Here is a 144,179-nt window from a genome sequence, read left to right as displayed (position 1 = left end):
CCTTCCCCCCTTCTCTGCTGTCCCTCTCCCAGGGAAGTGGTCACATGTGGATCCTTGTAATCAGTTCCCCCTTTCCAACCCACTCACCCTCCACTCTCCCAGCATCGTCCCTCACACCCTTGGTCCTGAAGGTATCATCCACCCTGGATTCCCTGTACCTCCAACCCTCATATGTACCAGTGTACAGCCTCTGTCCTATCCAGCCCTGCAAGATAGAATTCGGATCATGGTAGTTGGGGGGAGGAAGCATCCAGGATCTGGGGGAAAGCTGTGTTCTTCATCAATACTACCTCACACCCTAGTTAACCCATCTCCTCTCCTAAGCCCCTCTATGAGGGGATCTCCATTGGCCGACACTTGGGCCTTGGGTCTCCACTCTGCACTTCCCCCTTCATTTAATATAATATATATATACACATACATATATACATATACACATATATACACATACATACACACACATATCTTTTTTTTTTTTTTTGCATGATGCCTTATATCTGGTCCCTTGGGCACCTCGTGATCGCACTGGCCGGTGTGCTTCTTCCATGTGGGCTTATTTGTTTCTGAGCGAGATGGCCGCTTGTTCACCTTCAAGCCTTTAAGACCCCAGACACTATCTCTTTTGATAGCCGGGCACCATCAGCTTTCTTCACCACATTTGCTTGTGCACCCATTTGTCTTCAGCGATCCTATCATGGAGGTGTGCAGTCAATGATATGATTTTTTGTTCTTTGATGCCTGGTAACTGATCCCTTTGGGACCACTCGATCACACAGGCTGGTGTGTTCTTCCATGTGGACTTTGTTGCTTCTTAGCTAGATGGCCGCTTGTTTATCTTCAAGCCTTTAAGACCCCAGTCACTATCTCTTTTGATAGCCGGGCACCATCAGCTTTCTTCACCACATTTACTTGTTCACACACTTTGGCTCCAGCCGTTGTGTCGGGAGAGTGAGCATCATAGAGTTCCAATTTAATGAAAGAAGGTATTCATGCATAGAGGGAGTGTTTGAGTAGAGGCCCAAGGTCCTTCCGCCACCTTAATACTTGACCTATAAATATCGACACAAAGATCTATTTCCCCAACCTCCTATATATATATGCATGTACATGTCTTTGTCTAGACCTCCATGAATGCCCTTTGACTCCTAGCTCTTTCCTCCATCTCCCTTGACCTTCCTCCTGCCCTACTACCATGCTTCATCGCCCCCTGGGCTAGAGTATACCTCTTCTCTAAGCAACCTTACCCTTGATCATTTCCCATCAGGCCTGCCACTCCCCCTTCTCTACCCTTTGGGGTCCCATGTTTTTCCCTTGTCCCCTAGATCTTAAACCTAACCCTAACCCTAACCCATAATCCATAAACCTAACCCTTACCCTACCCTAAACCTAAGCCTAAGCCTAACCTTAACTCTAACCCTAAACCTAGCCCTTGACCCTAACCCTAACGCTAACCTTTAACCCGTAACCCTAACACTAACAGTAACCCTAACCATTACCATAACCCTAACACTAACTGTAACCCTAACAACGCTAACCCTACCCTAACAACCCTAACCCTAACCTTAACCCTAGCCCGTAACTCTAACACTAACACTTAACCCTTAACCCTGAACCTAAACCGAACCCTAACCCTAACTCTAACTCTAACACTAACCCTAACCCTAAGCCTAAACCTAACCATAACCCTACCCTAACCCTAGGCTTAACCCTAACCATAATCCTAAACCTGACACTAACCCTAACCCTAACACTAAACTTAACCCTAACCCTAACCCTTACACTAAGCCTAACCCTAACCCTTAACCCTAACCCTAACCTTGACCCTGACACTGACCCTTACCCTGACCCTGACACTGACCATGACCCTGACCCTGACCGTAATCCTGACCCTAACACTAACCCAAACCCTAACCCTGACCGTAATCCTGACCCTAACACTAACCCAAACCCTAACCCTAACCTTTGAACCTAGTCCTTACCCTAATCCAAATCCTAACGCTATCCCTAAGCCTAACCCTAAGACTAACCCTAAGACTAAGGCTAACCCTAAGCCTAACCTTAACCCAAACCCTTAACCCTTAAACCTAACCCTAACGCTAATCCTTAAACCTAACACTAATCTTAACCCTAACACTAGCCCTTAACATTAACCCTAACCCTAACCCTAAACCTAACACTAACCTTAATCCCTAACCCTTCCTTGAACCAAACACTACACCCTAACCCTAACCCTAACCCTAACAAACCTAACCCTAACCCTAACCCTAACCCTAAACCTGACCCTAACCCTCACTCTTAACCCTAACCGTAACCCTAACACTTAACCCATAACTCTAACCCTTATCCTAAACCCAACCCTAAACCTAACCCTAACCCTAACTCTAATCCTAAGCCTAACCCTGACCCTATTCCTGACTCTAACCCTAACACTAACCCCTAACGCTAAATTTTCCCTAACCCGAACCCTAAACATTGCCCCAACCCTAACCCTAACACTTACTCGAACCCTAACCTTAATCTAACCATAAGCCTAACCCTAACCCTAAGCCTAATCCTAAGCCTAAGCCTAGCCTAAGCCTAACCTTTAACCCTAACCCCTAACCCTAACCCTAACCCTTAAACCTAACACTAACCCTTACACTAATCCTTACCATAACCCTAACCCTAACAACCCTTACCCTAACAACCCAAACCATAAACCTAAAAACCCCAATCCTAACGCTTACAACCCTAACCCTAACCCTAACCCAAACCCTAAAACCCTAAACCTAACCCTAACAACCCTAATTCCTAACCCTAACCCTAAACCTAACGCTACACCCTAACCCTAAACTTAACCCTAAACCAAACCCTAACAAACCTAACACTAACACTAACCCTAACCCTGACCCTAACCCTAGCCCTTAACCCTAACCCTAACCCCAACTCTTAACCCATAACTCTAATCCTTATCCTAAACCTAACCCTAAACCTAACCCTAACCCTAACCCTAATCCTAAGAATAACCCTGACTCTAACCCTGACTCTAACCCTAACCCCAACACTAACCCCTAACCCTAAACTTTTCCCTAACCCGAACCCTAAACATTGCCCCAAACCTGACCCTAACTCTTATTCTAACCCTAACCATAAATCTAACCTTAAGCCTAAACCTAACCCTAAGCCAAACCCTAAGCCTAAGCCTAGCCTAAGCCTAACCCTTAACCCTAACCCCTAACCCTAACCCTAACCCTAACCCTTAGCCCTAACCCTAACACTAACCCTTACACTAATCCTTACCCTAACCCTAACAACCCTAACCCTAACAACCCTAATCCTAACCCTAACAACCCTAACCCTAAACCTAACCAAAACCCTAAAACCCTAAACCTAACCCTAACATCCCTAACCCCTAACCCTAACTCTAACCCTAACCCTTAACCTTTACCCTAACCCTAACTTTTACACTAATCCTATCCCTAACCCTAACCCTAACAACCCTTACCCTAACAACCCAAACCATAAACCTAAAAACCCTAATCCTACACTAACAACCCTAACTCAAACCCTAAAACCCTAAACCTAACCTTAACAACCATAATTCCTGACACTAACCCTACACCCTAACCCTAACCTTAACCTTAAACCAAACCCTAACAAACCTAACCCTAACACTAACCCTAACCCTGACCCTAACCCTAGCCCTTTACCCTAATCCTAACCCCAACACTTAACCCATAACCCTAATCCTTATCCAAAACCTAACCCTAACCCTAACCCTAACCCTAACACTAACACCTAACCCTAAACTTTTCCCTAACCTGAACCCTAAATATTGCCCCAAACCTAACCCTAACCCTTACTCTAACCCTAACCCTAATTCTAACCCTAAGCCTAACCCTAACCCTAAGCCTAATCCTAATCCTAAGCCTAGCCTAAGCCTAACCCTTAACCCTAACCCCTAACCCTAACACTAACCCTTACACTAATCCTTACCCTAACCCTAACCCTAACAAACCTAACGCTAACAACCCTAACCATAAACCTAAAAACCCTAATCCTAACCCTAACAACCCTAACCCTAACCCAAACCCTAAAACCCTAAACCTAACCCTAACAACCCTAATCCTTATCCCTAACCCTAAAACTAACCCTACACCCTAACTCTAACCTTAACCCTAATCCAAACCCTAACAGACCTAACACTAACCCTAACCCTAACCCTAACCCTGACCCTAAACCTAGCCCTTAACCCTAACACTAACCCCAACACTTAACCCATAACCCTTATCCTTATCCTAAACCTAACCCTAACACTAACCCTAACCCTCATCCTAAACCTGACCCTGACCCTAACAATGACCCTAACCCTAAACCTAACACTAACCCCTAACCCTAACCCTTACCCTAGCACAAACCCTAAACATTGCCCCAACCCTAACCCTAACACTTACTCTAACCCTAACCTTAAGTCTAACCATAAGCCTACACTAACCCTAAGCCTAACCCTCAGCCTAAGCCTACCCTAAGCCTAACCCTTACCCTTAATTCTAACCCCTAAAACTAACCTTAACCCTAACCCTAACCCTTAATCCTAACACTAACACTAACCCTTACACTAAGCCTTATCCTAACCTTAACCCTAACAACCCTAACCCTAACCCTAACAACTCTAACACTAAACCTAAAAACCCTAATCTTAACCCTAACATCCCTAACCCTAACCGTAAACCAAACCCTAAAACCCTAAACCTAACCCTAACAACCCTAACCCTAACACAACCCTAAGTCTAACCCTTAAAGCTTAACCCTAACTCTAAACCTAACCCTAACCCTAACACTAACCCTAACCCTAAGCCTAAGCCTAACACTAACCCTAGCCCTAACCCTAACCATAAGCCTAACCCTAACACGATCCCTAAATCAAACCATAAGCCTAACCCTAACACTAACCCTAACAATAATCCTAACAAACCTAACCCTAACCATAACCCTAACCCTAACCCTAACACTAACCCTACACCTAACCCAACCCTAACTCTAACCCTTAACCCTTAATCCTAACTCTAAACTTAACCCAAACATTAACCCTAACACTAACCCAAACCCTAACCCTAAGCCTAATGCTAACACTATCCCTAGCCCAAACCGTAACCCTAACCCTAACACTAACCCTAATCCCTAACCCTTCCCTAAAACTAACACTACACCCTAACACTAACCCTAACCCTAACCCTAACAAAACTAACCCTAATCCTAACCCTAACCCTGACCCTAAACCTCGCCCTTAACCCTAACCCTAACCCTAACACTTAACCCATAACCCTAACCCTTATCCTAAACCTAACCCTAAGCCTAACCCTAAACTTAACCCTAATCCTAAGCCTAACCCTGATCCTAAACCTGAGTCTAACCCTAACCCTAACATTAACCCCTAACCCTAACCTTTTCCCTAACCCGAACCCTAAACATAGCCCCAACCCGAACCCTAACCCTTACTCTAACCCTAACCCTAAGTCTAACTCTAACCATAAACCAAACCCTAAAACCCTAAACCTAACCCTAACAACCCTAAACTTAACCCTAACCCTAACACTAACCGTAACGCTAATCCTAACCATAAACCTAACCCTAACACTAACCCTAACCCTAACCATAACCCAACGCTAACTCTAACCCTTAACCCTTAACCCTAACTCTAAACCTAACCCTAACCCTAACCCTAACACTAACCCTAACCCTAAGCCTAAGCCTAAGCCTAACTCTAACCCTAACCCTAACCCAACCCTAACTCTAACCCTTAACCTTTAACCCTAACTCTAAACTTAACCCAAACCTTAACCCTAACACTAACCTGAACCGTAACCCTAAGCCTAACGCTAACACTATCCCTAAACCAAAACCTAACCCTAACCCTAACACTAACCCTAATCCCTAACCCTTCCCTAAACCTAACACTACACCCTAACAGTAACCCTAACCCTAACCCTAACAAACCTAACCCTAACCCTAACACTAACCCTGACCCTAACCCTCGCCCTTAACCCTAACCCTAACCATAACACTTAATCCATAACCCTAAACCTTATCCTAAAACTAACCCTAAGCCTAACCCTAAACTTAACCATAATACTAAGCCTAACCCTGACCCTAAACCTGAGTCTAACCCTAACCCTAACATTAACCCCTAACCCTAACATTTTCCCTAACCCGAACCCTAAACATAGCCCCAACCCTAACCCTAACCCTTACTCTAACCCTAACCCTAGGTCTAACCCTAACCGTAAACCAAACACTAAAACCCTAAACCTAACCCTAACAACCCTAACCCTAACACTAACCGTAACCCTAATCCTAACCATAACCCTAACCCTAACACTAACCCTAACCCTAACCCAACGCTAACCCTAACCCTTAAACCTTAACCCTAACTCTAAACCTAAACCGAACCCTAACCCTAACCCTAACACTAACCCTAACCCTAAGCCTAACCCAACCCTAACTCTAACCCTAACCCTATGTCTAACCCTAACCGTAAACCAACCCTAAAACCCTAAACCTAACCCTAACAACCCTAAACCTAACCCTAACCCTAACACTAACCATAACCCTATTCCTAACCATAACCTTAACCCTAACACTAACCCTAACCCAACGCTAACACTAACCCTTAACCCTTACCCTAACTCTAAACCTAACCCTAACCCTAACCCTAACGCTAACACTAACCGTAACCCTAAGCCTAACCCAACCCTAACTCTAACCCTTAACACTTAACCATACTCTAAACCTAACCCTAACCTTAACCCTAACTCTAACCCTAATCCCTAACCCTTCCCTAAACCTAACACTACACCCTAACCCTAACCCTAACCCTAACAAACCTAACCCTAACCCTAACCCTAACCCTGACCCTAACCCTCGCCCTTAACCCTAACCCTAACCCTAACACTTAACCCATAACCCTAACCCTTATACTAAACCTAACCCTAAGACTAACCTTAAACCTAAACCTAATCCTAAACCTGACCCTATTCCTGACTCTAAACCTAACCCTAACACTAACCCCAACCCTAAACTTTTCCCTAACCCGAACCCTAAACATTGCCTCAACCCTAAACCTAACCCTTACTCTATCCCTAACCCTAAGTCTAACCCTAAGCCTAACCCTAACCCTAACCCTTAACCCTAACACTAACACTAACCCTTACACTAAGCCTTATCCTAACCTTAACCCTAACAACCATAACCCTAAACCTAACAACTCTAACAATAAACCTAAAAACCCTAATCTTAACCCTAACATCCCTAACCTAACCGTAAACCAAACCCTAAAATCCTAAACCTAACCCTAACAACCCTAACCCTAACCCTAACCCAACCCTAACTCTAACCCTTAACCCTTAACCCTAACTCTAAACCTAACCCTAACCCTAACCCTAACACCAACCCTAACCTTAAGCCTAAGGCTAACATTAACCCTAACCCTAAGCCTAACCCTAACACGATCCCTAAACCAAACCATAACCCTAACCCTAAATCTAACCCTAACACTAATCCTAAGAACCTAACCCTAACCCTAACCATAACCCTAAAACTAACCCTAACACTAACCCTAACCCTAACCCTAACCCTCACCCAACCCTAACTCTAACCCTTAACCCTTAAACCTAACTCTAAACTTAACCCAAACCTTAACCCTAACACTAACCCGAACCCTAACCCTAAGCCTAACCCTAACACTATCCCTACCCAAACCCTAACCCTAACCCTAACACTAACCCTAATCCCTAACCCTTCCCTAAACCTTACCCTAACCCTAACACTAATCCTGACCCTAACCCTCACCCTTAACCCTAACCCTAACCCTAACACTTAACCCATAACCCTAACCCTTATCCTAAACCTAACCCTAAACTTAACCCTAACCCTAAGCCTAACCCTGACCCTAAACCTGAGTCTAACCCTAACCCTAACATTAACCCCTAAACCTAACCTTTTCCCTAACCCGAACCCTAAACATTGCCCCAACCCTAACCCTAACCCTTACTCTAACCCTAACCCTAAGTCTAAACCTAACCGTAAACCAAACCCTAACAAACCCAACCCTAACCCTAACAACCCTAACACTAACACTAACCCTAACCCTAACCCTAACCCAACCCTAACTCTAACCCTTAACCCTTAACCCTAACACTAAACTTAACCCAAAACTTAACCCTAACACTAAACCGAACCCTAACCCTAAGCCTAACGCTAACACTATCCCTAACACAAACCCTAACCCTAAACCTAACCCTAACACTAACCCTAATCAATAACCCTTCCCTAAACCTAACACTACACCCTAACACTAACCCTAACCCTAACCCTAACAAAACTAACCCTAACCCTAACCCTAACCCTGACCCTAACCCTCGCCCTTAACCCTAACCCTAACACTAACACTTAACCCATAACCCTAACACTTATCCTAAACCTAACCCTAAGCCTAACCCTAAACTTAACCCTAATCCTAAGCCTAACCCTGACCCTAAACCTGAGTCTAACCCTAACCCTAACATTAACCCCTAACCCTAACCTTTTCCCTAACCCGAACCCTAAACATAGCTCCAACCCTAACCCTAAACCTTACTCTAAATCTAACCCTAAGTCTAACTCTAACAGTAAACCAAACCCTAAAACCCTAAACCTAACCCTAACAACCCTAAACTTAACCCTAACACTAACACTAACCGTAATGCTAATCCTAACCATAACCCTAACCCTAACACTAACCCTAACCCTAACCCTAACCCTAACCCAACGCTAACTCTAACCCTTAACCCTTAACCCTAACTCTAACCCTAACCCTAACCCTAACAATACCCATAACCCTAAGCCTAAGCCTAAGCCTAACTCTAACCCTAACCCTAACCCAACCCTAACTCTAACCCATAACCCTTAACCCTAACTCTAAACTTAACCCAAAACTTAACCCTAACACTAACCTGAACCGTAACCCTAAGCCTAACGCTAACACTAACCCTAACGCAAATCCTACCCCTAACCCTAACACTAACCCTAATCCCTAACCCTTCACTAAACCTAACACTACACCCTAACACTAACCCTAACCCTAACCCTAACAAAACTAACCCTAACCCTAACCCTAACCCTGACCCTAACCCTCGCCCTTAACCCTAACCCTAACACTAACACTTAACCCATAACCCTAAACCTTATACTAAACATAAACCTAAGCCTAACCCTAAACTTAACCCTAATCCTAAGCCTAACCCTGACCCTAAACCTGAGTCTAACCCTAACCCAAACATTAACCCCTAACCCTAACATTTTCCCTAACCCGAACCCTAAACATAGCCCCAATCCTAACCCTAACCCTTACTCTAACCCTAACCCTAAGTCTAACCCTAACCGTAAACCAAACCCTAACAACCCTAAACCTAACCCTAACCCTAAAACTAACCGTACCCCTAATCCTAACCATAACCCTAACCCTAACACTAACCCTAACCCTAACCCTAAACCAACGCTAACTCTAACCCTTAACCCATACCCTAACTCTAAACCTAACCATAACCCTAACCCTAACACTAACACTAACCCTAATCCTAAGCCTAACCCAACCCTAACTCTAACCCTTAACACTTAACCATACTCTAAACCTAACCCAAACCTTAACCCTAACACTAACCCGAACCCTAACACTAAGCCTAACCCTAACCCTAAACCTAACTCTAACCCTAATCCCTAACCCTTCCTTAAACCTAACACTACACCCTAACACTAACCCTAACCCTAACCCTAACAAAACTAACCCTAACCCTAACCCTAACCCTAACCCTAACCCTCGCCCTTAACCCTACCCCTAACCCTAAAACTTAACCCATAACCCTAACCCTTATCCTAAACCTAACCCTAAGACTAACCTTAAACCTAACCCTAATCCTAAGCCTAAACCTGACCCTATTCCTGACTCTAACCCTAACCCTAACACTAACCCCAACCCTAAACTTTTCCCTAACCGGAACCCTAAACATTGCCTCAACCCTAAACCTAACCCTTACTCTATCCTTAACCCTAAGTCTAACCCTAAGCCTAACCCTAACCCTTACCCTTAACACTAACCCTTACACTAAGCCTTATCCTAATCTTAACCCTAACAACCCTAACCCTAACCCTAACAACTCTAACACTAAACCTAAAAACCGTAATCTTAACCCTAACATCCCTAACCCTAACTGTAAACCAAAACCTAAAATCCTAAACCTAACCCTAACAACCCTAACCCTAACCCTAACCCAACCCTAACTCTAACCCTTAACCCTTAACCCTAACTCTAAACCTAACCCTAACCCTAACCCTGACACCAACCCTAACCCTAAGCCTAACCCTAACACTAACCCTAACCCTAACCCTAACACTAAGCCTAACCCTAACACGATCCCTAAACCAAACCATAACCCTAACCCTAACACTACCCCTGACCCTAACCCTCGCCCTTAACCCTAACCCTAACACTTAACCCATAACCCTAACCCTTATCCTAAACCTAACCCTAAGACTAACCCTAAACTTAACCCTAATCCTAAGCTTAACCCTGACACTAAACCTGAGTCTAACCCTAACCCTAACATTAACCCCTAACCCTAACCTTTTCCCTAACCCGAACCCTAAACATTGTACCAACCCTAAGCGTAACCCTTACTCTAACCCTAACCCTAAGTCTAACCCTAACCGTAACCTAACCCTAACAAACCTAACCCTAACCCTAACAACCCTAACACTAACACTAACCCTAACCCTAACCCTAACCCAACCCTAACTCTAACCCTTAACCGTTAACCCTAACTCTAAACTTAACCCAAACCTTAACCCTAACATTAACCCGAACCCTAACCCTAAGCCTAAGGCTAACACTATACCTAACCCAAACCCTAACCCTAACCCTAACCCTAACCCTAACACTAACCCTAATCCCTAACCCTTCCCTAAACCTAACACTACACCCTAACACTAACCCTAACCCTAACAAAACTAACCCTAACCCTAACCCTAACCCTGACCCTAAACCTCACCCTTAACCCTAACCCTAACCCTAACACTTAACCCATAACCCTAACCCTTATCCTAAACCTAACCCTAAGCCTAACCCTAAACTTAACCCTAATCCTAAGCCTAACCCTGATCCTAAACCTGAGTCTAACCCTAACCCTAACATTAACCCCTAGCCCTAACCTTTTCCCTAACCCGAACCCTAAACAAAGCCCCAACCCTAACCCTAACCCTTACTCTAAACATAACCCTAAGTCTAACTCTAACCGTAAACCAAACCCTAAAACCCTAAACCTAACCCTAACAACCCTAAACTTAACCCTAACCCTAACACTAACCGTAACGCTAATCCTAACCATAACCCTAACCCTAACACTAACCCTAAACCTAACCCTAACCCTAACCCAACGCTAACTCTAACCCTTAACCCTTAACCCTAACTCTAAACCTAACCCTAACCCTAAACCTAAACCTAACACTAACCCTAACCCTAAGCCTAAGCCTAAGCCTAAGCCTAACTCTAACCCTAACCCTAACCCAACCCTAACTCTAACGCTTAACCCTTAACCCTAACTCTAAACTTAACCCAAACCTTAACCCTAACACTAACCTGAACCGTAACCCTAAGCCTAACGCTAACACTATCCCTAAATCAAAACCTAACCCTAACCCTAACACTAACCCTAATCCCTAACCCTTCCCTAAACCTAACACTGCACCCTAACACTAACCCTAAATCTAACCCTAACAAACCTAACCCTAACCCTAACACTAACCCTGACCCTAACCCTCACCCTTAACCCTAACCCTAACCCTAACACTTAATCCATAACCCTAACCCTTATCCTAAAACTAACCCTAAGCCTAACCCTAAATTTAACCATAATACTAAGCCTAACCCTGACACTAAACCTGAGTCTAACCCTAACCCTAACATTAACCCCTAACCCTAACATTTTCCCTAACCCGAACCCTAAACATAGCCCCAACCCTAACCCTAACCCTTACTCTAATCCTAACCCTAAGTCTAACCCTAACCGTAAACCAAACCCTAAAACCCTAAACCTAACCCTAACAACACTAAACCTAACCCTAACCCTAACACTAACCGTAACCCTAATCCTAACCATAACCCTAACCCTAACACTAACCCTAACCCTAACGCTAACCCAACGCTAACCCTAACCCTTAAACCTTAACCCTAACTCTAAACTTAAACCTAACCCTAACCCTAACCCTAACACTAACCCTAACCCTAACCCTAAGCCTAACCCAACCCTAACTCTAACCCTAACCCTAAGTCTAACCCTAACCGTACACCAAACCCGAAAACCCTAAACCTAACCCTAACAACCCTAAACCTAACCCTAACCCTAACACTAACCGTAACCCTAATCCTAACCATAACCCTAACCCTAACACTAACCCTAACACTAAACCAACGCTAACTCTATACCTTAACCCTTACCCTAACTCTAAACCTAACCATAACCCTAAACCTAACCCTAACACTAACCCTAACCCTAAGCCTAACCCAAACCTAACTCTAACCCTTAACGCTTAACCATACTCTAATCCAAACCCAAACCTTAACCCTAACACTAACCCGAACCCTAACCCTAAGCCTAACCCTAACCCTAACCCTAACCCTAACTCTAACCCTAATCCCTAACCCTTCCCTAAACCTAACACTACACCCTAACCCTAACCCTAACCCTAACAAACCTAACCCTAACCCTAACCCTAACCCTGACCCTAACCCTCGCCCTTAACCTTAACCCTAACCCTAAAACTTAACCCATAACCCTAACCCTTATCCTAAACCTAACCCTAAGACTAACCTTAAACCTAACCCTAATCCTAAGCCTAAACCTGACCCTATTCCTGACTCTAACCCTAACCCTAACACTAACCCCAACCCTAAACTTTTCCCTAACCTGAACCTTAAACATTGCCTCAACCCTAAACCTAACCCTTACTCTATCCCTAACCCTAGGTCTAACCCTAAGCCTAACCCTAACCCTAACCCTTAACACTAACACTAACCCTTACACTAAGCCTTATCCTAATCTTAACCCTAACAAACCTAACCCTAATCCTAACAACTCTAACACTAAACCTAAAAACCGTAATCTTAACCCTAACATCCCTAACCCTAACCATAAACCAAACCCTAAAAATCTAAACCTAACCCTAACAACCCTAACCCTAAACCTAACCCAACCCTAACTCTAACCCTTAACCCTAACTCTAAACCTAACCCTACCCCTAACACTGACACCAACCCTAACCCTAAGCCTAAGCCTAACACTAACCCTAACCCTAACCCTAAGCCTAACCCTAACACGATCCCTAAACCAAACCATAACCCTAACCCTAAAACTAACCCTAACACTAATCCTAAGAAACCTAACCCTAACCCTAACCATAACCCTAACCTTAACCCTAACACTAACCCTAACCCTAACCCTAACCCAACCCTAACTCTAACCCTTAACACTTAACCCTAACTCTAAACTTAACCCAAACCTTAACCCTAACACTAACCCGAACCCTAACCCTAAACCTAACCCTAACACTAACCCTTAACCCTTAACCCTAACTCTAAACTTAACCCAAACCTTAACCCTAACACTAACCCGAACCCTAACCCTAAGCCTAACCCTAACACTATCCGTAACCCAAACCCTAACCCTAACCCTAACCCTAACACTAACCCTAATCCCTAACCCTTCCCTAAACCTAACACTACACCCTAACACTAACCCTAACCCTAACCCTAACAAACCTAACCCTAACCCTAACCCTAACCCCGACCCTAACCCTCGCCCTTAACGCTAACCCTAACCCTAACACTTAACCCATAACCCTAACCCTTATCCTAAACCTAAACCTAAGCCTAACCCTAAACTTAACCCTAATCCTAAGCCTAACCCTGACCCTAAACCTGAGTCTAACACTAACCCTAACATTAACCCCTAAACCTAACCTTTTCCCTAACCCGAACCCTAAACATTGCCCCAACCCTAACCCTAACCCTTACTCTAACCCTAACCCTAAGTCTAACCCTAACCGTAAACCAAACCCTAACAAACCTAACCCTAACCCTAACAACCCTAACCCTAACACTAACCCTAACCCTAACCCTAACCCAACCCTAACTCTAACCCTTAACCCTTAACCCTAACTCTAAACTTAACTCAAAATTTAACCCTAACACTAACCCGAACCCTAACCCTAAGCCTAACGCTAACACTATCCCTAACCCAAACCCTAACCCTAACCCTAACCCTAACACTAACCCTAATCCCTAACCCTTCCCTAAACCTAACACTACACCCTAACACTAACCCTAACCCTAACCCTAACAAAACTAACCCTAACCATAACCCTAACCCTAACCCTAACCCTCGCCCTTAACCCTACACCTAACACTAACACTTAACCCATAACCCTAACCCTTATCCTAAACCTAAACCTAAGCCTAACCCTAAACTTAACCCTAATCCTAAGCCTAACCCTGACCCTAAATCTGAGTCTAACCCTAACCCTAACATTAATCCCTTACCCTAACCTTTTCCCTAACCCGAACCCTAAACATAGCCCCAAGCCTAACCCTAACCCTTACTCTAACCCTAACCCTAAGTCTAAACCTAACCGTAAACCATACCCTAAAACCCTAAACCTAACCCTAACAACCCTAAAACTAACCCTAACCCTAACACTAACCGTAACGCTAATCCTAACCATAACCCTAACCCTAACACTAGCCCTAACCCTAACCCTAATCCAACGCTAACTCTAACCCTTAACCCTTAACCCTAACTCTAAACCTAACCCTAACCCTAACCCTAACCCTAACCCTAACCCTAACATTAACCCTAACCCTAAGCCTAAGCGTAACACTAACCCTAACCCTAACCCTAACCCTAACCCAACCCTAACTCTAACCCTTAACCCTTAACCCTAACTCTAAACTTAACCCAAACCTTAACCCTAACATTAACCTGAACCCTAACCCTAAGCCTAACGCTAACACTATCCCTAACCCAAACCCTAACCCTAACATTAACCCTAACACTAACCCTAAACCCTAACCCTTCCCTAAACCTAACACTACACCCTAACACTAACCCTGACCCTAACCCTCGCCTTTAACCCTAACCCTAACCCTAACACTTAATCCAAAACGCTAACCCTTATCCTAACCCTAACCCTAAGCCTAACCCTAAACTTAACCCTAATCCTAAGCCTAAACCTGACCCTAAACCTGAGTCTAACCCTAACCCTATCATTAACCCCTAACCCTAACATTTTCCCTAACCCGAACCCTTAACATAGCCCCAACCCTAAACCTAAATCTTACTCTAACCCTAACCCAAAGTCTAACCCTAAAAGTAAACCAAACCCTAAAACCCTAAACCTAACCCTAACAACCCTAAACCTAACCCTAACCCTAACACTAACCGTAACCCTAATCCTAACCATAACCCTAACCCTAACACTAACCCTAACCCTAACCCTAACCCAACGCTAACTCTAACCCTTAACCCTTAACCCTAACTCTAAACCTAACCCTAACCCTAACCCTAACACTTACCCTCACCCTAAGCCTAACACTAACCCTAACCCTAACCCTTAGCCTAACCCTAACACTATCCCTAAACCAAACCCTAACCCTAACCCCAGCCCTAAAATTAACCCTAACAAACCTAACCCTAAACCTATCCATAACCCTAACCCTAACACTAACACTAACCCTAACCCTAATCCTAACCCAACCCTAACTCTAACCCTTAACACTTAACCATAACTCTAAACCTAACCAAAACCTTAACCCTAACACTAACCCGAAATCTAACACTAAGCCTAACCCTAACCCTAACCCTAACCCTAACCCTAACAAACCTAACCCTAACCCTAACCCTGACCCTAACCCTCGCACTTAACTCTAACCCTAACCATAACACTTAACCCATAACCCTAACCCTTATCCTAAACCTAACCCTAAGACTAACCTTAAACCTAACCCTAATCCTAAGCCTAAACCTGACCCTATTCCTGACTCTAACCCTAACCTTAACCCTCACAACCTTAACCCTAACAACCCTAAACAAAAAGTTAAAAACCCTAACCTAACCCTAACGCAAACCCTAAAACCCTAAACCTAACCCTACACCCTAACCCAAATCTTAATCCTAATCCAAACCCTAACAAACCAAACATTATCCCTAACACTAACCCTAACCCTGACCCTAACCCTAGCCCTTAGCCCTAACCCTAACGCCAACACTTAACCGATAACCCTAATCCTTATCCTAAACCTAACCCTAACCCTAACCCTAACCCTAATCCTAACCTAACCCTGACTCTAACCCTGACCCTAACCCTAACCCTAACACTAACCTCTAACCCTAATCCTTGCCCTAGCCCAAACCCAAAAAATTGCCCCAACCATAACCCTAACACTTATTCTAACACTAACTCTAAGTCTAACACTAAGCCTTACCCTAACCCTAAGCCTAACCCTCAGCCTAAGCCTAACCTAAGCCTAACCTTTAACCCTTAACCCTAACCCCTAAACCTAACCTTAACCCTAACCCTAACCCTAACACTAACCCTTACACTAACCCTTACCCTAAACTTAACCCTAACAACCCTAACCCTAACCCTAACAAACCTAACCCTAACCCTAACAACTATAACACTAAACCTAAAAACCCTAATCCTAACCCTAACATCCCTAACCCTAACCCTAAACCAAACCCAAAAACCCAAACTAACCCTAACAACCCTAACCCTAACACTAACCATAACACTAACACTAACTGTAACCCTAATCCTAACCATAACCCTAACCCTAACACTAAGCCTAACCCTAACCCTAACCCAACCCTAACTCTAACCCTTAACCCATAATCCTAACTCTAAACCTAACCCTAACCCTACCCTAACCCTAACACTAACCCTAACCCTAACGCTAACAAACCTAACATTAACCCTAACCATAACCCTAACACTAACCCTAACCCTAACACTAACCCTAACCCTAACCCTAACCCTGACCCTTAACCCTAACCCTAACACTAAACCTTACAATAATCCTTACACTAACCCTAACCCTAAAACCCTAACCCTAACAACCCTAAACAAATACCTAAAATCCCTAATCCTAACCCTAAAAACCCTAACGCAAACCCTAAAACCCTAAACCTAACCCTACACCCTAACCCTAACCTTAACCCTAATCCAAACCCTAACAAACCTAACCCTAACCCTAACACTAACCCTAACCCTGACCCTAACCCTAGCCCTTAACCCTAACCCTAACCCTAACCCCAAAACTTAACCCATAACCCTAATCCTTATCCTAAACCTAACCCTAACCCTAACCCTAATCCTAAGCCTAACCCTGACTCTAACCCTGACCCTAACCCCAACCCTAACACTAACCCCTAACACTAATCCTTGCCCTAGCCCAAACCCTAAACATTGCCCAAACCATAACCCTAACACTTACTCTAACACTAACCCTAAGTCTAACCCTAAGCCTAACCCTAACCCTAAGCCTAACCCTCAGCCTAAGCCTACCCTAAGCCTAACCCTTAACCCTTAACCATAACCCCTAAACCTAACCTTAACCCTAACCCTAACACTAACCCTTACACTAACCCTTACCCTAAACTTAACCCTAACAACGCTAATCCTAACCCTAACTAACCTAACCCTAACCCTAACAACTCTAACACTAAACCTAAAAACCCTAATCCTAACTCTAACATCCCTAACCCTAACCCTAAACCAAACCCTAAAACACAAAACTAACCCTAACAACCCTAACCCTAACCCTAACGCTAACACTAACCGTAACCCTAATCCTAACCATAACCCTAACCCTAAAACTAAGCCTAACCCTATCCCTAACCCAACCCTAACTCTAACCCTTAACCCTTAATCCTAACTCTAAACATAATCCTAACTCTAACCCTAACACTAACCCTAACCCTAAGCCTAAACCTAACACTATCCCTAAACCAAACCCTAACCCTAACCCTAACACTAACCCTAACCCTAACCCTAACAAACCTAACCCTAACCCTAACCATAACACTAACCCTAACCCTAACACTAATCCTAACCCTAACCCAACCCTAACTCTAACCCTAAACCCTTAACCCTAACTCTAAACCTAAACCAACATTAACCCTAACACTAACCCGAACCCTAACCCTAAGCCTTACCCTAACACTATCCCTAACCCAAACCCTAAACCTAACCCTAACACTAACACTAACATAATCCCTAACGCTTCCCTAAATGTAACACTACTCCCTAACCCTAACCCTCACCCTCACCCTAACAAACCTAACCCTAACCCTAACCCTAACCCTGACCCTAACCCTCGCCCTTAATCCTAACCCTAACCATAACACTTAACCCATAATCCTAACCCTTATCCTAAACCTAACCCTAAGCCTAACTCTAACCCCTAAACCTAACCTTAACCCTAACCCTAACCCTTAACCCTAACCCTAACACTAACCCTTACACTAACACATATCCTAACCTTAAACCTAACAACCCTAACCCTAACCCTAACAAACATTACCCTAACCCTAAAAACTCTAACACTAAACCTAAAAACCTTAATCCTAACCCTAACCGTAAACCAAACCCTAAAACCCTAAACCTAACCCTAACAACCCTAACCCTAACACTAACCGTAACCCTAACCCTAACACAAGCCCTAACCCTAACCCTAAACCCAACGCTAACTCTAACCCTTAACCCTAACTCTAAACCTAACCCTAACCCTAACCCTAACACTAACCCTCACCCCAAGCCTAAGCCTAACACTAACCCTAACCCTAACTCTTAGCCTAACCCTAACACTATCCCTAAACCAAACCCTAACCCTAACCCTAACACTAACACTAACCCTAACCCTAACCCTAGCAAACCTAAACCTAACCCTAACCATAACCCTAACCCTAACCCTAACACTAACCCTAACCCTAACCCTAACCCAACCCTAACTCTAACCCTTAACCCTTAACCCTACTCTAAACTTAACCCAAACCTTAACCCTAACACTAACCCGAACCCTAACCCTAAGCCTAACCCTAACACTATCCCTAACCCAAACCCTAACCCTAACCCTAACCCTAACACTAACCCTAATCCCTAACCCTTCCGTAAACCTAACACTACACCCTAACCCTACACTAACTCTAACCCTAACAAACCTGACCCTAACCCTAACCCTAACCCTGACCCTAACCCTCGCCATTAACCCTAACACTTAACCCGTAACCCTAACCCTTATCCTAAACCTAACCCTAAGCCTAACCCTAACCTTAACCCTAATCCTAAGCCTAAACCTGACCCTAAACCTGAGTTTAACCCTAACCCTAACATTAACCCCAACCCTAACCTTTTCCCTAACCCGAACCCTAAACATTGCCCCAACCCTAACCCTAAACCTTACTCTAAACCTAACCCTAAGTCTAACCCTAAGCCTAACCCTAACCCTAACCCTAAGCTTAACCCTAAGCCTAAGCCTAGCCTAAGCCTAACCCTTAACCCTAACCCCTAACCCCAACCCTAACCCTAACCCTTAAAACTAACCCTAACACTAACCCTTACACTAATCCTTACCCTAACCCTAACCCTAACAACCTAACCCTAACAACCCTAACCATAAACCTAAAAACCCTAATTCTAACCCTAACAACCCTAACCTAAACCCTAACCCAAACACTAAAACCCTAAACATAACCCTAAATACCCTAATCCCTAAACCTAACACTAAACCTAACCCTACACCCTAACCTTAACCCTAATCCAAACCATAACAAAACTAACCATAACCCTAACACTAACCCTAACCCTGACCCTAATCCTAGCCCTTAACTCTAATCCTTACGCCAACACTTAACCCATAACCCTAATCCTTATCCTAAACCTAACCCTAACCCTAACCCTAATCTAAAGCCTAACCCTGACCCTAACCCTGACCCTAACCTTAATCCTAACACTAACCCCTAACATTAACCCTTGCCCTAGCCCAAACCCTAAACATTGCCCCAACCCTAACACTTACTCTAAACCTAACCCTAAGTCTAACCCTAAGCCTAACTCTAACCCTAAGCCTAACCTACATCCTAAGCCTACCCTTAGCCTAATCCTTAAGCCTTAACCCTAACCCCTACACCTAACCTAAACCTAACCCTAACCCTTAACCCTAACCCTAACACTAACCTTTATACTAACCCTTACTCTAACCTTAACCCTAACAACCCTAACCCTAACCCTAACAAACCTAACCCTAACAACTCTAACACTAAACCTAAAAACCCTAATCCTAACCCTAACATCCCTAAACCTAACCGAAAACCAAACCCTAAAACCCTAAACCTAACCATAACAACCCTAACCGTAACCCTAAACCTAACACTAACCGTAAACCTAATCCTAACCATAACCCTAACACTAACCCTAACCCTAACCCTAACAATAACCATAACCCAACACTAACTCTAACCCTAAACCCTTAACCCTAACTCTAAACCTAAACCAACCTTAACCCTAACACTAACCCTAAGCCTAACCTTAACACTATCCCTAACCCAAACCCTAAACCTAACCCTAACACTAACACTAACCCTAACCCTAACCCTAGCAAACCTAAAACTAACCCTAACAATAACCCTAACCCTAACCCTAACACTAACCCTAACCCTAACCCTAACCCAACCCTAACTCTAACCCTTAACCCTTAACCCTACTCTAAACTTAACCCAAACCTTAACCCTAACACTAACCCGAACTCTAACCCTAAGCCTAACCCTAACACTATCCCTAACCCAAACCCTAACCCTAACCCTAACCCTAACACTAACCCTAATCCCTAACCCTTCCGTAAACCTAACACTACACCCTAACCCTACACTAACTCTAACCCTTACAAACCTAACCCTAACCCTAACCCTACCCTGACCCTAACCCTCGCCCTTAACCCTAACACTTAACCCGTAAACCTAACCCTTATCCTAAACCTAACCCTAAGCCTAACCCTAACCTTAACCCTAATCCTAAGCCTAAACCTGACCCTAAACCTGAGTTTAACCCTAACCCTAACATTAACCCCAACCCTAACCTTTTCCCTAACCCGAACCCTAAATATTGCCCCAACCCTAACCCTAAACCTTACTCTAAACCTATCCCTAAGTCAACCCTAAGCCTAACCCTAACCCTAACCCTAAGCCTAACCGTAAGCCTAAGCCTAGCCTAAGCCTAACTCTTAACCCTAACCCCTAACCCTAACCCTAACCCTTAACCCTAACCCTAACACTAACCCTTACACTAATCCTTACCCTAACCCTAACCCTAACAAACCTAACCCTAACAACCCTAACCATAAACCTAAAAACCCTAATCCTAACCCTAACAACCCTAACCCAAACCCTAACCCAAACACTAAAACCCTAAACATAACCCTAAAAACCCTAATCCCTAACCCTAACACTAAACCTAACCCTACACCCTAACCTTAACCCTAATCCAAACCCTAACAAAACTAACCATAACCCTAACACTAACCCTAACCCTGACCCTAATCCTAGCCCTTAACCCTAATCCTTACGCCAACACTTAACCCATAACCCTAATCCTTATCCTAAACCTAACCCTAACCCTAACCCTAAACCTAATCCAAAGCCTAACCCTGACCCTAACCCTGACCCTAACCTTAACCCTAACACTAACCCCTAACATTAACCCTTGCCCTAGCCCAAACCCTAAAAATTGCCCCAACCCTAACACTTACTCTAAACCTAACCCTAAGTCTAACCCTAAGCCTAACTCTAACTCTAAGCCTAACCCTCATCCTAAGCCTACCCTTAGCCTAATCCTTAACCCTTAACCCTAACCCCTACACCTAACCTAAACCTAACCCTAACCCTTAACCCTAACCCTAACACTAACCTTTACACTAACCCTTACTCTAACCTTAACCCTAACAACCCTAACCCTAACAAACCTAACCCTAACAACTCTAACACTAAACCTAAAAACCCTAATCCAAACCCTAACATCCCTAACCCTAACCGTAAACCAAACCCTAAAACCCTAAACCTAACTCTAACAACCCTAACCCTAACCCTAAACCTAACACTAACCGTAAACCTAATCCTAACCATAACCCTAACCCTAACACTAACCCTAACACTAACCCTAACCCTAACCCTAACAATAACCATAACCCAACCCTAACTCTAACCCTTAACCCTTAACCCTAACTCTAAACCTAACCCTAATCCTAACCTTAACACTAACCCTAAGCCTAAGCCTAACATTAACCCTAACACTAACCCTAAGCCTAACCCTAACACTATCCCTAAACCAAACCCTAACCCTAACCCTAACAAACCTAACGGTAACCTAACCATAACCCTAACCCTAACCCTAACACTAACCCTAAACCTAACCCAACCCTAACTCTAACCCTTAACACTTAACCCTAACTCTAAACCTAACCCAAACCTTAACCCTAACCCTAACCCTAACCCTAACTCTAACACTAACCCTAATCCCTAACCCTTCCCTAAAACTAACACTGCACCCTAACCCTAACCCTAACAAACCTAACCCTAAGACTAACCCTAACCCTGACCCTAACACTCGCCCTTAACCCTAACCATAACACTAACACTTAACCCATATCCCTAACCCTAATCCTAAACCTAACCCTAAGACTAACCCTAAACCTAAACCTAATCCTAAGCCTAACCCTGGCGCTAACCCTGACTCTAACCCTAACCCTAACTCTAACCCCTAACCCTAAACTTTTCCCTAACCCGAACCCTAACATTGTCCAAAACCTAACCCTAAGCCTTACTCTAACCCTAACCCTAAGTCTAACCCTAACCCTAAACCTAACACTAAGCCTAACCCTAAGCCTAAGCCTAGTCTAAGCCTAACCCTTAACCCTAACCCCTAACCCTAACCCTAACCCTAAACCCTTAACCCTAACACTAACCCTTACACTAATCCTTACCCTAAGCTAACCCTAACAAACCTAACCCTAACAACCCTAACCCTAACCCTAACCCAAACCCTAAAACCCTAAACCTAACCCTAACAACCCTAACCCTAACACTTACCCAAACACTAAAACCCTAAACCTAACCCTAACAACCCTAATCCCTAACTCTAACCCTAAACCTAACCCTACACCCTAACCTTAACCTTAACCCTAATCCAAACCCTAACAAACCTAACCCTAACCCTAACACTAACCCTAACCCTGACCCTAACCCTAGCCATTAACCCTAACCCTAACGCCAACACTTAACCCATAACCCTAATCCTTTTCCTAAACCTAACACTAACCCTAACCCTAACCCCTAACCCTAATACTTGCCCTAGCCCAAAACCTAAACATTGCCTCAAGCATAACCCTAACAATTACTCTAACCCTAACCCTAAGTCTAACCCTAAGCCTAACCCTAACCCTAAGCCTAACCCTCAGCCTAAGCCTACCCTAAGCCTGACCCTTAACACTTAACCCTAACTCTAAACCTAACCCAAACCTTAACCCTAACACTAATCCGAACCCTAACCCTAACCCTAACCCTAACTCTAACACTAACCCTAATCCCTAACCCTTCCCTAAACCTAACACTACACCCTAGCCCTAACCCTAACAAACCTAACCCTAACCCTAACCCTAACCCTGACCCTAACACTCGCCCTTAACCCTAACCCTAACCCTAACACTTAACCCATAACCCTAACCCTAATCCTAAACCTAACCCTAAGACTAACCCTAACCCTAAACCTAAACCTAATCCTAAGCCTAACCCTGAACCTAACCCTGACTCTAACCATAACCCTAACTCTAACCCCTAACCCTAAACTTTTCCCTAACCTGAACCCTAAACATTGCCCCAAACCTAACCCTAAGCCTTACTCTAACCCTAACCCTAAGTCTAACCCTAAGCCTAACCCTAACCTTAAGCCTAACCCTAAGCCTAAGCCTAGCCTAAGCCTAACCCTTAACCCTAACCCCTAACCCAAACCCTAACCCTAACCCTTAACCCTAACACTAACCCTTACACTAATCCTTACCCTAACCCTAACCCTAACAAACCTAACCCTATCCCTAACCCAAACCCTAAAACCCTAAACCTAACCCTAACAACCCTAATCCCTAACCTTAACCCTAAACCTAACCCTACACACTAACCCTAACATTAACCCTAAACCAAACCCTAACAAACCTAACCCTAACACTAACTCTAACCCTGACCCTAACCCTTGCCCTTAACCCTAACCCTAACGCCAACACTTAACCCATAACCCTAATCCTTATCCTAAACCTAACACTAACCCTAACCCTAACCCCTAACCGTAATCCTTGCCCTAGCCCAAACCCTAAACATTGCCTCAACCATAACCCTAACACTTACTCTAACCCAAACCCTAAATCTAACCCAAAGCCTAACCTTAACCCTAAGCCTAACCCCCAGCCTAAGCCTATCCTAAGCCTAACCCTTAACACTTAAACCTAACTCTAAAACTAACCCAAACCTTAACCCTAACACTAATCCGAACCCTAACTCTAAGCCTAACCCTAACGCTATCCCTAACCCAAACCCTAACCCTAAGACTAACCCTAACCCTAACCCTAATCCTAAGCCTAACCCTGACCCTAACCCTGACTCTAACCCTAACCCTAACACTAACCCCTAACCCTAAACTTTTCCCAACCCTAATCCTAAACATTGCCCCAAACCTAACCCTAACACTTACTCTAACCCTAACCCTAAGTCTAACCCTAAACCTAACCCTAACCCTAAGCCTAACCCTAAGCCTAAGCCTAGCCTAAGCCTAACCCTTAACCCTAACCCCTAAACCTAAACCTAACCCTTAACCCTAACACTAACCATTACACTAATCCTTACCCTAACACTAACCCAAACAAACCTAACCCTAACAACCCTAACCATAAAACTAAAAACCCTAATCCTAACCCTAACAACCCATACCCTAATCCAAACCCTAAAACCCTAAACCTAACCCTAAGAACCCTAATCCCTAACCCTAACCCTAAACCTAACCCTACACCCTAACCTTAACCCTAATCCAAACCCTAACAAACCTAACCCTAACCCTAACACTAACCCTAACCCTGACCCTAACCCTAGCCCTTAACCCTAACTATAACGCCAACACTTAACTCATAACCCTAACCCTTATGCTAAACCTAACCCTAACCCTAACCCTAACCCTAATCCTAAGCCTAACCCTGAGTCTAACCCTAACCCTGACCCTAACCCTAACCCTAACACTAACCCCTAACCCTAATCCTTGCCCTAGCCCAAACCCTAAACATTGCCCCAACCATAACCCTAACATTTACTCTAACCCTATCCCTAAGTCTAAGCCTAAGCCTAACACTAACCCTAAGCCTAACCCTCAGCCTAAGCCTACCCTAAGCCTAACTCTTAACCCTTACCCCTGACACCTAAACCTAATCTTAACCCTAACCCTAACCCTTAACCCTAACACTAACCCTTACACTAACACTTACCCTAACCTTAACCCTAAAAACCCTAACCCTAACCCTAACAAACCTAACCCTAAAAACTCTAACACTAAATCTAAAAACCCTAATCCTAACCCTAACACCACTATCCCTAACCCTAAACCAAACCCTAAACCTAACCCTAACAACCCTAACCCTAACAATAACCGTAATCCTAATCCTAACCATAACCCTAACCTTAACCCTAACACTAACCCTAAACCTAACCCTAACCCAACACTAACTCTAATACTTAAACCTTAACCCTAACTCTAAACCTAACCCTAATACTAACCCTAACCCTAAGCCTAAGCCTAACCCTAACAATATCCCTAAACCAAACCTTAACCATAACCCTAACCCTAACATTAACCCTAACCTTAACCCTAACAAACCTAACCCTAACCCTAATCATAACCCTAACCCTAACCCTAACCCTAACACTAACCCTATCCCTAACTCTAACCCGACCATAACTCTAACCCTTAATCCTTAACCCTAACTCTAAACCTAACGCAAACCTTAACCCTAACACTAACCCGAACCCTAACCCTAAGCCTAACCCTAATCCTAAGCCTAACCCTGACTCTAAGCATAAAACTAACACTAACCCCTAAACCTAACCTTTTCCCTAACTCGAACCCTAATCATTGCCCAAACCCTAAACCTAACCCTTACTCTAACCCTAATCCTAAGTCTAACCCTAAGCCTAACCCTAACCCTAAGCCTAACCTTAAGCCTAAGCCTAGCCTAAGCCTAACCCTTAACCCTAACCCCTAACCCTAACCCTAACCCTTACACTAATCCTTACACTAAACCTAACCCTAACAACCCTAACGCTAACAACCCTAACCATAAACCTAAAAACCCTACCCCTAACCCAAACAACCCGAACCCTAACCCTAACCCAAACCCTAAAACCCTAAATTTAACACTAACAACCCTAATCCCTAACCCTAACCCTAAACCTAAACCTACACCCTAACCCTAACCTTAACCCTAATCCAAACCCTAACAAACCTAACCTGACCCTAACCCTAGCCCTTAACCCTACCCCTAACCCCAACACTTAACCCAAAACCCTAATCCTTATCCTAAACCTAACCCTAACCCTAAACCTAATCCTAAGCCTAACCCTGACTCTAACCCTGACCCTAACCCTAACACTAACCCCTAACCCTAACCCTAACCCTTGCCCTATCCCAAACCCTAAACATTGCCCCAACCCTAACCCTAACACTTTCTCTAACCCTAACCCTAAGTCTAACCCTAAGCCTAACCCTAACCCTAAGCCTAAACCTCAGCATAAGCCTACCCTAAGCCTTACCCTTAACCCTAACCCCTAAACCTAACCTTAACCCTAACCCTAACACTTAACCCTAACCCTAACACTAACCCTTACACTAACCCTTACACTAACCTTAACCCAAACAACCCTAACCTTAACCCTAACAAACTTAACCCTAACCCTAACAACTCTAACACTAAACCTAAAAACCCTAATCCTAACCCTAACATCCATAACCCTAACCCTAAACCAAACCCTAAAACCCTAAACCTAAACCTAACAAACCTAACCCTAACCCTAACCCTAACACTAACCGTAACCGTAATCCTAACCATAACCCTAAACTTAACCCTAACACTAACCCTAACCCTAACCTTAACCCAACCCTAACTCTAACACTTAACCATTAACACTAACTCTAAACGTAATTCTAACCCTAACACTAACACTAACCCTAATTCTAAGCCTAAGCCTAACACTAACCCTAACCCTAACCCTAAGCCTAACCCTAACACTATCCCTAAACCAAACCCTAAGCATAACCCTAATCCTAACATTAACCCTAACCTTAACCCTAACAAACCTAAACCTAAACCTAATCATAACCCTAACCCTACCCCTAACACTAACACTAACCCTAACCCTAACCCTAACCCAACCCTAACTCTAACACTTAACCCTTAACCCTAACTCTAAACCTAAACATAACCCTAACCCTAACACTAACCCTAAACCTAAGCCTAAACCTAACACTAACCCTAACCCTAAGCCTAACCCTAGCACTATCCCTAAACCAAACCCTAACCATAACCCTAACCCTAACATTAACCCTAACCCTAACCCTAACAAACCTAACCCTAACCCTAACCCTAACCCTAACCCTAACCCTAACCCTAACACTAACCCTAACCCTAACCCAACCTTAACTCTAACCCTTAACCCTTAAACCTAACTCTAAACCTAAACCAAACATTAACCCTAACACTAACCCGAACCCTAACCCTAAGCCTAACCCTAACACTATCCCTAACCCAAACCCTAACCCTAACCCTAACACTAACATAATCCCTAACCCTTCCCTTAACCTAACACTACACCCTGACCCTAACCCTAACCCTAACCCTAACCCTAACAAACCTAACCCTAGCCTAAACCCTGACCCTAACCCTCGCCCTTAACCCTAACCCTAACCCTAACACTTAACCCACAACCCTAACCCTTATCCTAAACCTAACCCTAAGCCTAACCCTAACCCTAACCCTAATCCTAAACCTAACCCTGAACCTAACCCTGACTCTAACACCAACCCTAACACTAACCCCTAACCCTAACCTCTTCCCAAACCCGAAACCTAAACATTGCCCCAACCCTTACCCTAACCCTTACTCTAACCCTAAGTCTAACCCTAAGCCTAACCCTAACCCTAAGCCTAACCCTAAGCCTAAGCCTAGCCTAAGACTAACCCTTAACCCTAACCCTTAACCCTAACCCTAACCCTTAACCCTAACCCTAACTCTAACCCTTACACTAATCCTTACCCTAACCCTAACCCTAACAACCCTAACCCTAACAACACTAACCATAAACCTAAAATCCCTAATCCTAACCCTAACAACGCTAACCCTAACCCTAACCCAAACCCTAAAACCCTAAACCAAACCGTAACAACCCTAATCCCTAACCCTAACACTAAACCTAAACCTACACCCTAACCCTAACCTTAACCCAAATCCAAACCCTAACAAACCTAACTCTGAACCTAACCCTAGCCCTTAACCCTAACCCTTACCCCAACACTTAACCCAAAACCCTAATCCTTATCCTAAACCTAACCCTAACCCTAATCTTAACCCTAATCCTAAACCTAACCCTGATTCTAACCTTGATCTTAACCTAACTCTAACACTAACCCCTAACCCTAAACCTTGCCCTAGCCCAAACCCTAAACATTGCCCCAACCATAGGCCTAACACTTACTCTAACCCTAACCCTAAGTCTAACCCTAAGCCTAACCCTAAACCTAAGCCTAACCCTCAGGCTAAGCCTACCCTAAGCCTAACCCTTAACCCTTAACCCTAACCCCTAAAACTAACCTTAACCTTAACCCTAACCCTTAAACCTAACCCTAACACTAACCCTTACACTAACCCTTTCCCTAACCTTAAACCTAACAACCCTAACCCTAACCCTAACAAACCTAACCCTAACCCTAACAACTCTAACACTAAACCTAAAAACCCTAATCCTAACCCTAACATCCCTAACCCTAACCCTAAACGAAACCCTAAAACCCTAAACCTAACCCTAACAACCCTAACCCTAACCCTAAACCTAACCCTAACCCTAACACTAACCGTAACCCTATTCCTAATCATAACCCTAACCCTAACCCTAACACTAACCCTAACCCTAACCCTAACCCAACCCTAACTCTAACCCTTAACCCTTAAACCTAACTCTAAACCTAACCCTAACCCTAACCCTAACACTAACACTAACCCTAAGCCTAAGCCTAACACTAACCCTAACCCTAAGCCTAACCCTAATACTATCCCTAAACCAAACCATAACCCTAACCCTAACCCTAACACTACACCCTAACGCTACCCCTCACCCTAACCCTAACAAACCTAACCCTAACCCTAACCCCGACCCTAACCCTCGCCCTTAACCCTAACCCTAACCATAACACTTAACCCATAACCCTAACCCTTATCCTAAACCTAACCCTAAGCCTAACCCTAACCCCTAAACCTAACCTTAACCCTAACCCTAACTCTTAACCCTAACCCTAACACTAACCCTTACACTAACCCTTATCCTAACCTTAACCCTAACAACCCTAACCCTAACCCTAACAAACATAACCCTAACCCTAACAACTCTAACACTAAACCTAAACACACTAATCGTAACCCTTACCGTAAACCAAACCCTAAAACCCTAAACCTAACCCTAACAACCCTAACCCTAACCCTAACACTAACCCTAACCCTAACCCAACGCTAACTCTAACCCTTAACCCTTAACCCTAACTCTAAAACTAACCCTAACACTAACCCTCACCCCAAGCCTAAGCCTAACACTAACCCTAACCCTAAGCCTAACCCTAACACTATCCCTAAACTAAACCCTAACACTAACACTAACCCTAACCCTAACCCTAGCAAACCTAACCCTAACCCTAACCATAACCCTAACCCTAACCCTTAACCCTAACTCTAAACTTAACCCAAACCTTAACCCTAACACTAACCCGAACCCCAATCCTAAGCCTAACACTAACCCTAACCCTAAGCCTAACCCTAACACTATCCCTAAACTAAACCCTAACCCTAACACTAACACTAACCCTAACCCTAACCCTAGCAAACCTAACCGTAACCATAACCCTAAACCTAACACTAACACTAACCCTTAACCCTTAACCCTAACTCTAAACTTAACCCAAACCTTAACCCTAACACTAACCCGAACCCTAACCCTAAGCCTAACCCTAACACTATCCCTAACCCAAACCCTAACCCTAACCCTAACCCTAACACTAACCCTAATCCCTAACCCTTCCCTAAACCTACCACTACACCCTAACCCTAACCCTAACTCTAACCCTAACAAACCTAACCCTAACCCTAACCCTGACCCTAACCCTAAGCCCTTAACCCTAACCTTAACCCTAACACTTAACCCATAACCCTAACCTTTATCCTAAACCTAAACCTAAGCCTAACCCTAAACTTAACCCTAATCCTAAGCCTAAACCTGACCCTAAACCTGAGTTTAACCCTAACATTAACCCCAACCCTAACCTTTTCCCTAAACCGAACCCTAAACATTGCCCCAACCCTAACACTAACCCTTACTCTAAACCTAACCCTAAGTCTAACCCTAAGCCTAACCCTAAGCCTAACCCTAAACCTAAGGCTAGCCTAAGCCGAACCCTTAATCCTAACCCCTAACATTAACCCTAACCCTTAATCCTAACCCTAACACTAACCCTTACACTAATCCTTACCCTAACCCTAACCCTAACAAACCTAACCCTAACAAACCTAACCATAAACCTAAAAACCCTAATCCTAACCCTAACAACCCTAACCCTAACCCTAACCCAAACACTAAAACCCTAAACTTAACCCTAAAAACCCTAATCCCTAACCCTAACCCTAAACCTAACCCTAACCTTAACCCTAATCCAAACCCTAACAAACCTAACCATAACCCTAACACTAACCCTAACCCTGACCCTTATCCTAGCCCTTTACCCTAATCCTAACCCCAACACTTAACCCATAACCATAATCCTTATCCTAAACCTAACCCTAACCCTAATCCAAAGCCTAACCCTGAGCCTAACCCTGACCCTAACATTAACGCTAACACTAACCCCTAACATTAACCCTTGCCCTAGCCCAACCCCTAAACATTGCCCCAACCCTAACACTTACTCTAAACCTAACCCTAAGTCTAACCCTAAGCCTAACCCTAACCCTAAGCCTAACCCTCAGCCTAAGCCTACCCTTAGCCTAACCCTTAACACTTAACCCTAACCCCTACACCTAACCTAAACCTAACCCTAACCCTTAACCCTAACCCTAACACTAACCCTTACACTAACCCTTACTCTAACCTTAACCCTAACAACCCTAACCCTAAACCTAACAAACCTAACCCTAACAACTCTAACACTAAACTTAAAAACCCTAATCCTAACCCTAACATCCCTAACCCTAACCGTAAACCAAACCCTAAAACCCTAACCCTAACACTAACAACCCTAACCCTAAACCTAACACTAACCGTAAACCTAATCCTAACCATAACCCTAACCCTAACCCAACCCTAATTCTAACCCTTAACCCTTAACCCTAACTCTAAACCTAACCCTAACGCTAACCTTAACACTAACCCTAACCCTAACCCTAAGCCTAACCCTAACACTATCCCTAAACCAAACCCTAACCCTAACCCTAAAAATAACCCTAACCCTAACAAACCTCTCCCTAAACCTAACCATAACCCTAACTCTAACCCTAACACTAACCCTAACCCTAACCCAACTCTAACTCTAACCCTTAACACTTAACCCTAACTCTAAACCTAACCAAAACCTTAACCCTAACACTAACCCGAACCCTAACCCTAAGCTTAACCCTAATCCTAAGCCTAACCCTGACTCTAACCATAACCCTAACACTAACACTAACCCCTAAACCTAACCTTTTCCCTAACCCGAACCCTAAACATTGCCCCAACCCTAACCCTAACCCTTACCCTAACCCTAACCCTAAGTCTAACCCTAAGCCTAACCCTAACCCTAAGCCTAACCCTAAGCCTAAGCCTAGCCTAAGCCTAACCCTTAACCCTAACCCCTAACCCTAACCCTAACCCTACCCCTTAACCCTAACCCTAACTCTAACCCTTACACTAATCCTTACCCTAACCCTACCCCTAACAACCCTAACCCTAACAACTCTAACACTAAACCTAAAAACCCTAATCCTAACCCTAACATCCATAACCATAACCCTAAACCAAATCCTAAAACCCTAAACCTAAACCTAACAACCCTAACCCTAACCCTAACCCTAACCCTAACACTAACCGTAACCGTAATCCTAACCATAACCCTAAACTTAATCCTAACACTAACCCTAACCCTAACCCAACCCTAACTCTAACACTTAAACCTTAACCCTAACTCTAAACGTAATTCTAACCCTAAACCTAACACTAACCCTAATCCTAAGCCTAAGCCTAACACTAACCCTAACCCTAACCCTAAGCCTAACCCTAACACTATCCCTAAACCAAACCCTAACCATAACCCTAACCCTAACATTAACCCTAACCTTAACCCTAACAAACCTAAACCTAACCCTAATCATAACCCTAACCCTAACCCTACCCCTAACACTAACACTAACCCTAACCCTAACTCTATCCCGACCCTAACTCTAACCCTTAACCCTTAACCCTAACTCTAAACCTAACCAAACCTTAACCCTAACACTAACCCGCACCCTAACCCTAAGCCTAACCCTAATCCTTAGCCTAACCCTGACTCTAACCATAACGCTAACACTAATACTAACTCATAACCCTACCTTTTCCCTAACCCGAACCCCAAACATTGCCCCAACCCTAACCCTAACCCTTACTCTAACCCTATCCCTAAGTCTAACCCTAAGCCTAACCCTAACCCTAAGCCTAACCCTAAGCCTAAGCCTAGCCTAAGCCTAACCCTTAACCCTAACCCCTAACCCTAACCCTAACCCTAACCCTTAACCCTAACCCTAACTCTAACCCTTACACTAATCCTTACCCTAACCCTAACCCTAACACCCCTAACCCTAACAATGCTAACCATAAACCTAAAAACCCTACCCTTAACCCTAACAACCAGAACCATAACCCTAAACCAAACCCTAAAATCCTAAACTTAACACTAACCACCCTAATCCCTTACCCTAACCCTAAAACTAAACCTGCACCCTAACCCTAACCTTAACCCTAATCCAAACCCTAACAAACCTAACCCTAACCCTAACCCAAACACTTAACCCAAAACCCTAATCCTTATCCTAAACCTAACCCTAACCTAACCCTAGCCCTAATCCTAAGCCTAACCCTGACTCTAACCCTGACCCTAACTCTAACCCTGACCCTAACCCTAACCCTAACACTAACCCCTAACCCTAACCCTTGCCCTAGCCCAAACCCTAAACATTAACCCTACACTAAACTTAACACTTACTCTAACCCTAACCCTAAGACTAATCCTAAGCCTAACCTAAGCCTAACCCTTAGCCTAAGCCTACCCTAAGCCTAACCCTTAACCCTAACCCCTAAACCTAACCTTAACCCTAACCCTAACCCTTAACCCTAACGCTAACACTAACACTTACACTAACGCATACCCTAAGCTTAACCCTAACAACCCTAACCTAACCCTAACCCTAACAACTGTAACACTAAACCTAAAAACGCTAATACTAAGCCTAACATCCTTAACCCTAACCCTAAACCAAACACTAAAACCCTAAACCTAACCCTAACTACCCTAACCCTAACCCTAACCCTAACCTAACATTAACCGTAACCCTAATCCTAACTATAACCCTAAACTTAACCCTAACACTAACCCTACCCTAACCCTAACCCAACCCTAACTCTAACACTTAACCCTTAACCCTAACTCTAAACATAAACATAACCCTAACCCTAACACTAACCCTAACCCTAAGCCTAAACCTAACACTAAGCCTAACCCTAAGCCTAACCCTAACACTATCCCTAAACCAAACCCTAACCATAACCCTAACCCTAACATTAACCCTAACCCTAACCCCAACCCTAACAAACCTAACCCTAACCCTAACCCTAACCCTGACCCTAACCCTCACCCTTAACCCTAACCCTAACCCTTGCCCTATACCAAACCCTAAACATGCCCCAACCCTAACCCTAACACTTTCTCTAACCCTAACCCTAAGTCTAACCCTAAGCCTAACCCTAACCCTAGCCTAAACTCAGCATAAGCCTACCCTAAGCCTTACCCTTACCCTAACCCCTAAACCTAACCTTAACCCTAACCCTAACACTTAACCCTAACCCTAACACTAACCCATACACTAACCCTTACACTAACCTTAAACCAAACAACCCTAACCTTAACCCTAACAAACTTAACCCTAACCCTAACAACTCTAACACTAAACCTAAAAACCCTAATCCTAACCCTAACATCCATAACCCTAACCCTAAACCAAACCCTAAAACCTAAACCTAAACCTAACAACCCTAACCCTAACCCTAACCCTAACACTAACCGTAACCGTAATCCTAACCATAACCCTAAACTTAACCCTAACACTAACCCTAACCCTAACCTTAACCCAACCCTAACTCTAACACTTAACCCTTAACACTAACTAAACGTAATTCAACCCTAACCCTAACACTAACCCTAATTCTAAGCCTGAGCCTAACACTAACCCTAACCCTAACCCTAAGCCTAACCCTAACACTATCCCTAAACCAAACCCTAAGCATAACCCTAATCCTAACATTAACCCTAACCTTAACCCTAACAAACCTAAACCTAAACCTAATCATAACCCTAACCTTACCCCTAACACTAACACTAACCCTAACCCTAACCCTAACCCAACCCTAACTCTAACACTTAACCCTTAACCCTAACTCTAAACCTAAACATAACCCTAACCCTAACACTAACCCTAAACCTAAGCCTAAACCTAACACTAACCCTAACCCTAAGCCTAAACCTAGCACTATCCCTAAACCAAACCCTAACCATAACCCTAACCCTAACATTAACCCTAACCCTACCCTAACAAACCTAATCCTAACCCTAACCCTAACCCTAACCCTAACCCTAACCCTAACCCTAACCCTAACCCAACCTTAACTCTAACCCTTAACCCTTAAACCTAACTCTAAACCTAAACCAAACATTAACCCTAACACTAACCCGAACCCTAACCCTAAGCCTAACCCTAACACTATCCCTAACCCAAACCCTAACCCTAACACTAACATAATCCCTAACCCTTCCCTTAACCTAACACTACACCCTGACCCTAACCCTAACCCTAACCCTAACCCTAACAAACCTAACCCTAGCCTAAACCCTGACCCTAACCCTCGCCCTTAACCCTAACCCTAACCCTAACACTTAACCCACAACCCTAACCTTATCCTAAACCTAACCCTAAGCCTAACCCTAACCCTAACCCTAATCCTAAACCTAACCCTGAACCTAACCCTGACTCTAACACCAACCCTAACACTAACCCTAACCCCTAACCTCTTCCCAACCCGAAACCTAAACATTGCCCCAACCCTTACCCTAACCCTTACTCTAACCTAAGTCTAACCCTAAGCCTAACCCTAACCCTAAGCCTAACCCTAAGCCTAAGCCTAGCCTAAGACTAACCCTTAACCCTAACCCTTAACCCTAACCCTAACCCTTAACCCTAACCCTAACTCTAACCTTACACTAATCCTTACCCCAACCCTAACCCTAACAACCCTAACCCTAACAACCCTAACCATAAAACCTAAAATCCCTAATCCTAACCCTAACAACGCTAACCCTAACCCTAACCCAAACCCTAAAACCCTAAACCAAACCGTAACAACCCTAATCCCTAACCCTAACACTAACCTAAACCTACACCCTAACCCTAACCTTAACCCAAATCCAAACCCTAACAAACCTAACTCTGAACCTAACCCTAGCCCTTAACCCTAACCCTTACCCCAACACTTAACCCAAAACCCTAATCCTTATCCTAAACCTAACCCTAACCCTAATCCTAACCCTAATCCTAAGCCTAACCCTGATTCTAACCTTGATCTTAACCTAACTCTAACACTAACCCCTAACCCTAAACCTTGCCCTAGCCCAAACCCTAAACATTGCCCCAACCATAGGCCTAACACTTACTCTAACCCTAAACCTAAATCTAACCCTAAGCCTAACCCTAAACCTAAGCCTAACCCTCAGGCTAAGCCTACCCTAAGCCTAACCCTTAACCCTTAACCCTAACCCCTAAAACTAACCTTAACCCTAACCCTAACCCTTAAACCTAACCCTAACACTAACCCTTACACTAACCCTTTCCCTAACCTTAAACCTAACAACCCTAACCCTAACCCTAACAAACCTAACCCTAACCCTAACAACTCTAACACTAAACCTAAAAACCCTAATCCTAACCCTAACATCCCTAACCCTAACCCTAAACGAAACCCTAAAACCCTAAACCTAACCCTAACAACCCTAACCCTAACCCTAAACCTAACCCTAACCCTAACACTAACCGTAACCCTAATCCTAATCATAACCCTAACCCTAACCCTAACACTAACCCTAACCCTAACCCTAACCCTAACCCAACCTTAACTCTAACCCTTAACCCTTAAACCTAACTCTAAACCTAACCCTAACCCTAACCCTAACACTAACACTAACCCTAAGCCTAAGCCTAACACTAACCCTAACCCTAAGCCTAACCCTAACACTATCCCTAAACCAAACCATAACCCTAACCCTAACCCTAACACTACACCCTAACGCTACCCCTCACCCTAACCCTAACAAACCTACCCTAACCCTAACCCCGACCCTAACCCTCGCCCTTAACCCTAACCCTAACCATAACACTTAACCCATAACCCTAACCCTTATCCTAAACCTAACCCTAAGCCTAACCCTAACCCCTAAACCTAACCTTAACCCTAACCCTAACTCTTAACCCTAACCCTAACACTAACCCTTACACTAACCCTTATCCTAACCTTAACCCTAACAACCCTAACCCTAACCCTAACAAACATAACCCTAACCCTAACAACTCTAACACTAAACCTAAAAACACTTAATCGTAACACTTACCGTAAACCAAACCCTAAAACCCTAAACCTAACCCTAACAACCCTAACCCTAACCCTAACACTAACCCTAACCCTAACCCAACGCTAACTCTAACCCTTAACCCTTAACCCTAACTCTAAAACTAACCCTAACACTAACCCTCACCCCAAGACTAAGCCTAACACTAACCCTAACCCTAAGCCTAACCCTAACACTATCCCTAAACTAAACCCTAACACTAACACTAACCCTAACCCTAACCCTAGCAAACCTACCCTAACCCTAACCATAACCCTAACCCTAACCCTTAACCCTACTCTAAACTTAACCCAAACCTTAACCCTAACACTAACCCGACCCCAATCCTAAGCCTAACACTAACCCTAACCCTAAGCCTAACCCTAACACTATCCCTAAACTAAACCCTAACCCTAACACTAACACTAACTCTAACCCTAACCCTAGCAAACCTAACCCTAACCCTAACCATAACCCTAAACCTAACACTAACACTAACCCTTAACCCTTAACCCTAACTCTAAACTTAACCCAAACCTTAACCCTAACACTAACCCGAACCCTAACCCTAAGCCTAACCTAACACTATCCCTAACCCAAACCCTAACCCTACCCTAACCCTAACACTAACCCTAATCCCTAACCCTTCCCTAAACCTACCACTACACCCTAACCCTAACCCTAACTCTAACCCTAACAAACCTAACCCTACCCTAACCCTAAGCCCTTAACCCTAACCTTAACCTAACACTTAACCCATAACCCTAACCCTTATATCCTAAACCTAAACCTAAGCCTAACCCTAAACTTAACCCTAATCCTAAGCCTAAACCTGACCCTAAACCTGAGTTTAACCCTAACATTAACCCCAACCCTAACCTTTTCCCTAAACCGAACCCTAAACATTGCCCCAACCCTAACACTAACCCTTACTCTAAACCTAACCCTAAGTCTAACCCTAAGCCTAACCCTAACCCTAAGCCTAACCCTAAACCTAAGGCTAGCCTAAGCCCAACCCTTAACCCTAACCCCTAACATTAACCCTAACCCTTAATCCTAACCCTAACACTAACCCTTACACTAATCCTTACCCTAACCCTAACCCTAACAAACCTAACCCTAACAAACCTAACCATAAACCTAAAAACCCCAATCCTAACCCTAACAACCCTAACCCTAACCCTAACCCAAACACTAAAACCCTAAACTTAACCCTAAAAACCCTAATCCCTAACCCTAACCCTAAACCTAACCCTAACCTTAACCCTAATCCAAACCCTAACAAACCTAACCATAACCCTAACACTAACCCTAATCCTGACCCTTATCCTAGCCCTTTACCCTAATCCTAACCCCAACACTTAACCCATAACCATAATCCTTATCCTAAACCTAACCCTAACCCTAATCCAAAGCCTAACCCTGAGCCTAACCCTGACCCTAACATTAACGATAACACTAACCCCTAACATTAACCCTTGCCCTAGCCCAACCCCTAAACATTGCCCCAACCCTAACACTTACTCTAAACCTAACCCTAAGTCTAACCCTAAGCCTAACCCTAACCCTAAGCCTAACCCTCAGCCTAAGCCTACCCTTAGCCTAACCCTTAACACTTAACCCTAACCCCTACACCTAACCTAAACCTAACCCTAACCCTTAACCCTAACCCTAACACTAACCCTTACACTAACCCTTACTCTAACCTTAACCCTAACAACCCTAACCCTAAACCTAACAAACCTAACCCTAACAACTCTAACACTAAACCTAAAAACCCTAATCCTAACCCTAACATCCCTAACCCTAACCGTAAACCAAACCCTAAAACCCTAACCCTAACACTAACAACCCTAACCCTAAACCTAACACTAACCGTAAACCTAATCCTAACCATAACCCTAACCCTAACCCAACCCTAATTCTAACCCTTAACCCTTAACCCTAATTCTAAACCTAACCCTAACCCTAACCTTAACACTAACCCTAACCCTAACCCTAAGCCTAACCCTAACACTATCCCTAAACCAAACCCTAACCCTAACCCTAAAAATAACCCTAACCCTAACAAACCTCTCCCTAAACCTAACCATAACCCTAACTCTAACCCTAACACTAACCCTAACCCTAACCCAACTCTAACTCTAACCCTTAACACTTAACCCTAACTCTAAACCTAACCAAAACCTTAACCCTAACACTAACCCGAACCCTAACCCTAAGCTTAACCCTAATCCTAAGCCTAACCCTGACTCTAACCATAACCCTAACACTAACACTAACCCCTAAACCTAACCTTTTCCCTAACCCGAACCCTAAACATTGCCCCAACCCTAACCCTAACCCTTACCCTAACCCTAACCCTAAGTCTAACCCTAAGCCTAACCCTAACCCTAAGCCTAACCCTAAGCCTAAGCCTAGCCTAAGCCTAACCCTTAACCCTAACCCCTAACCCTAACCCTAACCCTACCCCTTAACCCTAACCCTAACTCTAACCCTTACACTAATCCTTACCCTAACCCTACCCCTAACAACCCTAACCCTAACAACTCTAACACTAAACCTAAAAACCCTAATCCTAACCCTAACATCCATAACCCTAACCCTAAACCAAACCCTAAAACCCTAAACCTAAACCTAACAACCCTAACCCTAACCCTAACCCTAACCCTAACCCTAACCCTAACACTAACCGTAACCGTAATCCTAACCATAACCCTAAACTTAATCCTAACACTAACCCTAACCCTAACCCTAACCCAACCCTAACTCTAACACTTAAACCTTAACCCTAACTCTAAACGTAATTCTAACCCTAAACCTAACACTAACCCTAATCCTAAGCCTAAGCCTAACACTAACCCTAACCCTAACCCTAAGCCTAACCCTAACACTATCCCTAAACCAAACCCTAACCATAACCCTAACCCTAACATTAACCCTAACATTAACCCTAACAAACCTAAACCTAACCCTAATCATAACCCTAACCCTAACCCTACCCCTAACACTAACACTAACCCTAACCCTAACTCTATCCCGACCCTAACTCTAACCCTTAACCCTTAACCCTAACTCTAAACCTAACCAAACCTTAACCCTAACACTAACCCGCACCCTAACCCTAAGCCTAACCCTAATCCTTAGCCTAACCCTGACTCTAACCATAACGCTAACACTAATACTAACTCATAACCCTACCTTTTCCCTAACCCGAACCCCAAACATTGCCCCAACCCTAACCCTAACCCTTACTCTAACCCTATCCCTAAGTCTAACCCTAAGCCTAACCCTAACCCTAAGCCTAACCCTAAGCCTAAGCCTAGCCTAAGCCTAACCCTTAACCCTAACCCCTAACCCTAACCCTAACCCTAACCCTAACCCTTAACCCTAACCCTAACTCTAACCCTTACACTAATCCTTACCCTAACCCTAACCCTAACACCCCTAACCCTAACAACGCTAACCATAAACCTAAAAACCCTACCCTTAACCCTAACAACCAGAACCATAACCCTAACCCAAACCCTAAAATCCTAAACTTAACACTAACCACCCTAATCCCTTACCCTAACCCTAAAACTAAACCTGCACCCTAACCCTAACCTTAACCCTAATCCAAACCCTAACAAACCTAACCCTAACCCTAACCCAAACACTTAACCCAAAACCCTAATCCTTATCCTAAACCTAACCCTAACCCTAACCCTAGCCCTAATCCTAAGCCTAACCCTGACTCTAACCCTGACCCTAACTCTAACCCTGACCCTAACCCTAACCCTAACACTAACCCCTAACCCTAACCCTTGCCCTAGCCCAAACCCTAAACATTACCCCTACACTAAACTTAACACTTACTCTAACCCTAAATCTAAGAATAATCCTAAGCCTAACCCTAAGCCTAACCCTTAGCCTAAGCCTACCCTAAGCCTAACCCTTAACCCTAACCCCTAAACCTAACCTTAACCCTAACCCTAACCCTTAACCCTAACGCTAACACTAATACTTACACTAACGCATACCCTAAGCTTAACCCTAACAACCCTAACCTAACCCTAACAAACCTAACCCTAACCCTAACAACTGTAACACTAAACCTAAAAACGCTAATACTAAGCCTAACATCCTTAACCCTAACCCTAAACCAAACACTAAAACCCTAAACCTAACCCTAACTACCCTAACCCTAACCCTAACCCTAACTGTAACATTAACCGTTACCCTAATCCTAACTATAACCCTAAACTTAACCCTAACACTAACCCTAACCCTAACCCTAACCCAACCCTAACTCTAACACTTAACCCTTAACCCTAACTCTAAACATAAACATAACCCTAACCCTAACACTAACCCTAACCCTAAGCCTAAACCTAACACTAAGCCTAACCCTAAGCCTAACCCTAACACTATCCCTAAACCAAACCCTAACCATAACCCTAACCCTAACATTAACCCTAACCCTAACCCCAACCCTAACAAACCTAACCCTAACCCTAACCCTAACACTGACCCTAACCCTCACCCTTAACCCTAACCCTAACCCTAACACTTAACCCATAACCCTAACCCTTATCCTAAACCTAACCCTAAGACTAACTCTAACCCTAACCCTAATCCTTAGCCTAACACTGACCCTAACCCTGACTCTAACCCCAACCCTAACACTAACTCCTAACCCTAAATTTTCCCAAACCCGAACTCTAAACATTGCCCCAACCCAAACCCTAACCCTTACTGTAACCCTAAGTCTAACCCTAAGCCTAACCCTAACACTAAGCCTAACCCTAAGCCTAAGTCAAACCCTAAGCCTAACCCCAATCCTAAGCCTAACCCTCAGACTAAGCCTACCCTAAGCCTAACCCTTAACCCATAACCCTAACCCCTAAAACTAACCTTAACCCTAACGCTAACCCTTAACCCTAACCCTAACACTAACCCTTACACTAACCCTTTCCCTAACCTTAACCCTAACAACCCTAACCCGAACCCTAACAAACCTAACCCTAATGCTAACAACTCTAACACTAAACATAAAAACCCTAATCCTAACCCTAACATCCCTAACCCTAACCCTTAACCAAACCCTAAAACCCTAAACCTAACCCTAACAACCCTAACCCTAACCCTAACCCTAACCCTAACTCTAACCCTAACACTAACCGTAACACTAATTCTAACCATAACCCTTAACTTAACCCTAATACTAACCCTAACCCTAACCCTAACCCAACCCTAACTCTAACACTTAACCCTAACTCTAAACCTAAACATAACCCTAACCCTAACACTAACCCTAAGCCTAAGCCTAAACCTAACACTAACCCTATCCCTAAGACTAACCCTAGCACTATCCCTAAACCAAACCCTAACCATAACCCTAACCCTAACATTAACCCTAACCCTAACCCTAACAAACCTAACCCTAACCCTAACCCTAACCATAACCTTAACCCTAACCCTAACACTAACCCTAACCCTAACCCAACCTTAACTCTAACCCTTAACCCTTAAACCTAACTCTAAACCTAAACCAAACCTTAACCCTAACACTAACCCGAACCCTAACCCTAAGCCTAACACTAACATTATCCCTAACGCAAACCCTAACCCTAACCCTAACACTAAAATAATCCCTAACCCTTCCCTTAACCTAACACTACACCCTAACCCTAACCCTAACCCTAACCCTAACAATCCTAACCCTAACCTTAACCCTGACCCTAACCCTCGCTCTTAACCCTAACCCTAACACTTAACCCACAACCCTAACCCTTATCCTAAACCTAACCCTAACCCTAACCCTAATCCTAAGCCTAACCCTGACCCTAACCCTGACTCTAACACCAACCCTAACACTAACCCCTAACCCTAACCTTTTCCCAAACCCGAAACCTAAACATTGCCCCAACCATAACCCTAACCCTTACTCTAACCCTAAGTCTAACCCTAAGCCTAACCCTAACCCTAAGCCTAACCCTAAGCCTAAGCCTAGCCTAAGACTAACCCTTAACCCTAACCCTTAACCCTAACCCTAACCCTAACCCTTAACCCTAACCCTAAGTCTAACTCTTACACTAATCCTTACCCTAACCCTAACCCTAACAACCCTAACCCTAACAACCCTAAGCATAAACCTAAAATCCCTAATCCTAACCCTAACAACGCTAACCCTAACCCTAACCCAAACCCTAAAACCCTAAACCAAACCGTAACAACCCTAATCCCTAACCCTAACACTAAACCTAAACCTACACCCTAACCCTAACCTTAACCCAAATCCAAACCCTAACAAACCTAACTCTGGCCCTAACCCTAGCCCTTAACCCTAACCCTAACCCCAACACTTAACCCAAAACCCTAATCCTTATCCTAAACCTAACCTTAACCCTAATCCTAACCCTAATCCTAAGCCTAACCCTGATTCTAAACTTGACCCTAAACCTAACTCTAACACTAACCTCTAACCCTAAACCTTGCCCTAGCCCAAACCCTAAATATTGCCCCAACCCTAGCCCTAACACTTACTCTAACCCTAACCCTAAGTCTAACCCTAAGCCTAACCCTCAGCCTAAGCCTACCCTAAGCCTAACCCTTAACCCTTAACCCTAACCCCTAAAACTAACCTTAACCCTAACCCTAACCCTTAACCCTAACCCTAACACTAACCCTTACACTAACCCTTTCCCTAACCTTAAACCTAACAACCCTAACCCTAACCCTAACAAACCTAACCCTAACCCTAACAACTCTAACACTAAACCTAAAAACCCTAATCCTAACCCTAACATCCCTAACCCTAACCCTAAACCAAACCGTAAAACCCTAAACCTAACCCTAACAACCCTAACCCTAACCCTAACCCTAAACCTAACCCTAACCCTAACACTAACCATAACCCTAATCCTAACCATAACCCTAACCCTAACCCTAACACTAACCCTAACCCTAACCCTAACCCAACCCTAACTCTAACCCTTAACCCTTAAACCTAACTCTAAACCTAACCCTAACCCTAACCCTAACACTAACACTAACCCTAAGCCTAAGCCTAACACTAACCCTAACCCTAACCCTAAGCCTAACCCTAACACTATCCCTAAATCAAACCATAACCCTAACCCTAACCCTAACCCTAACACTAACCCTAACCCTAACCCAACCCTAACTCTAACCCTTAAGCTTAACCCAAACACTAAACCTAACCCAAAACTTAACCCTAACAATAACCCGAACCCTAACCCAAAGCCTAACCCTAACACTATCCCTAACCCTATCCCTAACCCTAAACCTAACCCTAACCCTAACACTAACCGTAACCCTAATCCTAACCATAACCCTAACCCTCATCCTAACCCTAACAAACCTAACCCTAACCCTAACCCTGACCCTAACCCTCGCCCTTAACCCTAACCCTAACCATAACACTTAACCCATAACCCTAACCCTTATCCTAAACCTAACCCTAAGCCTAACCCTAACCCCTAAACCTAACCTTAACCCTAACCATAACCCTTAACCCTAACCCTAACAGTAACCCTTACACTAACCCTTATCCTAAACTTAACACTAACAACCCTAACCCTAACCCTAACAAACATAACCCCAACCCATACAACTCTAACACTAAACCTAAAGACCCTAATCCTAACCCTAACCTTAAACCAAACCCTAAAACCCTAAACCTAACCCTAACAACCCTAACCCTAACCCTAACCCTAACACTAACCGTAACCCTAATCCTAACCATAACCCTAACACAAACCCTAACCCTAACCCAACGCTAACTCTAACACTTAACCCTTAACCCTAACTCTAAACCTAACCCTAACCCTAACCCTAGCCCTAACACTAACCCCTAACCCTAATCCTTGCCCTAACCCAAACCCTAAACATTGCCTCAACCATAACCCAACACTTACTCTAACCCTAACCCTAAGCCTAACCCTCAGCCTAAGCCTACCCTAAGCCTGACCCTTAACACTTAACCCTAACTCTAAACCTAACCCAAACCTTAACCCTAACACTAATCCGAACCCTAACCCTAAGCCTAACCCTAACACTATCCCTAACCCAAACCGTAACCCTAACCCTAACACTAACCCTAACCCTAACCCTACCACTAACCCTAATCCCTAACCCTTCCCTAAACCTAACACTACACCCTAACCTTAACCCTAATCTCGCCCTTAACCCTAACCCTAACCCTAACACTTAACCCATAACGCTAACCCTTATCCTAAACCTAACCCTAACCCTAAGACTAACCCTAACCCTAACCCTAATCCTAAGCCTAAACCTGACCCTAACCCTGACTCTAACCCTAACCCTAACACTAACCCCTAACCCAAATTTTTTCCCTAACCCTAATCCTAAACATTTCCCCAAACCTAACACTAACCCTTACTCTAACCCTAACCCTAAGTCTAACCCTAAGCCTAACCCTAACCCTAAGATAATCCTAAGCCTAGGCCTAACCCTTAACCCTAACCCCTAACCCGAACCCTAACCCTTAACCCTAACACTAACCCTTACACTATTCCTTACCCTAACACTAACCCAAACAAACCTAACCCTAACAACCCTAACCATAAACCTAAAAACCATAATCCTAACCCTAACAACCCTAACCCTAATCCAAACCCTAAAACCCTAAACCTAACCCTAACAACCCTAATCCCTAACCGTAACCCTACACCTAACCCTACACCCTAACCCTAACCTTAACCCTAATCGAAACCCTAACAAACCTAACCCTACCCCTAACACTAACCCTAACCCTGACCCTAACCCTAGCCCTTAACCCTAACTCTAATACCAACTCTTAACCCATAACCCTAACCCTTATCCTAAACCTAAACCTAACCCTAAACCTAACCCTAATCCTAAGCCTAACCCAGACTCTAACCCTAACCCTGACCCTAACCCTAACTCTAACCCCAAACCCTAATCCTTGCCCTAGCCCAAACCCTAAACATTGCCCCAAAAATAACCCTAACACTTACTCTAACCCTATCCTTAAGTCTAACCCTAAGCCTAACCCTAACCTTAAGCCTAACCCTCAGCCTAAGCTTACCCTAAGCCTAACCCTTAACCCTTAACCCTGACACCTAAACCTAATCTTAACCCTAACCCTAAACCTTAACCCTAACACTAACCTTACACTAACCCTTACCCTAACCTTAACCCTAACAACCCTAACCCTAACCCTAACCCTAACACTAACCGTAACCCTAATCCTAACCATAACCCTAACACAAACCCTAACCCTAAACCTAACCCAACGCTAACTCTAACCCTTAACCCTTAACCCTAACTCTAAACCTAACCCTAACCCTAACACTAACCCTCACCCCAAGCCGAAGCCTAACACTAACCCTAACCCTAACCCTAAGCCTAACCCTAACACTATCCCTAAACCGAACCCTAACCCTAACCCTAACCCTAACCCTAACACTAACACTAACCCTAACCCTAACCCTAGCAAACCTAACCCTAACCCTAACCATAATCCTAACCCTAACCCTAACACTAACCCTAATCCCTAACCCTTCCCTAAACCTAACACTACACCCTAACCCTAACTCTAACCCTAAAAAACCGAACCCTAACCCTAACCCTAACCCTGACCCTAACCTTCGCCCTTAAACCTAACCTTAACCCTAACACTTAACCCATAACCCTAACCCTTATCCTAAACCTAACCCTAAGCCTAACCCTAACTTTAACCCTAATCCTAAGCCTAAACCATACCCTAAAACTGAGTTTAACCCTAACCCTAACATTAACCCCAACCCTAACCTTTTCCCTAAACCGTACCCTAAACATTGCCCCAACCCTAACCCTAACCCTTACTCTAAACCTAACCCTAAGCCTAGCCTAAGCCTAACCCTTAACCCTATCCCCTAACCCTAACCCTAACCCTTAACCCTAACGCTAACACTAACCCTTACACTAATCCTTACGCTAACCCTAACCCTAACAAACCTAACCATAAACCTAAAAACCCTAACCCTAACCCTAACAACCCTAACCCTAACCCAAACACTAAAACCCTAAACCTAACCCTAAAAATCCTAATCCCTAACCCTAACCCTAAACCTAACCCTACACCCTAACCTTAACCCTAATCCAAACCCTAACAAACCTAACCATAACCCTAACACTAACCCTAACCCTGACCCTAATCCTAGCCTTTAACACTAATCCTAACCCCAACACTTAACCCATAACCCTAATCCTTATCCTAAACCTAACCCTAACCCTAATCCAAAGCCTAACCCTGACCCTAACACTGACCCGAACCTTAACCCTAACACTAACCTCTAACCTTAACCCTTGCCCTGACCCAAACCCTAAACATTGCCCAACCCTAACACTTACTCTAAACCTAACCCTAAGTCTAACCCTAAGCCTAACCCTAACCCTAAGCCTAACCCTCAGCCTAAGCCTACCCTTAGCCTAACACTTAACCCTTAACCCTAACCCCTACACCTAACCTAAACCTAACCCTAACCCTTAACCCTAACCCTAACACTAACCCTTACACTAACCCTTACTCTAACCTTAACCCTAACAACCCTAACCCTAAACCTAACAAACCTAACCCTAACAACTCTAACACTAAACCTAAAAACCCTAATCCTAACCCTAACATCACTAACCCTAACCGTAAACCAAACCCTAAAACCCTAAACCTAACCCTAACAACCGTAACCCTAACCCTAACCCTAAACCTAACACTAACCGTAAACCTAATCCTAACCATAACCCTAACCCTAACCCTAACACTAACCCTAACCCTAACCCTAACCCAACCCTAACTCTAACCCTTAACCGTTAACCCTACCTCTAAACCTAACCCTATCCCTAACCTTAACACTAACCCTAAGCCTAAGCCTAAGCCTAACATTAACCCTAACCCTAACCCTAAGCCTAACCCTAACACTACCCCTAAACCAAACCCTAAACCTAACCCTAACAATAACCTTACCCCTAATCCTAACAAACCTAACCCTAAACCTAACCATAACCCTAACCCTAACCCTAACACTAACCCTAACCCTAACCCAACCCTAACTCTAACCCTTAACACTTAACCCTAACTCTAAACCTAACCCAAACTTTAACCCTATCACTAACCCGAACCCTAAACCTAAGCCTAACCTTAACACTATCCCTAACCCAAACCCTAACCCAAACCCTAACACTAACCCTAATCCCTAACCCTTCCCTAAACCTAACACTAAACCCTAACCCTAACCTTAACCCTAAAAACCTAACCCTAACCCTAACCTTAAACCTGACCCTAACCCTCGCCATTAACGCTAACCCTAACCCTAACACTTAACCCATAACCCTAACCCTTATCCTAAACCTAACCCTAAGACTAACCCTAACCTTAACCTAACCCTAATCCTAAGCCTAACCCTGAACCTAACCCTGACTCTAACCCTAACCCTAAAACGAACCCCTAACCCTAACCTTTTCCCAAACCCGAACCCAAAACATTGCCCCAACCCTAACCCTAACCCTTACTCTAACCCTCAGCCTAACCCTAACACTATACCTAACCCAAACCCTAACCCTAACCCTAACCCTAACACTAACCCTAATCCCTAACCCTTCCCTAAACCTAACACTACACCCTAACCCTAACCCTAACCCTAACAACCTAACCCTAACCCTAACCTTAACCCTGACCCTAACCCTTGCCCTTAACCCTAACCCTAACCCTAACACTTAACCCATAACCCTAACCCTTATCGTAAACCTAACCCTAAGACTAACCCCAACCCTAAACCTAACCCTAATCCTAAGCCTAACCCTGAACCTAACCCTGATTCTAACCCTAACCCTAACACTAACCCCTAACCCTAAACTTTTCCCTAACCCGAACCCTAAACATTGCCCCAAACCTAACCCTAAACCTTACTCTAACCCTAACCGTAAGTCTAACCTGAAGCCTAACCCTAACCCTAAGACTAACCCTAAGCCTAAGCCTAACCTAAGCCTAACTCTTAACCCTTACCCCTAACCCTAAACCTAACCCTAACCCTTAACCCTAACACTAACCCTTACACTAATCCTTACCCTAACCCTAACAAACCTAACCCTAACAACCCTAGCCATAAACCTAAAAACCCTAATCCTAACCCTAACAACCCAAACCCTAACCCTAACCCAAACCCTAAAACCCTAAACCTAACCCTAACAACCCTAATCCCTAAACCTAACCCTAAACCTAAGCCTACACCCTAACCCTAACCTTAACCCTAATCCAAACCCTAACAACCCTAACCCTAACCCTAACAAACCTAACCCTAACCCTAAAAACTCTAACACTAAATCAAAAAACCCTAATCCTAACCCTAACATCCCTATCCCTAACCCTAAAGCAAACCCTAAACTTAACCCTAACAACCCTAACCCTAACAATAACCGTAACTCTAATCCTAACCATAACCCTAACCCTAACCCTAACCCAACACTAACTCTAACACTTAACACTTAACCCTAACTCTAAACCTAACCCTAACCCTAACCCTAACCCTAATACTTACCCTAACCCTAAGCCTAAGCCTAACACTAACCCTAACCCTAACCCTTAACCCTAAACCTAACTCTAACCCTTACACTAATCTTTACCCCAACCCTAACCCTAACAACCCAATACCTAACAACCCTAACCATAAACCTAAAAACCCTACCCCTAACCCTAACAACCCTAATCCCTAACACTAACCCTAAACCTAAACCTACACCCTAAACCTAAACTTAACCCTAATCCAAACCCTAACAAACCTAACCCTGACCCTAACCCTAGCCCTTAACACTACCCCTAACCCCAACACTTAACCCAAAACCCTAATCCTTATCCTAAACCTAACCCTAACCCTAACCCTAACCCTAATCCTTAGCCTAACCCTGACTCTAACCCTGACCCTAACCCTAACCCTAACACTAACCCCTAACCCTAACCCTTGCACTAGCCCAAACCCTAAACATTGCGACAACACTAACCCTAACACTTACTCTAACCCTAACCCTAAGTCTAACCCTAAGCCTAACCCTAACCCTAATTCTAACCCTCAGCCTAAGCCTACCCTAAGCCTAACCCTTAACCCTTAACCCTAAACCTTAAACCTAACCTTAACCCTAACCCTAACCCTTAACCCTAACCCTAACACTAACCCTTACACTAACCCTTTCCCTAACCTTAACCCTAACAACCCTAACCCTAACAAACCTAACCCTAACAACTCTAACACTAAACCTAAAAACCCTAATCCTAACCCTAACATCCCTAACCCTAACCCTAAACCAAACCCTAAAACCCTAAACCTAACCCTAACAACCCTAACCCTAAACCTAACCCTAACCCTAACACTCACCGTAACCCTAATCCTAACCATAACCCTAAACTTAACCCTAACACTACACCCTAACCCTAACCCTAACCCAACCCTAACTCCAGCACTTAACCCTTAACCCTAACTCTAAACCTAAACATAACCCTAACCCTAACACTAACCCTAACCCTAAGCCTAAGCCTAACACTAACCCTAACCTTAAGCCTAACCTTAACACTATACCTAAACCAAACCCAAACCATAACCCTAACCCTAACATTAACCCTAACACTAACCCTAACAAACCTAACCCTAACCCTAACCCTAACCATAACCCTAACCCTAACCCTAACACTAACCCTAACCCTAACCCTAACCCAACCCTAACTCTAACCCTTAACCCTTAACCCTAACTCTAAACCTAACCCAAACCTTAACCCTAACACTAATCCGAACGCTAACCCTAAGCCTAACCCTAATACTAACATAATCCCTAACCCTTCCCTTAACCTAACACTACACCCTAACCCTAACCCTAACCCTAACACTAACCCTAACAAACATAACCTAACCCTAACCCTGACACTAACCCTCGCCCTTATCCCTAACCCTAACCATAACACTTAACCCATAACCCTAACCCTTATCCTAAACCTAACCCTAAGCCTAACCGTAATCTTAACCCTAATCCTAAGCATAACCCTGATCCTAACCCTGACTTTAACCCCAACCCTAATACTAACCCCTAACCCTAACCTTTTCCCAAACCCGAACCCAAAACATTGCCCCAACCCTAACCCTAACCCTTACTCAAACCCTAAGCCTAACCCTAACACTATCCCTAACCCAAACCCTAACCCTAACCCTAACCCTAACACTAACCCTAATCCCTAACCCTTCCCTAAACCTAACACTACACCCTAACCCTAACCCTAACAAACTAACCCTAACCCTAACCTTAACCCTGACCCTAACCCTCGCCCTTAACCCTAACCCTAACCCTAACACTTAACCCATAACCCTAACCCTTATCCTAAACCTAACCCTAAGACTAACCCTAACCCTAAACCTAACCCTAATCCTAAGCCTAACCCTGAACCTAACCCTGACTCTAACCCTAACCCTAACACTAACCCCTAACCCTAAACTTTTCCCTAACCCGAAACCTAAACATTGCCCCAAACCTAACCCTAAGCCTTACTCTAACCCTAACCGTAAGTCTAACCCTAAGCCTAACCCTAACCCTAAGCCTAACCCCAAGCCTAAGCCTAACCTAAGCCTAACCCTTAACCCTTACCCCTAACCCTAAACCTAACCCTAACCCTTAACCCTAACACTAACCCTTACACTAATCCTTACCCTAACCCTAACCCTAACAAACCTAATCCTAACAACCCTAGCCATAAACCTAAAAACCATAATCCTAACCCTAACAACCAAACCCTAACCCTAACCCAAACCCTAAAACCCTAAACCTAACCCTAACAACCCTAATCCCTAAACCTAACCCTAAACCTAACCCTACACCCTAACCCTAACCTTAACCCTAATCCAAACTCTAACAACCCTAACCCTAACCCTAACAAACCTAACCCTAACCCTAAAAACTCTAACACTAAATCAAAAAACCCTAATCCTAACCCTAACATCCCTATCCCTAAACCTAAACCAAACCCTAAACCTAACCCTAACAAACCTAACCCTATCAATAACCGTAACCCTAATCCTAACCATAACCCTAACCTTAACCCTAACACTAACCCTAACCCTAACCCTAACCCAACACTAACTCTAAAACTTAACACTTAACCCTAACTCTAAACCTAACCATAACCCTAACCCTAATACTAACCCTAACCCTAACACTTAACCCTAACCCTAACTCTAACCCTTACACTAATCCTTACCATAACCCTAACCCTAACAACCCTAACCCTAATAACCCTAACCATAAACCTAAAAACCCTACCCCTAACCCTAACAACCCTAATCCCTAACACTAACCCTAAACCTAAACCTACACCCTAAACCTAAACTTAACCCTAATCCAAACCCTAACAAACCTAACCCTGACCCTAACCCTAGCCCTTAACACTACACCTAACCCCAACACTTAACCCAAAACCCTAATCCTTATCCTAAACCTAACCGTAACCCTAACCCTAACCCTAATCCTAAGCCTAACCCTGACTCTTACCCTGACCCTAACCCTAACACTAACCCCTAACCCTAACCCTTGCCCTAGCCCAAACCCTAAACATTGCCACAACCCTAACCCTAACACTTACTCTAACCCTAACCAATGTCTAACCCTAAGCATAACCCTAACCCTAACCTAACCCTCAGCCTAAGCCTACCCTAAGCCTAACCCTTAAACCTTAACCCTAACCCCTAAAACAAACCTTAACCCTAACCCTAACCCTTAACCCTAACCCTTAACCCTAACCCTAACACTAAGCGTTACACTAACCTTTACCCTAACCTTAACCCTAATAACCCTAACCCTAACAAACCTAACCCTTACCCTAACAACTCTAACACTAAACCTAAAAACCCTAATCCTAACCTAACATCCCTAACCCTAACCAAAACGAAACCCTAAAACCCTAAACCTACCCTAACAACTCTAACCCTAACCCTAACCCTAAACCTAACCCTAACCCTAACACTAACCGTAACCCTAATCCTAACCATAACCCTAACACTAACACTAACCCTAAGCCTAAGCCTAACACTAACCATAACCCTAACCCTAAACCTAACCTTAACACTATCCCTAAACCAAACCATAACCCTAACCCTAACCCTAACACTAACCCTAAACCTAACACTAACCCTAAAGATAACCGTAACCCTAATCCTAACCATAACCCTGACACTAACTCTGACTATAACCCCAACGCTAACACTAACCCCTAACCCTAATCTTTTCCCAAACCCGAACCCTAAACATTGCCCCAACCCTAACCTTAACCCTTACTCTAACCCTAAGCCTAACCCTAACCCTAAGCCTAAACCTAAGCCTAAGCCTAGCCTAAGACTAACCCTTAACCCTAACCCTTAACCCTAACCCTAATCCTAAGCCTAACCCTGATTTTAACCCTGACCCTAACCCTAACTCTAACACTAACCCCTAACCCTAACCCTTGCCCTATCCCAAACCCTAAACATTGCCCCAACCCTAACCCTAACACTTACTCTAACCCTAACACAAAGTCTAACACTAAGCCTAACCCTAACCCTAAGCCTAACCCTAAGCCTAAGCCTACCCTAAGCCTAAGCCTTAACCCTTAACCCTAAGCACTAAAACTAACCTTAACCCTAACCCTCACCCTTAACCCTAACACTAACACTAACAATTACACTAACCCTTTCCCTAACCTTAACCCTAACAACCCTAACCTTAACCCTAAAATCCTAACCATAACCCTAACAACTCTAACACTAAACCTAAAAACCCTAATCCTAACCCTAACATCCCTAACCCTAACCCTAAACCAAACCCTAAAACCCTAAACCTAACCCTAACAACCCTAACCCTAACCCTAAACCTAAACCTAACCCTAACCCTAACACTAACCGTAAACCTAATCCTAACCATAACCCTAACCCTTACACTAACCCTAACCCTAACCCTAACCCAACACTAACTCTAACCCTTAACCCTTAAACCTAACTCTAAACCTAACCCTAACCCTAACCCTAACACTAACACTAACCCTAAGCCTAAGCCTAACACTAACCCTAACCCTAAGCATAACTCTAACACTATCCCTAAACCAAACCCTAACCATAACCCTAACTCTAACATTAACCCTAACTCTAACCCTAACAAACCTAACCCTAACCCTAACCATAACCCTAACCCTAACAGTAACCCTTGCCCTAGCCCAAACCCTAAACATTGCCACAACCCTAACCCTAACACTTACTCTAACCCTAACCAAAGTCTAACCCTAAGCCTAACCCTCAGCCTAAGCTTACCCTAAGCCTAACCCTTAACCCTTAACCCTAACCCCTAAAACAAACCTTAACCCTAACCCTAACCCTTAACCCTAACCCTTAACCCTAACCCTAACACTAAGCCTTACACTAACCCTTACCCTAACCTTAACCCTAACAACCCTATCCCTAACAAACCTAACCCTTACCCTAACAACTCTAACACTAAACCTAAAAACCCTAATCCTAACCTAACATCCCTAACCCTAACCCTAAACCAAACCCTAAAACCCTAAACCTACCCTAACAACTCTAACCCTAACCCTAACCCTAAACCTAACCCTAACCCTAACACTAACCGTAACCCTAATCCTAACCATAACCCTAACCCTAACCCTAACACTAACCCTAAGCCTAAGCCTAAGCCTAACACTAACCCTAACCCTAACCCTAAACCTAACCTTAACACTATCCCTAAACCAAACCATAACCTTAACCCTAACCCTAACACTAACCCTAAACCTAACACTAACCCTAAAGATAACCGTAACCCTAATCCTAACCATAAACCTGACATTAACCCTGACTCTAACCCCAACGCTAACACTAACCCCTAACCCTAATCTTTTCCCAAACCCGAACCCTAAACATTGCCCCAACCCTAACCCTAACCCTTACTCTAAACCTAAGTCTAACCCTAAGCCTAACCCTAACCCTAAGCCTAACCCTAAGCCTAAGCCTAGCCTAAGACTAACCCTTAACCCTAACCCTTAACCCTAACCCTAATCATAAGCCTAACCCTGATTTTAACCCTGACCCTAACCCTAACTCTAACACTAACCCCTAACCCTAAACCTTGCCCTAGCCCAAACCCTAAACATTGCCCCAACCCTAACCCTAACACTTACTCTAACCCTAACTCAAAGTCTAACCCTAAGCCTAACCCTAACCCTAAGCCTAACCCTCAGCCTAAGCCTACCCTAAGCCTAACCCTTAACCCTTAACCCTAAACACTAAAACTAACCTTAACCCTAACCCTAACCTTTAACCCTAACCCTAACACTAACAATTACACTAACCATTTCCCTAACCTTAACCCTAACAACCCTAACCCTAACCCTAAAAAACCTAACCCTAATCCTAACAACTCTAACACTAAACCTAAAAACCCTAATCCTAACCCTAACATCCCTAACCCTAACCCTAAACCAAACCCTAAAACCCTAAACCTAACCCTAACAACCCTAACCCTAACCCTAAACCTAACCCTAACCCTAACCCTAACACTAACCGTAAACCTAATCCTAACCATAACCCTAACCCTTACACTAACCCTAACCCTAACCCTAACCCAACACTAACTCTAACCCTTAACCCTTAAACCTAACTCTAAACCTAAACCTAACTCTAACACTAACACTAACCCTAAGCCTAAGCCTAACACTAACCCTAACCCTAACCCTAAGCATAACCCTAACACTATCCCTAAACCAAACCCTAACCATAACCCTAACTCTAACATTAACCCAAACTCTAACCCTAACAACCCTAACCCTAACCCTATCCATAACCCTAACCCTAACCCTAACACTAACCCTAACCTTAACCCATACCTAACTCTAACCCTTAAGCTTAACCCTAACACTAAACCTAAGCCAAACCTTAACCCTAACACTAACCCGAACCCTAACCCTAAGCCTAACCCTAACACTATCCCTAACACAAACCCTAACCCTAACCCTAACACTAACATTATCCCTAACCCTTCCCTAAACCTAACACTACACCCTAACCCTAACCCTAACCCTAACAAACCTAACCCTAACCCTAACACTGACCCTAACCCTCGCCCTTAACCCTAACCCTAACACTAACACTTAACCCATAACCCTAACCCTTATCCTAAACCTAACCCTAAGCCTAACCCTGACCCTAACCCAGACTCTAACCCTAACCCTAACACTAACCCCTAACCCTAAACTTTTCCCAAACCCAAACCCTAAACATTGCCCCAACCCTAACCCTAACACTTACTCTAACCCTAACCGTAAGTCTAACCCTAAGCCTAACCCTAACCCTAAGCCTAACCCTAAGCCTAAGCCTAGCCTAAGCCTAACACTTAACCCTAACCCCTAACCCTAACCCTAACCCTAACCCTAACACTAACCCTTACACTAATCCTTACCCTAACCCTAACCCTAACAACCCTAACCCTAACAACCCTAACCATAAACCTAAAAACCCTAATCCTAACCCTAACAACCCTAACCCTAACCCAAACCCTAAAACCCTAAACCTAACCCTAACCACCCTAATTCCTAACCCTAAACCTAAACCTACAACCTAACCCTAACTTTACCCCTAATCGAAACCCTAACAAACCTAACCCTGACCCTAACCCTAGCCCTTAACCCTAACCCTAACCCCAACACTTAACCCAAAACCCTAATCCTTATCCTAAACCTAACCCTAACCCTAACCCTAACCCTAATCCGAAGCCTAACCCTGACTCTAAAACTGACCCTAACCCTAACACTAAACCCTAACCCTAACCCTTGCCCTAGCCCAAACCCTAAACATTGCCCCAAACCTAACCCTAACACTTAATCTAACCCTAACCCTCAGCCTAAGCCTACCCTAAGCCTAACCCTTAACCCTTAACCCTAACCCCTAAAACTAACCTTAACCCTAACCCTAACACTAATCCTTACAATAACCCTTACCCTAACCTTAACCCTAACAACCCTAACCCTAACCCTAACAAACCAAACCCTAACCCTAACAACTCTAACACTAAACCTAAAAACCCTAATCCTAACCCTAACATCCCTAACCCTAACCCTAAACCAAACCCTAAAACCCTAAACCTAACCCTAACAACCCTAACCCTAACCCTGACCCTAAACCTAACACTAACCCTAACACTAACCCTAACCCTAATCCTAACCATAACCCTAACCCTAACCCTAACACTAAACCTAACCCTAACCCTAACCCTAACCCAACCCTGACTCTAACCCTTAGCCCTTAAACCTAACTCTAAACCTAACCCTAACCCTAACCCTAACCCTAACCCTAAGCCTAAGCCTAACACTAACCCTAACCCTAAGCCTAACCCTAACACTATCCCTAAACCAAACCCTAACCATAACCCTAACCCTAACATTAACCCTAACTCTAACCCTAACAAAACTAACCCTAACCCTAACCATAACCCTAACCCTAACACTAACCCTAACCCTAACCCAACCCTAACTCTCACCCTTAAGCCTTAACCCTAACTCTAAACCTAACCCAAACCTTAACCCTAACACTAAACCGAACGCTAACCCTTAGCCTAACCTTAACACTATCCCTAACCCTAACCCTAACCCTAACCCTAACACTCACATAATCCCTAACCCTTCCCTAAACCTAACACTACACCCTAACCCTAACCCTAAAAAACCGAACCCTAACCCTAACACTAACCCTCGCTCTTAACCCTAACCCTAACCCTAACACTTAACCCATAACCCTAACCCTTATCCTAAACCTAACCCTAAGCCTAACCCTAACCCTAATCCTAATCCTAAGGCTAACCCTGACCCTAACCCTGACTCTAACCCTAACCTTAACACTAACCCCTAACCCTAACCTTTTCCCTAACCAGAACCCTAAACATTGCCCAAAACCTAACCCTAACCCTTACTCTAACCCTAACCCTAAGTCTAATCCTAAGCTTAACCCTAACCCTAAGCCTAACCCTAAGCCTAAGCCTAGCCTAAGCCTAACCCTTAACCCTAACCCCTAACCCTAACCCTAACCCTAACCCTTAACCCTAAACTTAACACTAACCCTTACACTAATCCTTACCTTAACCCTAACCCTAACAACCCTAACCCTAACACCCCTAACCATAAACCAAAAAACCCTAATCCTAACCCTAACAACCCTAACCCTAACCCAAACCCTAAAGCCTAAACCTAACCCTAACGATCCTAATCCCTAACCCTAACCCTAACGCTAAACCTAAACCTACCCCCTAAGCTTAACCTTAACAAACCCTAACAAACAAACCCAAACCCTAACAAACCCAAACCCTAACAAACCTAACACTGACCCTAACCCTAGCCCTTAACGCTAACCCTAACCCCAACACTTAACCCAAAACCCTAATCCTTATCCTAAACCTAACCCTAACCCAAACCCTAAACCTATCCCTAAACCCTAAACCTAACCCAAACCAAAACCCTTAAACCTAACGCTAACCTTAACCCTTGCCCTAGCCCATAAACCTAACCCTAACCCTAACCCTTTACACTTAACCCTAACCCTAACAATAACCCTAAGCCCAAACCTAAGCCTAACCCTAACCCTAAACCCTAAACCTAACATTAACCCTAACCCTAAACCCTAACCATAACACTAACCCTACCCTAACTCTCAACCTATCCCTAACCATAACCCTTAACGCTAACACTAACACTAACCCTGACCCTAACCCTAACCCTAACACTATCCCTAACCCTAACCCTAACACTAAAACTAACCCTAACACTAACCCTAATCCCTAAAGCCAACCCTAAAACTAACCCTACACCCTAACACTATCCCTAACCGTAACACTAAACCCTAAGCCTAACCCTAACACTAACATTAACCCTAACCCTAACCCTTACCCTAACCCTAACACTAACCCTTAACCCTAACGCTAACCCTAACCCTGACCCTGACCCTGACCCTGATGCTCAAACTGACCCTAACCCTGACCCTGACCCTGACTCTGACCCTAACCCTGACTCTAACCCTATCCCAAACCCTAACCCTAACCCCTAACCCTAACTCTTACCCTAATCCTAACCCTAATCCTAAGCCTAACCCTAACCCTAACCCTAACTCTAGCCCTAACCCTAAAGTTAACCCTAACTCTAACTCTAAACCTAAACCTTAACCCTAACCCAAACCCTAACCCTTAACCCTTAACCCTCACCCCTAACATGAAACCTAACCCTAACCCTAACGCTAACCCTAACCCTTAACTCTTAACCCTTTTCCCAATTCCTAAACCTAACCCTAACCCTAACCATAACCATAACCCTAACCCTAAACATAACACTAACCTTAAACCTTAAACCTTAACCCTTAACTCTAACCCTAACTCTAACCCTAAACCTAACTTTAACCCTAACCCTAAACCTAACCCAAATCCTAACCCTTACCCTTAACCCTAACCCTAAAACTTACCCTTAACCCTAACCCTAATTCTAACCCTAACTCTAACCCTTAGCCTAAGCCTAACCCTAATCCTATTCCTAAACCTAAACCTAAACCTAAGCCTAAGCCTAAGCCTAACACTAACCCTAACCCTAACCCTTAACCCTTATCCCTAACCTTAACCCTAACCCTAAACCTAAGCCTAAGCCTAACACTAACCCTCACCCTAACCCTAAGCCTAACCCTAACACTATCCCTAAACCAAACCCTAACCATAACCCTAACCCTAACATTAACACTAACTATAACCCTAACAAAACTAACCCTTACCCTAACCATAACCCTAACCCTAACACTAACCCTAACCCTAACCCAACCCTAACTCTCACTCTTAAGCCTTAACCCTAACTCTAAACCTAACCCAAACCTTAACCCTAACACTAAACAGAACCCTAAACCTAAGCCTAACCTTAACACTATCCCTAACCCAAACCCTAACCCTAACCCTAACACTAACCCTAACACTAACATAATCCCTAACCCTTCCCTAAACCTAACACTACACCCTAACCCTAACCCTAACCCTAACAAACCTAACCCTAACCCTAACCCTGACCCTTACCCTCGCCCTTAACCCTAACCCTAACCCTTACACTTAACCCATAACCCTAATCCTTATCGTAAACCTAACCCTAACCCTAACCCTAATCCTAAGCCTAACCCTGACCCTAACCCTGACTCTAACCCTAACCCTAACACTAACCCCTAACCCTAACCTTTTCCCTAACCAGAACCCTAAACATTGCCCAAACCCTAACCCTAACCCTTACTCTAACCCTAACCCTAAGTCTAATCCTAAGCTTAACCCTAACCCTAAGCCTAACCATAAGCCTAAGCCTAACCCTCAACCCTAACCCTAACACTAACTCTAACCATAAATTTAACCCTAACCCTAAACCTAACCCTAATCCTAACCCTTACCCTTAACCTTACCCTAAACCTTACCCTTATCCCTAACCCTAATCCTAACCTTAACACTAACACTAACCCTAAGCCTATGCCTAACCCTAATCCTTACCCTAACCCTAACCCTAACCCTAAGCCTAAGCCTAACCATAGCCCTAACCCTAACCCTTAAACCTTAACACTAACCCTAAACATAAACCTAACCCTAAACCAAACCCTTAACCCTAACCCTAACTCTTTACACCTAACAATAAACTTAACACTAACCCTAGCCCTCAACCCTAATCCAAACCCTTAACACTTAACCCTATCCCTAACCCTAACCCTTAACCCTAACACTTACCTAACCCTAACACCTACCGTAACCATAACGCTAAACCGTAACCCTAACCCAAACCCTAAACCTAACCCTAAACCCTAAACCTAACCCAAACCCTTAAACCTAACGCTAACCTTAACCCTTGCCCTAGCCCATAACCCTAACCCTAACCCTAACCCTTAACACTTAACCCTAACCCTAACAATAACCCTAAGCCTAAACCTAAGCCTAACCCTAACCCTAAACCTAACCCTAACATTAACCCTAACCCTAAACCCTAACCATAACACTAACCCTACCCTAACTCTCACCCTATCCCTAACCCTAACCCTTAACACTAACACTAACACTAACCCTGACCCTAAACCTAACACTATCGCTAACCCTAACCCTAACAATAAACCTAACCCTAACACTAACCCTAATCCATAAACCCAACCCTAAACCTAACCCTACACCCTAACACTATCCCTAACCCTAACCGTAAACCCTAAGCCTAACCCTAACACTACCTTTAACCATAACCCTAACCCTTACCCTAACCCTAACACTAACCCTTAACCCTAACGCTAAACCTAACCCTGACCCTGATGCTCAAACTGACCATAACCCTGACCCTGACCCTGACTCTGACCCTAACCCTGACCCTAACCCTATCCCAAACCCTAACCCTAACCCCTAACCCTAACTCTTACCCTAATCCTAACCCTAATCCTAAGCCTAACCCTAACCCTATCCCTAACTCTAGCCCTAACCCTAACCTTAACCCTAACTCTAACTCTAAACCTAAACCTTAACCCTAACCCAAACCCTAACCCTTAACCCTTAACCCTCACCCCTAACATGAACCCTTACCCTAACCCTAACGCTAACCCTAACCCTTAACTCTTAACCTTTTTCCCAATCCCTAAACCTAACCCTAACCATAACCATAACCCTAACCCTAAACCTAACCCTAACCTTAAACCTTAAACCTTAACCCTTAACCCAAACCCTAACTCTAACCCTAAACCGAACTTTAACCCTAACCCTAAAACTAACCCAAATCCTAACCCTTACCCTTAACCCTAACCCTAAAACTTACCCTTAACCCTAACCCTAATTCTAACCCTAACTCTAACCCTTAGCCTAAGCCTAACCCTAATCCTATTCCTAAACCTAAACCTAAGCCTAAGCGTAACACTAACCCTAACCCTAACCCTAACCCTTAACCCTTAACCTTAACCCTAAACCTAACCCTAACACTAACCCTAACCCTAACACTAACAGTAACCCATAACCCTTATCCCTAACCCTAACCCTATCACTTAAACCTTACCCTAACATTAACCCTAACCCTAAACCTAACACTATCCCTCATCCTACCTTAACCATAAACACTAACCCTAATCCTAAACCCTAACCCTATCGCTAAACCTAACCCTAACACTAACCTTAACCCTAACCCTAATCCTTACAATAACACTAATCCTAACGCTTAACCCTAACCCTAACCCTGACCCTGATGCTGACCCTGACCCTGACCCTGATCCTGACCCTGACCCTGACCCTGACCCTAACCCTAAAACTAACCCTAACCCTAATCTAACCCTAACCCTATCCCTAACCCTAACCCTTAACCCTAACCCTAACCCTAACCCTGACACTGAACCTGACCCTGACCCTGACGCTGACACTGACCCTGACCCTGAACCTGACACTAACCCTGACCTTAACCCTAACCCTTACCCTAACCCCTAACACTAATCCTTACCCTAACCTTAACCCTAACCCTAAGTCTAACCCTAAACCTTAACCCTAACCCAAACTCTAACCCTTAACCCTTAACCCTAACCCCTAACACGAACCCTAACCTTAACCATAACCCTAACGCTAACCTTAAATCTTAACCCTTAACCCTTTTTCCAAACCCTAAACCTAACCCTAACCATAACCATAACCCTAACCCTAAACCTAACCCTAACCTTAAACCTTAACCCTTAACCCTAACCCTAACTCTAACCCTAACCCTAACTTAACCCTAACCCTAAACCTAACCCAAATCCTAACCATTACCCTTAACCATAACCCTAAAACTTACCCTTAACCTAACCATAACCCTAACCCTAACCCTAACCATAACCATAACCCTAAGCCTAACCCTAATCCTAATCCTAAAACTAACCCTTACCCTAAGCCTAAGCCTTAGTCTAACACTAACCCTAACCCTAACCCTTATCCCTTAACCCTAATCCTAAACCTAACCCTAACCCAAAATCTAACCCTAACCCTAACTTAAACCCCAACACTAAACCTAACCCAAATCCTAACCTTTACCCTTAACCCTTACCCTAAAACTTACCCTTAACCCTAACCCTAATCCTAACCCTAACCCTAAGACTAAGCTTAACCCTAATCCTAATACTAAACCTAACCCTAACCCTAAGCCTAATCCTAAGCCTAACACTAACCCTAACCCTTAACCCTTAACCCTAACGCTAAACCTAACCCTAACACTAACCCAAAACCCTTGTCCCTAACCCTAACCCTAACACTTAAACCTTACCCTAACCTTAAACCTAACCCTAACCCTAAATATAACCCTAACACTAACCCTAACCCTAACCCTAACCCATACCTCTTAACCCTAACCCTAACCCTTAAACCTAACCCTAACCTTAACCGTAACCCTAGCCCTTAACCCTAACTCTAACCCTTAACACTTAACCCTATCTCTATCCCTAACCCTTAACCCTTAACCCTAACCCTAAACCTAAAACTAACCCTAACCCTAACCCTAAACCCTAACCCTAACCCTAACTCTTACCCTAACCCTAAACCCTAATCCTATCCCTAATCCTAACCCTAACACTAACCCTGACCCTGACGCTGACCCTGACACTGACCTGATGCTGCCCCTGACACTGGCCCAGACCTAACCCTGACCCTAACCCTAAAACTAACTCTAACCCTAATTCTAAAACTAACCCTATCCCTAACCCTAACTCTTAACACTAACTCTAACCCTAACGCTGACACTGAACCTGACCCTCAACCTGACCCTGACGCTGACCCTGACCCTGACCCTGACACTAACCCTGACCCTAACCCTAACCCTAAACCTAACCCTAACCCTAACACTAACAGTAACCCTAATCCTAACCATAACCCTAACCCTAACCCTAACACTAACCCTAAACCTAACCCTAAACCTAACACTAACCCTAAGCCTAAGCCTAACACTAACCCTAACCCTAACCCTAAACCTAACCCAAACACTATCCCTAAACCAAACAATAACCCTAACCCTAACCCTAACACTAACCCTAAACCTAACACTAACCCTAACACTAATTGTAACCCTAATCCTAACCATAACCCTGACACTAAACCTGACTCTAACCCCAACACTAACAATAACCCCTAACTCTAATCTTTTCCCAAACCCGAACCCTAAACATTGCCTCAAACCTAACCCTAACCCTTACTCTAACCCTAAGTCTAACCCTAACCCTAAGCCTAACCCTAAGCCTAAGCCTAGCCTAAGACTAACCCTTAACCCTAACCCTTAACCCTAACCCTAACCCTAACCCTTAACCCTAACCCTAACTCTAACCCTTACACTAATCCTTACCTTAACCCTAACCCTAACAACCCTAACCCTAACAACCCTAAACATAAACCTAAAAACCCTAATCCTAACCCTAACAACCCTAACCCTAACCCTAACCCAAACCCTAAAACCCTAAACCTAACCCTAACACACCTAATCCCTAACCCTAACACTAAACCTACACCCTAACCCTAAACTTAACCCAAATCCAAACCCTAACAAACCTAACCCTGACCCTAACCCTAGCCCTTAACCCTAACCCTAACCCCAACACTTAACCCAAAACCCTAATCCTTATCCTAAACCTAACCCTAACCCTAATCCTAACCCTAATCCTAAGCCTAACCCTGATTTTAACCCTGACCCTATCCCTAACTCAAACACTAACCCCTAACCCTAACCCTTGCCCTAGCCCAAACCCTAAAAATTGCCCCAACCCTAATCCTAACACTTACTCTAACCCTAACCATAAGTCTAACCCTAAGCCTAACCCTAACCCTAAGCCTAACCCTCAGCCTAAGTCTACCCTAAGCCTAACCCTTAACCCTTAACCCTAAGCCCTAAAACTAACCTTAACACTAACCCTAAACTTAACCCTAACCCTAACACTAACAATTACACTAACCTTTTCCCTAACCTTAACCCTAACAACCCTAACCCTAACAAACCTAACCCGAACCCTAACAACTCTAACACTAAACTTAAAAACCCTAATCCTAACCCTAACATCCCTAACCCTAACCCTAAACCAAACCCTAAAACCCTAAACATAACCCTAACAACCCTAACCCTAACCCTAAACCTAACCCTAACCCTAACACTAACCGTAAACCTAATCCTAACCATAAACCTAACCCTAACACTAACCCTAACACTAACATAATCCCTAACCCTTCCCTAAATCTAACACTACACCCTAACCTTAACCCTAACCCTAACCCTAACAAACCTAACCCTAACCCTAACCCTAACCCTGACCCTAACCCTCGCCCTTAACCCTAACCCTAACCCTAACACTTAACCCATAACCCTAACCCTTATCCTAAACCTATCCCTAAGCCTAACCCTAACCCTAACCCTAATCCTAAGCCTAACCCTGACCCTAACCCTGACTCTAACCCTAACCCTAACACTAACCCATAACCCTAAACTTTTCCCTAACCAGAACCCTAAACATTGCCCAAACCCTAACCCTAACCCTTACTCTAAAACTAACCCTAAGTCTAATCCTAAGCTTAACCCTAACCCTAAGCCTAACCCTAAGCCTAACCCTAACCCTAACCCTAACCGTTAACCCTAACCCTAACACTAACCCTTACACTAATCCTTACCTTAACCCTAACCCTAACAACCCTAACTCTAACAACCCTAACCATAAACCTAAAAACCCTAATCCTAACCCTAACAACCCTAAGCCTAACACAAACCCTAAAGCCTAAACCTAACCCTAACAATCCTAATCCCTAACCCTAACCCTAAACCTAAACCTACACCCTAAGCTTAACCTTAACAAACCCTAACAAACATACCCAAACCCTAACAAACCCAAACCCTAACAAACCTAACACTGACCCTAACCCTAGCCCTTAACCCTAACCCTGACCCCAACACTTAACCCAAAACCCTAATCCTTATCGTAAACCTAACCCTAACCCTAACCCTAATCCTAAGCCTAACCCTGACTCTAACCCTGACCCTAACCCTAACCCTAACACTAACCCCTAACCCTAAACCTTGCCCTAGCCCAAACCCTAAACATTGCCCCAACCATAACCCTAAAACTTACTCTAACCCTAACCCTAAGTCTAACCCTAAGCCTAACACTAACCCTAAGCCTAACCCTCAGCCTAAGCCTACCCTAAGCCTAACCCTTAACCCTCAACCCTAACCCCTAAATCTAACCTTAACCCTAACCCTAACCCTTAACCCTAACCCTAACACTAACCCTTACACTAACCCTTACCCTAACCTTAACCCTAACAACCCTAACCCTAACCCTAACAAACCTAACCCTAACCCTAACAACTCTAACACTAAACCTAAAAACCCTAATCCTAACCCTAACATCCCTAACCCTAACCCTAAACCAAACCCTAAAACCCTAAACCTAACCCTAACAACCCTAACCCTAAACCTAACCCTAAACCTAACACTAACCCTAACACTAACCGTAACCCTAATCCTAACCATAACCCTAACCCTAAACCTAACACTAAACCTAACCCTAACCCTAACCCAACCCTAACTCTAACCCTTGGCCCTTAAACCTAACTCTAAACCTAACCCTAACCCTAACCCTAACCGTAAGCCTAACCCTAACCCATACCCCTTAACCCTAACCCTAACCCTTAAACCTAACCATAACCTTAACCGTAACCCTAGCCCTTAACCCTAACTCTAACCCTTAACACTTAACCCTATCTCTATCCCTAACCCTTAACCCTTAACCCTAACCCTAAACCTAAAACTAACCCTAACCCTAACCCTAAACCCTAACCCTAACCCTAACTCTTACCCTAACCCTAAACCCTAATCCTATCCCTAATCCTCACCCTAACACTAACCCTGACCCTGACGCTGATTCTGACACTGACCTGATGCTGCCCCTGAGCCTGGCCCAGACCTAACCCTGACCCTAACCCTAAAACTAACTCTAACCCTAATTCTAAAACTAACCCTATCCCTAACCCTAACCCTTAACACTAACTCTAACCCTAACGCTGACACTGAACCTGACCCTCAACCTGACCCTGACGCTGACCCTGACCCTGACCCTGACACTAACCCTGACCCTAACCCTAACCCTAAACCTAACCCTAACCCTAACACTAACCTTAACCCTAATCCTAACCATAACCCTAACCCTAACCCTAACACTAACCCTAACCCTAACCCTAACACTAACCCTAAGCCTAAGCCTAACACTAACCCTAACCCTAACCCTAAACCTAACCTTAACACTATCCCTAAACCAAACCATAACCCTAACCCTAACCCTAACACTAACCCTAAACCTAACACTAACCCTATCACTAACTGTAACCCTAATCCTAACCATAACCCTGACACTAAACCTGACTCTAACCCCAAGACTAACACTAACCCCTAACTCTAATCTTTTCCCAAACCTGAACCCTAAACATTGCCCCAAACCTAACCCTAACCCTTATTCTAACCCTAAGTCTAACCCTAAGCCTAACCCTAACCCTAAGCCTAACCCTAAGCCTAAGCCTAGCCTAATACTAACCCTTAACCCTAACCCTTAACCCTAACCCTAACCCTAACCCTTAACCCTAACCCTAACTCTAACCCTTACACTAATCCTTACCCTAGCCCTAACCCTAACAACCCTAACCCTAACAACCCTAGACATAAACCTAAAAACCCTAATCCTAACCCTAACAACCCTAACCCTAACCCTAACCCAAACCCTAAAACCCTAAACCTAACCCTAACACACCTAATCCCTAACCCTAACACTAAACCTAAACCTACACCCTAACCCTAACCTTAACCCAAATCCAAACCGTAACAAACCTAACCCTGACCCTAACCCTAGCCCTTAACTCTAACCCTAACCCCAACACTTAACCCAAAACCCTAATCCTTATCCTAAACCTAACCCTAACCCTAATCCTAACCCTAATCCTAAACCTAACCCTGATTTTAACCCTGACACTAACACTAACTCTAACACTAACCCCTAAACCTAACCCTTGCCCTAGCCCAAACCCTAAACATTGCCCCAACCCTAATCCTAACACTTACTCTAACACTAACCCTAAGTCTAACCCTAAGCCTAACCCTACCCTAAGCCTAACCCTCAGCCTAAGCCTACCCTAAGCCTTACCCTTAACCCTTAACCCTAAGCCCTAAAACTAACCTTAACACTAACCCTAACCTTAACCCTAACCCTAACACTAACAATTACACTAACCCTTTCCCTAACCTTAACCCTAACAACCCTAACCCTAACAAACCTAACACGAACACTAACAACTCTAACACTAAACCTTAAAACCCTAATCCTAACCCTAACATCCCTAACCCTAACCCTAAACCAAACCTTAAAACCCTAAACATAACCCTAACAACCCTAAACCTAACCCTAAAACTAACACTAACCGTAAACCTACTCCTAACCATAACCCTAACCCTAACACTAACCCTAATCCTAACCCTAACCCAACCCTAACTCTAACCCTTAACCCTTAAACCTAACTCTAAACCTAACCCTAACCCTAACACTAACACTAAACCTAAGCCTAAGCCTAAGCCTAACACTAACCCTAACCCTAACCCTAAGCCTAACCCTAACACTATCCCTAAACCAAACCCTAACCATAACCCTAACTCTAACCTTAACCCAAATCCAAACCCTAACAAACCTAACCCTGACCCTAACCCTAGCCCTTAACCGTAACCCTAAACCCAACACTTAAACCAAAACCCTAATCCTTATCCTAAACCTAACCCTAACCCTAATCCTAACCCTAATCCTAATCCTAACCCTGATTTTAAACCTGACCCTAACCCTAACTCTAACACTAACCCCTAACCCTAACCCTTGCCCTAGCCCAAACCCTAAACATTGCCCCAACTCTAACCCTAACACTTACTCTAACCCTAACCCTAAGTCTAACCCTAAGCCTAACCCTAACCCTAAGCCTAACCCTCAGCCTAAGCCTACCCTAAGCCTAACCCTTAACCCTTTACCCTAAGACCTAAAACTAACCTTAACCCTAACCCTTAACCCTAACCCTAACATGAACAATTACACTAACCCTTTCCCTAACCTTAACCCTAACAACCCTAACCCTAACACTAACAAACCTAACCCTAACCCTAACAACTCTAACACTAAACCTAAAAACCCTAATCCTAACCCTAACATCCCTAACCCTAACACTAAACCAAACCCTAAAACCCTAAACTTAACCCAAACAACCCTAACCCTAACCTTAAACCTAAACCTAACCCTAACCCTAACACTAACCGTAAACCTAATCCTAACCATAACCCTAACCCTTACACTAACCCTAACCCTAACCCTAACCCAACCCTAACTCTAACCCTTAACCCTTAACCCTAACCCGTAAAACTAACCTTAAACCTAACCCTAACCTTTAACCCTAACCCTAACACTAATCCTTACAATAACCCTTACCCTAACCTTAACCCTAACAACCCTAACCCTAACCCTAACAAACCTAACCCTAACCCTAACAACTCTAACACTAAACCTAAAAACCCTAATCCTAACCCTAACATCCCTAACCCTAACCCTAAACCAAACCCTAAAACCCTAAACCTAACCCTAACAACCCTAACCCTAACCCTAACCCTAAACCTAACACTAACCCTACCACTAACCGTAACCCTAATCCTAACCATAACCCTAACACTAACCCTAACACTAAACTTAACCCTAACCCTAACCCTAACCCAACCCTAACTCTAACCCTTAGGCCTTAAACCTAACTCTAAACCTAACCCTAACCCTAAGCCTAAGCCTAACACTAACCCTAACCCTAACCCTAAGCCTAACCCTAACACTATCCCTAAACCAAACCCTAACCATAACCCTAACCCTAACATTAACCCTAACTCTAACCCTAACAAACCTAACCCTAACCCTAACCATAACCCTAACCCTAACACTAACCCTAACCCTAACCCAACCCTAACTCTCACCCTTAAGCCTTAACCCTAACTCTAAACCTAACCCAAACCTTAACCCTAAAACTAAAACGAACCCTAACCCTAAGCCTAACCTTAACACTATCCCTAACCCTAACCCTAACCCTAACACTAACATAATCCCTAACCCTTCCCTAAACCTAACACTACACCCTAACACTAATCCTAACCCTAACCCTAACAAACCTAACCCTAACCCTAACCCTAACCCTGACCCTAACCCTCGCCCTTAACCCTAACCCTAACCCTAACACTTAACCCATAACACTAACCCTTATCCTAAACCTATCCCTAAGCCTAACCCTAGCCCTAACCCTAATCCTAAGCCTAACCCTGACCCTAACCCTGACTCTAACCCTAACCCTAACACTAACCCCTAACCCTAATCTTTTCCCTAACCAGAACCCTAAACATTGCCCAAACCCTAACCCTAACCCTTACTCTAACCCTAACCCTAACTCTAATCCTAAGCTTAACCCTAACCCTAAGCCTAACCCTAAGCCTAAGCCTAGCCTAAGCCTAAACCTTAACCCTAACCCCTAATCCTAACCCTAACCCTAACCCTAACCCTTAACCCTAACCCTAACACTAACCCTTACACTAATCCTTACCTTCACCCTAACCCTAACAACCCTAACTCTAACAACCCTAACCATAAACCTAAAAACCCTAATCCTAACCCTAACAACCCTAAGCCTAAACAAACCCTAAAGCCTAAACCTAACCCTAACAATCCTAATACCTAACCCTAATCCTAAACCTAAACCTACACCCTAAGCTTAACCTTAACAAACCCTAACAAACATACCCAAACCCTTACAAACCCAAACCCTAACAAACCTAACACTGACCCTAACCCTAGCCCTTAACCCTAACCCTGACCCCAACACTTAACCCAAAACCCTAATCCTTATCGTAAACCTAACCCTAACCCTAACCCTAATCCTAAGCCTAACCCTGACTCTAACCCTGACCCTAACCCTAACCCTAACACTAACCCCTAACCCTAACCCTTGCACTAGCCCAAACCCTAAACATTGCCCCAACCATAACCCTAAAACTTACTCTAACCCTAACCCTAAGTCTAACCCTAAGCCTAACACTAACCCTAAGCCTAACCCTCAGCCTAAGCCTACCCTAAGCCTAACCCTTAACCCTTATCCCTAACCCCTAAATCTAACCTTAACCCTAACACTAACCCTTAACCCTAACACTAACCGTTACACTAACCCTTTCCCTAACCTTAACCCTAACAACCCTAACCCTAACCCTAACAAACCTAACCCTAACCCTAACAACTCTAACACTAAACCTAAAAACCCTAATCCTAACCCTAACATCCCTAACCCTAACCCTAAACCAAACCCTAAAACCCTAAACCTAACCCTAACAACCCTAACCCTAAACCTAACCCTAAACCTAACACTAACCCTAACACTAACCGTAACCCTAATCCTAACCATAACCCTAAACCTAAACCTAACACTAAACCTAACCCTAACCCTAACCCTAACCCAACCCTAACTCTAACCCTTAGCCCTTAAACCTAACTCAAAACCTAACCCTAACCCTAACCCTAACCCTAAGCCTAAGCCTAACACTAACCCTAACCCTAACCCTAAGCCTAACCCTAACACTATCCCTAAACCAAACCCTAACCATAACCCTAACCCTAACATTAACCCTAACTCTAACCCTAACAAAACTAACCCTAACCCTAACCATAACCCTAACCCTAACACTAACCCTAACCCTAACCCAACCCTAACTCTCACCCTTAAGCCTTAACCCTAACTCTAAACCTAACCCAAACCTTAACCCTAACAGTAAACCGAACCCTAACCCTAAGCCAAACCTTAACACTATCCCTAACCCTAACCTTAACCCTAACACTAACATAATCCCTAACCCTTCCCTAAACCTAACACTACACCCTAACGCTAACCCTAACCCTAACCCTAACAAACCTAACCCTAACCCTAACCCTAACCCTGACCCTAACCCTCGCCCTTAACCCTAACCCTAACCCTAACACATAACCCATAACCCTAACCCTTATCCTAAACCTAACCCTAAGCCTAACCCTAACCCTAACCCTAAACCTAAGCCTAACCCTGACCCTAACCCTGACTCTAACCCTAACCCTAACACTAACCCCTAACCCTAACCTTTTCCCTAACCAGAACCCTAAACATTGCCCAAACCCTAACCCTAACCCTTACTCTAACCCTAACCCTAAGTCTAATCCTAAGCTTAACCCTAACCCTAAGCCTACCCCTAAGCCTAAGCCTAGCCTAAGCCTAACCCTTAACCCTAACCCCTAACCCTAACCCTAACCCTAGCCATTAACCCTAACCCTAACACTAACCCTTACACTAATCCTTACCTTAACCCTAACCCTAACAACCCTAACCCTAACAACCCTAACCATAAACCTAAAAACCCTAATCCTAACCCTAACAACCCTAAGCCTAACCCAAACCCTAAAGCCTAAACCTAACCCTAACAATCCTAATCCCTCACCCTAAACCTAAACCTACACCCTAAGCTTAACCTTAACAAACCCTAACAAACAAACCCAAACCCTAACAAACCCAAGCCCTAACAAACCTAACACTGACCCTAACCCTAGCCCTTAACCCTAACCCTGACCCCAACACTTAACCCAAAACCCTAATCCTTATCCTAAACCTAACCCTAACCCTAACCCTAATCCTAAGCCTAACCCTAACCCTAACCCTAACCCTAACCCTAACCCTAAGCCTAACCCTAACACTATCCCTAAACCAAACCCTAACCCTAACACTAACCCTAATCCCTAAACCTAACCCTAAACCTAACACTACATCCTAACCCTAACCCTAACCCTAACCCTAAACCTAAATCCTAACCCTAACCCTAACAATTACCTTAACCCTAACCCTAACCTTAACCTTTATCCTAACCTCAAACTTACCCTAACCCTAACACTAACCCTTAACCCTAACGCTAACCCTAACCCTGACCCTGACCCTGACCCTGATGCTCAAGCTGACCCTAACCCTGACCCTAACTCTAATCATAAGCATAACCCTAACACTAACCCTAATCCTAAACTTAACCCTAACCCTATCTCTAACCCTAAACCTTAACCCTAACCCAAACCCTAACTCTTAACCCTTAACCCTAACTCTAACCCTAACCCTAACCATAACGCTAACACTAACCCTTAACACTTAACAATTATCCCAAACCCTAAACCTAACCCTAACCCTAAACCTAACCCTAACCTTAAATCTTAACCCTTAACCCTAACCCTAACTCTAACTCTAACCCTAAATTTAACCCTAACCGTAAACCTAACCCGAATCCTAACCCTTACCCTTAACCTTACCCTAAACCTTACCCTTATCCCTAACCCTAATCCTAACCTTAACAATAATACTAACCCTAAGCCTATGCCTAACCCTAATACTTACCCTAACCCTAACCCTAACCCTAACCCTAAGCCTAAGCTTAACCATAGTCCTAACCCTAACCCTTAAACCTTAACACTAACCCTAAACATAACCCTAACCCTAACCCTAACCCAAAACCTTAACCCTAACCCTAACCCTTTATACCTAACAATAAACTTAACACTAACCCTAGCCCTCAACCCTAATCCAAACCCTTAACACTTAACCCTATCCCTAACCCTAACCCTTAACCCAAACCCTAAACCTAACCCTAAACCCTAAAAGTAACCCAAACCCAAACCCTTAAACCTAACGCTAACCTTAACCCTTGCCCTAGCCCATAACCCTAACCCTAACCCTAACCCTTAACACTTAACCCTAACCCTAACAATAACCCTAAGCGCAAACCTAAGCCGAACCCTAACCCTAAACCCTAACCCTAACATTAATCCTAACCCTAAACCCTAACCATAACACTAACCCTACCCTAACTCTCACCCTATCCCTAACCCTAACACTTAACGCTAACACTAACACTAACCCTGACCCTAACCCTAAACCTAACACTATCGCTAACCCTAACCCTAACCCTAACACTAAACCTAACCCTAACACTAACCCTAATCCATAAACCCAACCCTAAACCTAACCCTACACCCTAACACTATCCCTAACCCTAATCCTAAACCCTAAGCCTAACCCTAACACTAACTTTAACCCTAACCCTAACCCTTACCCTAACCCTAACACTAACCCTTAACCCTAACGTTAACCCTAACCCTGACCCTGATGCTCAAACTGACCCTAACCCTGACCCTGACCCTGACTCTGACCCTAACCCTGACCCTAACCCTATCCCAAACCCTAACCCTAACCCCTAACCCTAACTCTTACCCTAATCCTAACCCTAATCCTAAGCCTAACCCTAACCCTAACCCTAACTCTAGCCCTAACCCTAACCTTAACCCTAACTCTAACTCTAAACCTAAACCTTAACCCTAACCCAAACCCTAACCCTTAACCCTTAACCCTCACCCCTAACATGAACCCTAACCCTAACCCTAACAAACCTAACCCTAACCCTAACCCTAACCCTGACCCTAACCCTCGCCCTTAACCCTAACCCTAACCCTAACACTTAACCCATAACCCTAACCCTTATCCTAAACCTATCCCTAAGCCTTACCCTAACCCTAACCCTAATCCTAAGCCTAACCCTGACCCTAACCCTGACTCTAACCCTAACCCTAACACTAACCCCTAACCCTAATCTTTTCCCTAACCAGAACCCTAAACATTGCCCAAACCCTAACCCTAACCCTTACTCTAACCCTAACCCTAACTCTAATCCTAAGCTTAACCCTAAGCCTAACCCTAAGCCTAAGCCTAGCCTAAGCCTAACCCTTAACCCTAACCCCTAACCCTAACCCTAACCCTAACCCTTAACCCTAACCCTAACACTAACCCTTACACTAATCCTTACCTTAACCCTAACCCTAACAACCCTAACTCTAACAACCCTAACCATAAACCTAAAAACCCTAATCCTAACCCTAACAACCCTAAGCCTAACACAAACCCTAAAGCCTAAACCTAACCCTAACAATCCTAATCCCTAACCCTAACCCTAAACCTAAACCTACACCCTAAGCTTAACCTTAACAAACCCTAACAAACAAACCCAAACCCTAACAAACCCAAACCCTAACAAACCTAACACTGACCCTAACCCTAGCCCTTAACCCTAACCCTGACCCCAACACTTAACCCAAAACCCTAATCCTTATCGTAAACCTAACCCTAACCCTAACCCTAATCCTAAGCCTAACCCTGACTCTAACCCTGACCCTAACCCTAACCCTAACACTAACCCCTAACCCTAAACCTTGCCCTAGCCCAAACCCTAAATATTGCCCCAACCCTAACCCTAAAACTTACTCTAACCCTAACCCTAACTCTAGCCCTAACCCTAACCTTAACCCTAACTCTAACTCTAAACCTAAACCTTAACCCTAACCCAAACCCTAACCCTTAACCCTTAACCCTCACCCCTAACATGAACCCTAACCCTAACCCTAACGCTAACCCTAACCCTTAACTCTTAACCCTTTTCCCAATCCCTAAACCTAACCCTAACCCTAACCATAACCATAACCCTAACCCTAATACTAACCCTAACCTTAAACCTTAAACCTTAACCATTAACCCTAACCCTAACTCTAACCCTAAACCTAACTTTAACCCTAACCCTAAAACTAACCCAAATCCTAACCCTTACCCTTAACCCTAACCCTAAAACTTACCCTTAACCCTAACCCTAATTCTAACCCTAACTCTAACCCTTAGTCTAAGCCTAACCCTAATCCTATTCCTAAACCTAAACCTAAACCTAAGCCTAAGCCTAACACTAACCCTAACCCTAACCCTAACCCTAATCCTAAACCTAAACCTAAACCTAACACTATCCCTAACCCTAACACTAACACTAACCCATAACCCTTTTCCCTAACCCTAACCCTAACACTTAAACCTTACCCTAACATTAACCCTAACTCTAACCCTAAACCTAACACTATCCCTCACCCTACCTTAACCATAAACCCTAACCCTAACCCTAAACCCTAACCCTATCCCTAACGCTAACCCTAACACTAACCTTAACCCTAACCCTAACACTGACCCTGACGCTGACCCTGACCCTGACCCTGACCCTGATCCTGACCCTGACCCTGACCCTGACCCTAACCCTAAAACTAACCCTAACCCTAATCTAACCCTAACCCTGTCCCTAACCCTAACCCTTAACCCTAACCCTAACCCTAACCCTAACCCTGACACTGAACCTGACCCTGACCCTGACGCTGACACTGACCCTGACCCTGAACCTGACACTAACCCTGACCTCAACCCTAACCCTTACCCTAACCCCTAACACTAATCCTTACCCTAACCTTAACCCTAACCCTAACTCTAACCCTAAACCTTAACCCTAACCCAAACTCTAACCCTTAACCCTTAACCCTAACCCCTAACACGAACCCTAACCTTAACCATAACCCTAACGCTAACGTTAACTCTTAACCCTTAACCCTTTTTCCAAACCCTAATCCTAACCCTAACCATAACCATAACCCTAACCCTAAACCTAACCCTAACCTTAAACCTTAACCCTTAACCCTAACCCTAACTCTAACCCTAACCCTAACTTAACCCTAACCCTAAACCTAACCCAAATCCTAACCATTACCCTTAACCCTAACTCTAAAACTTACCCTTAACCTAACCCTAATCCTAACCCTAACCCTAACCATAACCCTAAGCCTAAGCCTAACCCTAATCCTAATCCTAAAACTAACCCTTACCCTAAGCCTAAGCCTAACACTAACCCTAACCCTAACCCTGACCCTAACCCTCGCCCTTAACCCTAACCCTAACCCTAACACTTAACCCATAACCCTAACCCTTATCCTAAACCTATCCCTAAGCCTAACCCTAACCCTAACCCTAATCCTAAGCCTAACCCTGACCCTAACCCTGACTCTAACCCTAACCCTAACACTAACCCCTAACCCTAATCTTTTCCCTAACCAGAACCCTAAACATTGCCCAAACCCTAACCCTAACCCTTACTCTAACCCTAACCCTAACTCTAATCCTAAGCTTAACCCTAAGCCTAACCCTAAGCCTAAGCCTAGCCTAAGCCTAACCCTTAACCCTAACCCCTAACCCTAACCCTAACCCTAACCCTTAACCCTAACCCTAACACTAACCCTTACACTAATCCTTACCTTAACCCTAACCCTAACAACCCTAACTCTAACAACCCTAACCATAAACCTAAAAACCCTAATCCTAACCCTAACAACCCTAAGCCTAACACAAACCCTAAAGCCTAAACCTAACCCTAACAATCCTAATCCCTAACCCTAACCCTAAACCTAAACCTACACCCTAAGCTTAACCTTAACAAACCCTAACAAACAAACCCAAACCCTAACAAACCCAAACCCTAACAAACCTAACACTGACCCTAACCCTAGCCCTTAACCCTAACCCTGACCCCAACACTTAACCCAAAACCCTAATCCTTATCGTAAACCTAACCCTAACCCTAACCCTAATCCTAAGCCTAACCCTGACTCTAACCCTGACCCTAACCCTAACCCTAACACTAACCCCTAACCCTAAACCTTGCCCTAGCCCAAACCCTAAATATTGCCCCAACCCTAACCCTAAAACTTACTCTAACCCTAACCCTAACTCTAGCCCTAACCCTAACCTTAACCCTAACTCTAACTCTAAACCTAAACCTTAACCCTAACCCAAACCCTAACCCTTAACCCTTAACCCTCACCCCTAACATGAACCCTAACCCTAACCCTAACGCTAACCCTAACCCTTAACTCTTAACCCTTTTCCCAATCCCTAAACCTAACCCTAACCCTAACCATAACCATAACCCTAACCCTAATACTAACCCTAACCTTAAACCTTAAACCTTAACCATTAACCCTAACCCTAACTCTAACCCTAAACCTAACTTTAACCCTAACCCTAAAACTAACCCAAATCCTAACCCTTACCCTTAACCCTAACCCTAAAACTTACCCTTAACCCTAACCCTAATTCTAACCCTAACTCTAACCCTTAGTCTAAGCCTAACCCTAATCCTATTCCTAAACCTAAACCTAAACCTAAGCCTAAGCCTAACACTAACCCTAACCCTAACCCTAACCCTAATCCTAAACCTAAACCTAAACCTAACACTATCCCTAACCCTAACACTAACACTAACCCATAACCCTTTTCCCTAACCCTAACCCTAACACTTAAACCTTACCCTAACATTAACCCTAACTCTAACCCTAAACCTAACACTATCCCTCACCCTACCTTAACCATAAACCCTAACCCTAACCCTAAACCCTAACCCTATCCCTAACGCTAACCCTAACACTAACCTTAACCCTAACCCTAACACTGACCCTGACGCTGACCCTGACCCTGACCCTGACCCTGATCCTGACCCTGACCCTGACCCTGACCCTAACCCTAAAACTAACCCTAACCCTAATCTAACCCTAACCCTGTCCCTAACCCTAACCCTTAACCCTAACCCTAACCCTAACCCTAACCCTGACACTGAACCTGACCCTGACCCTGACGCTGACACTGACCCTGACCCTGAACCTGACACTAACCCTGACCTCAACCCTAACCCTTACCCTAACCCCTAACACTAATCCTTACCCTAACCTTAACCCTAACCCTAACTCTAACCCTAAACCTTAACCCTAACCCAAACTCTAACCCTTAACCCTTAACCCTAACCCCTAACACGAACCCTAACCTTAACCATAACCCTAACGCTAACGTTAACTCTTAACCCTTAACCCTTTTTCCAAACCCTAATCCTAACCCTAACCATAACCATAACCCTAACCCTAAACCTAACCCTAACCTTAAACCTTAACCCTTAACCCTAACCCTAACTCTAACCCTAACCCTAACTTAACCCTAACCCTAAACCTAACCCAAATCCTAACCATTACCCTTAACCCTAACTCTAAAACTTACCCTTAACCTAACCCTAATCCTAACCCTAACCCTAACCATAACCCTAAGCCTAAGCCTAACCCTAATCCTAATCCTAAAACTAACCCTTACCCTAAGCCTAAGCCTAACACTAACCCTAACCCTAACCCTGACCCTAACCCTCGCCCTTAACCCTAACCCTAACCCTAACACTTAACCCATAACCCTAACCCTTATCCTAAACCTATCCCTAAGCCTAACCCTAACCCTAACCCTAAGCCTAAGCCTAACCCTGACCCTAACCCTGACTCTAACCCTAACCCTAACACTAACCCCTAACCCTAATCTTTTCCCTAACCAGAACCCTAAACATTGCCCAAACCCTAACCCTAACCCTTACTCTAACCCTAACCCTAACTCTAATCCTAAGCTTAACCCTAAGCCTAACCCTAAGCCTAAGCCTAGCCTAAGCCTAACCCTTAACCCTAACCCCTAACCCTAACCCTAACCCTAACCCTTAACCCTAACCCTAACACTAACCCTTACACTAATCCTTACCTTAACCCTAACCCTAACAACCCTAACTCTAACAACCCTAACCATAAACCTAAAAACCCTAATCCTAACCCTAACAACCCTAAGCCTAACACAAACCCTAAAGCCTAAACCTAACCCTAACAATCCTAATCCCTAACCCTAACCCTAAACCTAAACCTACACCCTAAGCTTAACCTTAACAAACCCTAACAAACAAACCCAAACCCTAACAAACCCAAACCCTAACAAACCTAACACTGACCCTAACCCTAGCCCTTAACCCTAACCCTGACCCCAACACTTAACCCAAAACCCTAATCCTTATCGTAAACCTAACCCTAACCCTAACCCTAATCCTAAGCCTAACCCTGACTCTAACCCTGACCCTAACCCTAACCCTAACACTAACCCCTAACCCTAAACCTTGCCCTAGCCCAAACCCTAAATATTGCCCCAACCCTAACCCTAAAACTTACTCTAACCCTAACCCTAACTCTAGCCCTAACCCTAACCTTAACCCTAACTCTAACTCTAAACCTAAACCTTAACCCTAACCCAAACCCTAACCCTTAACCCTTAACCCTCACCCCTAACATGAACCCTAACCCTAACCCTAACGCTAACCCTAACCCTTAACTCTTAACCCTTTTCCCAATCCCTAAACCTAACCCTAACCCTAACCATAACCATAACCCTAACCCTAATACTAACCCTAACCTTAAACCTTAAACCTTAACCATTAACCCTAACCCTAACTCTAACCCTAAACCTAACTTTAACCCTAACCCTAAAACTAACCCAAATCCTAACCCTTACCCTTAACCCTAACCCTAAAACTTACCCTTAACCCTAACCCTAATTCTAACCCTAACTCTAACCCTTAGTCTAAGCCTAACCCTAATCCTATTCCTAAACCTAAACCTAAACCTAAGCCTAAGCCTAACACTAACCCTAACCCTAACCCTAACCCTAATCCTAAACCTAAACCTAAACCTAACACTATCCCTAACCCTAACACTAACACTAACCCATAACCCTTTTCCCTAACCCTAACCCTAACACTTAAACCTTACCCTAACATTAACCCTAACTCTAACCCTAAACCTAACACTATCCCTCACCCTACCTTAACCATAAACCCTAACCCTAACCCTAAACCCTAACCCTATCCCTAACGCTAACCCTAACACTAACCTTAACCCTAACCCTAACACTGACCCTGACGCTGACCCTGACCCTGACCCTGACCCTGATCCTGACCCTGACCCTGACCCTAACCCTAAAACTAACCCTAACCCTAATCTAACCCTAACCCTGTCCCTAACCCTAACCCTTAACCCTAACCCTAACCCTAACCCTAACCCTGACACTGAACCTGACCCTGACCCTGACGCTGACACTGACCCTGACCCTGAACCTGACACTAACCCTGACCTCAACCCTAACCCTTACCCTAACCCCTAACACTAATCCTTACCCTAACCTTAACCCTAACCCTAACTCTAACCCTAAACCTTAACCCTAACCCAAACTCTAACCCTTAACCCTTAACCCTAACCCCTAACACGAACCCTAACCTTAACCATAACCCTAACGCTAACGTTAACTCTTAACCCTTAACCCTTTTTCCAAACCCTAATCCTAACCCTAACCATAACCATAACCCTAACCCTAAACCTAACCCTAACCTTAAACCTTAACCCTTAACCCTAACCCTAACTCTAACCCTAACCCTAACTTAACCCTAACCCTAAACCTAACCCAAATCCTAACCATTACCCTTAACCCTAACTCTAAAACTTACCCTTAACCTAACCCTAATCCTAACCCTAACCCTAACCATAACCCTAAGCCTAAGCCTAACCCTAATCCTAATCCTAAAACTAACCCTTACCCTAAGCCTAAGCCTAACACTAACCCTAACCCTAACCCTTATCACTTAACCCTAATCCTAAACCTAACCCTAACCCTAAATCTAACCCTAACCCTAACTTAAACCCTAACACTAAACCTAACCCAAATCCTAACCTTTACCTTTAACACTTACCCTAAAACTTACCCTTAACCCTAATCCTAACCCGAACCCTAACCCTAAGACTAAGCTTAACCCTAATCCTAATACTAAACCTAACCCTAGCACTAAGCCTAAGCCTAAGCCTAACACTAACCCTAACCCTTAACCCTTAACCCTAACGCTAAACCTAACCCTAACACTAACCCATAACCCTTATCCCTAACCGTAACCCTAACACTCAAACCTTACCCTAACCTCAACCCTAAACCTAACCTTAAACCTAACCCTAACACTAACCCTAACCCTAACCCTAACCCATAACCCTTAACCCTAACCCTAACCCTTAAACCTAACCCTAACCTTAACCGTAACCCTAGCCCTTAACCCTAACTCTAACCCTTAACACTTAACCCTATCTCTATCCCTAACCCTTAACCCTTAACCCTAACCCTAAACCTAAACCTAAAACTAACCCTAACCCTAACCCTAACTCTTACCCTAACCCTAAACCCAAATCCTATCCCTAATCCTAACCCTAACACTAACCCTGACCCTGACGCTGGCCCTGACACTGACCCTGATGCTGCCCCTGACCCTGGCCCAGACCTAACCCTGACCCTAACCCTAAAACTAACCCTAACCCTAATCCTAAAACTAACCCTATCCCTAACCCTAACCCTTAACCCTAACTCTAACCCTAACTCTGACACTGAACCTGACCCTCAACTTGACCCTGACACTGACCCTGACCCTGACCCTGACACTAACCCTGACACTAACCCTAACCCTAACCCTAACCATAACCATAACCCTAACCCTTAACCCTTAAACCTAATCCTAAACATAAACATAAGCCTAACCCTAACCCTAACACTAACCCTATCCTGACCCTAACTCTGACCCTGACCATGACCCTGACCCTAACCTTAACCCAAACCCCTAACCCTAACCCTAACCCTTACCCTAACCCTAACCCAAACCCTAACCCTTACCCTAACAGTAACCCTAACCCTAACAACCCTAACCCTAATCCTAACTCTAACCCTAAACCTAAGCCTAGACCTAACCCTAACCCAAACACTTAACCTTAAAAATAAACCTAACCCTAACACTTACCCTTAACCCTAACCCTAACACTAAACTTAGCCCTTAAACCTAACCCTAACCCTTAATCCATAACCCTAACCCTTACCCTACCCTAAACCTAACCCTAACTCTAAACCTAAGCCTAAGCCTAACCCTAACCCTAACCCTAAGATTAACCCTAACCATAACCCTAAACCTATACCTAACCCTAACAAACCTAACCCTAATGCTAACCCTCACCCTGACCCTAACCCTAGCCCTTAACCCTAACCCTAACCCAAACCCTAACACTTAACCCATAACCCTAACCCTTATCCTAAACGTAACCCTAAGCCTAACCCTAACCCTAACCCTAATACCAAGCCTAACCCTGACCCTAACCCTGACTCTAAACCTAACCCTAACACTAACCACTAACCCTAACCTTTTCCCTAACCCGAACCCTAAACATTGCCCCAACCCTAACCCTAACCCTTAACCCTAACGCTAAAAGTAACCCTAACTCTAATCCTAACCCTAACTTAAACCCTAACCCTAAACCTAACCCAAATCCTAACCTTTACCCTCAACCCTTACCCAAAAACTTACCCTTAACCCTAACCCTAATCCTAACCCTAACCCTAACCCTAAGCCTAAGCTTAACCCTAATCCTAATACTAAACCTAACCCTAACCCTTACTCTAACCCTAAACACTTAACCCTATCTCTATCCCTAACCCTTAACCCTTAACCCTAACCCTAACCCTAACCCTGTCACTGAACCTGACCCTCAACCTGACCCTGACGCTGACCCTGACCCTGACACTAACCCTGATCCTAACCCTAACGCTAACCCCTAACACTCTTACCCTAAGCCTAATCCTAACCCTAGCCCTAAACCAAACCCTTACACTTAACCCTAATCCTAACCATAATCATAAGCCTAATCCTAACCCTAATCCTAACACTAACCCTAACCCTAACCCTAATCCTAAACCCTAACCCTAACCATAAACCCTAACCTAACCCTAACTCTGACCCAGACCATGACCCTGACCCTAACCTTAACCCAAATACCTAACCCTAACCCTAACCCTTACCCTAACCCTAACACTAACCCTAACCCTTACCCTAACCGTAACCCTAACCCTAACAACCCTAACCCTAACAACCCTAACCCTAATCCTAACACTAACCCTAATCCTAAATCTAACCCTAAGCCTAAGCCTAACCCTAACCCAAAGCCTAACCCTAGCCCTAACCTAAACACTTAACCCTAAAAATATACCTGACCCTAACCCTTAACCCTTAACCCTAACCCTAACACTAAACCTAGCCCTTAAACCTAACCCTAACCCAAACCCTTAATCCATAACCCTAACCCTAACTCTAACCCTAAGCTTAACCCTAAGCCTAAGCTTAACCCTAACCATAACCCTAAACCTAAACCTAACACTAACCCTAACAAACCTAACCCTAACCCTAACCTTAACCCTAGCCCTTAAACCTAACCCTACCCCTAAGACTAACCCTAACACTAACCCTAATCCTAAGCCTAACCCTGACCCTAACTCTGACTCTAAGCCTAATCCTAACACTAACCCCTAACCCTAACCTTTTCCCTAACCCGAACCCTAAACATTGTCCCAACCCTAACCATAACCCTTACTCTAACCCTAACCCTAAGTTAAACCCTAAGCCTAACCCGAACCCTAAGCCTAACCCTAAGCCTAACCTACCCTAAGCCTAACCCTTAACCCTAACCCCTAACCCTAACCCTAACCCTAACCCTAACCCTAACCCTTAACCCTAACACTAACCCTTACATTAATCCTTACCCTAACCCTAACCCTAACAACCCTAACCCTAACCCTAACAACCCTAACCCTAACAACCCTAACCATAAACCTAAAAACCCTAATCCTAATCCTAACAACCTAACCCTAACCCTAACAAAAACCATAAAACCCTAAACCTAACCCTAACAACCCTAATCCCTAACCCTCACCCTAAACCTAACCCTACACCATAACCCTAATCCTAACCCTAACCCAAACCCTAACAAACCTAACCCTAACCTTAACACTAACCCTAACCCTGACCCTAACACTAGCCCTTAACCCTAACCCTAAACCCAACACTTAACCCATAACCCTAATACTTATCCTAAACCTAACCCTAACCCTAACCCCAATCCTAAGCCTAACCCTGACCCTAAACTTGACCCTAACCCTAACACTAACCCCTAACCCTAATCCTTGCCCTAACCCAAACCCTAAACATTGCCCCAACCCTAACACTAACACTTATTCTAAACCTCACCTTAAGTCTACCCCTAAGGCTAACCCTAACACTAAGCCTAACCCTAAGCCTAAGCCTACCCTAAGCCTAACCCTTAACAATTAACCCTAACCACTAAACCTAATCTTAACCCTAACCCTATGCCTTAACCCTAACCCAAACACTAACCCTTACACTAATCCTTACCCTAACCTTAACCCTAACAACCCTAACCATAACCCTAACAACCCTAACACTAAACCTAAAAAGCCTAATTATAACCCTAACATCCCTAACACTAACCCTAAACCAAACCCTAAAACCCTAAACCTAACCCTAACCAACCTAACCCTAACCCTAACCCTAACCCTAACCCTAACAAACCTAACCCTGACCCTAACACAAACCGTAACCCTAACCCTAACCCTAACCCTAACCCTAACCCTAGCCCTTAAACCTAACCCTACCCCTAAGACTAACCCTAACACTAACCCTAATCCTAAGCCTAACCCTGACCCTAACTCTGACTCTAAGCCTAATCCTAACACTAACCCCTAACCCTAACCTTTTCCCTAACCCGAACCCTAAACATTGCCCCAACCCTAACCATAACCCTTACTCTAACCCTAACCCTAAGTTAAACCCTAAGCCTAACCCGAACCCTAAGCCTAACCCTAAGCCTAACCTACCCTAAGCCTAACCCTTAACCCTAACACTAACCCTTACACTAATCCTTACCCTAACCCTAACCCTAACAACCCTAACCCTAACCCTAACAAACCTAACCCTGACCCTAACACAAACCGTAACCCTAACCCTAACCCAACCCTAACTGTAACCCTTAACCCTTAACCCTAACTCTAAACCTAACCCTAACCCTAACACTAACCCTAAAACTAAGCCTAAGCCTAACTATAACCCTAACCCTAAGCCTAACCCTAACACTATCCCTAAACCAAATCCTAACCCTAACCCTAACACTAAGCCTATTCCCTAACCCTAACCCTAACCCTAACCTTAACCCTAAATCCTAACCCTAACCCTAACAATAATCTTAACACTAACCCTAACCCTAACACAAACCCTTAACTTTAACACTAACCCTAACACTGACCCTGACCCTGACCCTGACACTGACACTCAAACTGACTCTAACCCTGACCCTTACACTGACCCTACCCTTGACCCTAACCCTAACCCTAACCCTAAACCTAACACCTAACCCTAACCCTTACCCTAACCCTAACCCTAATCCTAAACCTAACCTAAGGCTAAGCCTAAGCCTAAACTTAAACATTAACACTTAACGCTAACCCTAACTCTAACACTAACCCTAACTTTAACCCTAACCCTAAACCTAATCCGAACCCTAAACCTTACCCTTAACCCTAACCGTAATCCTACCCCAAACCCTAACCCTAAGCCTAAACCTAACCCTAATCCTAACAATAACCCTAATCCTAAACCTAAGCCTAACCCTAAGCTTAACCCAAAACCTAACTCTAACCCTAAGCCTAACACTAACCCAAACCCTTAACCCTAACCCTAATTCTAACCCTTAAACCTTAACCCTTAACCCTTAACCCTAACCCTAATTCTAACCCTTAAACCTTAACCCTTAACCCTTAACCCTAACCCTAATCCTAACACTAACCCTAACCCTAAACCCAAACCCTACCCTCACACTAACCCTAACCCTAACCCTTACCCTAATCCTAAACCATAAACATAAACATAACCATAACCATAACCCTAACCCTAACCATAAACCCTAACCCTAACCTGACCCTAACTCTGACTCTAACCTTGACCATGAACCTGACGCTTACCCTGACCCTGACCCTGAACCTAACCCTAACCTTAACCCAAACCCTAACCCTAACCCTAACCCTAACCCAAACCCTAACCCTTACCCTAACAGTAACCCTAACCCTAACAACCCTAACCCTAACCCTAATCCTAACTCTAACCCTAAGCCTAATCCTAACCCTAACGCTAAGCCTAACCCTAACCCCAACCTAAACCCTTAAACTTAAAACTAAACCTAACCCTAACCCTTAACCCTTAACCCTAAACCTAACACTAAACCTAGCCCTTAAACCTAACCCTAACCCTAACCCTTAATCCATAACCCTAAGCTTAAGCCTAACCCTAAGTCTAGGCCTAACCCTAACCCTAAACCTAAGCTTAACCCTAACCATAACCCTAACTCCAGCCCTAAAACCTAACCCTAAACCTAACCCTTAACCCTTACGCCTAACACTAACCGTAACCCTAACGGTAACCATAACCCTAACACTAACCCTAACAACACTAACCCTAACCATAACCGTAACCACCATAACCCTAACCCTAACAACCCTAACCCTAACCCTACCCCTAACCCTAGTCCTTAACCCTAACCCTATCCCTTAACGCTTAACCCTAACCCTAAACCTAACCCTAACCCTAACCCTAACACTAACCCTGACCCTTACTCTGACCCTGACCATGACCATGACCCAGACGCTTACCCTTACCTTAACCCTTACCCTGACCCTAACCCTATCCCTAACCCTAACCGTAACCCTAACCCTAAGCCTAACCCTAAGCCTAAACCTAAGCCTAACCCTAAGCCTAACCCTAACCCACACCCTTAACCCTTAACACTAACCCTAACCCTTAAACCTAACCCTAACCTTAACCCTTACCCCTAACCCTAACCATAACCCTAAGTTTAAGTCTAAACCTAACCCTATCCATAACACTACATTTAACCCTAACCTTAACCCTAACCCTAAACTCTAACCCTAACCCTAAAACTAACCTTAACCCTAACCCTAACCCTAAACCTAACAGTAACCTTAAACCTAACCCTAACCCTTACCTTAACCCTAACCATAACCTTTAACCCTAACCCTAAATCTGACCCTGACACTGACCCCGACCCTGACCCTGACCCTAACCCTGATGGTAACACAAACACTAACCCCTAAACCTAACCCTTGCCCTAACCCTAACCCTAAACCTTGCCCCAACCCTAACCTTAACCCTTAGTCTAACCCTAACCCTAAGTCTAACCCTATGCCTAATCCTAACCCTAAGCCTAACCCTAAGCCTAAGCTAACCCTAAGCCTAACCCTTAACCCTAACCCCTAAACATACCCTAACCCTAACCCTAACCCTTACCCTAACCCTAACCCTAACAACCCTAACCCCAACAACCCTAACTCTAACCCTAACAACCCTAACCCTAAAACTAAAAACCCTAATCCTAACCCTAACAACCCTAACTCTAACCTTAACCCAATCCCTAAAACCCTAACCCTAACAACCCTAACCCTAACCCTAACCCTAACAAACCTAACCTTAACCTTAACCCCAACACATATCCTAACCCTAACCATAACCCTTAACCCTAATCCTGACCATGACCCTGACCCTTACCCTGACCCTAAACCTAACCTTAACCCCTAACACTAACACTTATCCTAACACTAACCCTAATCCTAACCCTAACCTTAACCCTTAAACCTAACACTAACCCTAACACTAACCCTAATCCTAACCCTAACCTTAACCCTAATCCTAAACCCTAACCCTAACCCTAACCCTAAAACCTAACCCTACCCTAACCCTGAACCTAACTCTGACCCTGACCATGACCATGACCCTGACGCTTACCCTGACACTGACCCTGACCGTGACACTAAACTTGACCCTAACCCTAACCTTAACCCAAACCCCTAACCCTAACCCGTACTCTAACCCTAACCCAACTCTAACCCTTACACTAACCGTAAACCTAATCCTTACAACCCTAACCTAATCCTAACCCTAACTACCCTAAACGTAATCCTAACCCTAACCGTAACTCTAAACCTAACCCTAACCCTAACCTTAACCCTAATCCTAAACCCTAACCCTAATCCTTACCCTAATAACACTAAACCTAACACTAACCCTAACCCTAACAACCCTAACCCTAACCCTAACCGTAACTCTAAACCTAAACCTAAGACTTGACTAACACTAACCCTAACCCTAATCCTAACTCTAACCTTAAGCCTAAGCCTAACCCTAACCCTAACCTTAACCCTAACCTAAATGCTTAACCCTAAACCTAACCCTAACCCTAACCCTAACCCTAACCCTAACCCTATTCCTAACCCTTAACACTTACCCTAACTCTAACCATAACCTTAAGCTTAACCCTATACCTAACCCTGACCCTAACCCTGACCCTAACACTAACCCTAACACTAACACCTAACCCTAAACCTTGCCCTAACCCTAACCCTAAAACTTGACCGAACCCTAACCTTAACCCTTATTCTAACCCTAAACCTAAGTCTATCCCTAAGCCTAAGCCTAACCCTAAGCCTAACCCTAACCCTAAGCCTAACCCTAATCTTAACCCTAACCCTAACACTTAACCCTAACTCTAACCCTTAACACATAACCCTATCCCTATCCCTAACCCTTAACCCTTAACCCTAACACTAAACCTAACCCTAACACTAACCCTAAACCTAACCCTAAACCCTAACCCTAACCCTAACCCTAAACCCTAACCCTAACGCTAACACAAACCTTAACCCTAACCCTAATCCTTACCATAACACTAACTCTAACCCTTAACCCTAACTGTAACCCTGACCATGATGCTGACCCTGACCCTGATGCTGACCCTGACCCTGACCCTAACCATAAAACTAACCCTAATCCTAAACCTGAGCCTATCCCTAACCTTAACCCTTAAACCTAACTCTAACCCTAACACTGACACTGAACCTGACCCTGACACTGACCCTGACGCTGACGCTGACGCTGACCCTGACCCTGACCCAGACACTAACCCTGACCCTAACACTAACCCTAACCCTAACCCAAACCCTAACCATAAACCCTAACCCTAACCCTAACCTGACCCTAACTCTGACTCTGACCTTGACCATGACCCTGACACTTACCCTGACCCTGACCCTGAACCTAACACTAACCTTAACCCAAACCCTAACCCTAACCCTAACCCAAACCCTAACCCTTACCCTAACAGTAACCCTAACCCTAACAACCCTAACCCTAACCCTAACCCTAATCCTAACTCTAACCCTAAGCCTAAGCCTTACCCTAACCCTAAGCCTAACCCTACCCTAACCCTAACCTAAACCCTTAAACTTAAAACTAAACCTAACCCTAACCCTTAACCCTTAACCCTAAACCTAACACTAAACCTAGCCCTTAAACCTAACCCTAACCCTAACCCTTAATCCATAACCCTAAGCCTAAGTCTAACCCTAAGCCTAAGCCTAAGTCTAGGCCTAACCCTAACCCTAAACCTAAGCTTAACCCTAACCATAACCCTAACTCCAGCCCTAAAACCTAACCCTAAACCTAACCCTTAACCCTTAACCCTAACACTAACCCTTAACCCTTAACCCTAACCCTAAAGCTAAACCTAACCCTAACCCTAACACTAACCCTGACCCTAACTCTGACCCTGATCATGACCATGACCCAGACACTTACCCTTACCTTAACCCTTACCCTGACCCTAACCCTATCCCTAACCCTAACCGTAACCCTAAACCTAAGCCTAACCCTAAGCGTAAGCCTAACCCTAAGCCTAACTCTAACCCAAACCCTAACCCTTACCCTAACAGTAACCCTAACCCTAACAACCCTAACCCTAACCCTAATCCTAACTCTAAACCTAAGCCTAAGCCTAACCCTAACCCTAAGCCTAACCCTAACCCTAACCCTAACCTAAACCCTTAAACTTAAAACTAAACCTAACCCTAACCCTTAACCTTTAACCCTAAACCTAACACTCAACCTAGCCCTTAAACCTAACCCTAACCCTAACCCTAACCCTTAATCCATAACCCTAAGCCTAAGCCTAACCCTAAGCCTAAGCCTAAATCTAGGCCTAACCCTAACCCTAAACCTAAGCTTAACCCTAACCATAACCCTAACTCCAGCCCTAAAACCTAAACCTAAACCTAACCCTTAACCCTAACCCTAACCCTTAACCCTTAACCCTAACCCTAAAGCTAAACCTAACCCTAACCCTAACACTAACCCTGACCCTAACTCTGACCCTGATCATGACCATGACCCAGACGCTTACCCTTACCTTAACCCTTACCCTGACCCTAACCCTATCCCTAACCCTAACAGTAACCCTAACCCTAACCTAACCCTAAGCCTAAGCCTAACCCTAAGCCTAACCCTAACTCAAACCCTTAACCCTTAACACTAACCCTAACCCTTAAACCTAACCCTAACCTTAACCTTAACCCTAACCCTAGCCCTTAACCCTAACCCTAACCCTAACCCTTAACCCTTACCCCTAACCCTAACCATAACCCTAAGCTTAACCCTAACCCTAAACTCTAACCCTAACCCTAAAACTAACCTTAACCCTAACCCTAACAGTAACCTTAAACCTAACCCTAACCCTTACCTTAACCCTAACCCTAACCCTAACCTTTAACCCTAACCCTAAACCTGACCCTGACGCTGACCCCGACCCTGACCCTGACCCTAACCCTGATTCTAACCCAAATTCTAACCCCTAAACCTAACCCTTGCCCTAACCCTAACCCTAAACCTTGCCCCAACCCTAACCTTAACCCTTAGTCTAACCCTAACCCTAAGTCTAACCCTATGCCTAATCCTAACCCTAAGCCTAACCCTAAGCCTAAGCCTAACCCTAAGCCTAACCCTTAACCCTAACCCCTAAACATACCCTAACCCTAACCCTAACCCTTACCCTAACCCTAACCCTAACCCTAACAACCCTAACCCTAACAACCCTAACTCTAACCCTAACAACCCTAACGCTAAAACTAAAAGCCCTTATCCTAACCCTAACAACCCTAACTCTAAACTTAACCCAATCCCTAAAACCCTAACCCTAACAACCCTAAACCTAACCCTAACCCTAACAAACCTAACCTTAACCCTAACCCTAACACATATCCTAACCCTAACCATAACCCATAACCCTAATCCTGAACATGACCCTGACCCTTACCCTGACCCTAACCCCTAACACTAACACTTATCCTAACACTAATCCTAACCCTAACCCTAACCCTTAACCCTTAAACCTAACACTAACCCTAACCTTAACCCTAATCCTAACCCTAACCTTAACCCTAATCCTAAACCCTAACCCTAACCCTAACCCTAAAACCTAACCCTACCCTAACACTGAACCTAACTCTGACACTGACCATGACCATGACCCTGACGCTTACCCTGACACTGACCCTGACCGTGACACTAAACTTGACCCTAACCCTAACCTTAACCCAAACCCCTAACCCTAACCCGTACCCTAACCCTAACCCAACTCTAACCCTTACACTAACCGTAAACCTAATCCTTACAACCCTAACCCTAATCCTAACCCTAACTACCCTAAACGTAATCCTAACCCTAACCGTAACTCTAAACCTAACCCTAACCCTAACCTTAACCCTAATCCTAAACCCTAACCCTAATCCTTACCCTAATAACACTAAACCTAACACTAACCCTAACCCTAACAACCCTAACCCTAACCCTAACCTTAACTCTAAACCTAAACCTAAGACTTGACTAACCCTAACCCTAATCCTAACTCTAACCTTAAGCCTAAGCCTAACCCTAACCCTAATCTTAACCCTAACCCTAACCTAAACGCTTAAACCTAAACCTAACCCTAACCCTAACCCTATTCCTAACCCTTAACACTTACCCCTAACTCTAACCATAACCCTAAGCCTAACCCTATACCTAACCCTGACCCAAACCCTGACCCTAACACTAACCCTAACACTAACACCTAACCCTAACCCTTGCCCTAACCCTAACCCTAAAACTTGACCGAACCCTAACCTTAACCCTTACTCTAACCCTAAACCTAAGTCTAACCCTAAGCCTAAGCCTAACCCTAAGCATAACCCTAACCCTAAGCCTAACCCTAATCTTAACCCTAACCCTAGCACTTAACCCTAACTCTAACCCTTAACACTTAACCCTATCCCTATCCCTAACCCTTAACCCTTAACCCTTAACCCTAACACTAAACCTAACCCTAACACTAACCCTAAACCTAACCCTAAACCTAACCCTAAACCCTAACCCTAACCCGAACCCTAAACCCTAACCCTATTTCTAACCCTAACGCTAACACAAACCTTAACCCTAACCCTAATACTTACCATAGCACTAACTCTAACCCTTAACCCTAACCGTAACCCTGACCATGACGCTGACCCTGACCCTGATGCTGACCCTGACCCTAACCATAAAACTAACCCTTATCCTAAACCTGAGCCTATCCCTAACCCTAACCCTTAAACCTAACCCTAACCCTAACACTGACACTGAACCTGACCCTGACACTGACCCTGAAGCTGATGCTGACGCTGACCCTGACCCTGACGCTGACCCTGACACTGACCCTGACCCTGACCCAGACACTAACCCTGACCCTAACACTAATCCTAACGCTAACCCTAACCCCTAACACTAAACCTTATCCAAACCCTAACCCTAACCCTAACCCTAACCATAAACCCTAACCCTAACCTGACCCTAACTCTGACTCTGACCTTGACCATGACCCTGACGCTTACCATGACCCTGACCCTGAACCTAACCCTAACCTTAACCCAAACCCTAAACCTAACCCTAACCCTAACCCTAACCCTTACCCTAACAGTAACCCTAACCCTAACAACCCTAACCCTAACCCTAACCCTAATCCTAACTATAACCCTAAGTCTAAGCCTAACCCTAACCCAAGCCTAACCCTAACCCTAACCCTAACCTAAACCCTTAAACTTAAAACTAAACCTAACCCTAACCCTTAACCCTTAACCCTAAACCTAACACTAAACCTAGCCCTTAAAACTAACCCTAACCCTAACCCTTAATCCATAACCCTAAGCCTAAGCCTAACCCTTAGCCTAAGCCTAAGTCTAGGCCTAACCCTAACCCTAAACCCATGCTTAACCCTAACCATAACCCTAACTCCAGCCCTGAAACCTAACCCTAAACCTAACCCTTAACCCTTAACCCTAACACTAACCTTAACACTAACCGTAACACTAACGGTAACCATAACCCTAACATTAACCCTAACAACACTAACCCTAACCCTAACCCTAACCCTAGTCCTTAACCCTAACCCTAACCCTTAACCCTTAACCCTAACCCTAAAGCTAAACCTAACCCTAACCCTAACACTAACCCTGACCCTAACTCTGACCCTGACCATGACCATGACCCAGACGCTTACCCTTACCTTAACCCTTACCCTGACCCTAACCCTATCCCTAACCCTAACCCTAACCCTAACCCTTACCCTAACAGTAACCCTAACCCTAACAACCCTAACCCTAACCCTAACCCTAATCCTAACTCTAACCCTAAGTCTAAGCCTAACCCTAACCCAAGCCTAACCCTAACCCTAACCCTAACCTAAACCCTTAAACTTAAAACTAAACCTAACCCTAACCCTTAACCCTTAACCCTAAACCTAACACTAAACCTAGCCCTTAAAACTAACCCTAACCCTAACCCTTAATCCATAACCCTAAGCCTAAGCCTAACCCTAAGCCTAAGCCTAAGTCTAGGCCTAACCCTAACCCTAAACCCATGCTTAACCCTAACCATAACCCTAACTCCAGCCCTGAAACCTAACCCTAAACCTAACCCTTAACCCTTAACCCTAACACTAACCTTAACACTAATGGTAACAATAACCCTAACATTAACCCTAACAACACTAACCCTAACCCTAACCCTAACCCTAGTCCTTAACCCTAACCCTAACCCTTAACCCTTAACCCTAACCCTAAAGCTAAACCTAACCCTAACCCTAACACTAACCCTGACCCTAACTCTGACCCTGACCATGACCATGACCCAGACGCTTACCCTTACCTTAACCCTTACCCTGACCCTAACCCTATCCCTAACCCTAACCGTAACCCTAACCCTAATTCTAACCCTAAGCCTAAGCCTAACCCTAAGCCTAACCCTAACCCAAAGCCTTAACCCTTAACACTAACCCTAACCCTTAAACCTAACCCTAACCTTAACTTTAAACCTAACCCTAGCCCTTAACCCTAACCATAACCCTAACCCTTAACCCTTACCCCTAACCCTAACCATAACCCTAAGCTTAACCCTAAACCTAACCCTATCCATAACACTACCCTTAACCCTAACCTTAACCCTAACCCTAAACTCTAACCCTAATCCTAAAACTAACCTTAACCCTAACCCTAACCTTAACCCTAAAAGTAAGCTTAAACCTAACCCTTACCCTTACCTTAACCCTAACTCTAACCTTTAACCCTAACCCTAAACCTGACCCTGACGCTGACCCCGACCCTGACCCTGACCCTAAACCTGATGCTAACCCAAACACTAACCCCAAACCCTAACCCTAACCCTAAACCTTGCACCAACCCTAACCTTAACCCTTAGTCTAACCCTAACCCTAAGTCTAACCCTATGCCTAATCCTAACCCTAAGCCTAACCCTAAGCCTAAGCCTAACCCTAAGCCTAACCCTTAACCCTAACCCCTAAACCTACCCTAACCCTAACCCTAACCCTAACCCTTACCCTAACCCTAACCCTAACTCTAACAACCCTAACCCTAACCCTAACAACCATAACTCTAACTCTAACAACCCTAACCCTAAAACTAAAAAGCCTAATCCTAACCCTAACAACCCTAACTCTAACCTTAACCCAATCCCTAAAACCCTAACCCTAACAACCCTAACCCTAACCCTAACAAACCTAACCTTAACCCTAACCCTAACACATATCCTAACCATAACCATAACCCTTAAACCTAAACCTGAACATGACCCTGACCCTTACCCTGACCCTAACCCTAACCCTAACCTTTACCCCTAACACTTACACTTATCCTAACACTAATCCTAACCCTAACCCTTAACCCTTAAACCTAACACTAACCCTAACACTAACCCTAATCCTAACCCTAACCTTAACCCTAATCCTAAACCCTAACCCTAACCCTAACACTAAAACCTAACCCTACCCTAACCCTGAACCTAACTCTGACCCTGACCATGACCATGACCCTGACGCTTACCCTGTCACTGATCCTGACCGTGACACTAAACTTGACCCTAACCCTAACCTTAACCCAAACCCCTAACCCTAACCCGTACCCTAACCCTAACCCAACTCTAACCCTTACACTAACCGTAAACCTAATCCTTACAACCCTAACCCTAATCCTAACCCTAACTACCCTAAACGTAATCCTAACCCTAACCGTAACTCTAAACCTAACCCTAACCCTAACCTTAACCCTAATCCTAAACCCTAACCCTAATCCTTACCCTAATAACACTAAACCTAACACTAACCCTAACCCTAACAACCCTAACCCTAACCCTAACCTTAACTCTAAACCTAAACCTAAGACTTGACTAAAACTAACCCTAATCCTAACTCTAACCTTAAGCCTAAGCCTAACCCTAACCCTAATCTTAACCCTAACCCTAACCTAAACGCTTAAACCTAAACCTAACCCTAACCCTAACCCTATTCCTAACCCTTAACACTTACCCCTAACTCTAACCATAACCCTAAGCCTAACCCTAAACCTAACCCTGACCCAAACCCTGACCCTAACACTAACCCTAACACTAACACCTAACCCTAACCCTTGCCCTAACCCTAACCCTAAAACTTGACCGAACCCTAACCTTAACCCTTACTCTAACCCTAAACCTAAGTCTAACCCTAAGCCTAAGCCTAACCCTAAGCATAACCCTAACCCTAAACCTAACCCTAACCCTAACCCTAACCCTTACCCTAACAGTAACCCTAACCCTAACAACCCTAACCCTAACCCTAACCCTAATCCTAACTATAACCCTAAGTCTAAGCCTAACCCTAACCCAAGCCTAACCCTAACCCTAACCCTAACCTAAACCCTTAAACTTAAAACTAAACCTAACCCTAACCCTTAACCCTTAACCCTAAACCTAACACTAAACCTAGCCCTTAAAACTAACCCTAACCCTAACCCTTAATCCATAACCCTAAGCCTAAGCCTAACCCTAAGCCTAAGCCTAAGTCTAGGCCTAACCCTAACCCTAAACCCATGCTTAACCCTAAACATAACCCTAACTCCAGCCCTGAAACCTAACCCTAAACCTAACCCTTAACCCTTAACCCTAACACTAACCTTAACACTAACCGTAACACTAACGGTAACCATAACCCTAACATTAACCCTAACAACACTAACCCTAACCCTAACCCTAACCCTAGTCCTTAACCCTAACCCTAACCCTTAACCCTTAACCCTAACCCTAAAGCTAAACCTAACCCTAACCCTAACACTAACCCTGACCCTAACTCTGACCCTGACCATGACCATGACCCAGACGCTTACCCTTACCTTAACACTTACCCTGACCCTAACCCTATCCCTAACCCTAACCGTAACCCTAACCCTAATTCTAACCCTAAGCCTAAGCCTAACCCTAAGCCTAACCCTAACCCAAAGCCTTAACCCTTAACACTAACCCTAACCCTTAAACCTAACCCTAACCTTAACTTTAAACCTAACCCTAGCCCTTAACCCTAACCATAACCCTAACCCTTAACCCTTACCCCTAACCCTAACCATAACCCTAAGCTTAACCCTAAACCTAACCCTATCCATAACACTACCCTTAACCCTAACCTTAACCCTAACCCTAAACTCTAACCCTAATACTAAAACTAACCTTAACCCTAACCCTAACATTAACCCTAACAGTAAGCTTAAACCTAACCCTTACCCTTGCCTTAACCCTAACCCTAACCTTTAACCCTAACCCTAAACCTGACCCTGACGCTGACCCCGACCCTGACCCTGACCCTAAACCTGATGCTAACCCAAACACTAACCCCAAACCCTAACCCTAACCCTAAACCTTGCACCAACCCTAACCTTAACCCTTAGTCTAACCCTAACCCTAAGTCTAACCGTATGCCTAATCCTAACCCTAAGTCTAACCCTAAGCCTAAGCCTAAGCCTAACCCTAAGCCTAACCATTAACCCTAACCCCTAAACCTACCCTAACCCTAACCCTAACCCTAACCCTTACCCTAACCCTAACCCTAACTCTAACAACCCTAACCCTAACCCTAACAACCATAACTCTAACCCTAACAACCCTAACCCTAAAACTAAAAAGCCTAATCCTAACCCTAACAACCCTAACTCTAACCTTAACCCAATCCCTAAAACCCTAACCCTAACAACCCTAACCCTAACCCTAACAAACCTAACCTTAACCCTAACCCTAACACATATCCTAACCATAACCATAACCCTTAAACCTAAACCTGAACATGACCCTGACCCTTACCCTGACCCTAACCCTAACCCTAACCTTTACCCCTAACACTTACACTTATCCTAACACTAATCCTAACCCTAACCCTTAACCCTTAAACCTAACACTAACCCTAACACTAACCCTAATCCTAACCCTAACCTTAACCCTAATCCTAAACCCTAACCCTAACCCTAACACTAAAACCTAACCCTACCCTAACCCTGAACCTAACTCTGACCCTGACCATGACCATGACCCTGACGCTTACCCTGACACTGACCCTGACCGTGACACTAAACTTGACCCTAACCCTAACCTTAACCCAAACCCCTAACCCTAACCCGTACCCTAACCCTAACCCAACTCTAACCCTTACACTAACCGTAAACCTAATCCTTACAACCCTAACCCTAATCCTAACCCTAACTACCCTAAACGTAATCCTAACCCTAACCGTAACTCTAAACCTAACCCTAACCCTAACCTTAACCCTAATCCTAAACCCTAACCCTAATCCTTACCCTAATAACACTAAACCTAACACTAACCCTAACCCTAACAACCCTAACCCTAACCTTAACTCTAAACCTAAACCTAAGACTTGACTAACCCTAACCCTAATCCTAACTCTAACCTTAAGCCTAAGCCTAACGCTAACCCTAATCTTAACCCTAACCCTAACCTAAACGCTTAAACCTAAACCTAACCCTAACCCTAACCCTATTCCTAACCCTTAACACTTACCCCTAACTCTAACCATAACCCTAAGCCTAACCCTATACCTAACCCTGACCCAAACCCTGACCCTAACACTAACCCTAATACTAACACCTAACCCTAACCCTTGCCCTAACCCTAACCCTAAAACTTGACCGAACCCTAACCTTAACCCTTACACTAACCCTAAACCTAAGTCTAACCCTAAGCCTAAGCCTAACCCTAAGCATAACCCTAACCCTAAGCCTAACCCTAATCTTAACCCTAACCCTAGCACTTAACCCTAACTCTAACCCTTAACACTTAACCCTATCCCTATCCCTAACCCTTAACCCTTAACCCTTAACCCTAACACTAAACCTAACCCTAACACTAACCCTAAACCTAACCCTAAACCTAACCCTAAACCCTAACCCTAACCCGAACCCTAAACCCTAACCCTATTTCTAACCCTAACGCTAACACAAACCTTAACCCTAACCCTAATACTTACCATAGCACTAACTCTAACCCTTAACCCTAACCGTAACCCTGACCATGACGCTGACCCTGACCCTGATGCTGACCCTGACCCTAACCATAAAACTAACCCTTATCCTAAACCTGAGCCTATCCCTAACCCTAACCCTTAAACCTAACCCTAACCCTAACACTGACACTGAACCTGACCCTGACACTGACCCTGAAGCTGATGCTGACGCTGACCCTGACCCTGACGCTGACCCTGACACTGACCCTGACCCTGACCCAGACACTAACCCTGACCCTAACACTAATCCTAACGCTAACCCTAACCCCTAACACTAAACCTTATCCAAACCCTAACACTAACCCTAACCCTAACCATAAACCCTAACCCTAACCTGACCCTAACTCTGACTCTGACCTTGACCATGACCCTGACGCTTACCATGACCCTGACCCTGAACCTAACCCTAACCTTAACCCAAACCCTAAACCTAACCCTAACCCTAACCCTAACCCTTACCCTAACAGTAACCCTAACCCTAACAACCCTAACCCTAACCCTAACCCTAATCCTAACTCTAACCCTAAGTCTAAGCCTAACCCTAACCCAAGCCTAACCCTAACCCTAACCCTAACCTAAACCCTTAAACTTAAAACTAAACCTAACCCTAACCCTTAACCCTTAACCCTAAACCTAACACTAAACCTAGCCCTTAAAACTAACCCTAACCCTAACCCTTAATCCATAACCCTAAGCCTAAGCCTAACCCTAAGCCTAAGCCTAAGTCTAGGCCTAACCCTAACCCTAAACCCATGCTTAACCCTAACCATAACCCTAACTCCAGCCCTGAAACCTAACCCTAAACCTAACCCTTAACCCTTAACCCTAACACTAACCTTAACACTAACCGTAACACTAACGGTAACCATAACCCTAACATTAACCCTAACAACACTAACCCTAACCTTAACCCTAACCCTAGTCCTTAACCCTAACCCTAACCCTTAACCCTTAACCCTAACCCTAAAGCTAAAACTAACCCTAACCCTAACACTAACCCTGACCCTAACTCTGACCCTGACCATGACCATGACCCAGACGCTTACCCTTACCTTAACCCTTACCCTGACCCTAACCCTATCCCTAACCCTAACCCTAACCCTAACCCTTACCCTAACAGTAACCCTAACCCTAACAACCCTAACCCTAACCCTAACTCTAATCCTAACTCTAACCCTAAGTCTAAGCCTAACCCTAACCCAAGCCTAACCCTAACCCTAACCCTAACCTAAACCCTTAAACTTAAAACTAAACCTAACCCTAACCCTTAACCCTTAACCCTAAACCTAACACTAAACCTAGCCCTTAAAACTAACCCTAACCCTAACCCTTAATCCATAACCCTAAGCCTAAGCCTAACCCTAAGCCTAAGCCTAAGTCTAGGCCTAACCCTAACCCTAAACCCATGCTTAACCCTAACCATAACCCTAACTCCAGCCCTGAAACCTAACCCTAAACCTAACCCTTAACCCTTAACCCTAACACTAACCTTAACACTAACGGTAACAATAACCCTAACATTAACCCTAACAACACTAACCCTAACCCTAACCCTAGTCCTTAACCCTAACCCTAACCCTTAACCCTTAACCCTAACCCTAAAGCTAAACCTAACCCTAACCCTAACACTAACCCTGACCCTAACTCTGACCCTGACCATGACCATGACCCAGACGCTTACCCTTACCTTAACCCTTACCCTGACCCTAACCCTATCCCTAACCCTAACCGTAACCCTAACCCTAATTCTAACCCTAAGCCTAAGCCTAACCCTAAGCCTAACCCTAACCCAAAGCCTTAACCCTTAACACTAACCCTAACCCTTAAACCTAACCCTAACCTTAACTTTAAACCTAACCCTAGCCCTTAACCCTAACCATAACCCTAACCCTTAACCCTTACCCCTAACCCTAACCATAACCCTAAGCTTAACCCTAAACCTAACCCTATCCATAACACTACCCTTAACCCTAACCTTAACCCTAACCCTAAACTCTAACCCTAATCCTAAAACTAACCTTAACCCTAACCCTAACCTTAACCCTAACAGTAAGCTTAAACCTAACCCTTACCCTTACCTTAACCCTAACTCTAACCTTTAACCCTAACCCTAAACCTGACCCTGACGCTGACCCCGACCCTGACCCTGACCCTAAACCTGATGCTAACCCAAACACTAACCCCAAACCCTAACCCTAACCCTAAACCTTGCACCAACCCTAACCTTAACCCTTAGTCTAACCCTAACCCTAAGTCTAACCCTATGCCTAATCCTAACCCTAAGCCTAACCCTAAGCCTAAGCCTAACCCTAAGCCTAACCATTAACCCTAACCCCTAAACCTACCCTAACCCTAACCCTAACCCTAACCCTTACCCTAACCCTAACCCTAACTCTAACAACCCTAACCCTAACCCTAACAACCATAACTCTAACTCTAACAACCCTAACCCTAAAACTAAAAAGCCTAATCCTAACCCTAACAACCCTAACTCTAACCTTAACCCAATCCCTAAAACCCTAACCATAACAACCCTAACCCTAACAAACTTAACCTTAACCCTAACCCTAACACATATCCTAACCATAACCATAACCCTTAAACCTAAACCTGAACATGACCCTGACCCTTACCCTGACCCTAACCCTAACCCTAACCTTTACCCCTAACACTTACACTTATCCTAACACTAATCCTAACCCTAACCCTTAACCCTTAAACCTAACACTAACCCTAACACTAACCCTAATCCTAACCCTAACCTTAACCCTAATCCTAAACCCTAATCCTAACCCTAACACTAAAACCTAACCCTACCCTAACCCTGAACCTAACTCTGACCCTGACCATGACCATGACCCTGACGCTTACCCTGTCACTGATCCTGACCGTGACACTAAACTTGACCCTAACCCTAACCTTAACCCAAACCCCTAACCCTAACCCGTACCCTAACCCTAACCCAACTCTAACCCTTACACTAACCGTAAACCTAATCCTTACAACCCTAACCCTAATCCTAACCCTAACTACCCTAAATGTAATCCTAACCCTAACCGTAACTCTAAACCTAACCCTAACCCTAACCTTAACCCTAATCCTAAACCCTAACCCTAATCCTTACCCTAATAACACTAAACCTAACACTAACCCTAACCCTAACAACCCTAACCCTAACCCTAACCTTAACTCTAAACCTAAACCTAAGACTTGACTAAAACTAACCCTAATCCTAACTCTAACCTTAAGCCTAAGCCTAACCCTAACCCTAATCTTAACCCTAACCCTAACCTAAACGCTTAAACCTAAACCTAACCCTAACCCTAACCCTATTCCTAACCCTTAACACTTACCCCTAACTCTAACCATAACCCTAAGCCTAACCCTATACCTAACCCTGACCCAAACCCTGACCCTAACACTAACCCTAACACTAACACCTAACCCTAACCCTTGCCCTAACCCTAACCCTAAAACTTGACCGAACCCTAACCTTAACCCTTACTCTAACCCTAAACCTAAGTCTAACCCTAAGCCTAAGCCTAACCCTAAGCATAACCCTAACCCTAAGCCTAACCCTAATCTTAACCCTAACCCTAGCACTTAACCCTAACTCTAACCCTTAACACTTAACCCTATCCCTATCCCTAACCCTTAACCCTTAACCCTTAACCCTAACACTAAACCTAACCCTAACACTAACCCTAAACCTAACCCTAAACCTAACCCTAAACCCTAACCCTAACCCGAACCCTAAACCCTAACCCTAACGCAAACACAAACCTTAACCCTAACCCTAATACTTACCATAGCACTAACTCTAACCCTTAACCCTAACCGTAACCCTGACCATGACGCTGACCCTGACCCTGATGCTGACCCTGACCCTAACCATAAAACTAACCCTTATCCTAAACCTGAGCCTATCCCTAACCCTAACCCTTAAACCTAACCCTAACCCTAACACTGACACTGAACCTGACCCTGACACTGACCCTGAAGCTGATGCTGACGCTGACCCTGACCCTGACGCTGACCCTGACACTGACCCTGACCCTGACCCAGACACTAACCCTGACCCTAACACTAATCCTAACGCTAACCCTAACCCCTAACACTAAACCTTATCCAAACCCTAACCCTAACCCTAACCCTAACCATAAACCCTAACCCTAACCTGACCCTAACTCTGACTCTGACCTTGACCATGACCCTGACGCTTACCATGACCCTGACCCTGAACCTAACCCTAACCTTAACCCAAACCCTAAACCTAACCCTAACCCTAACCCTAACCCTTACCCTAACAGTAACCCTAACCCTAACAACCCTAACCCTAACCCTAACCCTAATCCTAACTCTAACCCTAAGTCTAAGCCTAACCCTAACCCAAGCCTAACCCTAACCCTAACCCTAACCTAAACCCTTAAACTTAAAACTAAACCTAACCCTAACCCTTAACCCTTAACCCTAAACCTAACACTAAACCTAGCCCTTAAAACTAACCCTAACCCTAACCCTTAATCCATAACCCTAAGCCTAAGCCTAACCCTAAGCCTAAGCCTAAGTCTAGGCCTAACCCTAACCCTAAACCCATGCTTAACCCTAACTCCAGCCCTGAAACCTAACCCTAAACCTAACCCTTAACCCTTAACCCTAACACTAACCTTAACACTAACCGTAACACTAACGGTAACCATAACCCTAACATTAACCCTAACAACACTAACCCTAACCCTAACCCTAACCCTAGTCCTTAACCCTAACCCTAACCCTTAACCCTTAACCCTAACCCTAAAGCTAAACCTAACCCTAACCCTAACACTAACCCTGACCCTAACTCTGACCCTGACCATGACCATGACCCAGACGCTTACCCTTACCTTAACCCTTACCCTGACCCTAACCCTATCCCTAACCCTAACCGTAACCCTAACCCTAATTCTAACCCTAAGCCTAAGCCTAACCCTAAGCCTAACCCTAACCCAAAGCCTTAACCCTTAACACTAACCCTAACCCTTAAACCTAACCCTAACCTTAACTTTAAACCTAACCCTAGCCCTTAACCCTAACCATAACCCTAACCCTTAACCCTTACCCCTAACCCTAACCATAAGCCTAAGCTTAACCCTAAACCTAACCCTATCCATAACACTACCCTTAACCCTAACCTTAACCCTAACCCTAAATTCTAACCCTAATACTAAAACTAACCTTAACCCTAACCCTAACCTTAACCCTAACAGTAAGCTTAAACCTAACCCTTACCCTTACCTTAACCCTAACCCTAACCTTTAACCCTAACCCTAAACCTGACCCTGACGCTGACCCCGACCCTGACCCTGACCCTAAACCTGATGCTAACCCAAACACTAACCCCAAACCCTAACCCTAACCCTAAACCTTGCACCAACCCTAACCTTAACCCTTAGTCTAACCCTAACCCTAAGTCTAACCCTATGCCTAATCCTAACCCTAAGCCTAACCCTAAGCCTAAGCCTAACCCTAAGCCTAACCCTTAACCCTAACCCCTAAACATACCCTAACCCTAACCCTAACCCTTACCCTAACTCTAACCCTAACCCTAACAACCCTAACCCTAACAACCCTAACTCTAACACTAACAACCCTAACGCTAAAACTAAAAACCCTTATCCTAACCCTAACAAACCTAACTCTAAACTTAACCCAATCCCTAAAACCCTAACCCTAACAACCCTAAACCTAACCCTAACCCTAACAAACCTAACCTTAACCCTAACCCTAACACATATCCTAACCCTAACCATAACCCATAACCCTAATCCTGAACATGACCCTGACCCTTACCCTGACCCTAACCCCTAACACTAACACTTATCCTAACACTAATCCTAACCCTAACCCTAACCCTTAACCCTTAAACCTAACACTAACCCTAACCTTAACCCTAATCCTAACCCTAACCTTAACCCTAATCCTAAAACCTAACCCTAACCCTAACCCTAAAACCTAACCCTACCCTAACACTGAACCTAACTCTGACACTGACCATGACCATGACCCTGACGCTTACCCTGACACTGACCCTGACCGTGACACTAAACTTGACCCTAACCCTAACCTTAACCCAAACCCCTAACCCTAACCCGTACCCTAACCTTAACCCAACTCTAACCCTTACACTAACCGTAAACCTAATCCTTACAACCCTAACCCTAATCCTAACCCTAACTACCCTAAACGTAATCCTAACCCTAACCGTAACTCTAAACCTAACCCTAACCCTAACCTTAACCCTAATCCTAAACCCTAACCCTAATCCTTACCCTAATAACACTAAACCTAACACTAACCCTAACCCTAACAACCCTAACCCTAACCCTAACCTTAACTCTAAACCTAAACCTAAGACTTGACTAACCCTAACCCTAATCCTAACTCTAACCTTAAGCCTAAGCCTAACCCTAACCCTAATCTTAACCCTAACCCTAACCTAAACGCTTAAACCTAAACCTAACCCTAACCCTAACCCTATTCCTAACCCTTAACACTTACCCCTAACTCTAACCATAACCCTAAGCCTAACCCTATACCTAACCCTGACCCAAACCCTGACCCTAACACTAACCCTAACACTAACACCTAACCCTAACCCTTGCCCTAACCCTAACCCTAAAACTTGACCGAACCCTAACCTTAACCCTTACTCTAACCCTAAACCTAAGTCTAACCCTAAGCCTAAGCCTAACCCTAAGCATAACCCTAACCCTAAGCCTAACCCTAATCTTAACCCTAACCCTAGCACTTAACCCTAACTCTAACCCTTAACACTTAACCCTATCCCTATCCCTAACCCTTAACCCTTAACCCTTAACCCTAACACTAAACCTAACCCTAACACTAACCCTAAACCTAACCCTAAACCTAACCCTAAACCCTAACCCTAACCCGAACCCTAAACCCTAACCCTATCTCTAACCCTAACGCTAACACAAACCTTAACCCTAACCCTAATACTTACCATAGCACTAACTCTAACCCTTAACCCTAACCGTAACCCTGACCATGACGCTGACCCTGACCCTGATGCTGACCCTGACCCTAACCATAAAACTAACCCTTATCCTAAACCTGAGCCTATCCCTAACCCTAACCCTTAAACCTAACCCTAACCCTAACACTGACACTGAACCTGACCCTGACACTGACCCTGAAGCTGATGCTGACGCTGACCCTGACCCTGACGCTGACCCTGACACTGACCCTGACCCTGACCCAGACACTAACCCTGACCCTAACACTAATCCTAACGCTAACCCTAACCCCTAACACTAAACCTTATCCAAACCCTAACCCTAACCATAACCATAAACCCTAACCCTAACCTGACCCTAACTCTGACTCTGACCTTGACCATGACCCTGACGCTTACCATGACCCTGACCCTGAACCTAACCCTAACCTTAACCCAAACCCTAAACCTAACCCTAACCCTAACCCTAACCCTTACCCTAACAGTAACCCTAACCCTAACAACCCTAACCCTAACCCTAACCCTAATCCTAACTCTAACCCTAAGTCTAAGCCTAACCCTAACCCAAGCCTAACCCTAACCCTAACCCTAACCTAAACCCTTAAACTTAAAACTAAACCTAACCCTAACCCTTAACCCTTAACCCTAAACCTAACACTAAACCTAGTCCTTAAAACTAACCCTAACCCTAACCCTTAATCCATAACCCTAAGCCTAAGCCTAACCCTAAGCCTAAGCCTAAGTCTAGGCCTAACCCTAACCCTAAACCCATGCTTAACCCTAACCATAACCCTAACTCCAGCCCTGAAACCTAACCCTAAACCTAACCCTTAACCCTTAACCCTAACACTAACCTTAACACTAACCGTAACACTAACGGTAACCATAACCCTAACATTAACCCTAACAACACTAACCCTAACCCTAACCCTAACCCTAGTCCTTAACCCTAACCCTAACCCTTAACCCTTAACCCTAACCCTAAAGCTAAACCTAACCCTAACCCTAACACTAACCCTGACCCTAGCTCTGACCCTGACCATGACCATGACCCAGACGCTTACCCTTACCTTAACCCTTACCCTGACCCTAACCCTATCCCTAACCCTAACCGTAACCCTAACCCTAATTCTAACCCTAATCCTAAGCCTAACCCTAAGCCTAACCCTAACCCAAAGCCTTAACCCTTAACACTAACCCTAACCCTTAAACCTAACCCTAACCTTAACTTTAAACCTAACCCTAGCCCTTAACCCTAACCATAACCCTAACCCTTAACCCTTACCCCTAACCCTAACCATAACCCTAAGCTTAACCCTAAACCTAACCCTATCCATAACACTACCCTTAACCCTAACCTTAACCCTAACCCTAAACTCTAACCCTAATCCTAAAACTAACCTTAACCCTAACCCTAACCATAACCCTAACAGTAAGCTTAAACCTAACCCTTACCCTTACCTTAACCCTAACCCTAACCTTTAACCCTAACCCTAAACCTGACCCTGACGCTGACCCCGACCCTGACCCTGACCCTAAACCTGATGCTAACCCAAACACTAACCCCAAACCCTAACCCTAACCCTAAACCTTGCCCCAACCCTAACCTTAACCCTTAGTCTAACCCTAACCCTAAGTCTAACCCTATGCCTAATCCTAACCCTAAGCCTAACCCTAAGCCTAAGCCTAACCCTAAGCCTAAACCTTAACCCTAACCCCTAAACCTACCCTAATCCTAACCCTAACCCTAACCCTTACCCTAACCCTAACCCTAACTCTAACAACCCTAACCCTAACCCTAACAACCCTAACTCTAACCCTAACAACCCTAACCCTAAAACTAAAAAGCCTAATCCTAACCCTAACAACCCTAACTCTAACCTTAACCCAATCCCTAAAACCCTAACCCTAACAACCCTAACCCTAACCCTAACAAACCTAACCTTAACCCTAACCCTAATACATATCCTAACCATAACCATAACCCTTAAACCTAAACCTGAACATGACCCTGACCCTTACCCTGACCCTAACCCTAACCCTAACCTTAACCCCTAACACTTACACTTATCCTAACACTAATCCTAACCCTAACCCTTAACCCTTAAACCTAACACTAACCCTAACACTAACCCTAATCCTAACCCTAACCTTAACCCTAATCCTAAACCCTAACCCTAACCCTAACACTAAAACCTAACCCTACCCTAACCCTGAACCTAACTCTGACCCTGACCATGACCATGACCCTGACGCTTACCCTGTCACTGATCCTGACCGTGACACTAAACTTGACCCTAACCCTAACCTTAACCCAAACCCCTAACCCTAACCCGTACCCTAACCCTAACCCAACTCTAACCCTTACACTAACCGTAAACCTAATCCTTACAACCCTAACCCTAATCCTAACCCTAACTACCCTAAACGTAATCCTAACCCTAACCGTAACTCTAAACCTAACCCTAACCCTAACCTTAACCCTAATCCTAAACCCTAACCCTAATCCTTACCCTAATAACACTAAACCTAACACTAACCCTAACCCTAACAACCCTAACCCTAACCCTAACCTTAACTCTAAACCTAAACCTAAGACTTGACTAACCCTAACCCTAATCCTAACTCTAACCTTAAGCCTAAGCCTAACCCTAACCCTAATCTTAACCCTAACCCTAACCTAAACGCTTAAACCTAAACCTAACCCTAACCCTAACCCTATTCCTAACCCTTAACACTTACCCCTAACTCTAACCATAACCCTAAGCCTAACCCTATACCTAACCCTGACCCAAACCCTGACCCTAACACTAACCCTAACACTAACACCTAACCCTAACCCTTGCCCTAACCCTAACCCTAAAACTTGACCGAACCCTAACCTTAACCCTTACTCTAACCCTAAACCTAAGTCTAACCCTAAGCCTAAGCCTAACCCTAAGCATAACCCTAACCCTAAGCCTAACCCTAATCTTAACCCTAACCCTAGCACTTAACCCTAACTCTAACCCTTAACACTTAACCCTATCCCTATCTCTAACCCTTAACCCTTAACCCTTAACCCTAACACTAAACCTAACCCTAACACTAACCCTAAACCTAACCCTAAACCTAACCCTAAACCCTAACCCTAACCTGAACCCTAAAACCTAACCCTAACGCTAACACAAACCTTAACCCTAACCCTAATATTTACCATAACAGTAACTCTAACCCTTAACCCTAACCGTAACCCTGACCATGACGCTGACCCTGACCCTGATGCTGACCCTGACCCTAACCATAAAACTAACCCTTATCCTAAACCTGAGCCTATCCCTAACCCTAACCCTTAAACCTAACCCTAACCCTAACACTGACACTGAACCTGACCCTGACACTGACCCTGAAGCTGATGCTGACGCTGACCCTGACCCTGACGCTGACCCTGACACTGACCCTGACCCTGACCCAGACACTAACCCTGACCCTAACACTAATCCTAACGCTAACCCTAACCCCTAACACTAAACCTTATCCAAACCCTAACCCTAACCCTAACCCTAACCATAAACCCTAACCCTAACCTGACCCTAACTCTGACTCTGACTTTGACCATGACCCTGACGCTTACCATGACCCTGACCCTGAACCTAACCCTAACCTTAACCCAAACCCTAAACCTAACCCTAACCCTAACCCTTACCCCAACAGTAACCCTAACCCTAACAACCCTAACCCTAACCCTAACCCTAATCCTAACTCTAACCCTAAGTCTAAGCCTAACCCTAACCCAAGCCTAACCCTAAACCTAACCCTAACCCTAACCTAAACCCTTAAACTTAAAACTAAACCTAACCCTAACCCTTAACCCTTAACCCTAAACCTAACACTAAACCTAGCCCTTAAAACTAACCCTAACCCTAACCCTTAATCCATAACCCTAAGCCTAAGCCTAACCCTAAGCCTAAGCCTAAGTCTAGGCCTAACCCTAACCCTAAACCCATGCTTAACCCTAACCATAACCCTAACTCCAGCCCTGAAACCTAACCCTAAACCTAACCCTTAACCCTTAACCCTAACACTAACCTTAACACTAACCGTAACACTAACGGTAACCATAACCCTAACATTAACCCTAACAACACTAACCCTAACCCTAACCCTAACCCTAGTACTTAACCCTAACCCTAAACCTTAACCCTTAACCCTAACCCTAAAGCTAAACTTAACCCTAACCCTAACACTAACCCTGACCCTAACTCTGACCCTGACCATGACCATGACCCAGACGCTTACCCTTACCTTAACCCTTACCCTGACCCTAACCCTATCCCTAACCCTAACCGTAACCCTAACCCTAATTCTAACCCTAAGCCTAAGCCTAACCCTAAGCCTAACCCTAACCCAAAGCCTTAACCCTTAACACTAACCCTAACCCTTAAAACTAACCCTAACCTTAACTTTAAACCTAACCCTAGCCCTTAACCCTAACCATAACCCTAACCCTTAACCCTTACCCCTAACCCTAACCATAACCCTAAGCTTAACCCTAATCCTAACCCTATCCATAACACTACCCTTAACCCTAACCTTAACCCTAATCCTAAACTCTAACCCTAATCCTAAAACTAACCTTAACCCTAACCCTAACCTTAACCCTAACAGTAAGCTTAAACCTAACCCTTACCCTTACCTTAACCCTAACCCTAACCTTTAACCCTAACCCTAAACCTGACCCTGACGCTGACCCCGACCCTGACCCTGACCCTAAACCTGATGCTAACCCAAACACTAACCCCAAACCCTAACCCTAACCCTAAACCTTGCCCCAACCCTAACCTTAACCCTTAGTCTAACCCTAACCCTAAGTCTAACCCTATGCTTAATCCTAACCCTAAGCCTAACCCTAAGCCTAAGCCTAACCCTAAGCCTAACCCTTAACCCTAACCCCTAAACATACCCTAACCCTAACCCTAACCCTTACCCTAACCCTAACCCTAACCCTAACAACCCTAACCCTAACAACCCTAACTCTAACCCTAACAACCCTAACGCTAAAACTAAAAACCCTTATCCTAACCCTAACAACCCTAACTCTAACCTTAACCCAATCCCTAAAACCCTAACCCTAACAACCCTAAACCTAACCCTAACCCTAACAAACCTAACCTTAACCCTAACCCTAACACATATCCTAACCCTAACCATAACTCATAACCCTAATCCTGAACATGACCCTGACCCTTACCCTGACCCTAACCCCTAACACTAACACTTATCCTAACACTAATCCTAACCCTAACCCTAACCCTTAACCCTTAAACCTAACACTAACCCTAACCTTAACCCTAATCCTAACCCTAACCTTAACCCTAATCCTAAACCCTAACCCTAACCCTAACCCTAAAACCTAACCCTACCCTAACACTGAACCTAACTCTGACACTGACCATGACCATGACCCTGACGCTTACCCTGACACTGACCCTGACCGTGACACTAAACTTGACCCTAACCCTAACCTTAACCCAAACCCCTAACCCTAACCCGTACCCTAACCCTAACCCAACTCTAACCCTTACACTAACCGTAAACCTAATCCTTACAACCCTAACCCTAATCCTAACCCTAACTACCCTAAACGTAATCCTAACCCTAACCGTAACTCTAAACCTAACCCTAACCCTAACCTTAACCCTAATCCTAAACCCTAACCCTAATCCTTACCCTAATAACACTAAACCTAACACTAACCCTAACCCTAACAACCCTAACCCTAACCCTAACCTTAACTCTAAACCTAAACCTAAGACTTGACTAACCCTAACCCTAATCCTAACTCTAACCTTAAGCCTAAGCCTAACGCTAACCCTAATCTTAACCCTAACCCTAACCTAAACGCTTAAACCTAAACCTAACCCTAACCCTAACCCTATTCCTAACCCTTAACACTTACCCCTAACTCTAACCATAACCCTAAGCCTAACCCTATACCTAACCCTGACCCAAACCCTGACCCTAACACTAACCCTAACACTAACACCTAACCCTAACCCTTGCCCTAACCCTAACCCTAAAACTTGACCGAACCCTAACCTTAACCCTTACTCTAACCCTAAACCTAAGTCTAACCCTAAGCCTAAGCCTAACCCTAAGCATAACCCTAACCCTAAGCCTAACCCTAATCTTAACCCTAACCCTAGCACTTAACCCTAACTCTAACCCTTAACACTTAACCCTATCCCTATCCCTAACCCTTAACCCTTAACCCTAACACTAAACCTAACCCTAACACTAACCCTAAACCTAACCCTAAACCTAACCCTAAACCCTAACCCTAACCCGAACCCTAAACCCTAACCCTATCTCTAACCCTAACGCTAACACAAAACTTAACCCTAACCCTAATACTTACCATAACAGTAACTCTAACCCTTAACCCTAACCGTAACCCTGACCATGACGCTGACCCTGACCCTGATGCTGACCCTGACCCTAACCATAAAACTAACCCTTATCCTAAACCTGAGCCTATCCCTAACCCTAACCCTTAAACCTAACCCTAACCCTAACACTGACACTGAACCTGACCCTGACACTGACCCTGAAGCTGATGCTGACGCTGACCCTGACCCTGACGCTGACCCTGACACTGACCCTGACCCTGACCCAGACACTAACCCTGACCCTAACACTAATCCTAACGCTAACCCTAACCCCTAACACTAAACCTTATCCAAACCCTAACCCTAACCCTAACCATAAACCCTAACCCTAACCTGACCCTAACTCTGACTCTGACCTTGACCATGACCCTGACGCTTACCATGACCCTGACCCTGAACCTAACCCTAACCTTAACCCAAACCCTAAACCTAACCCTAACCCTAACCCTAACCCTTACCCTAACAGTAACCCTAACCCTAACAACCCTAACCCTAACCCTAACCCTAATCCTAACTCTAACCCTAAGTCTAAGCCTAACCCTAACCCAAGCCTAACCCTAACCCTAACCGAAACCCTTAAACTTAAAACTAAACCTAACCCTAACCCTTAACCCTAAACCTAACACTAAACCTAGCCCTTAAAACTAACCCTAACCCTAACCCTTAATCCATAACCCTAAGCCTAAGCCTAACCCTAAGCCTAAGCCTAAGTCTAGGCCTAACCCTAACCCTAAACCCATGCTTAACCCTAACCATAACCCTAACTCCAGCCCTGAAACCTAACCCTAAACCTAACCCTTAACCCTTAACCCTAACACTAACCTTAACACTAACCGTAACACTAACGGTAACCATAACCCTAACATTAACCCTAACAACACTAACCCTAACCCTAACCCTAACCCTAGTACTTAACCCTAACCCTAAACCTTAACCCTTAACCCTAACCCTAAAGCTAAACTTAACCCTAACCCTAACACTAACCCTGACCCTAACTCTGACCCTGACCATGACCATGACCCAGACGCTTACCCTTACCTTAACCCTTACCCTGACCCTAACCCTATCCCTAACCCTAACCGTAACCCTAACCCTAATTCTAACCCTAAGCCTAAGCCTAACCCTAAGCCTAACCCTAACCCAAAGCCTTAACCCTTAACACTAACCCTAACCCTTAAAACTAACCCTAACCTTAACTTTAAACCTAACCCTAGCCCTTAACCCTAACCATAACCCTAACCCTTAACCCTTACCCCTAACCCTAACCATAACCCTAAGCTTAACCCTAATCCTAACCCTATCCATAACACTACCCTTAACCCTAACCTTAACCCTAATCCTAAACTCTAACCCTAATCCTAAAACTAACCTTAACCCTAACCCTAACCTTAACCCTAACAGTAAGCTTAAACCTAACCCTTACCCTTACCTTAACCCTAACCCTAACCTTTAACCCTAACCCTAAACCTGACCCTGACGCTGACCCCGACCCTGACCCTGACCCTAAACCTGATGCTAACCCAAACACTAACCCCAAACCCTAACCCTAACCCTAAACCTTGCCCCAACCCTAACCTTAACCCTTAGTCTAACCCTAACCCTAAGTCTAACCCTATGCCTAATCCTAACCCTAAGCCTAACCCTAAGCCTAAGCCTAACCCTAAGCCTAACCCTTAACCCTAACCCCTAAACATACCCTAACCCTAACCCTAACCCTTACCCTAACCCTAACCCTAACCCTAACAACCCTAACCCTAACAACCCTAACTCTAACCCTAACAACCCTAACGCTAAAACTAAAAACCCTTATCCTAACCCTAACAACCCTAACTCTAACCTTAACCCAATCCCTAAAACCCTAACCCTAACAACCCTAAACCTAACCCTAACCCTAACAAACCTAACCTTAACCCTAACCCTAACACATATCCTAACCCTAACCATAACCCATAACCCTAATCCTGAACATGACCCTGACCCTTACCCTGACCCTAACCCCTAACACTAACACTTATCCTAACACTAATCCTAACCCTAACCCTAACCCTTAACCCTTAAACCTAACACTAACCCTAACACTAACCCTAATCCTAACCCTAACCTTAAACCTAATCCTAAACCCTAACCCTAACCCTAACACTAAAACCTAACCCTACCCTAACCCTGAACCTAACTCTGACCCTGACCATGACCATGACCCTGACGCTTACCCTGTCACTGATCCTGACCGTGACACTAAACTTGACCCTAACCCTAACCTTAACCCAAACCCCTAACCCTAACCCGTACCCTAACCCTAACCCAACTCTAACCCTTACACTAACCGTAAACCTAATCCTTACAACCCTAACCCTAATCCTAACCCTAACTACCCTAAACGTAATCCTAACCCTAACCGTAACTCTAAACCTAACCCTAACCCTAACCTTAACCCTAATCCTAAACCCTAACCCTAATCCTTACCCTAATAACACTAAACCTAACACTAACCCTAACCCTAACAACCCTAACCCTAACCCTAACCTTAACTCTAAACCTAAACCTAAGACTTGACTAACCCTAACCCTAATCCTAACTCTAACCTTAAGCCTAAGCCTAACCCTAACCCTAATCTTAACCCTAACCCTAACCTAAACGCTTAAACCTAAACCTAACCCTAACCCTAACCCTATTCCTAACCCTTAACACTTACCCCTAACTCTAACCATAACCCTAAGCCTAACCCTATACCTAACCCTGACCCAAACCCTGACCCTAACACTAACCCTAACACTAACACCTAACCCTAACCCTTGCCCTAACCCTAACCCTAAAACTTGACCGAACCCTAACCTTAACCCTTACTCTAACCCTAAACCTAAGTCTAACCCTAAGCCTAAGCCTAACCCTAAGCATAACCCTAACCCTAAGCCTAACCCTAATCTTAACCCTAACCCTAGCACTTAACCCTAACTCTAACCCTTAACACTTAACCCTATCCCTATCTCTAACCCTTAACCCTTAACCCTTAACCCTAACACTAAACCTAAACCTAACACTAACCCTAAACCTAACCCTAAACCTAACCCTAAACCCTAACCCTAACCTGAACCCTAAAACCTAACCCTAACGCTAACACAAACCTTAACCCTAACCCTAATACTTACCATAACAGTAACTCTAACCCTTAACCCTAACCGTAACCCTGACCATGACGCTGACCCTGACCCTGATGCTGACCCTGACCCTAACCATAAAACTAACCCTTATCCTAAACCTGAGCCTATCCCTAACCCTAACCCTTAAACCTAACCCTAACCCTAACACTGACACTGAACCTGACCCTGACACTGACCCTGAAGCTGATGCTGACGCTGACCCTGACCCTGACGCTGACCCTGACACTGACCCTGACCCTGACCCAGACACTAACCCTGACCCTAACACTAATCCTAACGCTAACCCTAACCCCTAACACTAAACCTTATCCAAACCCTAACCCTAACCCTAACCATAAACCCTAACCCTAACCTGACCCTAACTCTGACTCTGACCTTGACCATGACCCTGACGCTTACCATGACCCTGACCCTGAACCTAACCCTAACCTTAACCCAAACCCTAAACCTAACCCTAACCCTAACCCTAACCCTTACCCTAACAGTAACCCTAACCCTAACAACCCTAACCCTAACCCTAACCCTAATCCTAACTCTAACCCTAAGTCTAAGCCTAACCCTAACCCAAGCCTAACCCTAACCCTAACCCTAACCTAAACCCTTAAACTTAAAACTAAACCTAACCCTAACCCTTAACCCTTAACCCTAAACCTAACACTAAACCTAGCCCTTAAAACTAACCCTAACCCTAACCCTTAATCCATAACCCTAAGCCTAAGCCTAACCCTAAGCCTAAGCCTAAGTCTAGGCCTAACCCTAACCCTAAACCCATGCTTAACCCTAACCATAACCCTAACTCCAGCCCTGAAACCTAACCCTAAACCTAACCCTTAACCCTTAACCCTAACACTAACCTTAACACTAACCGTAACACTAACGGTAACCATAACCCTAACATTAACCCTAACAACACTAACCCTAACCCTAACCCTAACCCTAGTACTTAACCCTAACCCTAAACCTTAACCCTTAACCCTAACCCTAAAGCTAAACTTAACCCTAACCCTAACACTAACCCTGACCCTAACTCTGACCCTGACCATGACCATGACCCAGACGCTTACCCTTACCTTAACCCTTACCCTGACCCTAACCCTATCCCTAACCCTAACCGTAACCCTAACCCTAATTCTAACCCTAAGCCTAAGCCTAACCCTAAGCCTAACCCTAACCCAAAGCCTTAACCCTTAACACTAACCCTAACCCTTAAAACTAACCCTAACCTTAACTTTAAACCTAAACCTAGCCCTTAACCCTAACCATAACCCTAACCCTTAACCCTTACCCCTAACCCTAACCATAACCCTAAGCTTAACCCTAAACCTAACCCTATCCATAACACTACCCTTAACCCTAACCTTAACCCTAACCCTAAACTCTAACCCTAATCCTAAAACTAACCTTAACCCTAACCCTAACCTTAACCCTAACAGTAAGCTTAAACCTAACCCTTACCCTTACCTTAACCCTAACCCTAACCTTTAACCCTAACCCTAAACCTGACCCTGACGCTGACCCCGACCCTGACCCTGACCCTAAACCTGATGCTAACCCAAACACTAACCCCAAACCCTAACCCTAACCCTAAACCTTGCCCCAACCCTAACCTTAACCCTTAGTCTAACCCTAACCCTAAGTCTAACCCTATGCCTAATCCTAACCCTAAGCCTAACCCTAAGCCTAAGCCTAACCCTAAGCCTAACCCTTAACCCTAACCCCTAAACATACCCTAACCCTAACCCTAACCCTTACCCTAACCCTAACCCTAACCCTAACAACCCTAACCCTAACAACCCTAACTCTAACCCTAACAACCCTAACGCTAAAACTAAAAACCCTTATCCTAACCCTAACAACCCTAACTCTAACCTTAACCCAATCCCTAAAACCCTAACCCTAACAACCCTAAACCTAACCCTAACCCTAACAAACCTAACCTTAACCCTAACCCTAACACATATCCTAACCCTAACCATAACCCATAACCCTAATCCTGAACATGACCCTGACCCTTACCCTGACCCTAACCCCTAACACTAACACTTATCCTAACACTAATCCTAACCCTAACCCTAACCCTTAACCCTTAAACCTAACACTAACCCTAACCTTAACCCTAATCCTAACCCTAACCTTAACCCTAATCCTAAACCCTAACCCTAACCCTAACCCTAAAACCTAACCCTACCCTAACACTGAACCTAACTCTGACACTGACCATGACCATGACCCTGACGCTTACCCTGACACTGACCCTGACCGTGACACTAAACTTGACCCTAACCCTAACCTTAACCCAAACCCCTAACCCTAACCCGTACCCTAACCCTAACCCAACTCTAACCCTTACACTAACCGTAAACCTAATCCTTACAACCCTAACCCTAATCCTAACCCTAACTACCCTAAACGTAATCCTAACCCTAACCGTAACTCTAAACCTAACCCTAACCCTAACCTTAACCCTAATCCTAAACCCTAACCCTAATCCTTACCCTAATAACACTAAACCTAACACTAACCCTAACCCTAACAACCCTAACCCTAACCTTAACTCTAAACCTAAACCTAAGACTTGACTAACCCTAACCCTAATCCTAACTCTAACCTTAAGCCTAAGCCTAACCCTAACCCTAATCTTAACCCTAACCCTAACCTAAATGCTTAAACCTAAACCTAACCCTAACCCTAACCCTATTCCTAACCCTTAACACTTACCCCTAACTCTAACCATAACCCTAAGCCTAACCCTATACCTAACCCTGACCCAAACCCTGACCCTAACACTAACCCTAACACTAACACCTAACCCTAACCCTTGCCCTAACCCTAACCCTAAAACTTGACCGAACCCTAACCTTAACCCTTACTCTAACCCTAAACCTAAGTCTAACCCTAAGCCTAAGCCTAACCCTAAGCATAACCCTAACCCTAAGCCTAACCCTAATCTTAACCCTAACCCTAGCACTTAACCCTAACTCTAACCCTTAACACTTAACCCTATCCCTATCCCTAACCCTTAACCCTTAACCCTAACACTAAACCTAACCCTAACACTAACCCTAAACCTAACCCTAAACCTAACCCTAAACCCTAACCCTAACCCGAACCCTAAACCCTAACCCTATCTCTAACCCTAACGCTAACACAAACCTTAACCCTAACCCTAATATTTACCATAACAGTAACTCTAACCCTTAACCCTAACCGTAACCCTGACCATGACGCTGACCCTGACCCTGATGCTGACCCTGACCCTAACCATAAAACTAACCCTTATCCTAAACCTGAGCCTATCCCTAACCCTAACCCTTAAACCTAACCCTAACCCTAACACTGACACTGAACCTGACCCTGACACTGACCCTGAAGCTGATGCTGACGCTGACCCTGACCCTGACGCTGACCCTGACACTGACCCTGACCCTGACCCAGACACTAACCCTGACCCTAACACTAATCCTAACGCTAACCCTAACCCCTAACACTAAACCTTATCCAAACCCTAACCCTAACCCTAACCATAACCATAAACCCTAACCCTAACCTGACCCTAACTCTGACTCTGACCTTGACCATGACCCTGACGCTTACCATGACCCTGACCCTGAACCTAACCCTAACCTTAACCCAAACCCTAAACCTAACCCTAACCCTAACCCTAACCCTTACCCTAACAGTAACCCTAACCCTAACAACCCTAACCCTAACCCTAACCCTAATCCTAACTCTAACCCTAAGTCTAAGCCTAACCCTAACCCAAGCCTAACCCTAACCCTAACCGAAACCCTTAAACTTAAAACTAAACCTAACCCTAACCCTTAACCCTAAACCTAACACTAAACCTAGCCCTTAAAACTAACCCTAACCCTAACCCTTAATCCATAACCTAAGCCTAAGCCTAACCCTAAGCCTAAGCCTAAGTCTAGGCCTAACCCTAACCCTAAACCCATGCTTAACCCTAACCATAACCCTAACTCCAGCCCTGAAACCTAACCCTAAACCTAACCCTTAACCCTTAACCTAACACTAACCTTAACACTAACCGTAACACTAACGGTAACCATAACCCTAACATTAACCCTAACAACACTAACCCTAACCCTAACCCTAACCCTATTCCTTAACCCTAACCCTAACCCTTAACCCTTAACCCTAACCCTAAATCTAAACCTAACCCTAACCCTAAAACTAACCCTGACCCTAACTCTGACCCTGACCATGACCATGACCCAGACGCTTACCCTTACCTTAACCCTTACCCTGACCCTAACCCTATCCCTAACCCTAACCGTAACCCTAACCCTAATTCTAACCCTAAGCCTAAGCCTAACCCTAAGCCTAACCCTAACCCAAAGCCTTAACCCTTAACACTAACCCTAACCCTTAAACCTAACCCTAACCTTAACTTTAAACCTAACCCTAGCCCTTAACCCTAACCATAACCCTAACCCTTAACCCTTACCCCTAACCCTAACCATAACCCTAAGCTTAACCCTAAACCTAACCCTATCCATAACACTACCCTTAACCCTAACCTTAACCCTAACCCTAAACTCTAACCCTAATCCTAAAACTAACCTTAACCCTAACCCTAACCTTAACCCTAACAGTAAGCTTAAACCTAACCCTTACCCTTACCTTAACCCTAACCCTAACCTTTAACCCTAACCCTAAACCTGACCCTGACGCTGACCCCGACCCTGACCCTGACCCTAAACCTGATGCTAACCCAAACACTAACCCCAAACCCTAACCCTAACCCTAAACCTTGCACCAACCCTAACCTTAACCCTTAGTCTAACCCTAACCCTAAGTCTAACCCTATGCCTAATCCTAACCCTAAGCCTAACCCTAAGCCTAAGCCTAACCCTAAGCCTAACCCTTAACCCTAACCCCTAAACCTACCCTAACCCTAACCCTAACCCTAACCCTTACCCTAACCCTAACCCTAACTCTAACAACCCTAACCCTAACCCTAACAACCCTAACTCTAACCCTAACAACCTTAACCCTAAAACTAAAAAGCCTAATCCTAACCCTAACAACCCTAACTCTAACCTTAACCCAATCCCTAAAACCCTAACCCTAACAACCCTAACCCTAACCCTAACAAACCTAACCTTAACCCTAACCCTAACACATATCCTAACTATAACCATAACCCTTAAACCTAAACCTGAACATGACCCTGACCCTTACCCTGACCCTAACCCTAACCCTAACCTTAACCCCTAACACTTACACTTATCCTAACACTAATCCTAACCCTAACCCTTAACCCTTAAACCTAACACTAACCCTAACACTAACCCTAATCCTAACCCTAACCTTAACCCTAATCCTAAACCCTAACCCTAACCCTAACACTAAAACCTAACCCTACCCTAACCCTGAACCTAACTCTGACCCTGACCATGACCATGACCCTGACGCTTACCCTGTCACTTATCCTGCCCGTGACACTAAACTTGACCCTAACCCTAACCTTAACCCAAACCCCTAACCCTAACCCGTACCCTAACCCTAACCCAACTCTAACCCTTACACTAACCGTAAACCTAATCCTTACAACCCTAACCGTAATCCTAACCCTAACTATCCTAAACGTAATCCTAACCCTAACCGTAACTCTAAACCTAACCCTAACCCTAACCTTAACCCTAATCCTAAACCCTAACCCTAATCCTTACCCTAATAACAATAAACCTAACACTAACCCTAACCCTAACAACCCTAACCCTAAACCTAACCGTAACTCTAAACCTAAACCTAAGAATTGACTAACCCTTACCCTACCCCTAACCCTAATCCTAACTCTAACCTTAAGCCTAAGCCTAACCCTAACCCTAACCTTAACCCTAACCCTAACCTAAACGCTTAACCCTAAACCTAACCCTAACCCTAACCCTATTCCTAACCCTTAACACTTACCCCTAACTCTAACCATAACCCTAAGCCTAACCCTATACCTAACCCTGACCCTAACACTGACCCTAACACTAACCCTAACACTAACACCTAACCCTAACTCTTGCCCTAACCCTAACCCTAAAACTTGACCGAACCCTAACCTTAACCTTTACTCTAACCCTAAACCTAAGTCTAACCCTAACCATAAGCCTAATCCTAATCTTAACCCTAACCCTAGCACTTACCCCTAACTCTAACCCTTAACACTTAACCCTATCCCTATCCCTAACCCTTAACCCTAACACTAAACCTAACCCTAACACTAACCCTAAACCTAACCCTAAACCCTAACCCTAACCCTAACCCTAAACCCTAGCCCTATCTCTAACCCTAACGCTAACACAAACCTTAACCCTAACCCTAATCCTTACCATAACACTAACTCTAACCCATAAACCTAACCGTAACCCTGACCATGACGCTGACCCTGACCCTGATGCTGACCCTGACACTGACCCTGACCCTAACCATAAAACTAACCCTAATCCTAAACCTGAGCCTATCCCTAACCCTAACCCTTAAACCTAACCCGAACCCTAACACTGACACTGAACCTGACCCTGACACTGACCCTGACGCTGACGCTGACGCTGACCCTGACCCTGACCCTGACCCTGACCCAGACACTAACACTGACACTAACACTAATCCTAACCCTAATGCCTAACACTAAACCTTATCCAAACCCTAACCCTAACCCTAACCATAAACCCTAACACTAACCCTAACCTGACCCTAACTCTGACTCTGAACTTGACCATGACCCTGACGCTTACCCTGACCCTGACCCTGAACCTAACCCTAACCTTAACCCAAACCCTAACCCTAACCCTAACCCTAACCCTAACCCAAACCCTAACCCTTACCCTAACAGTAACCCTAACCCTAACAACCCTAACCCTAACCCTAATCCTAACTCTAACCCAAAGCCTAACCCTAAACCTAACCCTAAGCCTAACCCTAACCCTAACCCTAACCCTAACTCTAACAACCCTAACCCTAACCCTAACAACCCTAACTCTAACCCTAACAACCCTAACCCTAAAACTAAAAAGCCTAATCCTAACCCTAATAACCCTAACTCTAACCTTAACCCAATCCCTAAAACCCTAACCCTAACAACCCTAACCCTAACCCTAACAAACCTAACCTTAACCCTAACCCTAACACATATCCTAACCATAACCATAACCCTTAACCCTAAACCTGAACATGACCCTGACCCTTACCCTGACCCTAACCCTAACCCTAACCTTAACCCCTAACACTTACACTTATCCTAACACTAATCCTAACCCTAACCCTTAACCCTTAAACCTAACACTAACCCTAACACTAACCCTAATCCTAACCCTAACCTTAACCCTAATCCTAAACCCTAACCCTAACCCTAACACTAAAACCTAACCCTACCCTAACCCTGAACCTAAATCTGACCCTGACCATGACCATGACCCTGACGCTTACCCTGTCACTGATCCTGACCATGACACTAAACTTGACCCTAACCCTAACCTTAACCCAAACCCCTAACCCTAACCCGTACCCTAACCCTAACCCAACTCTAACCCTTACACTAACCGTAAACCTAATCCTTACAACCCTAACCGTAATCCTAACCCTAACTATCCTAAACGTAATCCTAACCCTAACCGTAACTCTAAACCTAACCCTAACCCTAACCTTAACCCTAATCCTAAACCCTAACCCTAATCCTTACCCTAATAACAATAAACCTAACACTAACCCTAACCCTAACAACCCTAACCCTAAACCTAACCGTAACTCTAAACCTAAACCTAAGAATTGACTAACCCTTACCCTACCCCTAACCCTAATCCTAACTCTAACCTTAAGCCTAAGCCTAACCCTAACCCTAACCTTAACCCTAACCCTAACCTAAACGCTTAACCCTAAACCTAACCCTAACCCTAACCCTATTCCTAACCCTTAACACTTACCCCTAACTCTAACCATAACCCTAAGCCTAACCCTATACCTAACCCTGACCCTAACACTGACCCTAACACTAACCCTAACACTAACACCTAACCCTAACTCTTGCCCTAACCCTAACCCTAAAACTTGACCGAACCCTAACCTTAACCTTTACACTAACCCTAAACCTAAGTCTAACCCTAACCCTAAGCCTAATCCTAATCTTAACCCTAACCCTAGCACTTACCCCTAACTCTAACCCTTAACACTTAACCCTATCCCTATCCCTAACCCTTAACCCTAACACTAAACCTAACCCTAACACTAACCCTAAACCTAACCCTAAACCCTAACCCTAACCCTAACCCTAAACCCTAGCCCTATCTCTAACCCTAACGCTAACACAAACCTTAACCCTAACCCTAATCCTTACCATAACACTAACTCTAACCCTTAAACCTAACCGTTACCCTGACCATGACGCTGACCCTGACCCTGATGCTGACCCTGACACTGACCCTGACCCTAACCATAAAACTAACCCTAATCCTAAACCTGAGCCTATCCCTAACCCTAACCCTTAAACCTAACCCGAACCCTAACACTGACACTGAACCTGACCCTGACACTGACCCTGACGCTGACGCTGACGCTGACCCTGACCCTGACCCTGACCCAGACACTAACACTGACACTAACACTAATCCTAACCCTAATGCCTAACACTAAAACTTATCCAAACCCTAACCCTAACCCTAACCATAAACCCTAACACTAACCCTAACCTGACCCTAACTCTGACTCTGAACTTTACCATGACCCTGACGCTTACCCTGACCCTGACCCTGAACCTAACCCTAACCTTAACCCAAACCCTAACCCTAACCCTAACCCTAACCCAAACCCTAACCCTTACCCTAACAGTAACCCTAACCCTAACAACCCTAACCCTAACCCTAATCCTAACTCTAACCCTAAGCCTAACCCTAACCCTAACCCTAAGCCTAACCCTAACCCTAACCCTAACCCTAACCCTAACAACCCTAACCCTAACCCTAACAACCCTAACTCTAACCCTAACAACCCTAACCCTAAAACTAAAAAGCCTAATCCTAACCCTAACAACCCTAACTCTAACCTTAACCCAATCCCTAAAACCCTAACCCTAACAACCCTAACCCTAACCCTAACCCTAACAAACCTAACCTTAACCCTAACCCTAACACATATCCTAACCATAACCATAACCCTTAACCCTAAACCTGAACATGACCCTGACCCTTACCCTGACCCTAACCCTAACCCTAACCTTAACCCCTAACACTTACACTTATCCTAACACTAATCCTAACCCTAACCCTTAACCCTTAAACCTAACACTAACCCTAACACTAACCCTAATCCTAACCCTAACCTTAACCCTAATCCTAAACCCTAACCCTAACCCTAACACTAAAACCTAACCCTACCCTAACCCTGAACCTAACTCTGACCCTGACCATGACCATGACCCTGACGCTTACCCTGTCACTGATCCTGACCGTGACACTAAACTTGACCCTAACCCTAACCTTAACCCAAACCCCTAACCCTAACCCGTACCCTAACCCTAACCCAACTCTAACCCTTACACTAACCGTAAACCTAATCCTTACAACGCTAACCGTAATCCTAACCCTAACTATCCTAAACGTAATCCTAACCCTAACCGTAACTCTAAACCTAACCCTAACCCTAACCTTAACCCTAATCCTAAACCCTAACCCTAATCCTTACCCTAATAACAATAAACCTAACACTAACCCTAACCCTAACAACCCTAACCCTAAACCTAACCGTAACTCTAAACCTAAACCTAAGACTTGACTAACCCTTACCCTACCCCTAACCCTAATCCTAACTCTAACCTTAAGCCTAAGCCTAACCCTAACCCTAACCTTAACCCTAACCCTAACCTAAACGCTTAACCCTAAACCTAACCCTAACCCTAACCCTATTCCTAACCCTTAACACTTACCCCTAACTCTAACCATTACCCTAAGCCTAACCCTATACCTAACCCTGACCCTAACACTGACCCTAACACTAACCCTAACACTAACACCTAACCCTAACTCTTGCCCTAACCCTAACCCTAAAACTTGACCGAACCCTAACCTTAACCCTTACTCTAACCCTAAACCTAAGTCTAACCCTAACCCTAAGCCTAATCCTAATCTTAACCCTAACCCTAGCACTTACCCCTAACTCTAACCCTTAACACTTAACCCTATCCCTATCCCTAACCCTTAACCCTAACACTAAACCTAACCCTAACACTAACCCTAAACCTAACCCTAAACCCTAACCCTAACCCTAATCCTAAACCCTAGCCCTATCTCTAACCCTAACGCTAACACAAACCTTAACCCTAACCCTAATCCTTACCATAACACTAACTCTAACCCTTAAACCTAACCGTAACCCTGACCATGACGCTGACCCTGACCCTGATGCTGACCCTGACACTGACCCTGACCCTAACCATAAAACTAACCCTAATCCTAAACCTGAGCCTATCCCTAACCCTAACCCTTAAACCTAACCCGAACCCTAACACTGACACTGAACCTGACCCTGACACTGACCCTGACGCTGACGCTGACGCTGACCCTGACCCTGACCCTGACCCTGACCCAGACACTAACACTGACACTAACACTAATCCTAACCCTAATGCCTAACACTAAACCTTATCCAAACCCTAACCCTAACCCTAACCATAAACCCTAACACTAACCCTAACCTGACCCTAACTCTGACTCTGAACTTGACCATGACCCTGACGCTTACCCTGACCCTGACCCTGAACCTAACCCTAACCTTAACCCAAACCCTAACCCTAACCCTAACCCTAACCCTAACCCAAACCCTAACCCTTACCCTAACAGTAACCCTAACCCTAACAACCCTAACCCTAACCCTAATCCTAACTCTAACCCTAAGCCTAACCCTAACCCTAACCCTAAGCCTAACCCTAACCCTAACCCTAACCCTAACCCTAACCCTAACAACCCTAACCCTAACCCTAACAACCCTAACTCTAACCCTAACAACCCTAACCCTAAAACTAAAAAGCCTAATCCTAACCCTAACAACCCTAACTCTAACCTTAACCCAATCCCTAAAACCCTAACCCTAACAACCCTAACCCTAACCCTAACAAACCTAACCTTAACCCTAACCCTAACACATATCCTAACCATAACCATAACCCTTAACCCTAAACCTGAACATGACCCTGACCCTTACCCTGACCCTAACCCTAACCCTAACCTTAACCCCTAACACTTACACTTATCCTAACACTAATCCTAACCCTAACCCTTAACCCTTAAACCTAACACTAACCCTAACACTAACCCTAATCCTAACCCTAACCTTAACCCTAATCCTAAACCCTAACCCTAACCCTAACACTAAAACCTAACCCTACCCTAACCCTGAACCTAACTCTGACCCTGACCATGACCATGACCCTGACGCTTACCCTGTCACTGATCCTGACCGTGACACTAAACTTGACCCTAACCCTAACCTTAACCCAAACCCCTAACCCTAACCCGTACCCTAACCCTAACCCAACTCTAACCCTTACACTAACCGTAAACCTAATCCTTACAACCCTAACCGTAATCCTAACCCTAACTATCCTAAACGTAATCCTAACCCTAACCGTAACTCTAAACCTAACCCTAACCCTAACCTTAACCCTAATCCTAAACCCTAACCCTAATCCTTACCCTAATAACAATAAACCTAACACTAACCCTAACCCTAACAACCCTAACCCTAAACCTAACCGTAACTCTAAACCTAAACCTAAGACTTGACTAACCCTTACCCTACCCCTAACCCTAATCCTAACTCTAACCTTAAGCCTAACCCTAACCCTAACCCTAACCTTAACCCTAACCCTAACCTAAACGCTTAACCCTAAACCTAACCCTAACCCTAACCCTATTCCTAACCCTTAACACTTACCCCTAACTCTAACCATAACCCTAAGCCTAACCCTATACCTAACCCTGACCCTAACACTGACCCTAACACTAACCCTAACACTAACACCTAACCCTAACTCTTGCCCTAACCCTAACCCTAAAACTTGACCGAACCCTAACCTTAACCCTTACTCTAACCCTAAACCTAAGTCTAACCCTAACCCTAAGCCTAATCCTAATCTTAACCCTAACCCTAGCACTTACCCCTAACTCTAACCCTTAACACTTAACCCTATCCCTATCCCTAACCCTTAACCCTAACACTAAACCTAACCCTAACACTAACCCTAAACCTAACCCTAAACCCTAACCCTAACCCTAAACCCTAGCCCTATCTCTAACCCTAACGCTAACACAAACCTTAACCCTAACCCTAATCCTTACCATAACACTAACTCTAACCCTTAAACCTAACCGTAACCCTGACCATGACGCTGACCCTGACCCTGATGCTGACCCTGACACTGACCCTGACCCTAACCATAAAACTAACCCTAATCCTAAACCTGAGCCTATTCCTAACCCTAACCCTTAAACCTAACCCGAACCCTAACACTGACACTGAACCTGACCCTGACACTGACCCTGACGCTGACGCTGACGCTGACGCTGACCCTGACCCTGACCCTGACCCAGACACTAACACTGACACTAACACTAATCCTAACCCTAATGCCTAACACTAAACCTTATCCAAACCCTAACCCTAACCCTAACCATAAACCCTAACACTAACCCTAACCTGACCCTAACTCTGACTCTGAACTTGACCATGACCCTGACGCTTACCCTGACCCTGACCCTGAACCTAACCCTAACCTTAACCCAAACCCTAACCCTAACCCTAACCCTAACCCTAACCCAAACCCTAACCCTTACCCTAACAGTAACCCTAACCCTAACAACCCTAACCCTAACCCTAATCCTAACTCTAACCCTAAGCCTAACCCTAACCCTAACCCTAAGCCTAACCCTAACCCTAACCCTAACCCTAACCTTAACTCTAATCCTAAACCCTAACCCTAATCCTTACCCTAATAACACTAAACCTAACACTAACCCTAACCCTAACAACCCTAACCCTAACCCTAACCGTAACTCTAAACCTAAACCTAAGACTTGACTAACCCTAACCCTAACCCTAATCCTAACTCTAACCTTAAGCCTAAGCCTAACCCTAAACCTAACCTTAACCCTAACCCTAACCCTAACCTAAACGCTTAACCCTAAACCTAACCCTAACCCTAACCCTAACCCTAACCCTATTCCTAACCCTTAACACTTACCCCTAACTCTAACCATAACCCTAAACTTAACCCTACACCTAACCCTATACCTAACCCTAACACTAACACTACTCCTAACCCTAACCCTAACACTGACACTAAACCCTAACCCTAAGCCTAACCCTAAATCCTTAACCTAACCCTAAAACTAACCTTAACCCTAACTCTAACCCTAACCCTTACACTAACCCTAACCCTAAACCTTAACCCTAACCATAACCCTAACACTGACCCTATACCTGATCCTGACCCTGACGCTTACCCTGACCCTAACCCTGACCCTATCCCTAACCCTAAAACTAACCCCTAACCCTAACCCTTGCCCTAACCCTAACCCAAAACCTTGCCCCAACCCTAACCCTAACTCTAACCCCAACCCTAACACTAACACTAACCTTAAGTCTAACCCTAACCCTAACACTAACCCTAACACTAACCCTTAACCCTAACCCTTACCCTGACTCTCACCCTGACCCTGACCCTAACCCTAACCCTAACCCTAACACTAACACCTAACTGTAACCCTTGTCCTAACCGTAAACCTTGCCCCAACCCTAACCCTAACCCTTACTCTAACCCTAACCCTAAGTCTAACCCTAAGCCTATCCCTAACCCTAAGCCTAACCCTAAGCCTAACCCTAAGCCAAATCCTTAACCCTAACCCCTAAACTTAACCCTAACACTAACCCTAACCCTAACACTAACCCTTACCCTAACCTTAACACTAACCCTAAAACTAAAAACCCTAATCCTAACCCTAACAACCCTAACTCTATCCCTAACCCAAACCCTAAAACCCTAACCCTAAAAACCCTAACACTAACCCTAACCTTAACCTTAACAAACCTAACCCTAACCCTAACCATAACTCCTGAACTTATCCTAGCCCTTAACCCTAACCCAAACCCTAACTCTTAACCCTTAACCCATAAACCTAACCCTTACCCTAAACCTAACCCTAACCCTAACCCTAAACTTAACACTATCACTATGCTTAACCCTTACCCTAACCCTAACCCTAACCCTAACCCTAACACTAAAGCCTAACCCTAACCCTTGCCCTAACCCTAACCCTAAAACTTGCCCCAACCCTAACCCTAACCCTACTCTAACCCTAAACGTAAGTCTAACCCTAACCATAACCCTAACTCTAACCCCAACCCTAATCCTTAACCCTAACCCTAACACTAACCCTAACACTAACCCTAACTCTAACCCTAAACCTAACCCTAACAACCCTAACCCTAACCCTAACACCCCTAACACTAACCCTAACAACACTAACCCTAAACCTAAAAACCCTAATCCTAAACTTAACAACCCTAACCCAAACCCTAAAATCCTAAACCTAACTCTAACAACCCTGACCCTAACCCTAACAAACCTAATCTTAACCCTAACACTAACCCTGAACCTAACCCTAGCCCTTACCCCTAACCCTAACCCTAAACCTTAACCCATAACCCTAACCCTTACCCTAAACTTAACCTTAACCCTAACCCTAACCCTAAGCCTAACCCTAACTCTAACCCTAAACCTAAGCCTAACCCTAAAACTAAGTCTAAGCCTAAGCCTAACCCTAAGCCTAACCCTAAGCTTAACCCTAAACCTAACACTAGCCCTTAAACCTAACACTAACCCTAACCATTAACCCTTAAGCCTAACACTAACAGTAACCCTAACCCTAACAATCAGACTAACACTAACCCTAATAGAAACCCTAACCCTAACCTTAACCCTATCCCTAACGCTTAACCCTTAACTCTAACCCTAAATCTAATCCTAACCCTAAAACTAACCATAACCCTAGCCCTAACAACCCTAATCCTAAAGCTAACAATCCTAACCCTAACCCTAACCATAACCATAAAACCCTAACCCTAACCCCAGAAACCCTAACCGTAACGCTATCCCTTAACCCTAACCCTAACCCTAACGCTAACTCTTAACCCTTAATCCTAACGCTAACCATAACCCTAACCCTTACACTAACCCTAACCTTTAACCCTAACCCTAACCTTAAACCTAACCATAAGCCTTTGCCTAAGCCTAACCCAAACCCTAACTTTAAGCCTAACACTAACCCTATCCCTAACCCTAACCCTAACCCTAAACACTAACCCTAACCCTAAACCTAAACCCTAACCCTAACCGTAACACTAACCCTTACCCTAACCCTAACCCTAACAAGCCTAATCCTAACCTTTACAAACGTAACCCTAACCCTGCCAACCCTAACCCTAACAACCCTTATCCTAACCCTAACAAACCTAACCATAACCATAACCATAAAACCTAACCTTAACCCAAACAACCCTAACCATAACCTTAACAAACATAACCGTAACCCTGACTCTAACCGTAGCCCTTAACCCTACCCCTAACGCTTAACCCATAACCCTAACCCTAAGCCTAAACCTAACCCTAAAGCAAACCCTAACCCTTACCCTAACCGTATCCCTAACCCTAACAACAATAACCCTAACCCTAACCCTAACAACCCTAACCCTATTCCTAACAACCCTAACCCTAACTACCCTAATCCTAACCATAACAACCCTAACCCTTACCTTAATAACACTAACCCTTACGCTAACCCCAACCCTAACAACCCTAACCCTAACCTATCCCTAACCCTAACTCTAACCCTAAACCTAAGACTAAGCCTAACCCTAACCCTAACCCTAATCCTAACTCTAACCCTAAGCCTATGCCTAACCCTAACCCAAAGCCTAACACTAACCCTAACCTAAACCCTTAACCCTAAAGCTTACCTTAAACCTAACCCTTAACCCTAAACTAAACCTAGCCCTTAACCCTAACCCTAACCCTAACCCTAACCCTTAACTCTTAACCCTAACACTAACCGTAACCCTAACCGTAATCATAACCCTAACCCTAACCCTAACAATATTAACCCTAACCCTAACCACCCTAACCCAAACCCTAACTCTAGCCCTTAACCCTAACCCTATCCATTAACCCTTAACCCTAACCCTAAACCAAACCCTAAAACTAACCCTAAGCCTAAGCCTAACCCTAACCCTAACCCTAACCCTAAACCTAATCCAAACCCGAACCTAAACCTAACACTACCTTTAACCCTAACACTAACCCTAACCCTTAACCATAACCCTAACCTTGACCCTGACCCTGATGCTGACCCTGACCCTGACCCTGACCCTGACCCTTACCCTGACCCTAATCCAGAACCTAATCATAACCCAGACTCTAACCCTAACTCATAACCCTAACACTTACCCTTACCCAAATCCTAGCACTATCCATAAGCCTAACCCTAACCCTAAGCCTAACTCTAAGCTTAAGCCTAACCCTAAGCCTAACCTAACCCAAACCCTTAACCCTTAACACTAACCCTAACCCTAACCCTTAAACCTAACCCTAACCTTAACCCTAACACTAGCCCTTAACCCTAAACCTAACCCTAACAATAACCCTAACCCTTAACCCTTACCTCTAACCCTAACCATAACCCTAAGCCTAACCCTAACCCTAAACCCTAACCCTAACCCTAAAACTAACCTTAACGCTAACTCTAAACCTAACCCTTACACTAACCCCTAACACTAATCCTTGCCCTAACCCTAACCCTAAACCATGCCCCACCATAAACCTAACCCTTACTCTAACCCTAACCCTAAGTATAACCCTAAGCCTAACCCTAACCCTAAGCCTAACCCTAAGCCTAAGCCTAACCCTAAGCCTAACCCTTAACCCTAAACCCTAACCCTAACCCTAACCTTTAACCCTAACCCTAACACTATCCCTTACCCTAACCCTAACCCTAACCCTAACAACCCTAACCCTAAAACTAAAAACCGTAATCCTAACGCTAACGACCCTAACTCTAACCCTAACCCAAACCCTAAAACCCTAACCCGAATAACCCTAACCCTAACCCTAACCCTAACAAACCTAACCCTAACCCTGACCCTAATCCTAGCCCTTAACCCTAACCCAAACCCTAACCCTTAACCCATAAACCTAACCCTTTCCCTAAACCTAAGCCTAACCCTAACCCTTACCCTAACCCTGACCCTAACCCTGACCCTACCCCTAACACTAACCCCTAAGTATAACTCTTGCCCTAAACCTAACCCTAAACCATGCCCCAACCCTAACCCTAACCCATAACACTAACCCTTACCCTAACCCAAATCCTAACCCTATCCCTAAGCCTAACCCTAATCCTCACCCTAACCCTGACCCTTAACCTAACCCTAACACTAACCCCTAACCCTCACCCTTGCCCTAACCCTTACAACCCTAACCCTAACACACCTAACCCTAAGCCTAAAAAACTTAACCCTAAACCTAAAAACCCTAATTCTAGCCTAACAACCCTAACCCTAACCCTAACTACCCTAATCCTAACCCTAACAACGTAACCCTAACCCTAACCATAAAATCAAACCCTCACCCTAACAACCCGAAAACTAACCCTAACCCTAACCCCAAGTATAAGCCAAACCCTAACCCTAACCCTAACCCTAACCCTAAGACTAAGCCTAACCCTTAACACCAACCCCTAAACCTAACACTAACCCTAACCCTAACCCTTTACCCTAACCCTAACAATAATCCTAATAACCCTAAGCCTAACCCTAACAACCCTAATCGTAACCCTAACCCTAAACCTAACAACCCTAACCCTAACAAACATAACCCTAAGCCTAAACCTTACCTGACCCTAAACCTAGCCCTTAACGCTAACCCTAAACCTAACCCTAACCCTTTACCCATAACCCTAACCCTTACCCTAAACCTAACACTAAGCCTAACTCTAACCCTAAGCCTAAGCCTATCCCAAACCCTAACTCTAACCCTAACCCTAACCCTAAGACTAAGCATAAGCCTAACCACAACCCTAAACCTAAGCTTAACCCTAACCCTAACCCTAAAACTAAACCTAACCCTAATCCTAAACCTAAACCCTAACCCTAACAGTAACCTTAACCCTACTCCTAACCTTTACCCTAACCCTAACCCTAACCCTTAACACTAACCCTAACCCTAACCCTAACCCTAACCCTGACCCTGACGCTGACCCTGACCTTAATGCTGAACCTGACCCTGACCCTGACCCTAACCTTAATCCTAACCCTAACCCTAACCCTAACCCTTAACACATAACCCTAACCCTTACCCTAAACCTAACACTAACCCTAAACCCTAACCCTAACCCTAACACTAAACTTAACCCTAACATTAACCCTTACCCTAACTCTAACCCTAACCCTTAATCCTAAACCTAAACCTAAACATGACCCTGACCCTGAATCTGACCATGACCTTGACGCTGACCCTGACATGGACCCTGACCCTGAACCTGACACTAACCCTGACACTAACCCTAACCCTAACCCTAACCCCTAACACTAACCCTTACCCTAAACCTAATCCTAACTCTGACCCTAACCCTAACCCTAACCGTAAACCCTTACCCGAACCCTAACTGTAACCATAACCCTAACCCTAACCCTAACCCTTAATGCTAAACATGACCCTAACTCTGACCCTGACCGTGATACTGACGCTTACCCTGACCCTGACCCTGACCCTGACCCTAAACCTGACCGTCACCCTAACCCTAACCCTAACCCCTTACCCCAACCGTTACCCTAACCCTAACCCAAAACCTAACCCTAAGCCTAACCCTAACACTAAGCCTAACCCTAACACTAAACCTAATCCCTAACCCTAACCCTAACCCTTAACCCTTAACCCTAACCCTAACCCTAACCCTAACCCCTTACCCTAACCGTTACCCTAACCCTAACCCAAACCCTAAAACTTACCCTAACATTAACCCTAACCCTAACACTAACCCTAAGCCTAACCCTAACACAAAGCCTAACCCTAAGACTAACCCTAACCCTAACGCTAACCCTTAACACTTAACCCTAACCCTAACCCTAATCCTAACCCTAAACCTAAACCTAACCCTTATCCTAACAACCCTAACCCTAACAACCCTATCCCTAACCCTAAAAACCCTAACCCTTACCCTAACAACCGTAAACTTAACCCTAACCATAACCCTAACCTTAACCACCCTAACCCTAATCCTAACCCTAACCCTAACCCTAACTCTAACCGTAACCCTAAGCCTAAGCCTAACCCAAACACTAACCCTAATCCTAACTCAAACCCTAAGCCTAAGCCTAACGCTAACTCTAAGCCTAACCCTAACCCTTACCCTAACCCTAACCTTAACCCGTAACCCTAACCCTAACCCTTAACCCTTAACCCTAACACTAACCCTAACCATAGCCCTTAACCCTAACCCTAACCATAACCCTTAACCCATAACCCTAACCCTTACCCTACCTAACCCTAACTCTAACCCTAACCCTAACCCTAAGCCTAAGCCTAACCCTAAACCTAAACTTAACCCTAACCCTAACGCTAACCCTAACACTAATCCTAACCCTAACACTAAACCTAATCCCTAACCCTAGCCCTAAACCTAACCCTACACCCAAACCCTAACACTAACCCTAACCCTAACTCTAAACCCTTAGACTAACCCTAACACTAACCTTAACCCTAACCCTAACCCTAACTCTAAACCTAAACCTTACCCTAACCCAAACCCTAACCCTTAACCCATAACCCTAATTCCTAACACGAACCCTAACCCTAACCCTAACCCTAACGCTAACCCTAACTTTTCACTCTTAACCCTTTTCCCAAACCCTAAACATAACCCTAACCCTAAACCTGACTCTAACTCTGACCCTGACAGTGACCCTGACGCTTACCCTGACTCTGACCCTGACCCACCTTAAACTTGTCCCTAACCCTAACCCTAACCCTAACCTTAAATCCTTACCCTAACACTTACCCTAACCCTAACCCAAACCCTAACCCTTACCCTAACTCTAACCCTAACCATAACCATAACCCTAACCCTAACCCTAAACCTAACCCTAAACCTAAGCCTAAACCCAAGCCTAACACTAACCCTAATGCTAACCCTTAACACTTAACCCTAACCCTAACCCTAATCCTAACACTAATCCTAACCCTTACCCTAACAACCCTAACCCTAACCCTAACAAACCTAACCCTAACCCTAAAAACCCTAACCCTTACCCTAGCAACCGTAACCTTAAACCTAACCCTAACGTTAACAACCCTAACCCTAACCCTAACCCTAACTCTAACACTAACCCTAAGTCTAAGCCTAACCCTAACCGTAACACTAATCCTAACTCTAACCCTATGCCTAAGCCTAACCCTAGCCATAACCCTAACACTAAACCTAACCTTAACCCTTAACCCTAACATTAACCCTTAACCCTTAACCCTAACCCTAACCCTAGCCCTTAACCCTAACCCTTACCATAACCCTTAACCCATAACCCTAACCCTTACCCTACCTGAACCTAACCCTAACCCAAAGTCTAAACCTAAGACTAAGCCTAACCCTAACCCTAATCCTAAACTTAACCCTAACCCTAACGCTAACCCTAACACTATCCCTAACCCTAACACTAACCGTAACCCTAACACTAAACCTCACCCTAACAGTAATCCTACCCCTAATCCTAACCCTAAACCTAACCCTACACCCTAACCCTAACTCTAAACCCTTAGCCTAACCCTAACACTAACCTTAACCCTAACTCTAACCCTTACCCTAACCCTTAACACTAACCCTAACCCTAACCCTCACCCTGACACTGCCCCTGCCCCTGACCCTGATGCTCAAACTGACCCTAACCCTGACTCTGACCCTGAACTTGACCCTAACCCTGACCCTAACCCTATCCCAATCTTAACCCTAACCCCTACCCTAACCCTTACCCTAACCCTAATCCTAAGCCTAACCCTAACCCTAACCCTAACACTAACCCTAACCCTAACCCTAACCCTAACCCTAACCCTAACCATAATGCTAACACTAACCCTTAACTCTAAACCCTTATCCCAAACCCTAAACCTAACCCAAACCATAACCATAACCATAAACCTAACCCTAAACCTAACCCTAACGTTAAACCTTAACCCTAATCCTAACCCTAATTCTAACCCTAACTCTAACTTTAACCCTAACCTAAACCTAACCCAAATCCTAACACTTACCCTTAAACCTAACTCTAATCCTTACCCTTAACCCTAACCATAATCCTAAACATAACACTAAACTTAACTCTAACCCTAAGCCTAACCCTAATCCTAACCTTAACCGTAACCCTAAGCCTAAGCCTAAGCCTAACCCTAACCTTAACACAATACCCTTAACCCTAACCCTAACCCTTTATACCTAACACTAAACTTAACCCTAACCCTAGCCCTAAACCCAAAACATAACCCTTAACACTTAACCCTCTCCCTAACACTAACCCTTAACCCTTAACCCTAACCCTAAACCTAACCCTAACACTAAACTTAACCCTAACCCTAAACCCTAAACCTAACCCTACCCTAACCCTTAAACCTAACGCTAACCTTAACCCTAGCCCTAGCCCTAACCCTAACCCAAAACCCTTAACCCTAACCCTAACCCTAACCCTAACCCTTTATACCGAACACTAAACTTAACCCTAACACGACCCCTAAACCCAAAATCTAACCCTTTATACTTAACCCTATCCCTAACCCTAACCCTTAACCCTTAACCCTTAACCCTAACCCTAAACCTAACCCTAACACTAACCCTAACCCTAAACCCTAAACCTAACCCTAAACCCTAAGCCTAACCCAAAACTAACCTTAACCCGAACCCTAGCCCTTACCATAACCCTAACACTAACACTTAACCCTAACGCTAATCCTAACCCTGACCTGATCCTGACCCTAACCCTGATGCTCAAATTGACCATAAACCTGACCCTGACCCTGATTCTGGCCCTAACCCTGACCCTATCCCTAACTCTTACACTAACTCAAATCCTAACCCTAATCATAAGCCTAACCCTAACCCTAACACAAGCCCTAACCCTAACCTTAACCCTAACCCAAACTCTAAACCTAAACCTTTAAACCTTTACCCTAACCCAAACCCTAATCCTTAACCCTTAACCCTAACCCCTAACACGAACCCTAACCCTAACCCTAACCCTAATCCTTAACTCTTAAACCTTTTCCCAAATGCTAAACCTAAACCTAACCCTAACCATAACCATAACCCTAACCCTAAAACTAACCCAAACCTTAAACCTTAAACCTTAACCCTTAACCCTAACCCTAACTCTAACCCTAACCCTAACCCTAACACTAAACCTAACCCAAATCCTAACCCATACCCTTAACCCTAACCCTAAAACTTACCCTTAACCCTAACCCTAATCCTAACCCTAACCCTAACCCAAAGCCTAATCCTAACCCTAATCCTAATCCTAAACCTAACCCTAACCCAAACCTAAGCCTAAACCAAAACCTAACCCTAACCCTAACACTTAAACCTTAACCCTAATCCTAAATATAACCCTACATCTAAACCTAACACTAACACAAACCCATAACTCTAAACCCTAACCCAAACCCATAACTCTTAACCGTAACCCTAACCCTTAAACCTAACCCTAAACTTAACCCTAACCCAAGCCCTTAACCCTAACTCTAACCCTTAACACTTAACACTATCCCTATCCCTAACCCTTAACCCTTAACTCTAACCCTAAACCTAACCCTAACACTAACCCTAACCCTAACCCTAAACCCTTACCCTAACCCTAAACCCTAATCCTATCTCTAACCCTAACCCTAACAATAACCTTAACCCTAACCCTAATCCTTACCATAACACTAACCCTAACCCTTAACCCTAACCCTAACCCTGACCCTGACGCTGACCCTGACCCTGAACCTGATGCTGACACTGATCCTGACCCTGACCCTAACCCTGACCCTAACCCTAAAACTAACCCTAACCCTAATCCTAACCCTAACCCTATCCCTATCCCTAACGCTTAACCCTTATCCCTAACCCTGACACTTAACCTGACCCTGACCGTGACCCTGACGCTGACCCTGACCCTGAAACTGACCCTGACACTAACCCTGAACCTAACCCTAACACTAACCCTATCCCCTAACAATAACCCTTACCCTAACCCTAATCCTAACCCTAACCCTAACCCTAACTCTAACCCTAACCCTAAACCTGATCCTAACTCTGACCCTGACCGTGACCCTGACGCTTACCTTGACTCTGACTCTGACCCTGACCCTGAACCTGACCCTAACCCTAACCCTAACCCCTTACCCTAACCCTTACCCTAACCCTAACCCAAACCTTTACCCTTAACCTAACACTAACACTAACCCTAACCCTTACATTAACACTAAGCCTAACCCTAACCCTAAGCCTAACCCTAAGCCTAACCCTTATCCTAACAACCCTAATCCTAACCCTAACAACCCTAAACCTAACCCTAACACTAACCCTAACCCTAAACCTAACCCTACCCCTTAACGCTTAACTCTAACCCTAAACCTAACCCAAACACTAACCCTAACCCTAACCCTAAATCTAACCCTTAACCCTAACCCTAACTCTAACCATGACCCTTAAACCATAACCCTAACCCTTACCCTACCTAACCCTAACCCTAACCCTAAGCCTAAACTTAACCCTAGCCCTAACGCTAACCCTAATACTATCCCTAACCCTAACCCTAACACTAACCCTAATCCTTAACCCTGACCCTAAACCTAACCCTACACCCTACACTAACCCTCACCCTAACTCTAAACCCTTAGACTAAACCTAACACTAACCTTAACCCTAACCCTAACCCTAACACTAACCCTTAACACTAACCCTAACCCTAACACTGACCCTGACACTGACCCTGCCCCTGTCCATGATGCTCAAACTGACCCTAACCCTGACTCTGACCCTGACCCTGACCCTAACACTATCCCAGCCTTAACTCTAACCCCTAACCCTAACCCTTACCGTAACCTTAATCCTAAGCCTAACCCTAACCCTACCACTAACACTAAGCCTAACCCTAACACTAACTCTAACACTAACCCTAACCCTAACCATAACCATAACGCTAACAGTAACCCTTAACTCTTCACCCTTATTCCAAACCCTAAACCTAACCCTAACCATAACCATAACCATAAACCTAACCCTAAACCTAACACTAACCTTAAACCTTAACCCTTAACCCTAACCCTAAATCTAACCATAAACCTAACCCTAAACCTAACCCTAACCTTAAACCTTAACCCTTAACCCTAACCCTAAATCTAACCCTAACCCTAACGTTAACCCTAACCCTAAACCTAACCCAAATCCTAACCCTTACCCTTAACCCTAACTCTAAAACTTACCCTTAACCCTAACCCTAATCCTTACCTTACAACTAACCCTAAGCCTAAGCCTAAACCTAACCCTAATCTTAACCCTAACCCTAACCCTAAGCCTAAACCTAAGCCTAATCCTAGCCCTAACCTAACACTTAACCCTTAACCTTAACCCTAAACATAACCCTAACCCTAACCCAAAACCCTTAACCCTAACCCTAACCCTAACCCTTTATACCTAACACTAAACTTAACCCTAACCCTAGCCCTAAACCCAAACCCTAACCCTTAACACCTAACCCTAACCCTTAACCCTAACCCTAAACCTAACCCTAACACTAACCCTAACCCTAACCCTAATCCTAAACCCCAACCCTAACCCTAAACCTTCCCCTAAACCCTAAACCTAACCCTAACCCTAACCCTTAAACCTAACGCTAACCTTAACCCTAGCTCTAGCCCTTAACCCTAACCCTAACCCTTAACACTTAACCCTAACCCTAACAATAACCCTAAGCCCAAGCCTAAACTTATCCCTAATCTTAAACCCTAACCCTAACATTAACCCTAACCCTAAACCCTAACCCTAACACTAACCCTAACACTAACTCTCACCCTATCCCTAACCTTAACCCTTAACGCTAACCCTAACACTAACCCTGACCCTAAGTCTAACCCTAACACTATTCCTAACCCTAACGCTAACACTAAACCTAACCCTAACACTAACCCTAATCCCAAACCCTGACCCTAAACCTAACCCTACACCCTTACCCTTACCCTCACCCTAACTCTAAACCCTTAGCCTAAACCTAACACTAACATTAACACTAACCCTAACCCTTACCCTAACCCTAACACTAACCCTTAACACTAACCCTAACCTTAACACTGACCCTAACACTGCCCCTGCCCCTGACCATGATGCTCAAACTGACCCTAACCCTGACTCTGACCCTGACCCTGACCCTAACCCTGACCCTAACCCTATCCCAACCTTAACTCTAACCCCTAACCCTAACCCTTACCCTAACCTTAATCCTAAGCCTAACCCTAACACTAACACTAAGCCTAACCCTAACCCTAACCCTAACTCTAACCCTAAACCTTAACCCTAACCCAAACCCTAACTCTTAACCCTTAACCCTAACACCTAACTCTAACCCTAACCCTAACCATAACCATAACGCTAACACTAACCCTTAACTCTTCACCCTTATCCCAAACCCTAAACCTAACCCTAACCCTTAACCCTAACCCTAAACCTAACCCTAACACTAACCCTAACCCTAACCCTAATCCTAAACCCTAACCCTAACCCTAAACCTTCCCCTAAACCCTAAACCTTGCCCTAACCCTAACCCTTAAACCTAACGCTAACCTTAACCCCAGCTCTAGCCCTTAACCTTAACCCTAACCCTAACCCTTAACACTTAACCCTTTCCCTAAAAATAACCCTAAGCCCAAGTCTAAACCTATCCCTAATCTTAAACCAAACCCTAACATTAACCCTAACCCTAAACCCTAACCCGAACACTAACCCTAACACTAACTCTCACACTATCCCTAACCTTAACCCTTAACGCTAACCCTAACACTAACCCTGACCCTAAGTCTAACCCTAACACTATCCCTAACACTAACACTAAACCTAACCCTAACACTAACCCTAATCCCTAAACCTAACCCTACACCCTAACTCTAACACTAACCCTAACCCTAAACCCTAAGCCTAACCCTAACACTAACCTCAATCCTAACCCTAACCCTTACCCTAACCCTAACACTAACCCTTAACCCTAACGCTAACCCTAACCCTGACCCTGACCCTGACCCTGATGCTCAAACAGACCCTAACCCTGACCCTGACCCTGACTCTGACCCTAACCCTGACCTTAACCCTATCCCTATCCCTAACCCTAACCCTAACCCTAACCCTAACACTAGCCCTAAGCCTAACCTTAACCCTAAACCTAAATCTAAACCTAAACCTTAACGCTAACCCAAACCCGAACCCTTAACCCTAACCCTAACCCCTAACACGAACCCTAACCCTAACCCAAACCCTAACCCTTAACTCTTAACCCTTTTCCCAAACCCTAAACCCAACCCTAACCCTAACCATAACCATAACTCTAACCCTAAACCTAACCCTAACCTTAAACCTTAACCCTATACCTAACCCTAACTCTAACCCTAACCCTAACTTTAACCCTAAAACTAAACCTAACCCAAATCCTAACCCATACCCTTAACCCTAACCCTAAAACTTACCCTAAACCCTAACCCTAATCCTAACCCTAACCCTAAACCAAAGCCTAAGCCTAACCCTTATCCTAATCCAAAAAATAACCCTAACCCTAACCCTAAGACTAAGCCTAAGCCAAACCCTAACCCTAACCCTAACCCTAACCCTAACCCTAAATCTAACCCTAAATCTAACCCTAACCCTTACCCATACCCATAACCATTAACCCTAACCCTAACCCTAACCCTAACCATAAACCCTAATCCTAACCCTAACTTGACCCTAACTCTGATCCTGAACATGACCATGACCCTGACGATTACACTGACCCTGACCCTCGCTCTAATACTAACCTTAACCCAAACCCCTAACTCTAACCCTTACCCTATCCCTAACCCAAACCCTAACCCTTACCCTAACCGTAACCCTAAACCTAGCAACCCTAACCCTAACCCTAATCCTAACTCTAACCCTAAAACTAAACCTAACCCTAACCCTTAACACTTAACCCTAACCCTAACACTAACCCTAGCCCTTAAACCTAACCCTAACCCTAAACCTTAATCCATAACCCTAACCCTTACCCTACCCTAACCCTAACCCTAACCCTAAGCCTAAGCCTAACCCTAACCCTAAACTTAACCCTATCCATAAACCTAAACCTAACCCTAACCCTAACCCTAACACTAACCCTGAACCTAAGCTTAAGCCTAACCCTAACCCTAACCCTAAATATTGCCCTAACCCTAATTCTAACCCGAACCTAACCCTAACACTAACCTTAAAACTAACCCTAACCCTAACACTAACCCTAACCCTAAACCTTACCCTAACCCTAATCCTTAACCCTAACCCTAACCCTGACCCTGACCCGGACCCGGACCCGGACCCTGACCTGACCCTGACGCGGACCC

The sequence above is a fragment of the Tenrec ecaudatus genome, chromosome 1, assembly GCF_050624435.1.
Source record: "Tenrec ecaudatus isolate mTenEca1 chromosome 1, mTenEca1.hap1, whole genome shotgun sequence".
NCBI lineage: Eukaryota > Metazoa > Chordata > Mammalia > Afrosoricida > Tenrecidae > Tenrec > Tenrec ecaudatus.
The sequence above is the reverse complement of the archived record's forward strand: the minus strand, read 5'-3'. Positions refer to the sequence as shown.